At 44.7% G+C, this 144,179-nt stretch overlaps 1 protein-coding gene across 1 annotated transcript; it reads left to right on the top strand.

The window, feature by feature from the left end:
- Nucleotides 1–80,593: 80,593 nt before the first annotated feature.
- Nucleotides 80,594–140,164, top strand: LOC140219596 (uncharacterized). The gene is made up of 9 exons (XM_072289507.1): nt 80,594–80,774; nt 89,063–89,098; nt 94,830–94,981; nt 95,050–95,132; nt 117,556–117,690; nt 120,308–120,349; nt 137,278–137,422; nt 137,494–137,542; nt 140,060–140,164. Exons 1-9 carry the CDS (start codon nt 80,712–80,714, stop codon nt 140,162–140,164), a joined length of 810 nt encoding a protein of 269 aa, XP_072145608.1. The 5' UTR covers nt 80,594–80,711.
- Nucleotides 140,165–144,179: the final 4,015 nt, after the last annotated feature.

Genomic DNA, 144,179 nt, shown 5'->3' with positions numbered 1-144,179 from the left:
GACTTACACCCACTACGTGATATCCTTGGACTCGTCTGTAATTGTCGAGTGTTCATTAACAATTACGCTGCAAAGACACGATGTCTCAATAAGCTGACGTTAAAGGATGTGCCCTTTGGGCCACGTGAAGGGTGCTGGCAGCACGTACGAGTGCCTTGTTTAAGCTATACCGTTAGAGCTTCTCGGCTGCGTCATATATAAAGTATGAGTTATCGTATTCTTGTGCTTTTACAGGCGTCTAGCTTGACTGCTTCCTTCTCTTTCTGTTCTTCCTGTTGTTGTTGTCTCTTCAGCTCTCTTTTTCTCCGGAACATGACAATGCCTTCTCCTGTAATCGAAATACAAGAATCTTGAAGCAGTCTCGTATGATTCAAACTGCCCTTTTTTAATTGATGGACAAAGGTGAAGTTTTTTCTGGTTTCAGCACAGTGATAAAGACCATTAAACCGCGAGAAATTGTAAAAGCACTACAGTATCTGGAACAGGAAGAGAAAAACTGAAATATAAACGGTAGAACACGAGGTCCCTATTATCCCAGGAGCTATGAAAACAGAAACCCGCAATTATGTAAGGATTAGGCAATAAAGAGGGCCAAAGAGACAAGACAAACAAGAGGAGGAGGAAGAGAAGAGAGTGGTCAAGATGTATCCCTGTAAACGAACTAGTTTATTTGAACTAATACTTTATCAGCATCATTACATGCCGATGTGGACATCTGACCGACTTGTATAGTACTTAATATCCCGCATTAATTTGTTGTGCCGCCGTCGCTCTGTGACATGTGCGTCGTGGTCACTTACGTCACAATCCGCATGGAACCACACGTGTGAGGAACCACATATATCGCTGCGAGTTTTCCATTCGTGCATTCAAGACAGCCTTTTGAACTATTTGCTGTCCTGTTGTTCATTCTATTATTAGTACTTATGCCTAATCGCTTGCTTACGCATTCAATTTCGGTCCGTTTGGTGAGAGTGAGAAAAATAATGGCTGTATAAAGTGTTTCTTGCGCATGATGTTTTAACAGGGTGTGTCGTCCGTACATGAACGAAATTGACGACAATTTAAATCTTGAGCGGTAAATAAAGAATTATTGACAAATATATCTCCTAGTATGAAAAAAAAAACATTACAAGATTACGCTTGAAAGCATCGTAATAAAGAAAAGATGCGGCCGATTTCGGCTATTCGTTTGGATCAGAATTATTTGACTGCGTTATCAGCTATATTTAATCGCGGCCGTCATCTTGTTTGCTTGTGTGTACATCGAAAGGTTGATGACAAATCTATTCCAACTGCGAAGAAGACAGCGGTGATGAAGTGGTTCAAAGATGAGAGGATGTATGAAGTGCTACATGATCGCTGTAAGTAAAAATCTTAAAAATAAACATTCCATTCAGTAGGCAAAGTTTTTTAGAATATACCCCCTGTCACACTTTATAGCGCTCACCACGTTCGCATTCGTATGATAGAATATCTAGGGCTAAAATAAATGTGACTATGAGAGAACAGATAATTGTGCATGCAACATGAACGAGTTTACAGCCTTGCTGAGCTGGTACGAAGAACTGGATTGTTTATGCAATGCGGGTAGCCCGGCTTCTAAGACGTAGCTGAGCAATGTAGTTATACAAATTAACTGCATTTCCTGTAAAGAAATAGTTTGTTGTGTGTATTTACAGTGCTGAAAAAAAAAGAAAACTTGACCACTATGAATCATGCAAGCTACAAAGTGAAAAACGTATTTGTAGTGCCTTCGTGACTTACTTTCTGACAATGGTTCATTTAGTGCGTCTGACGTACTTTTCCGCCAGTAACTTCATCCATGGCATTTCTTACAACCATTTATGCTTTACTTTAGAAGCTCATCCTAACTATTGGGAAGTATACCTCTCTTGCTTCAGCTTCGCTGGCAACATCACAACCAGGGCGATGAGTTGTATTTTCAAGTATATTTTCGTCATAAACGCATCAATTTGCAGCGATTACGTACATGTGGAGTTTATTATTGCCTACTACAGTTACGAAATTTGGAGTGGTTCAAATTGTACGTCAAAATTGAGTTGAAGATCTCAACATAAAAACCTTGTCAGTAGTTGTGTCCTGTTCGGTTTTGGTTGTGTTGTATAACTCGAATAGATTGTTCGTTCTTCCCCGCACAGGGAACGTAGATTGCTCACAAACCCTTTGGCACGTGATATCTACACCACGGCCTATTTGTGACGTCGATCTTTTGCTGTTGACCAACCAGCAGACTACGCTTTCTCAATGTAAGATGTCCGTGTTAGCTAACTTTGAGCAGACCGAGGCTTCACAGCTGATGCATTTGTGTTCTGAATATTCAAAGCGACCGCCGAAATTGGCAGCACTGTAAATAGTGCCTACACTTCGAAGCTTTTCCGAACGAAGACACTCTTCTAAAGTAGCCGTAGGCTTCTAACAATATGTTGGCGTATCTTGTCACTTGTTGCAGATACAGTTATTGTTGTCTTCAATTCACTTTTACGCCTATACAAATTCAACTAGTCGTAAAACTGATGTTAGCAACCGACTGGCCTGGGTCCGAGTTATGAACTTCATTTTTTCCTCATTGTATGAAAATGATGCTTTTCTTATTAAATGGGGATTATGCTGTTTCTTTCTTGTCCTAACGGCTCTTACATGGTGGTCATGCTGTCGTAATCTATGAGTCTTTATATCTATCTACCCATGTGTCTACCTAGACTCTTGCGCAGATCCAATGCTCAAAGACCAGGACTAGATTGGGCCCTAGGTTCCTGTTCCTGATGGCATCGTGGTCATTCTTTCATCATCACTCGAGCTTAGTTTAATGTCGTCATTCTAGTTCCAGTGTCGTCACTACAGCTTCGTCACGCCTTTGTCGTCATGGTGTTGTCGTCACGTCATCGTCATTATACACTTATTGCATTGAGCCTTGAACACACACTGGGCTTGCAAGCATTGCGCTGATACCGATAAACTCTCATCGTCGTTATAGAGACGTTATGCGTCTGTTGCCATACCGTCTACGCGAATAATTGTGACCTCTTTATTGGTGTCTCGTTAACCTGCAGTTATATCGACAAGAATTTATCACCTTTAAATTCACCTGCTAATATATACCGAAATCTCTAACGCTGCCTGGAGTCCAACTCTGTGCTTCTGTTCATTATTGTACTTGCTGAGAACTCGTTAACATTTGCTCAACGTGTTGCGTTTGAACAAATTTAGACTTCGCCGTAGCCTTCCTTTATTGTGAAAGATAGCTTACTGATTTTGGCATTCGCCATATCGTTCACTAGCATACGTGTAGCCGCTCACAGGTTCATAGTTAGGAACGCCCATTACGCGACAAGTGGCACGGCAACTGCCATATTTAGGGTGTCAAAGCTTACGTTAGCAAAACTAATGTAAGAAACAACGTATTCTTTTACAGGTATGGCAGAACACATCTCGTGACTACTGTGGACATTAATGCCATTAGCATTCGTTTATTGTAGTAGCGCACCGTCTTCCTGACCTCACTTCTATACAACAGACGTAGTGATCGTCATGAAACTTTTGTATAATTTAGGTCGCATCAGTAACGCTAGCTAAGAAACATGGTCGTCCTTCACGCTTTAAAATATTGTTCCCGAAAGACACCAGTATTTCGGAGCTACGATAAAAAACTGTGCTTGCATATTCCTAGTTCACGTAGAGGCACAAGATCACGGCTAAATATTTGCAAATATCCCTAATTAATATGAAGAACTCCTTTTTTTTCTAGCCAATGTTTAGCAGCTGTAGGGGTAATCCGACACCAGGCATTGAGGGTCACTTTGAAGTCGTGGGCGGCGAGTTGAACTCGCATTTGGAACGCGAAGCAAACTTCCTTTAAACGCTCTCTTTTCAACAGACGCCGGCTCCTCACTATTTTCTGAACGATTTTGTCTGAACCATTTTGAAAATGTGACAGGGTGTATATTATTAAAAAATAATATTGCTGACAAAAATGTTGACTTTTGCCTACTGAATGGAATGTTTCTTTTTTGTATTTTTACTTACAGCGATCATGTAGCACTTCATACATCCTCTCATCTTTGAACCACTTCATCACCGCTGTCTTCTTCGCAGTTGCAATAGATTTGTCACCAACCTTTCGATGTACACACAAGCAAGCAAGATGACTGCCGCAAGAAAATACAGCTGGTAACGCAGTCAAATAATTCTGATCCAAAAGAATAGCCGAAATCGGCCGGATCTTTCCTTTATTATTGTGTTGCTTTCAAGCCTAATCTTGTTATGTTTTCTTTTTTTCATTCTAGAAGATATATTTGTTGACAAGAAATTCTTTATTTGCCGCTCAAGCTTTCAATTGTCCTCATTCTCGTTCATGTATAGACGACACACCCTATGAAAACATAATGCGCCAAAAACATTTCACACAATCATTATGTTTCTCACTCTCATCAAACGCACCGAAATTGAATGCGTAAGCAAGCAATTAGGCATAGGTGCTAATAATAGAATGAACAACAGGACAGCAAATTGTTCAGAAGGCTGTCTTGAATGCACGAACGGAAAACTCGCAGCGATATATGTGGTTCCTCACACGTGCGGTTCCATGCGGATTGTGACGTAAGCGACCACGACGCACATGTCACAGAGCGACGGCGGCACAACAAATTAATGTTTGATATTAGGTACTATAAAAGTCGATCACATGTCCACATCGGCATGTAATGATGCTGATAAAGTATTAGTTCAAATAAACTAGTTCGATTACAGGAATACATCTTGACCACTCCCTTCTCTTTCTCCTCTTATTGTTCGTCTTGTCTCTCTGGCCCTCTTCATTGCCTGAACGTTACATAATCGCGCGTTTCTGTTTTCATAGCTCCTGGGATGATAGGAATTTCGTGTTCTACCGATTCTATTTCAGTTTTTCTCTTCCTGTTCCAGATACTGTAGTGGTTTTACAATTTCTCGCGGTTTAATGGTCTTTATTACTGTGCACAAACCAGAAAAAACTTCACTTTGGTCCATCCAGCAAAAAATGCCTGTTTGAATCATACGAGACTGCTTCAAGATTGTTGTATTTCGATTACAGCAGTGGGCATTGTGATGTTCCGGAGAAAAAGAGAGCTGAAGAGACAAGAACAACCGGAAGAGCAGAAAGAGAAGGAAGCAGTCAAGCTAGATGCCTGTAAAAACACAAGTATACGATAACTCATACTTTATATATGACGCAGCCGAGAAGCTCTAACGGTATAGCTTAAATAAGACACTCGTACGTGCTTAATGAGACATCATGTCTTTGTAGCGTAATTGTTAATGAACACTCGAAAATTACAGGCGAGTCCAAGGATATCACGTAGGGGGTGTAAGTCATAAGACTTGACAAGCGTCTTCATCCTTTGTGCAGATTCTTGTTTTATTGCTTAAGGTGTATCGTAAAAAACTATTCCCATGAAGACAACATTTGCTTGAAAAAAAATCATTCTTATTTTTGTTAATTTTTAACCTTGACATAGTCAGGGATTCTAACACGCACGCAAGGTGTTCCTTAATCTTCTCTTGTACGTCAGTATATGATGATCTCGTAAATGTATACAAAACTTTCGCATGTACTCACCGAGTATGAAATTCATCATTTGCTGACGCCAATCCGCAAAATTCTTCGAACCGAATGGCAAGTGCTTATACTCCTAAACATCGAATGGTGCTACAAAAGCATGGTGATTGCAGACGCCAATTTGGATGTTGAAGGATTTATAGTACCTCCATATTGCATTTGTTGGACTTTCACCTCTAGCCATAAATGTTTGTCTTGAGAGAGACTGTACGCCTTTATACGCCGGGCTGTGAAGTCATGAAGCTTATTGGGCAGCTCAGGTACATCTGCTAGTGGAGGGTAGTTCCCTAAGAAAAAAAAAATTCAGGAAAGTTTCTCACCCCGGTGTTGATCTGCAATTCGACACAAATTAGGCATAAATATCCATGAATGGTCACTTTGTATCCCCGAAGTTTGCGCACTTAAAACCTGAAGTGGGTGCTCTAGGCGCGATATACTGCGTTCCTATCTGGCAGCAGAAGTTGCACACAAAATGTGAGGCAATTTTTTTTTTGCAGTTGAAGAGAACGTATCGCCAAAGGTGAAACGACAGGCTTTCAGATGCAGCAGGGCTTCTACTTGTGCAAACCGCGCGATAGGGGTGCGCGCATGGTTATACCACAGCCGAAAATGGTAAGGGTTCTCAAATTGAAGAGGCTGCCCTTCGTATTCGGCTGGCTTGTCGATGGCTGTATAATTGGTACTTGATGGCTGTCACAGCTGCGTTAGTCTTTGCTTTGGCGCTGATGCTGATGCTCGTGGTAATTAGTGATGAGGAGATAGAAATGATGATGTTTTAATGGGTGGGAAGACACGCCATGCTTATCGAAATGCGTGCATAGAAGACGGCTGAAGGACGAATTGGTGCATGACCATCTAGTCATACTCTTCAGTAGCACACATCGAGTATGTCATCTTCCGCTTAGCGAACAAACTAAGTCTTCATTGCCATCACAGCAGCGGTTACACTAGGCATTCAATGAAAATAATAAAACTACTGTGAAAGGTGTAAATTTACATTGGGTTCATAAAGTTTCACAGTAACCACCGATATCTCCTGCTTTCTTTACAAGTCGCCGTTTTTCCCTACTGCTTTACATAATCTAGCTTGCGTGTAGGCGCCGACGGTATAAGAAGTGGAAACACCCACCGAAAAAAGTGCACAGCGGCGGCCTCGTGTACATTGGTGTACTAAACTACACGAGATACGACAATATTATGCAGCTGGAACAATGTGTTTAACACTGCTATATTACGGTTGCAAGCGAATACCACAATATTTAGCCAAATAATTGGTAAATGCACGTAGCAAATGGACTGTTTCACAAAAGGCGTGTAAAGTGAGAAACCCTACTTCTTCAATTATTCGTGCAGTAGAGTACCACACATTTCAGATAATTTTTCTCTCAGTTATTCGGAAGTAATGATCAGCCAAGTTTCTCCAACAGCTTGGTGTGGAAAATGCGTCTTTGGTAAAATTTATTTCAGAGGCTGTATCTTTTTTCTGAGCGCCACAAGAAAATAGTGCTTGATCTAAAACACTTTTATTGAAGATCAAAGTATTGGTTCTCAAGACTGCCGCAATTGTCAAGTCTGTGGCCCATGTAACACCGTTGATTACATGTAGTGAAATAGATGTCTTCGCATAACAGTATAGGCGCATACAGCGACAGCTGCGAGCCGCGATCAAATACAGGACAATCCCAAGGTGAAATAGCAGTGGAAGGTTCCGAGAAAAGAGCCAAAAAAATATTGTGTGCCTCTCATATAAAGATAAAATCGGTCCTAACAATTCAATTGAGATCTTGAATATCATGAAAATACTATACCATGCCCCCTACTCCCGTCTACTCGTCTTTGTCTATCCCTCTCCATAATGCCCCGGAGACAAAGGGTAATAAATCATGTAAACGACACTGCATATTTCTGTTCCTTTCACACTTGCTATCGGAACTCACAACGAAAAAAATAAAAGAAATGCCCTTGACAACGACTCTATGAGGAAAACCTATTGCAGTATCTTGTTATTTTATCTTCTGACGTCAAATTTACCTGAGCGCCGACGTATGTACCAGGCGGTGACGTTGACGTCACTAAATGCAGGAAGACTCCCTACCTGAGATGCAATGTGCACACGGGTCACGCACGATCGAAAGAAACAAAAGAAAAGTAATAAGATTCGACAATTTTGTTGCCGAAAGCCTTCCGCTATACGTCAATTATTTTCGTGCTTTGCGCACTTCGCCTTTTTATAATCCTACATCACCGAATTGCTAAATATTAACAAGTCAACTTGACGTGTATGCAATAAAAATGCAATTATACGGCGAGAAAAAGCTTACATTTTTGTACAATAGGAGCAAATCCCATTCTGAAAAGGAAGAAAAACGTCTGCGTGCTGGTCGCTCTGGCAGTCGGGCTTACCGGGGATAATCTGTTTTATGTGCGTATGGTAAACCTTTTTTCGTGGGAGTATACTGTTGTCAAGCACTTTCGGCACATATAAGATTTCACTATTCCAAGTCCACTTCAGTGAGAATCCGTTAATGCGGCGCTATTTAGAGCACAGCTCTTTGGCGCCCGTTCCTGTGGTGAGCGTCGCCGTCGGCAGCATCGGTTGCGTAACTGAGCGAACGAGCGCAGCGACACGTGAAAGAGCAAACGCGGAGCGGGAGATGAAAGAGGCGAGCCGCGAACGCCGCAGACCAATGAGAATAGCCCCTTCAGTGACGTGCGCGCGAGAACCTGGTGTAATGCGCAACCGCCCGACAGCTCGATACGTGCTCGTATCTGGACTCAGCCAGACTTCTCGTTTCGTACTATCATCTGCTCGCGTCAGCTGTCACTCGCGCTTGATTGGTTTGCTTGATTTGATGACATTCACGTATTCTTTTTTTTCCAGTGCGATGGTTTGCGATTGTATTGTAGTTTGATTTTGCGAGTGACGCAAATTGTTCAGTACTTCCTGCAAGCCTCGCGGCACTAGGGATAAGCCGACGCGATTCACCCAAAGATCAAGTTTTCAACGATCGCCGGCTCTGCTACACGTCTCTCTAAAAATCATTGCCTCAGTGCATCGCAAAATGAAAACACGTATAGAGCTGGGCTCAAAATTCGCTTAGGGGAATATCGTAACCGTTAGCGAAACATTTCTTTCCATTGTATTCCAGCGCGATTCATGACCAGCCAGCACGAGCTAGGCAAGAGGAAGCGGACAAATCCCAGACGTCGGCACCACAAATATCATCCGGTTATCTGCTTTCATTGCGCTAGCTCCGCCTCATGAAAACCATCTGCATTCCCGCATGTTTCTCGCCTCCTGTCAACGAAATAATCAGAACCTGCCAAAGCAGGCAATGCTATTCTATTTGAATTCAAACAAAAGTGAGCTCCTAAAAACTAGAAGACCTTTCGAGTCGGCGGTTCCAAGAAGGTTGCGATTTACCGCCTGGTGCTTACGTCGGCGCTCAGGTAAAGTTGACGTCAGCAGATAAATATAACAAGATTCTGCAATAGGTTTTCCTTATAGAGCCGTTGTCAAGGGCATTTCTTTTATTCTTTTCGTTGGAAGCTCCGATAGCAAGGGTGAAAGGAACCCAAATATGCAGTGTCCTTTACATGATTTATTACCCTTTGTCTCCAAGGGATTATGGAGAGGGATAGACAAAGACGAGTAGACAGGAGTAGGGTGCATGGTATAGTATTTTGATAATATTCAAGATCTCAAGAGGAGTGTTAGGACCGACTTTAGCTTTATATGAGAGGCACCCAATATTTTTCTTTGCTCTTTTCTCGGAACCTTACACTGCTATTTCACCTTGGGATTGTCCTGCATTTGCTGGCGGCTCGCAGCTGTCGCTGTATGCGCGTATACTCTTACGCTAAGACATCTATTGCACTACATGTAACCAACGGTGTTACATGAGCCACAGCCTTGACAATTGCGGCCGTCTTGAATACCAATACTTTCATCTTCAATAAAAGTGTTTAACTTAGTGCAAGCATTGTTTTCTTGTAGAGCTCACAAAAAAGATCCAGCTTCTGAAATACATTTTACCAAAGACGCATTTTCCACACCAAGCTGTTGCAGGAACTTGGCTGATCGTTACTTTCGAATAACAGATAGAAAAATGATCTGAAATGCGTGGTACTCGACTGCGCGAGCAATTGAAAAAGTAGTCTTTCTCACTTTACACGCCTTCTGTGAGACAGACCATTTACTACGTGCATTTACCAATTATTTGGATAAATATTGTGGTATTCGCTTGCAACAGTAATATAGCAGTGTTAAACACATTGTTCTGGCGGCATAATATTGGTGTACCTCGTGTATGTTAGTGCACCAATGTACACGAGTCAGCCGCTGTGCAGTTTTTCCGGGGGATGTTGCCAATTCTTATACTGTCAGCGCCTACACGCAAGCTAGGTTATGTAAAGCAGTAGGGAAAAATGGCGACTTGTAAGGAAGGCAAGAGATATCGCTGGTTACTGTGAAACTTTATGAACGCAATGTGAATTTACACCTCTCACAGTAGTTTTATTATTTTCATTGCGTGCCTAGTGTAACCGCTGCTGTGATGGCTACTAAGACGAAGTCTGTTCGGCAAGCGGAAGATGACATACCCGATGCGTGCTACAGAAGTGTATGACTACACGGTCATGCATCAAATTCTTCCTTCAGCCGTCCTCAGTGCACGCATTTCGATAACCATGGCGTGTCTCCCCACCCATTAAAACATCATCATTTCTATCTCCTCATAACTAATTACCACGGACATCAGCATCAGTGCCAAAGTAAGGACTGACGCAGCCGTGACAGCCATCAAGTACCAATTATACAGCCATCGACAAGCCAGCCGAATACGAAGGGCAGCCTCTTCAATTTGGGAACCCTTAGCATTTTCGACTGCGGTATAACCATGCGCGCACCCCTGTCGCGCGGTTTGCGCAAGTAGAAACCCTGCCTCATCTAAATGAGTGTCGTTTCACCTTTGGCGGTACGTTCTGTTCAATTGCAAAAAAAAAAAAAAAATTCCTACATTTTGTGTACAACTTCTGCTGCCACATAGGAACGCAGTATATCGCGCCTAGAGCACCCACTTCAGGTTTTAAGTGCGCAAATTTCGGAGAAAGAAAGTGACCATTCATGGATATTTATGCCTAATTTGTGTCGAATTGCAGATCAACACCGGGGTGAGAAACTTTCCTGAATTTTTTCTTTCTTAGGGGAAGTACCCTCCACTAGCAGATGTACCTGAGCTGCCCTCTAAGCTTCATGACTTCACAGCCCGGCGTATAAAGGCGTACAGTCTCTCACAAGACAAACATTTATGGCTAGAGGTGAAAGTCCAACAAATGCAAAATGGCGGTACTATAAATCCTTCAACATCCAAATTGGCGTCTGCAATCACCATCCTTTTGTAGCACCATTGGATGTTTAGGAGCATAAGCGCTTGCCATTCGGTTCGAAGAATTTTGGGGATTGGCGTCAGCAAATGATGAATTTCATACTCGGTGAGTACATGCGAAAGTTTTGTATTGTATACATTTACGAGATCATCATATCCTGACGTACAAGAGAAGATTGAAGAACACCTTGCGTGCGTGTTAGAATCCCTGACTATGTCAAGGTTAAAAATTAACAAAATAAGAATTATTTTTTTTCAAGCAAATGTCTTCATGGGAATAGTTTTTTACGATACACCTTAAGCAATAAAACAAGAATCTGCACAAAGGATGAAGACGCTTGTCAAGTCTTATGACTTACACCCACTACGTGATATCCTTGGACTCGCCTGTAATTTTCGAGTGTTCATTAAGAATTACGCTACAAAGACATGATGTCTCATTAAGCTGACGCTAAAGGATGTGCCCTTTGGGCCGAGTGAAGAGTGCTTGGAGCACGTACGAGTGTCTTATTTAAGTTATACCATTAGAGCTTCTCGGCTGCGTCATATATAAAGTATGAGTTATCGTATACTTGTGTTTTTACTGGCATCTAGCTTGACTGCTTCCTTCTGTTTCTGCTCTTGCGGTTGTTCTTGTCTCTTCAGCTCTCTTTTTCGCCGGAACATCACAATGCCTAGTGCTGTAATCGAAATACAAGAATCGTGAAGCAGTCTCGCGTGATTCAAACTGCCATTTTTTGCTGGATGGACCAAAGTGAAGTTTTTTCTGGTTTGTGCACAGTAATAAAGACCATTAGGCCGCGAGAAATAGTAAAACCACTACAGTATCTGGAACAGGAAGAGAAAAACTGAAATAGAATCGGTAGAACACGAAATTCCTATCATCCCAGGAGCTATGAAAACAGAAACGCGCGATTATGTAACGTTCAGGCAATGAAGAGGGCCAAAGAGACAAGACCAACAAAAAGAGGAGGAAGAGAAGGGAGTGGTCAAGATGTATTCCTGTAATCGAACTAGTTTATTTGAACTACTACTTTATCAGCATCATTACATGCCGATGTGGACATCTGACCGACTTGTATAGTACTTAATATCAAACATTAATTTGTTGTGCGTCCGTCGCTCTGTGACATGTGCGTCGTGGTCGCTTACGTCACAATCCGCATGGAACCACACGTGTGAGGAACCACATATATCGCTGCGAGTTTTCCGTTCGTGCATTCAAGACAGCCTTCTGAACAATTTGCTGTCCTGTTGTTCATTCTATTATTAGCACCTATGCCTAATTGCTTGCTTACGCATTCAATTTCGGTCCGTTTGATGAGAGTGAGAAACATAATGAATGTGTGAAATGTTTTTGGCGCATGATGTTTTTATAGGGTGTCGTCCATACATGAACGAGAATGAGGACAATTCAAAGCTTGAGCGTGAAATAAAGAATTTTTTTGTCAACAAATATATCTTCCAGAATGAAAAAAAGAAAACATAACAAGATTAGGCTTGAAAGCAACACAATAATAAAGAAAAGATGCGGCCGATTTCGGCTATTCTTTTGGATCAGAATTATTTGAATGCGTTACCAGCTGTATTTACTTGCGGCAGTCATCTTCTTTGCTTGTGTGTACATTGAAATGTTGGTGACAAATCTATTCCAACTGCGAAGAAGACAGCGGTGACGAAGTGGTTCAAAGATGAGAGGGTGTATGAAGTGCTACATGATAGCTGTAAGTAAAAATACTAAAAATAAACATTCCATTCAGTAGGCAAAAGTCTACATTTTTGTCAGCAATATTATTTTTTAATATTATACGCCCTGTCACATTTTATGGCGCTCATCACGTTCGCATTCGTATGGTAGAATATTTAGGACTACAATAAATGTGACATTATGAGGTAGGTTGATACTTATGACTATGAGATAACAGATAATTGTGCATTCATCATGAACGAGTTTACAGCCTTGCTGAGCTGGTACGAAGACCTGGAGTGTTTATGCAATGCGGGTAGCCCGGCTTCTAAGACGTAGCTGAGCAATGTAGTTCTACATATGAACTGGATTTTCTGTAAAGAAATAGTTTGTTTGTGTGTATTTAAAGTGCTGAAATAAAGGAAACTTGACCACTATGAATCACGCAAGCTACAAAGTCAACAACGCATTTGTAGTGCTTTTGCGACTTACTTTCAGACAATGGTTCGTTTGGAACGCCTGACGTACTATTCCGCCAGTAACTTCATCCATGGCATTTCTTACAGCCGTTTATGCTTTACTTTAGAAGCTCATCCTAACTATTGGGAAGTATGCCTCTCTTGCTTCAGCTTCGCTGGCAACATCACAACCAGGGCGATGAGTTGTATTTTCACGTATATTTTCGTTATAGATGCATCAATTTGCTGCGATTACGTACATGTGGAGTTTATTATTGCCTACTGCAGTTACGAAATTTGGAGTGGTTCAAATTGTAGGTCAATTTTCAGTTCAAAATCTCAACATAAAAAGCTGTTCAATAGTTGTGTCATGTTCCTTTTTGGTTGTGTTGTATAACTCGAATAATTTGTTAGTTCTTTCCTACACAGGGAACGTAGATTCCTCACAGACCCTTCGGCACGTGATATCTACCCCACGGCCTATATTTGACGTAGCTCTTTTGCTGTAGACCAACCAGTAGACTACGATTTCTCAATGTACAATGTCCGCGTTAGCTAACTTTGAGCAGACCGAGGCTTCACAGCCGATGCGTTTGTGTTCTGAATATTCAAAGTGACCGCCGAAATTGTCAGCGCCGTAAATAGTGCCCCCTCTTCGAACCTTTTGCGAACGGCGACACACTTCTAAAAGTAGTGGTAGTGTTCTAACAATATGTTGGCATATCTTGTCATTAGTTCCAGATAAAGTTATCGTTCTCTTGAATTCACTTTTACGCCTATGCAAATTCAACTAGTCGTGAAACAGATGTTAGCAACCGACTGGCTTGTGTCCGACCTATGAACTTCATTTTTTCCTCATTCTATGAAAATGATGCTTTTCTAATTGAATGGGGATTATGCATCTTCTATCTTGTCCTAATGGTTCTTACATGGTGGACATGCTGTCGTAATCTATCAGTCTGTATATCTATCTACCCATGCGTCCACCTTGACACTTGGGCAGACCCAGTGCCCAAGGACCTGGACTAGATTGGGTCCTAGGTTCCTGTTCCTGATGACATCGTGGTCATTCGTTCATCACCACTCGAGTTTAGCCATGATTCTCGTTACGTAATAGTGGACACGCCATTCTGCGAATAAAGCCCTCATGCATCGCTGCCGTGATGTCGTCATTCTAGTTGCAGTGTCGTCACTCCAGCTTCATCATGCCATTGTCGTCATGGTGTTGTAGTCACATCATCGCCATTACACACTCATTGCATTGAGCCTTGAACACACAGTGGGCTTGCAAGCAATGCACTGATACCGATAAACTCTTATCGTCGTTATAAAGTCGTTATGCATCTGTTGCCATACCGTCAACGCCAATAATTGTGGCCTCTTTAGTGGTGTCTTGTTAACCTGCAGTTATATCGACAATAATTTATCAGTTTTAAATTCACCTGCTAATATTGACCGAAATCTCTAACGCTGCCTGGAGTCCAACTCTGTGCTTCTGTTCGTTGTTGTACATACTGAAAACTCGTTAACATTTGCCCAGCGTGTTGCCTTTGAACAAAGTTCGAGTTCGCCGTAGCCTCCCATTATTGTGAAAGATAGCTCACCGATTTCGGTTTTCGCCATGTTGTTCACTAGCATAAACGTAGCAGCTCACAGGTTGATAGTTAGGAACACCTATTACGCCACAAGTGGCACGGCAACTGCCATATTAAGGGTGTTAAAGCTAACGTTAGGAAAACTTATGTAAGAAACAACGCATTCTTTTAAAGGTATGGCAGAACAGATCTCGCGACTACTGTGGACGTTAATGCGATTAGCATTCGATTACTGTAGTAATGCAACGTCTTCCTGAACTCGCTTTTATTCAACAGATGTAGTGATCGTCATGAAACTTGTGTATATTTAGGTAGCTTCAGTAACGCTAGCTAGGAAACATGGTCGTCCTTCACGCTTTAATATATTGTCAGCCTAAAGATCAATACTGAGGGGTAGGTTGTTAGAAAGGAGGCTTGTGGTCATTTCTTACTTACATATTAAAAACACTGCATTGTTCAAGAAAAAAAAAACACCCTCTATGGCCACAGTATTATTGCATGTAAATGACCAGGAAATATTGACGTCGATGGAACAACGAATGCGCTGCCACGACAACGAGGAGGTGTTACTGAAGTGATGACGGTGGTAAAAGAGCACCTTGACGAGGGCTACAAGACGACAGTGGTATGATGACGACTGCACGATTCCGAGAGCGTGACGACGATGCAATGATGAGAGCCGGTTGCTAAAGTTACAAATACGATAACAAACGACCATGATGGCATCATGACGGCCGCGTTACAATGATTTAACGATGACTGTATTGCATGTATGTCCTGTCTATGACACTATGACGACAGTCTACAGACGAAGTGGCAATGACGATAATCCAGGGAATAGAACGGGGTCACGTCATGAACGCACACCAAGCTGCTCAAGATATTACGCAACTTAGGCCATTGGGTTAAGTAGAGGCTGAGACGACGACGTGATGACGAGAATCAGATCACGAAGCTCCAATGAAAGCAGTTGAATGACCACGACGGCGTGGTATGGGGGCAAGGGGGGGGGGGGGGTGAATTCATGTCGTCTGTGCGAAAAAAATGGTATGCTGAGCCAGGCAACAAAGATGCAACGACGACGAACCATCGACCCCTACTGAATGACAACCGCGAGCTCTTGGGTATTGGTGCAACCTGTTACACAAAAAGTGCCAATGGGTCAGATTAGAGGGCGTAACCAGAATGGCAGCATGCCCTGGACACGACACAGGCCTAGAGGCACATTCAGACACACAACTTGGGCGACGGCGTCAGCGTAACGGGTTAGGTAGATATGTACATAGATAGATTCAAAACGTGCTCGAGTAGGCAAAGAATGCTGATTACCATACGTAAGCCACATGGTACCTTTACTGTATAAAAAGAGTATAAAAACAGTATATGTAGAGCCTTAACGCGTTTCAGAGGCGCTCTGGTTTAGAGTTAGGTTCCGTTTCCAACACGTATCTCCCGTGACTATGCACCTTTCATACTGATATCGCGAAAAATAGATATGATTGCCTGTCAAAATAAGGAGTCTCGAAAAGTTTAGGCACCTTGATAAGAATGTTCGTAAAAAGTTATTTCTGGCGCGCAGTAGAAGACTGGGAGGATATGTAAATTTAGATTTGACATTCTTCCGAATGCACAGTCGTCAGCATACCGATATAAAGAAGAGATGTCGATTTTTGATTAACGCCGAAAAAATTGCGGTCTCTATTTCGAGTGCTGACATCCTGCATAAAGGCGGTCTCAATGAATATTTCGCATTAGCTATATCCAATAATGGTCTGAAAGATGCGAACGTGCACTCGAGCACATTCAAATTCCCGTTTCTGCATCCGTTATTCCGTAAGATAAAATTTCCAGTTCTTCTTATACACACACGCCACAACGTTTTATTGTTACCAGTAGAAGCCCTCTCTAAATGGACTGAACCAGTGGAATGCATATAGTATCATCATGGATCGCATGATGTGCATTTACGAATCTACCACACGATAAATGCACATATGTGATTGTGGCGTGATTTATCAGCGCTGAGGCAATGCGCATAGTTGGCACACATTGAAGAGTTATAGCTGAGCATATTTTCGCCTAGTGGGTGCAGAGGATGAGCGGAGACGTCTCTGCGCGTGTGCCATAAGCAGGGGCGGCGACCGTTTTACGTTTCGGACCGTTGCTCGCCGTTGCTGGCTTGTCTGCTTTCGGCAGTGGGGTGCGCGCACAGGACCAGCGTTTTTGTGAAACAAACATTGCGGCCACCCTGGCGCTCGCTCACCTATATGCGTATCAACCCAGAAGGTGTTTGAGAACAGAACATGAGCTCTGTATCCTGCGAGAGGTTTCGGCAACGGGGCCGTTTGACTAGGAATTGAAATAGATGACCACGATCGAGGACCTCACGAGAGTGCTTGGTAGGTAGCTAGCGCTGCCTAGCAGTATATCCAACCTTGTTCAGCTGGTTGTGCAGCAAAGCGCTCCACCTGACCAAGCGAGGGATCGATTTGCTAACACTCTTCCTGCCGTGCGATGCTTCTGTACGGTCTCTGCTCGCCCGTTACTGCAGCTGGTTCATAAATCCGTTCAGCTGTAACAATGTAGTGACACTTTTTGTCATCACACTGGCGGCACTTCGAATCTATAATGCCATAGGTTCTGCTGCGATGGGACATTGAGTGTACATTTACGGGTCACGATCATTGGCTTTGTACTCTTGTTAGCACGTGCGTGGCTTCGAGAAAAGTTTGAAATAATCGCGCCGCGTTACACTCGTCTAATATAGGCAAGAATGTTCTTTCGCCGTGTGAACTAGCTCGACGAGAAGGCTTCAGCCTGAAAGATATTGTAATAACATGTGTTTTAGCAGTGAAGGTGCCGTGTACTATATTTGCGTAGAGTCCACGACTCTATGCCATTAATATTTTACAGGACCAGCAGCCACGAGGAAGGTGATCTCCGCAGTCACTCCGAATGCCACTTCGAAATATTGAAGACGGAGTAGACGAAGACATTCTGCCTTAAAATTCTATGCCAGGGCAGCAAGGATCTACCTGAGAGAGAGGGCGCAGACCTCTACTGACTAAATCGGCGACATTTGTCATAGAGCCACGCGCTCTAAAACAAGGTGCCTCGCGCTGCGTCTAAGAAAAGCGGCAGGGAATCATTGTTCTTTAACATATTCCTAGTGGAAGCGAATAGGGGTCCTTGAACGCAGCTTTAACGGCGGGTGCCATGAGGCGAGCACGGGTTCCTGATATTTATTAAAAGAAAAGAGTGCAAAGAGCGAGCCTGTTATACACATTGTTTTCTTTAGTTTCAATTAAAAGAGGAATTAAATGTTTAACTTGAATCTCCACAACGGCCAGCAAGAAAGAATTAAATGGATTATTGAAACCAAAAACACTTCGGAAGAAAATATTTGTGCCCAACCTGCTGTATGAATTTTCAGCATAATCGATAACGGACAAATATGTAGCGCCGAGAATTAGCGACATGCCAATAATATGAATGAAGCTTCTGCAGTTTTTAATACACGAGCTAAAGACGAAATAACAACAAATTTGAATTTTACTTCAAATGCAGGAAGTATCCGACATGGTCGGGTTAGGTCAGAGTAAAACAGAGTCCGTGTTACTCTTTGGAGGGTGGGCTTAAGGGTTCCTTTCAATATGTTGCAATGAGCATAAGCGGGCATTCTTGATTTATTTGAGGTATTTACTGCTTGTCCAGGAATATGGCAGTTGATATCTGATTCCACAGAAAGCACAAATAAAGATTGCCATAAACAATTAGTGAACAAAGATAGCGAATGAGGGCGGGTGCGGCTCCTTCACCAACAGTTCGGGCACATTATCGTATAGGTGAAGAACGCCGAGACGTCATCGACGGAAGGTACCGTTCGCTCCTTCAGCGAACCCCAGGTTGTCAAAAAGTGGTATCTTGTACTGGCTCAGGAGGTTAGCTCAGGAGGTTTGGCAGTGCAGCTTCTGCTAGTAGGAGTCTAGAAGCTTGGGCCCAGGACCCGACAGCTCACTCCCGCTCCCGAATGGCGTTGACTTCTCTGGTGCTCTTTTACGTCCGAGTACAGTCACGGAGTTCCAGAGTCTCTCTCTCCCACATCTTCTTCTTCCTTTTCCCCTACGTCAAACAATCCTGTACAGTCCTTAGTGGCCACCTCGTTCTTTGTATTTTTTTTTCAACGGCGCATGAGATCTCGCGCGCGTGGCTTTTCATCGGTGTCTTCTTGCTCTAGTCCATTTGTTTTAGACGTTGAGATGTCTTCGCAGCACCACTCCCTTTATATGCAGCACAAGCTTTGCACTTTGTCACTACCACATTACTTAACATGCAAGAAACGTATATGTCAAACGACGAGCCAATGGGTATTCGGCGTCACCGTGATATTCCATATAAAGTCCAATTGTCGGTGAGAAAAAAAGCAAGCGAGGGTCAGCCGAGGAGGGTGCTGGCTTGGTGCGGTGGCGTCTTCTCGCGCGCGATAGGAAGGATCCCTAACGCCAGCGTTCTGACATCGGTTGCCCGCGGTCGTCGAGTGAAATGCATTCATATTTGCCCATGGGCGTCTGACATCGTGCTTGGTAAATTAGTTAGTCAGGGAATGTTTACAGGCCTTTTACAGCTGGTAAAACTACGAATCTTACTGGCTAGTCATCTAATTTTGCTATTGTACTCAATGCATCACATTTCGGCTGGAATAACCACTCGTCTAGTTCAAGTATGGGCGTCAAAAAAGGAGAGCGATTCTTCAATTTTCGTAACTTCACTCGATTAAGAAACAAGCTGTTCTCTGTCAGTTACATTATTTCAAACGTGCGCATGTGCTCCAACACGCAGGAGATTCTTGCGCATTCTGCAGACGTTCACAGACCCGTAAACTACTGATGGCGCGTGTCGGAAAGCGCATAAGGAGTCACGGCTTGGCTCACTAAGGAGTGACTCATCAAGTAAGGGCTACTTCCGCTATAAACACCCGCGCTAATACTGAGTAATCTCGTCAGTGAGCTGACATTCTTTTCCGGCCTTGTTCTCTCCTGAAGCACCGAGGAAAGCACAAGTGGTAACAAGCATTGAATCATCATCGTTACATCATGTCATCAGCGATTTCGCCTTAACGTAACATAGTAATGCCTCTCAGTTGGTTTGCTTTCGCTTAATGTCATGGCGTTGCCACCACTACTTGAACTTCTCGAAGCAACGTACCCAATCACTTGTACTGATAAATAGGGCATCATCATCATTACAGAGAGAGAGAGAGAGAGAGAAGGGAAGACAGAAAGGCAGGGAGGTTAACTAGACTGAGTCCAGTTTGCTACCCTACACGTGGGGAGGGGAATGGGGAGTGAAAGAGGGAGAGAGAGAACTTAGACATAGGATGTCTACAGTCTGGCACTCAAGTCTGTTTCCCTCAGGTAGCGAAAAAGCGCTCGAACTGCTTTCTGGGCCATTGAACTATGAGGCCAGGCCCCCAAGATCCTCGCTTCCGTAAATGGCCTGTCATCCAGTCTATTTAAGGCACACTGGAGAGTCTCGCGTTGATTATCGAAGCGCGAACAGTGGCACAGAAGGTGACTGATGGTCTCTTCACACTTGCACTTCGCGCACATTGGTGAATCCGCCATTCCAATACGATAGCTGTAGGAGTTGGTGAATGCTACTCCTACCCACAGCCGACACAGCAGTGTTGCGTCACGTCGTGGAAGGTTCGCTGGTAATGTAAGTTTCAGTGATGGGTCGAGGCTGTGTAAACGACACTTAGAGTTCTGAGGTGTATGCCAGCAACCTAACGTGATTGTACGAGCGAGATTGCGAAGCTCTCTTGCAGCGTCGACTCTGGATAAAGGTATAAGGAGTGTCGGTGAGCCAGCCTGGGCACGTCGGGCAGCGTCATCGGCGAGGTGATTACCAACGATGCCACAATGTCCCGGCAGCCACTGAAATATGATGTTATGTCCTCTTTCAGAAGCGCAATGGCAGGTTTCGTGGATTTGTGACACCAGCTGTTCATAATTGCCACGTCGTAAACTTCTCAAGCTCTGGAGGGCTGCTTTCGAGTCACAAAATATTGCCCATTTGTTGGGCGGTTCTTTTTCAATGTATTCGACAGCAGCGCGAAGAGCGGCCAGTTCAGAGCCTGTAGATGTCGTTACGTGTGATGTCGTAAACTTGATGACGACCGATTGAGATGGTAGAACAACGGCGCCCGTAGAATTTTCCGAGACGGAACCATCCGTGTAAACATGAATTCGGTTAGAGTATGAACAATGCAGAAGTTCCAGTGTGATCTGCTTGAGAGCCGCGGTGGTCAGGCTAGCTTTCTTCACTATTCCTGGAACAGCAAGGTACACAGGAGGCTTCTTCAAGCACCACATAGGGGATGGCGTTCTTGTTGCGGGTGAGTGCCTCAAAGACAAAGAGTGCCGGTTAGCCGCAATTGATCTCGAGAACGCTGCCCTGGGTCTTTTCTCAGGCAATCGAGCGAGATGGTGGTCAGGGACTCGGGATATATGGCGAACATGCACCCGGAGCGCGTCGATATCTATATAGGTCCTTATTGGGTGGTCTCTCGCGGTGGCAATTGTTGCCACGGTTGAAGCATTTCGAGGTAGCCCCAGACATGTTCGAAGGGCTTGGCCTTGAATGCTCTGTAGGACATGGATGTTAGTTTTGTTAGTATTGGACAGCACTGGTGTGCTGTATCGCAAGTATCCCAGGAAGAGCGTCCTGTATAGTTGAAGCATAGATGCCACGGATGTGCCCCACGTTTTACCGGCGAGAAACCTTAGTATGTGGGAGATAGAAGTAAGCCTCTTCTTCAAATATGTGATGTGGGGGCTCCATGAAAGGTCTCTGTCTATAATAACGCCTAGGAATCGGTGAGTTTTTGCGTAGGAAATTGGTTGGTGGTCAATAGAAATGGGGTACCAGGTCATGGGCTTGTGGGTAAAGGCGACTAAGGCGCACTTCTCGGTCGAAATGCTGAGGCCTTGCGCACGCAGGTACGATGATGTTAGGGTCACTGCTTTTTGGAGCCGTGCACGCACCTGGAGACGTGTAACTGCCGAGGCCCATATGCATATGTCGTCAGCATATATAGAAAGGTTTACTGTATGTGGTAGAACGTCGGCAAGGCCAAGGATTGCAAGGTTGAACAAAGTGGGGCTAAGAACCCCACCCTGAGGGACGCCACGGTAAGTGTAATGGTCAGCAGTTCGGCCATCTGCACTGTGCACAAAGAAGGATCTTTTGAATAGATAGCTCCGAATCCACCGAAACATGCGTCCACCTATTCCATTATTTTCCAGGGCATCAAGGATGGCTTCATGCGTTACATTACTATAGGCGCTTTTCACGTCGAGGAATAGTGCAACCGATATACGCTTGTGGTGTTTTTCCTGTTGTACAGACGAAACTAGGTCGATGACGTTGTCAATAGAGGAACGGCCTCTTCTAAAACCAGCCATGGCATCGGGGTATACGTTGTGGCGCTCAAGATACCATTCTAGGCGGGTGAGAATCATTCTTTCCATGACCTTCCCAACACAGCTGGACAGCGCAATGGGTCGGTAGGACGCTAGGTCAAGTGGCGACTTTCCAGGCTTCAGGAGTGGTATCAAGCGGCTGGACTTCCACCGCTCAGGAACGACGCCATCATTCCATGACTGGTTATAACATTCCAGCAGTCTGCTTCGGCCATCTTCACCTAGGTGGCATAAAGCAGCGTAGGTGATGCCATCTGGTCCTGGCGACGATGAGCGCCTGCATGAGGCCAGAGCAGCGTCCAATTCCTCAAGTGAGAAGGACACATTCAATTCTGGGAAGCGTGTTGCAGGAACTTCACCCAGAATTTCACTATTGATGGTGACCACACTGCCCGCAATCTTCACACAGAAATCTTCGGCTATATCGACCTGTGAGCGGCCTTGATGAAGGGCTAGGGCTGAGAATGGGTGTCGTTGCTGTGGAGACGAGCCAAGGCCGCGCACCGTCCTCCATATGATAGACAGAGGCTTGCGGGGGTCAAGTGATTCGCAGAACGTCTTCCACCGTTGTTCCTCCAACCTGTCCATACGACGTTGGATTTTCTTCTGTATACGTCGAGCGACTCTAAGGTCATTAATTGACTTCGTGCGCCTGTATCGCCTCTCGGCTCTTCTGCGAATCGTTCGAAGTCGCTCAAGTTCCATGTCAAAATCCGTACGTTTTTTCGCAGATGTAAATGTGTACTTAGACGATTCCAGTACACTTGTAATAAGGTTTTCAATGGTGCCGGTAAATCCTTCTTTGCATGCCTCTTCCACCTTTGTCTTATACGTTGACCACCTTATATATGCTTGTCGGGAAGTACAAGAGGAGAAGCTTCCAAATCCATTGATAATTAAGTAGGTGGGAATATGGTCACTACCATGAGTCTCGATGTCAGAGAACCATCGAACATTTTGACCAAGTTGCCGTGAAACCAAGGTCAAGTCTAGGCAACTGCTATAGTTCGCACCACGCAAGTACGTCGGACTGCCATCGTTCATAATGCAAAGTTCATGGTCGGAAGCAAATTCCACAAGTTTCCGGCCCCTGGAATCTATTCTGGAGCTTCCCCAAGCCAAGTGATGAGCATTAAAATCTCCTGTGATAATCCAGGGTCCAGTAGTTGCCGTCCGGATGTCTCGCAATCGGTCGCCGTCGAACCGACTATATGGGGATATGTAGGCGCCGATAAGGGTGAAGGCCACTTTATTCTTTGTAATGCGGAGACACACGTATTGGTTTCCATCATGAGGCTGCACTGAGTGGGGAATGTAAGTAAGTTCTGTACGGATGTAAACAATTACTTTGCTGGGTTGCCCGCACGTTGACGCCATAAAGGCTTCGTATCCAGAGAGTCTTAGCGCTTTCGACACGTTCGGTTCACATATTACCACTACAGGAAATCGGTTCGTGAAAACGTATTGGCGGAAACATGAAATCCGTGATTTAAGTCCTCTGGCATTCCACTGGAAAATTGTCGCGCTACGCACTTCATCACGGAGTGAAGGCAGTGGAAGAGCCATTGTGCTTATGCAAGATTTGCAAGCACTGGGCTCAGGGCATCCAACACTTGAACTGCGCTTCGAGCTGTTGGCGTGTTCGAGTTGCCCACAAGCGTGCGAATCGCATTTATCAAAGACTTGAGCATTGTTACAATTCGGCGGTCATGCTCTGTCAGCTCATCTGGGTGAGGGGTGGAGCATTGTGGTGCCTTTCCTTGTTGGGGTTTTTCCACAGGGCTTATCCTTGGCAGTGGTGGCCATTCCTCATTCACGGCAGTCTTTTCAGATGCTCCGTTATCTATACACGGTTTGGAAACATTCTGCACTGAGGTTGGAGCAGATTCAACAGCAAGAGGCTGTGCGGCACGCGTAGTCTTTGTGCGGAGAGCAGAATTCCTTGATGAGCGTCTGCGACGAGAACGACGTCGCCTGACGTCAGCAGCTGCTTCACGATGGGTCGACCGGTCCCTAACCATTTTCTTCAAGATGGAGAGTTCTCGCCTAACTCTAGGACAATCCTTTGATGAGGCATCGTGGGGCCCTTGACAGTTCGGACACTTATAAGTTTTTGCCTGGCAGTTGCCTGCTGAGTGTTGTGCTGCACAGCGGGAACATATAGCAGACTTTCCACAGACGGCGCTCACGTGGCCGAATTTCTGACAGTTCCTGCACTGAAGCGGCTTGGGAACAAAGGGCCGGACAGCATGTCGAAAATGACCTACCTTCACATGCGATGGAAGGCAGTCACCTTTAAAGACAATTTTCACGCATCTGGAAGTTCCGAGACGGGCCACCTGTAGTATGTGGGTCCCATGATTGGCAGGCTTTATCAAAAGTGGTAAATCCTCGCCTGAAATGGCCGCATCAATGTCATATATGACGCCTGTAGTAGTCTCTTTTCCCATCGGGATGATGGTACGGACGTTCATGCCACCGAGAACAGTGACAGCTCGCAGAGAATCTAACGCCGACGCTTGGGCGACGTCTACCGCGACAATATTCTTCCGAGGGTTGACTCGTACGTCCTCAATGCCGTTTGGCAACAGTCTCTCGAGTTCTACCGATGCAACTTGCCTGTTGAGGAACCTCATGTTGTCGGAGGGTAGCACAGGTAAGAAAAGGATGCTGTACTTTGGCGAACTCTGCGGAGTCCTCATAGTAGATGTGTCCACAGAGGCCCCAAGCATCCGCCGCTTTGCTTTCTTACTCAGGACAGTCTCGTAGTCGTCGTCGGAGCTGTCGTCGCTCTCGGTCGAGTCTATCAGGGTAGCCTCGCTGTCGCTCGAGAGGCTGTTCCGCTTCCTTGAGGCTGCCGACGCGGGCGCCGCTACATCAGGTCGGAGTGCGGGTGGCTCCACTTCCATTCCCGTCGGGCAGGGAACAGTGTTCCCCGGAAGAAAGCGAGAATTACCACAAAATACTGGTGACGGAGAACAAACACTCAGCAATAGGATCACTTCGTCGTCGTCCCCCATCATCATTACAAAGTGTAATTCCAAATGCAGCCTGACTTGTTATTGTAAACACTGTCCTTGGTATAGATTTTTCCTAAGTAATTTTGACACGTCACTTGTTCATCTTTTTCCGGTGCTCGCTTTTCACCGGTTAACAAGTGTTAAACGTTATCGCTTGGCGCTTGAAGCCCCTGCATTTATGAGAGCATTCTAGATTGTTTTAATTTTCTCCTGTGTTGTCCTTGAAACATTTGTAATCAGATTGCAGGCGCTACTCGACTGGTGCTGCACATTTTAATACCCATGAGAGCACCAGCGATTGCGCTGGAACATTCGAAGAGTCAAGTATAAACAGCCTGCGCGTCTCACGTTGAAATCAGATTTGAATGATCGACGAGTGCGCTAGCCGACGTCTATATACAAGAGGACGACTTATCTTCCGGGGACTTGGACTACTATCTGCCGGAGATGCAGGGGCTTGGCTCGAGTCTTTCGAAAGGGTCTCAACCTTAAGCCATTGAAACGTTGATGACGAGCTGTGCCATTTGTACTTCGACTTCAACGACGCCGCGAGGATTTTGTTATAGAATAGGCAGCCTAGTTTAGGACCATGGGATCAGTATTGTGGCATAATACCTGAGCCATCAAAGGTTCCAAGGAAGTCACAGGTGCGCGCGGTGCTTCCATAAAGCGCAACAAAATTCACCACGCGCATACATACAACCAGTGTACAGAATGTTCGCTGACACCAGGCAGCGGATAGACCCATCAATAACATTCGAGAAACTTTCGAAGCGTTCAGGCGCGTCCTGGGCTAAGCGATAACATTCGTTAGAGGCTGAGAAGTGGTCACCCGCAAAAGTAAACAAGCAAACGCGTCAGTATGAAGGTATCTACCTAAGTTAGTACAAGTTATCTCCCTTGTGCCGAAAGCTAGCAGAGGGACAAATATTCGACACTTTAGACACTTAAGTCGAAAAGATCTTGGCTTATAGCATATTAAGCTATCTCTAACACTAGTAAGGCATTTTGTGGCAGTCAAAGAATATAAAGGGTACTTAAAGCCGATTCTAATTTCTCAAAAAGGGAAATATAGCATTGTGCTCTTGAAGGTCCTCAGCAGTCCAAAAAGCTTCACCCATTTTCTATGTGTGACCAAATTTTTCAAAGAAACGAGTTGGGGCATTCTTTTCTAAACCTTTAAATTCTCCAAGACAGTTACTCCCATAATTCTGGAAACGCAACAGAAAATTGTCAAGCGTCATAATACGTTTGTTCTAAGTGCACCTGCTGAGCAGCGGCTGCAACTAGACAGGACGCAGTCTAACCATTCTCTATTTCTATTGCAGCTCGTGTTCCCTGCTGGCATGTACTGAAGACCATCGCTCCGTGCCTCCGCTTCAATGCCATGCCTCAATTGTGAAGGCTGTGGATTATGTAACACTGTTGGTTACGTCTAGTGCATTAGGCGCCTAAGCGCAACAGTAGGCAAACATACGATGACAGCTCCGTACCGGCAGCAAGTACAGAACAATGTTCAGGTGAAAGGGCAGCAATAGATTTCGAGAAAAGTTCGAAGCAAAATATTGCGTACTTCACATATAAAGGCAAATTAATCATTAAACTCTTCATGAGACGTCGAATATTACGAAATGAATAATCTGTAGAGATGCGACTCCGGGTCAGTAAACCAACAGGCGCAACCCCCAAAAAATGTCAACGACAGCTCATCAGTTCCATTATTTATTTAAACAGGACTGCCCCTTATCCTCCAGATGATACGTGAAACAAATGAATGGATAATAGTATTTCTATTTAAAAAGACGGCACAGAGCAATATTCACCAGGCGCTCGAAATAGATTGAAAACAGAAGTGATGAAACATATAGCCAGTACCGACAGGTGCCCTTACGCATCAACTCCATTTATTTTTGCGCAACGCCATAGATGGGATTGGTTCAGATAGTTCTTCACTTCTAACGTATATCTTCCTTGATATACGGGCGCCAGTAATAAAAAAATATTCCGAGTCATCACATCAGAATTCAATCTTGACCGGGCGCTAAGGCATCACCTGTTCATATTGGGAATTGCGGATTTATAGCTCTTCGTAAGTCCAGAGAGGCACCGTGGTTCTGAAAACAGCAAGTACGAAGCGTCAAATTTTTCTGCGAATGCATAAGTATAGTGCAGCGTGCCCAATAAAATAGGCAAAAACCGAAGTTCAAAAAAAATGAAGCAACTAATATTGCAAAGGCATTAGGAATCGCGTGGGGTTTAATTCAGCTATACTATGAATATCTTTTCCTATTAAACTCTCGCAATCGCCTCTTTATGTTGCGTCTCCTATCCATGCGCTCATCGCTTCTGTTACACAAACTATGCTAGATTTATCGTTATTACAGATTTCTACAAATATCCTGGCCTCGTACTGTCGCCCGGTTATCTTTTGTTGAATCCTCGCTGTAGTACAATAAAATTTCAATATTTAGGACACATCAGTGTTTCAGCAAAGTGGATTACAGTTACGAATTTCGTGCCGCCAGCAGTGCCAGTAACCATCTCTCTTTAATGAGCAATCAACAGATAAGTTGTTACAGAGGAACCGTTTATTTATGGACTTGCGTTTCTAAAGCCCCACACATTCAAATAGCAGAGCTTACGACATTTAACTCATTTTGTGGAATCGAAGGTCCGGCGTTTCCAGGTTGCAGCCCTCAGACGTAAATAGCTGTGGGCACTAGTGGTCCTGAGGCCGGTGTTAGATTCGCATGTGAGTCCCGCCTAATTGTCACGTCAATTATTCACACTTCTTACAATGGCTTGGCGACAAATGGTGAATGTGATCAACGTTAATTACACCTTTGTTGTGCAAGGCAAGTGCGTCTTACTCCTTTCTCTACCACTTTTAGCCAACGAACGTTCAAGTGTCGCTGAATAACCGTGCACACTTTGCGCCTACGCGCTGGGGCAGGAAGCGTGAAAGCGTGTTGTTCGTTGCCAGTGAGTGATTGGGCGTGGTGAATGATTTACATGGTGACTTTTAGTCCATGGTTCGGCCGGAGTCTTGGCAGCTGTGACCCAGCGCTTACCAGATGGCGATAGCTAATATGTTGAAGAGCCAATGCACTGTGGTAAAGCGCCTGACCAGGGAAACTCCTACGGCGGTATATATTTTGTTCGTATTTAGCTATACATATATTTACTTACATGTCACTCATGCGAAATACATAGAAACACACAATGATTTGTGGCCTTGTCTCTTTTCTCTTTGTTTTTGTCCCTTTATTTTGTCACGAAAATGATGGTATCCTAATGGCCGCTGTGATACACCGCCCATGGCTCTGTGACGACGTAGGTGAGGTTTTTGGCCCGCGTCATATCTTTGCATGAGCGTTGACGTGTCTTCGCGGGCACTTTGGGGTCATTGTAAGACTGTAGACCGAACTGCTCGAGCACAAATAACGGCAACCTAAAGACGCTCTAACGACACTCTTAAGACGCAGGTGTTGACGACGCAGCTGCGACGGAGTGCCGTTTAGACGCAGGTGGCCGTTAAAGGAAGCCACGACGGGAGCGACGATATGCCTTGACTGGGGCGCAGTAAAAAGCAATGCACGAAAGAAAACACGTTTGTTTGTAATTTTCGATTGAACATAATGCACAGTTAATCAGCTGGATGAAACTTGGAGGGACTAGAGTTTTATTTCTAGCGGACAAACATAGGCCTCCCGTTCTCCCTCCCGTAAAAGCCCATGTATTGACAACATGCGGGAATGGCGCAATATTTAGAACTTCACTGTAGACTACGTAATCTTGCAAATCAAACAAAACTCGCCGTGACCTTAGAGTCGTCTTAGCGGCTAATTGTCATGTAATTTGTTTTGGGATAGTTTCGATAAAACAAGAGTCACAGCCATATCCTGTAACCATACTCCCTGCGTAGATGCCCATGTATTATTAGCAGGCGGGAATCGTTTAACGTTTACAACTTCAATGTGAATGTACTACTTAGGACAAGTAAATGAAACTAGGCGTAATAATAGGGCCGCCTTATCGGCCAACTAAAGTATAATTTTTTTCAATATACCAACAATAGATTGAGAATTACATAGCACTCGCTAGAAAGTTGGCTTTGCCGGAAGGCATTTTTTATCCACCGGCTTGACTTTTCCGGAGCATTGCCCCCATAGACAGCTTCTCTGCGAAAATCTAAAACGACTAAAAAGAAAACAGTCGAAACAAACAAAATCTCTTGTAACGGTAACAGCTTGGTAAAATGTGGAAACAAATTGTGCCAAAAAAAAAAATAAGAACAAACGGAGCAAGTCGGAAAATTAAAGCACTGGACATAGGGGACATGGAAAGTTGGCATGCCCATTTCCTAATAACTATTTGAACGAGGAAACATTTTGTTTCCCTTAGTGCCCTTACACATGCTCTTCTCTCGACTACAGTTTCACCTAAATACCACAGCTATTTAGAAAGAAGAAAAGCTGAGTAATCAAAATTTTCCCTTGTTGCAGCCATACTGCGCTTTTGTGTGCGATCATTATTACAACAACCCGACTGACCGATATATGCTCTTATTAACGCTAAAGGAATACGGCAGACCAGCCCCGAGTGACGCTCTGTGATAAGGTTAGCCTGCTCATTTGCATATTCTCTCCAGTTTTCCATGCTCATTTGATAATAATTTTATCCCAAATTCCATCTCTTCCAGCGCAGGCATCGCTTCAAGGCCGTTCTTCACCTATACGATAATGTGCCCGAACTATTGGTGAAGGAGCCGTACCCGCCCTCATTCGCTATCTTTGTTCACTAATTGTTCATGGCAATCTTTATTTGTGCTTTCTGTGGAATCAGATATGAACTGCCATATTCCTGGACAAGCAGTAAATACCTCAAATAAATCAAGAATGCCCGCTTATGCTCATTGCAACATATTGAAAGGAACCCTTAAGCCCACCCTCCAAAGAGTAACAGGGACTCTGTTTTACTCTGACCTAATCCGACCATGTCGGATACTTCCTGCATTTGAAGTAAAATTCAAATTTGTAGTTATTTCCTCTTTAGCTCGTGTATTAAAAACTGCAGAAGCTTAATTCATATTATTGGCATGTCGCTAATTCTCGGCGCTGCATATTTGTCCGTTATCGATTATGCTGAAAATTCGCACAGCAGGTTGGGCACAAATATTTTCTTCCGAAGTGTTTTTGGTTTGAATAATCCATTTAATTCTTTCTTGCTGGCCGTTGTGGAGATTCAAGTTAAACATTTAATTCCTCTTTTAATTGAAACTAAAGAAAACAATGTGTATAACAGGCTCGCTCTTTGCAATCTTTTCTTTTAATAAATATCAGGAACCCGTGCTCACCTCATGGCACCCGCCGTTAAAGCTGCGTTCAGGGACCCCTATTCTCTTCCACTAGGAATATATTAAAGAACAATGATTCCCTGCCGCTTTTCTTAGAAGCAGCGCGAGGCACCTTGTTTTAGAGCGCGTGGCTCTATGACAAATGTCGCCGATTTAGTCAGTAGAGGTCTGCGCCCTCTCTCTCAGGTAGATCCTTGCTGCCCTGGCATAGCATTTTAAGGCAGAATGTCTTTGTCTACTCCGTCTTCAATATTTCGAAGTGGCATTCGGAGTGACTGCGGAGATCGCCTTCCTCGTGGCTGCTGGTCCTGTAAAATATTAACGGCATAGAGTCGTGGACTCTCTACGCAAATATAGTACACGGCACCTTCACTGCTAAAACACATGTTATTAAATCTCTTTCAGGCTGAAGCCTTCTTGTCGAGCTAGTTGATACAGCGAAAGAACATTCTTGCCTATATTAGACGAGTGCAACGCCGCGCGATTATTTCAAACTTTTCTCGAAGCCACGCACGTGCTAACAAGAGTACAAAGCCCATGATCGTGACCCGTAAATGCACACTCAATGTCCCATCGCAGCAGAACCTATGGCATTATAGACTCGAAGTGCCGCCAGTGTGATGACAAAAAGTGTCAGTGCATCGTTACAGCTGAACGGATTTACGAACCAGCTGCAGTAGCGTGCGAGCAGAAACCGCACCGAAGCATCGCACGACAGGAATAGTGTTAGCGCATCGATCCCTCGCTCGGTCAGGTGGAGCGCTTTCTGCACAACCTGCTGAACAAGGTTGGATATACTGTTAGGCAGCGCCAGCTAGCTACCAAGCACTCTCGTCAGGTCCTCGATCGTGGTCATCTATTTCAATTCCTCGTCAAACGGCCCCGTTGCCGAAACCTCTCGCAGGATACAGAGCTCATGTTCAGTCCTGAAACACCTTCTGGGTTGATACGCATATAAGTGAGCGAGCGCCATGGTGGCCGCAATGTTTGTTTCACAACAACGCTGGTCCTGTGCGCGCACCCCTCTGCCGAAAGGAGACAAGCCAGCAACGGCAAGCAACGGTCCGAAACGTAAAACGGTCGCCGCCCCTGCTTATGGCACATGCGCAGACACGTCTCCCCTCATCCTCTGCACCCACTGGGCGAAAATATGCTCAGCTATAACTCTTCAATGTGTGCCAACTATGTGCATTGCCTCAGCACTGATAAATCACGTCACAATCACATATGTGCATTTATCGTGTGGTAGATTCGTCAATGCACATCATGCGATCCATGATGATACTATATGCATTCCACTGGTTCAGTCCATTTAGAGAGGGCTTCTACTGGTAACAATAAAACGTTGTGGCGTGTGTGTATAAGAAGAACTGGAAATTTTATCTTACGGAATAACGGATGCAGAAACGTGAATTTGAATGTGCTCGAGTACAACATATTAGTCTCGAACCGCGTTCGCATCTTTCAGGCCATTATTGGATATCGCTAATGCGAAATATTCATTGAGACCGCCTTTATGCAGGATGTCAGCACTCGAAATAGAGACTGCAATTTTTTCGGCGTTAATCAAAAATCGACATCTCTTCTTTATATCGGTATGCTGACGACTGTGCATTCGAAAGAATGCCAAATCTAAATTTACATATCCTCCCAGTCTTATATTGCGCGCCAGAAATAACTTTTTACGAACATTCTTATCAAGGTGCCTAAACTTTTCGAGACTCCTTATTTTGACAGGCAATCATATCTATTTTTCGCGATATCAGTATGAAAGGTGCATAGTCATGGGAGATGCGTGTTGGAAACGGAACCTAACTATAAACCAGAGCGCCTCTGAAACACGTTAAGGCTTTACATATACCGTTTTTATACTCTTTTTATGCAGTAATCGTACCATGTGGCTTACTTATGGTAATCAGCATTCTTTGCCTACTCGAGCACGTTTTGAATCTATCTATGTACATATCTACCTAACCCGTTACGCTGACGCCGTCGCCCAACTTGTCTGTCTGCATGTGCCTCTAGGCGGGTGTCGTGTCCAGGGCAAGCTGCCATTCTCGTTACGCCCTCTAATCTGACCCATTGGTACTTTTTGTGTAACAGGTTGCACCAATACCCAAGAGCTCGCGGTAGTCATTCAGTAGGGGTCGATGGTTCGTCGTCGTTGCATCTTTGTTGCCTGGCTCAGCATACCAATTTCTTCGCACAGACGACATGAATCCCCCCCACCCCCCGACCCCATACCACGCCGTCTTGGTCATTCAATTGCTTTCATTGGAGCTTCGTGATCTGATTCTCGTCATCACGTCGTCGTCTCAGCCTCTACTTAACCCAATGGCCTAAGTTGCGTAATAGCTTGAGCAGCTTGATGTGCGTTCATGACGTGACCCCGTTCTATTCCCTGGATTATCGTCATTGGCGCTTCGTCTGTAGACTGTCGTCATAGTGTCATAGACAGGACATATATGCAATACAGTCATTGTTAAATCATTGTAACGCGGTCGTCATGATGCCATCATGGTCGTTTGTTATCGTATTTGTAACTTTGTCAACCGGCTCTCATCTTTGCATCGTCGTCACACTCTCGCCATCGTGCAGTCGTCATCATACCACTGTCGTCTTGTAGCCCTCGTCAAGGTGTCCTGTTACCACCGTCATCACTTCAGTAACACCTCCTCGTTGTCGTGGCAGCGCCTTCGTCGTTCCATCGACGTCTATAGTTCCTGGTCATTTAGATGCAATAATACTGTGGCCATTGAGGGTGTTTTTTTTTCTTCAACAATCCAGTGTTTTTAATATGTAAGTAAGAAATGACCACAAGCCTCCTTTCTAACAACCTACCTCTCAGTATTGATCTTTAGGCTGACAATATATTAAAGCGTGAAGGACGACCATGTTTCCTAGCTAGCGTTACTGAAGCGACCTAAATAATACAAAAGTTTCATGACGATCACTACATCTGTTGAATAAAAGCGAGGTCAGGAAGACGGTGCATTACTACAGTAATCGAATGCTAATCGCATTAACGTCCACAGTAGTCACGAGATCTGTTCTGCCATACCTTTAAAAGAATGCGTTGTTTCTTACATCAAGTTTTCCTAACGTTAGCTTTAACACCCTTAACATGGCAGTCGCCGTGCCACTTGTCAAGTAATAGGTGTTCCTAACTATCAACCTGTGAGCTGCCACGCTTATGCTAGTGAACAACATGGCGAAAACCGAAATCGGTGAGATATCTTTCACAATAATGGGAGGCTACGGCGAAGTCGAACTTTGTTCAAAGGCAACACGCTGTGCAAAGTTAACGAGTTCTCACTATGTACAACAACGAACAGAAGCACAGAGTTGGACTCCAGGCAGCGTTAGAGATTTCGGTCAATATTAGCAGGTGAATTTAAAACTGATAAATTATTGTCGATATAACTGCAGGTTAACGAGACACCACTAAAGAGGCCACAATTATTGGCGTTGACGGCATGGCAACAGATGCATAACGACTCTATAACGACGATAAGAGTTTATCGGTATCAGTGCAATGCTTGCAAGCCCAGTGTGTGTTCAAGACTCAATGCAATGAGTGTATAATGGCGATGACGTGACTACAACACCATGACGACAATGGCATGATGAAGCTGGAGTGACGACACTGGAACTAGAATGACGACGTCACGGCAGCGATGCATGAGGGCTTTATTCGCAGAATCGCTTGTCCACTATTACGTAACGAGAATCATGGCTAAACTCGAATGATGATGAAAGAATGACCACGATGTCATCAGGAACAGGAACCTAGGACCCAATCTAGTCCAGGTCTTTGGGCACTGGGTCTGCCCAAGTGTCAAGGTAGACGCATGGGTAGATAGATATACAGACTGATAGATTACGACAGCATGACCACCATGTAAGAACCATTAGGACAAGATAGAAGATGCATAATCCCCATTCAATTAGAAAAGCATCATTTTCATAGAATGAGGAAAAAATAAAGTTCATAGGTCGGACACAAGCCAGTCGGTTGCTAACATCTGTTTCACGACTAGTTGAATTTGCATAGGCGTAAAAGTGAATTCAAGACAACGATAACTTTGTCTGGAACAAATGACAAGATATGCCAACATATTGCTAGAACGCTACCACTACTTTTAGAAGTGTGTCGCCGTTCGCAAAAGGTTCGAAGACGGGGCACTATTTACGGTGCTGACAATTTCGGCGGTCACTTTGAATATTCAGAACACAAACGCATTGGCTGTGAAGCCTCGGTCTGCTCAAAGTTAGCTAACGCGGACATTGTACATTGAGAAATCGTAGTCTACTGGTTGGTCTACAGCAAAAGAGCTACGTCAAATATAGGCCGTGGGGTAGATATCACGTGCCGAAGGGTCTGTGAGGAATCTACGTTCCCTGTGTAGGAAAGAACGAACAATTTATTCGAGTTATACAACACAACCAAAAAGCAACATGACACAACTATTGAACAGCTTTTTATGTTGACATTTTCAACTGAATATTTACCTACAATTTGAACCACTCCAAATTTCGTAACTGCAGTAGGCAATAATAAACTCCACATGCATGTACGTAATCGCAGCAAATTGATGCATCTATAACGAAAATATACGTGAAAATAAAACTCATCGCCCTGGTTGTGATATAGCCAGCGAAGCTGAAGCAAGAGAGGCATACTTCCCAATAGTTAGGATGAGTCTAAAGTAAAGCATAAACGGTTGTAAGAAATGCCATGGATGAAGTTACTGGCGGAATAGTACGTCAGACGCACCAAACGAACCATTGTTTGAAAGTAAGTCGCAAAAGCACTACAAATACGTTTTTCACTTTGTAGCTTGCGTGATTCATAGTGGTCAAGTTTCCTTTATTTCAGCACTTTAAATACACACAAACAAACTATTTCCTTACAGAAAATCCAGCTGATATGTAGAACTACATTGCTCAGCTACGTCTTAGCAGCCGGGCTACCCGCATTGCATAAACACTCCAGGTCTTCGTACCAGCTCAGCAAGGCTGTAAACTCGTTCATGTTGCATGCACAATTATCTGTTCTCTCATAGTCATAAGTATCAACCTACCTCATAACGTCACATATATTTTAGTCCTAAATATTCTATCATACGAATGCGAACGTGATGAGCGCTATAAAATGTGACAGGGCGTATATTATTAAAAAATAATATTGCTGACAAAAATGTAGAATTTTGCCTACAGAATGGAATGTTTATCTTTAGTATTTTTACTTACAGCGATCATGTAGCACTTCATACATCCTCTCATCTTTGAACCACTTCATCACCGCTGTCTTCTTCGCAGTTGGAATAGATTTGTCATCAACCTTTCGATGTACACACAAGCAAACAAGATGACTGCCGCAAGTAAATACAGCTGGTAACGCAGTCAAATAATTCTGATCCAAAAGAATAGCCAAAATCGGCCGCATCTTTTCATTACAATTGTGTTGCTTTCAAGCCTAATCTTGTTATGTTTTCTTTTTTTCATTCAAGAAGATATATTTGTTGACAAAAATTCTTTATTTGCCGCTCAAGCTTTGAATTGTCCTCATTCTCGTTCATGTATGGACAACACATCCTATGAAAACATCATGCGCCAAAAACATTTCACACAGTCATTATGTTTCTCACTCTCATCAAACGGACCGAAATTGAATGCGTAAGCAAGCTAATAGGCATAGGTGCTAATAATCGAATGAACAACAGGACAGCAAATTGTTCAGAAGGCTGTCTTGAATGCACGATCGGAAAACTCGCAGCAATATATGTGGTTCCTCACATGTGTGGTTCCATGCGGATTGTGACGTAAGCGACCACGACGCACATGTCACAGAGCGACGGCGGCACAACACATTAATGTTTGAAATTAAGTACTATACAAGTCGGTCAGACGTCCACATCGGCATGTAATGATGCTGATAAAGTATCAGTTCAAATAAACTAGTTCTATTACAGGAATACATCTTGACCACTCCCTTCTCTTCCTACTCTTTTTGTTGGACTTGTATCTTTGGCCCTCTTCATTGCCTGAACGTTACATAATCGCGCGTTTCTGTTTTCATAGCTCCTGGGATGATAGGAATTTCGTGTTCTACCGATTCTATTTCAGTTTTTCTCTTCCTGTTCCAGATACTGTAGTGGTTTTACAATTTCTCGCGGTTTAATGGTCTTTATTACTGTGCACAAACCAGAAAAAACTTCACTTTGGTCCATCCAGCAAAAAATGGCAGCTTGAATCATACGAGACTGCTTCAAGATTCTTGTATTTCGATTACAGCAGTAGGCATTGTGATGTTCCGGAGAAAAAGAGAGCTGAAGAGACAAGAACAACCGGAAGAGCAGAAAGAGAAGGAAGCAGTCAAGCTAGATGCCTGTAAAAACACAAGTATACGATAACATACTTTATATATGACGCAGCGGAGAAGCTCTAACGGTATAGCTTAAATAAGACACTCGTACGTGCTCCAAGCACCCTTCTCTCGGCCCAAAGGGCACTTCCTTTAGCGTCAGCTTAATGAGACATCATGTCTTTGTAGCGTAATTCTTAATGAACACTCGAAAATTACAGGCGAGTCCAAGGATATCACGTAGTGGGTGTAAGTCATAAGACTTGACAAGCGTCTTCATCCTTTGTCCAGATTCTTGTTTTATTGCTTAAGGTGTATCGTTAAAAACTATTCCTATGAAGACATTTGCTTGAAAAAAAATCATTCTTATTTTTGTTAATTTTTAACCTTGACATAGTCAGGGATTCTAACACGCACGCAAGGCGTTCTTCAATCTCCTCTTGTACGTCAGTATATGATGATCTCGCAAATGTATAGAATACAAAACTTTCGCATGTACTCACCGAGTATGAAATTCATCATTTGCTGACGCCAATCCCCAAATTTCTTCGAACCGAATGACAAGTGCTTATACTCCTAAACATCGAATGGTGCTACAAAAGCATGGTGATTGCAGACGCCAATTTGGAGGTTGAAGGATTTATAGTACCGCCATTTTGCATTTGTTGGACTTTCACCTCTAGCCATAAATGTTTGTCTTGAGAGAGACTGTACGCCTTTATACGCCGGGCTGTGAAGTCATGAACCTTAGAGGGCAGCTCAGGTACATCTGCTAGTGGAGGGTACTTCCCCTAAGAAAGAAAAAATTCAGGAAAGTTTCTCACCCCGGTGTTGATCTGCAATTCGACACAAATTAGGCATCAATATCTATGAATGGTCACTTTGTATCTCCGAAATTTGCGCACATAAACCTGAAGTGGGTGCTCTAGACGCGATATACTGCGTTCGTATGTGGCAGCAGAAGTTGTACACAAAATGTAGGAATTTTTTTGTTTTTTGCAGTTGAAGAGAACGTATCGCCAAAGGTGAAACGACACGCTTTCAGATGCAGCAGGGCTTCTACTTGTGCAAACCGCGCGATAGGGGTGCGCGCATGGTTATACCGCAGTCGAAAATGCTAAGGGTTCTCAAATTGAAGAGGCTGCCCTTCGTATTCGGCTGGCTTGTCGATGGCTGTATAATTGGTACTTGATGGCTGTCACGGCTGCGTCAGTCCTTACTTTGGCACTGATGCTGATGTCCGTGGTAATTAGTTATGAGGAGATAGAAATGATGATGTTTTAATGGGTGCGGAGACACGCCATGGTTATCGAAATGCGTGCACTGAGGACGGCTGAAGGAAGAACTTGGTGCATGACCTTCTTGTCATACTCTTCAGTAGCACGCATCGGTTATATCATCTTCCGCGTGCCGAACAAACTTAGTCTTCGTTGCCATCACAGCAGCGGTTACACTAGGCACGCAATTAAAATAAGAAAACTGCTGTGAAAGGTGTATATTTACGTTGCGTTCATAAATTTTCCCCGTAATCACTTGCCTTCTTTACAAGTCGCCGTTGTTTCCCTACTGCTTTACGTAACCTAGCTTGTCTTTAGGTGCTGACAGCATAAGAACTGGCAACATCCACTGGAAAAACTGCACAGCGGCGGCCTTGTGTGCATTGGTGTACTAAACTACACGAGATACGACAATATTATGCAGCTGGAACAATGTGTTAAGCACTGCTATATTACTGCTGCAAGCGAATACCACAATATTTAGCCAAATAATTGGGAAATGCACGTAGCAAATAGTCTGTTTAACAAAAGGCGTGTAAAGTGAGAAAGGCTATTTTTTCATTTTTTCGTGCAGTCGAGTACCACATATTTCAGATCATTTTTCTCTGTGTTATTCGAAAGTAACGATCAGCTAAGTTCCTCCAACAGCTTGGTGTGGAGAATGCGTCTTTGGTGAAATTTATTTCAAAGGCTGGAACTTATTTCTGATTTCTACAAGAAAATAGTGCTTGCACCACGTTAAACACTTTTATTGAGGCTCAAAATATTGTTATTCTAGACTGCCGCAATTGTCAAGGCTGTAGCTCATGTAGCACCGTTGGTTACATGTAGTGCAATAGATGTCTTAGCCTAACAGTATACGCGCATACAGCGACAGCTGCGAGCCGCGAGCAAATGCAGGACAATCCCAAGGTGAAATAGCAGTGGAAGGTTCCAAGAAAAGAATCAAGAAAAATATTGGGTGCCTCTAATATAAAGATAAAATCGCTCCTAACACTTCTTTTGAGATCTTGAATATTATGAAAATACTATACCATGCACCCTGCTCCTGTCTACTCGTCTTTGTCTATCCCTCTCCATAATACCCCGGAGACAAAGGGTAATAAATCATGTAAAGGACGCTGCATATTTCTGTTCCTTTCACCCTTGCTATCGGAATTCGCAACGAAAATAATAAAAGAAATGCCCTTGACAACGGCTCTATAAGGAAAACCTATTGTAGTATCTTGTTATTTTATGTGCCGACCTCAAATTTACCTGAGCGCCGACGTATGCACCGGGCGGTGACCCGCAACCTTCTTGGAACCGCCGACTCAAAAGGTCTTCTAGTTTTTAGGAGCTCACTTTTGTTTGAATTCAAATAGAATAGCATTGCCTCCTTTGGTAGGTTTTGATTATTTCGTTGACAGGAGGCGAGAAACATGCGGAAATGCAGGTGGTTTTCATGAGGCGGAGCTAGCGCAATGAAGGCGGATAACCGGATGATATTTGTGGCGCCGGCCTCTGGGATTTGTCCGCTTCCTCTTGCCTATCTTGTGCTGGCTGGTCATGAATTGCGCTGGAATACAATGGAAGGAAATGTTTCGCTTGCGGTTACGATATTCCCCTAAGCGAATTTTGAGCTCAGCTCTATACGTGTTTTCATTTTGCGATGCACTGAGGCATTGAATTTTAGAGAGACATGTAGCAGAGCCGGCAATCGCCGAAAATTTGTTCTGTGGGTGAAGCGCGTCGGCTTATCCCTAGTGCCGCGTGGCTTTCCGGAAGTACTACACAATTTGCGCCACGCAGAGAATAAAATTACAAAACATTGGGAAACCATGACAACCGAAAAAAGGGCGTGAACGACATCAAGTCTAGCAAACCAATCAAGTGCGAGTGACAGCTGACGCGAGTAGATGATAGTACGAAACGAGAAGTCTGGCTGTGTCCAAATACGAGCACGTATCGAGCAGTCGGGCGGATGCGCATTCAACGTGGTTACTTTGCGCACGTCGCTGAAGGGGCTGTTCTCATTGGTCTTCGCCGTTCGCGGCTCGCCTCTTTCATCTCCCGCTCCGCGTTTGCTCTTTCAAGGGTCGCTGCGCTCGTTCGCTCAGTTACGCAACCCATCCTGCCGACGCCGACGCTCGCCACAGGAACGGGCGCCAAAGAGCTGTGCTCTAAATAGCGCCGCCTAAAGGATTCTCACTGAAGTTGATTTGGAAGAGTGAAATCGCATACGTGCCGAAAGGGCTCGACAACGATATACTTCCACGCAAAAATGTTTACCATACGCAGATAAAACGGATTATCCCCGGTAACTCCAAGTACCAGAGAGATCAGCAGGAAGACGTTTTCCTTCCCTTTCAGAATGGGGCTCTCTCCTATTGTACAAAGAAATACGCTTTTTTTTCAGCATATTAATGCACGTTGACTTGGTAATATATAGCGATTTGGTGACGTTGCATAATAGAAAGGCGAAGTGCGCAAAGCCCAAAAACCATTGAGGAATAACGGGAGGCTTTCGGCGGCAAAGTTGTGGAATCTTATAATATTACTTTGCTTTTGTTTCTTTCGATCCTGCGTAATCGGTGTCCACGCGGCATCTCAGGTGGGGACTCTTCCTGCTTTTAGTGACGTCACCTGACTAAGAGATTAAGTGCCGGCTTGTGACAAATCGCGGAGGCTGATTGCAGAAATGACACAAGATAATTTGGAAAAGCAATATATATATATATATATATATATATATATATATATGTATATATATATATATATAAACACGTTAAGAACGTCAAGCACCGCTTCGCCACAATAGTTTCGGATCTACTTGCAAATCTATGAATTTCTTGCGTGCATTACTAATCTATTCGCGAGGAATAGCCAATGAAACTGATTCATATGAAGCCGGGAACTTTGAAAGTAGAATTCAAATCTCAGACAAGTGATACGCACAGATTTCGTAAATAAAGAAAGGCATCAATACTCCTAAAATAGTCGTAGATGCGAAAAACACAAGTGCATTAATTCGCGTGCATCTGTCTGTTTTAATGCGAAAGCATTATATTCCCCGTTACAGGAAGGCCTGTCGGCGTGTCTGAAATATGGTACCAAAAATGAGCGAAGAAAAAAGGAGTAAAAACACATTGCAAAATGCTTCAGTTGACGTGACATTCCAAGCGACTTCGTTTCCTAGTACCTAGTGCGTGCGTCATCGCACACGTCCCGTCGTGCGCGGGCAAGAGAGCGCATTGAGACGCTTCATGCGTCTTGATTTGACTTTGCCGAGGCTTATTCAGAAGGAATGCCGCAGCTTTCGCAGGTAAAGAACGCGCGGAAAAACCATTTCAACAAAGCGACTGCAACGCCTACGTATTCGCACACGTAAGCAGTCTTACGTGTGTCTGTTATTTGGGTGCCTGTAACTTTCTTTTTTTTTCATCAACTTTAGAAAAAAGCACTAATGTATAATAAGTTCGAAGAAGGCCTTTCTAGTGACGTATATTGTCACGTAGCAGTGACGACGAATAATAAGAAAAACCGAAATGTGCACGAAGGAAAAATGGGTGCCGTATTGAAACTTTGATGTATGTCTTTATTTCTTTGCGCTGGGACAAATATTAACCCTGGAGAAAGTTGAAGGCATGTTGAGGGTTACCTGTTTCCAAAGTGCACACTTTGTGGGCTATTAGCAAGTTCAAATCTTCTTATTTTTTGACACGCTTTTGACACGGTTGATAATTATAATGGCGCGTGTCGCAATGATAATCACCGTCGAATATATTTGGTACACTTATAAGACCGTGGGTGTGCGTGTTCATAATATTGTTCACTTACATAAAGTTGCGTAGATTCTTGCAATAATTGTGACAACCAGAACCACAATCGTTACCTTAAATGAGCACACGCAGTCTCTTAATCAGTAAGGTGAGTGGACATATAGTCAGTGCAGTGTCGCACTTTTGTGTTGGCTAGTGCTATACCTTAAATAGTCACAAAACCTTGATTTCTTCTCAACTACATTTGCATGATGATGTCCTGAGGTACTAGTGTTTCCGTTTTGCGGCTGCGAACACGAAACTGTTTAGGCTGTCTCCAAATTAAGTACCATTTTTGGAAACATGCAGTGGCAATGCGATATGCAGGATCTTCTTAAACATTTGATCCTCAAAGTAAACATTAAAGAAAAGCACACTGCTATTGACCACGAGCATGCTGCTAATTTTATGAGATACTATAAGCTGCTCCAATTAGCATTCGGAAAAAAAGAATGCTACAAGACTTGAAGAACTGAACCAGCACGCAGCACGATTGAAAGTAGTTACGTATTTAGGATAGTTGCAACGTTAACATAATAAAAGATGTAACTCCCTACTGCATAAGTATTGATTTTCTTTTGTAAGGATTTGGCTAGGCTTTCATTAGTTGACGTTTGCCAAACCATACTAATTTTTCTAATGAAACACTTCCATGCAAACTTGAATGATTTTTTACTTTTTATTTCTATAAAAAATTTCGTACCACAAATGTTATTAAAGATTGCCGCTATCTGAATTTTTGCTTTCAATCTTGTGCATCAGTCTTATAATGTAAGCGCCTTGCGTAAGCTTCACAAAAGTAGATTATTTCCGCTATATTTAGAGAGAAATACGTGATTATTGTCTCCCACGAATTGTTGCCCAAGCTCCGATTTCGGCGTCGACTTGTAATTTCTACTTGAACGCAGTGCTGCTGAGAGCATGGCCTTGAAGCGAGGCCTGCGCTGGAAGAGATGGAATTTGGGATAAAATTATTATCTAATGAGCAAGCAAAACTGGAGAGAATATGCAAATGAGCAGGCTAACCTTATCACAGAGCGTCACTCGGGGCTGGTCTGCCGTATTCCTTTAACGTTAATAAGAGCATACATCGGTCAGTCGGGTTGTTGTAATAATGATCACACACAAAAGCGAGTATGGCTGCAACAAGGGAAAATTTTGATTACTCAGCTTTTTTTCTTTCTATATAGCTGTGGTACTGAGGCGAAACTGTAGTCGAGAAAAGAGCATGTGTAAGGGCACTAAGGGGAAAAAAATGTTTCTTCATTCCAATAGTTATTAGGAAATAGCCATGCCAACTTTCAATGTCCCCTGTGAAGTCGTTTAATTTCCCGACTTGCTTCGTTTGTTCTTATATTTTTTTATTTTGGCACAATTTTTCACCACATTTTACCAAGCTGTTACTGTTACAACAGATTTTTTTGTTTCTACTGTTTTCTTTTTAGTCGTTTTAGATTTTTGCAGAGAAGCTGTCTATGGGGGCAATGCTCCGGAAAAGTCAAGCCGGTGGATCAAAAATGCCTTCCGGCAAAGCCAACTTTCTAGCGAATGCTATGTCATTCTCAATCTATTGTTGGTATATTGAAAAAAATTATACTTTAGTTGGCCGATAAGGCGGCCCTATTATTACGCCTAGTTTCATTTACTTGTCCTAATTAGTACATTCACATTGAAGCTGTAAATGTTAAACAATTCCCGTCTGCTAATAATACGTGGGCATCTACGCAGGGAGTATCCTTACAGAATATGGCTGTGACTCTTGTTTCATCGAAGCTATCCCAAAACAAATTAAATGACAATTAGCCGCTAAGACGAGTCTAAAGTCAGGGCGAGTTTTGTTTGATTTGCAAAATTACGTAGTCTACAGTGAAGTTCTAACTACTGTGCCATTCCCGCATGTTGTCAATACATGGGATTTTACGGGAGGGAGAACGGGAGGCCTATGTTTCTTTGCTAGAAATAAAACTCTAGTCCCTCCAAGTTTCATCCAGCTGATTAACTGTGCATTATGTTCAATCGAAAATTACAAACAAACGTGTTTTCTTTCGTGCATTGCTTTTTACTGCGCCCCAGTCAAGGCATATCGTCGCTCCCGTCGTGGCTTCCTTTAACGGCCACCTGCGTCTAAACGGCACTCCGTCGCAGCTGCGTCGTCAACACCTGCGTCTTAAGAGTGTCGTTAGAGCGTCATTAGGTTGCCGTTATTTGCGCTCGAGCAGTTCGGTCTATCTTACAGTGACCCCAAAGTGCCCGCGAAGACACGTCAACGCTCATGCAAAGATATGACGCGGGCCAAAAGCCTCACCTACGTCGTCACAGAGCCATTGGCGGTGTATTGCAGCGGCCATTAGGATACCATGATTTTCGTGACAAAATAAAGGGACAAAAACAAAGAGAAAAGAGACAAGGCCACAAATCATTGTGTGTTTGTATGTATTTCGCATGAGTGACATGTACATAAATATATGTATAGCCAAATACGAACAAACTATATACCGCCGTAACAGTTTCCCTGGTCAGGAGCTTTAGCAGATTGCATCGGCTCCTCGAAATATTAACTATCACCATCTGGTAAGCGCTGGGTCACGGATACCAGGACTCCTGCCGAACCATGAACTAAAACTCACGATGTAAATCACCCACCACGCCCAATCACTCACTGGCAACCAACAACAGGCTTTCACGCTTCTTGCCCCGGCGCGTCGGCTCAAAGTGTGCACGGTTATTCAGCGACACTTGAACGGCCGTTGGCGCAAAGTGGTAGAGAAAGGAGTAAGACGTGCTTGCCTTGCACAACAAAGGTGTAATTCACGTTGATCATATTCACCATTTGTCGCCAAGCCATTGTAAGTCGTGTGAATAATTGACGTGAGAATTAGGCGGGGCTCACATACGGATCCAACACCGGCCTCAGGACCCCTAGTGCCCACAGCTATTTACGTCTGAGTGCTGCAACCTAGAAATGCTGGACCTTCGATTCCACAAACAGATTTAAATGTCGTAAGCTCTGCTATTTGAATGTACGTGGGCTTTAGAAACGCAAGTCCATGAATAAATGGTTCCTCTGTAACAATTTATATGTTGATTGCTCAGTCAAGAGAGACGGTTACTGGCGCTGCTGGCGGCACAAAATTCGTAACTATAAGCCACTTTGCTGAAACATTGATGTGATCCAAATATTGACTTTTTATTTTGCTGCAGTGAGGGTTCAACAAAAGATTACCGGGTGGCAGTACGAGGCCAGAATATGTGTAGAATTTTATGATAACGATAAATCTATCATAGTTTGTGTAACAGAAGCGATGAGCGCATGGATATGAGACGGAACAACATAAAGAGGCGATTACGAGAGTTTCATATGTAAAGATATTCATAGTATAGCTGAATTAAACACCACGCGATTCTTAATGCCTTTGCAATATTAGTTGTTTCTTTTTTTTTTTTGAACTTCGGTTTTTGCCTATTTTATTGGGCACGCTGCACTATACTTATGCATTCGCAGAAAAATTTGACGCTTCGTACTTGCTGTTTTCAGAACCACGGCGCCTCTCTGGGCTTACGAAGAGCTATAAATCCGCAATTCCCAATAGGAACAGATGATGCCTTAGCGCCCGGTCAAGATTGAATTCTGATGTGATGACTCGGAATATTTTTTTATTACTGGCGCCCGTATATCAAGGAAGATATACGTTAGAAGTGAAGAGCTATCTGAACCAATCCCATCAATGGCGTTGCGCAAAAATAAATGGAGTTGATGCGTAAGGGCACCTGTCGGTACCGGCTATATGTTTCATCACTTCTGTTTTCAATCTATTTCGAGCGCCTGGTGAATATTGCTCTGTGCCGTCTTTTTAAATAGAAATACTATTATCCATTCATTTGTTTCACGTATCATCTGGAGGATAAGCGGCCGTCCTGTTTAAATAAATAATTGAACTGATGAGCTGTCGTTGACATTTTTTTGGGGTTGCGCCTGTTGGTTTACTGACCCGGAGTCGCTGCTCTAGAGATTATTGATTTCGTAATATTCGATCTCTCATGAAGAGTTTAATGTTTAATTTGCCTTTATATGTGAAGTACACAATATTTCGCTTGGCACTTTTCTTGAAATCTATTGCTGCCCTTTCACCTGAACATTGTTCTGCACTTGCTGCCGGTACGCAGCTGTCATCGTATGTTTGCCTTCTGTTGCGCTAAGGCGCCTATTGCACTACACGTAACCAATAGTGTTACATAATCCACAGCCTTCACAATTGAGGCATGGCATTGAAGCGGAGGCACGGAGCGATGGTCTTCAGTACATGCCAGCAGGGAACACGAGCTGCAATAGAAATAGAGAATGGTTAGACTGCGTCCTGTCTAGTTGCAGCCGCTGCTCAGCAGGTGCACTTAGAACAAACGTATTAGGTATCTTGACAATTCCCGGTTGTGTTTCCAGAATTATGGGAGTAATTGTCTTGAAGAACTCAAAGGTTTAGAAAAGAATGCCCCAACTCGTTTCTTTGAAAAATTTGGTCACACATAAAAAGTGTGTGAAGCTTTTTTGACTGCTGAGTACCTTCAAGAGCACAATGCTATAGTTGACATTTTGAGAAATTAGAATCTGCTTTAAGTACCTTTTATATCCTTTGACTGCGACGAAATACCTTACTAGTGTTAGACATAGCTTAATACGCTATGAGCCAACATCTTTTCGACATAAACACCTACATTGTCAAAACTGTCAAATGTTGGGCCATCTGCAAGCTTTCGGCCCAACGGAAATAACCATACAAAGGTAGATAGTGATAGTGAAACTTTGCTTGTTTACTTTTGCGGGTGACTACTTCTCAGCCTCTAACGAATGTTATCGCTTAGCGCAGGACGCCCCTAAACGTTTCGAATGTTTCGCGAATGTTATTGAGGGGTGTATTCGTTGCCTGGTGGCAGCGATCATTTTGTAAACTGGTTCCACGTATGCGCGACGTGAATTTAGTTGCGCTTTATTGAAGCACCACGGGCATCAGCGACTTCTTTGGAACCTTTGATGGCTCAGGTATTATGCCACAAAACTGGTCAGATGGTGCTAAATTAGGCTGCCTATTCTCGAACAAAGCTTTAGCGGCGTCGTTGAAGTCGAAGTACACATGGCACAGCTCGTCATCAACGTTTCAATGGCTTAAGGTTGAGACCCTTTCTAAAGTCTCGAGCCAAGTCCCTGCATCGTCGGACAAAGCTGCGCGGAACATGAGTAGTCCTCTTGGGTGTTGCAGCACGACGGCTGCAGGCAATGCTCGGTCCGTCAACGGGGCAGTTGAATTGGCAACGGTCTTCCTGAGATAGATGAGATAGACGTTCATGCTCCTAGGGAATGGTTTGTGTCCTTCGGCTCGCCCGATGGTGACAGACGAAGTTGGTGTTGTGTTCGGGTTTGCATTTGACGGATGCGTACGGTGCACGAACGCTAAAAGCAGCTCCATCAGATGTCACGTTGTTGTAACAGTTAAAATCCACTATTGCACACAATGAAGTCACGAAGCAAATAGTTTCTCCGGCGAATTAGTGCTCGCCGATCATTTATATCTGATTTCCACGTGAGACACGCAGGCTATTTATACTTGACTCATCGAATGTTCCAGCGCAATCGCTGGTGCTCGCATGGGTTTTAATATGCACAGCACCATTCCAGTAGCGCCTGTAATCTGATAACAAATGTTTGAGTAACAACACAAGAGAAAACTAAAACAATCTAGAATGCTCTGATAAATGCAGGAGCTTCACGCGCCGAGCGATAACGTTTAACACTTGTTAGCCGGTGAAAAGCGATCAACGGAAAAAGATGAACAAGTGACGAGTCAAAATTATTTAGGGAAAAACTTACCAAGGACAGTGTTTACAATAATAGGTCCAGCTGCATTTGGAACTACACTTTGTAATGATGATGAAACACTATTTAACAATACCAGTGATTTTGTCTGTTGCTTCGAGATGATCAAGTAGGGGTGGCAAGGCCACCACATTAACCGAAAGCGAACCCACTGACACGCATTACTATGTTACGTTAAGGCGCAATCGCTGATCACTTGATGTAACGATGTTGATTCAATGCTTGTTAAAACTTGTGCTTTCCTCGGTTCTTCAGAAGAGAACAAGGGCAGAAAAGAATGTCAGTTCACTGACGAGAATACTCATTCTTAGCGCGGGTATTTATAGCAGAAGAAGTAGCCCTCACTCGTTGAGTCACTCGTTAGTGACCAAGCTGAGACTCCTTATGCGCTTTCCGACACGCGCTATCTCTAGGTTCCGGGTCTGTGAACGTCTGCAGAATGCGCAAGAACCTCCTGCGTGTAGAAGCGCATACGCACGTCTGAAATAATGTAGCTGAAAGAGAACGGCTTGTTTCTTAATCGAGCAAAATTAAGAAAATTCAAGAATCGCTCTCCTTTTTTTGACGCCCATACTTGAACTAAAAGAGTCGCTGTTCCGACCCAAAGGCGATGCCTTGAGTGCAATAGCAAATTTAGACGACTAGCCAGTAAGATTCGTAATTTTATTGGATGTAAAAGTCCTGTAAACATTCCCTGACTAACTAATTTATCAAGCACGATGTCAGACGCCCACGGGCGAACATGAATGCATTTTGCTCGACGACCGTGGGCACCCGATGTCAGAACGCTCGCGTTCGGGATCGTTCGTATCGCGCGAGAAGACGCCACCGTACCAAGCCAGCACCCTCCTCGGCTGACCCTCGCTTGCTTTCTTTCCCACTGACAGCAGAAGGCGCGCGGCCGCGAAAGTGCCACAATTGGGACTTTATATGGAACTACGCGGTGACGGCGAATACCTAGTGGTTCGTCATATGACGAACCAATACGTATTCGTATACGTATTCGTATACGTTGTAGTATACGTATATTGTATACTAAGTAATTGGGGAGTGAGAGTGTGCAAAGCTAGTGCTGTACATAAAGGGAGCAGTGCTGCGAAGACGTCTAAACATCTAAAACAAATGGTCGAGCGCAAGAAGACACCGACGAAAAGCCACGCGCGCGAGATCTCATGCGCCGTTGAAAAAAAAAATACAATGAACGAGGCGACCACCAAGAACTATACAGGATTGTTTGACGTAGGACAAAAGGAAGGAAGAACGTGTGAGAGAGAGAAACTCTGGAACTGCGTGGTTGTGCTCGGACGCAAAAGAGAACCGGAGAAATCAACTCGCTTCGGGAGGGAGAGTGAGCTGTCGGGCCCCTGGGCCTGAGTTTCTTGACTCCTACCGGCAGACCTCCTCAGCCAGTACAAGGTACCACCTTGTGAAAACCTGGGGTTCACTCAAGGAGCGACCGGTACCTTCCGCCGGCGACGTCTCGGCGTTCTTCACTTATACGACCATGGGCCCGAACTGTTTTTGACGGAACCGCACCCGCCTTCATTCGCTCTCTTTGTTCACTGCTTGTTTATGACAATCTTTATTTGTGCTTTCTGTGGAATCAGATATCGAATGCCACATTCCTGCATAAGCAGTAAATAGCTCAAATAAACCTAGAATGCCCGCTTATGCTACCTGCCACATATTAAAAGGAACCCTTAAGCCCACCCTCCAAAGAGTAACAGGGACAGTGTATTATTCTGACCTAAACCGATCATGTTAGATACATTCTGCATTTGAACTAAAACTCGAATTTGTTGTTATTTCGGCTTTAGATCGTGCAATAAAAGCAGCGGAACCTTCATTCATAATATTGGCATGTCGCTAGTTCTCGGCGCTGCATATTTTGTCCAATATCGTTTATGCTGAAAATTCACACAGCAGGGTAGGCACAAATATCGTATTCTGAAGCTTCGTTGGCTGCAAGAATCCATTTAATTCTTTCTTGCTGGCCGATGTTGGGATTCAACTTAAACATTTCATTCCTCTTTGAATCGAAACTTAAAAAAAAAACAATATGTATAACAGGCACGCTTTTAGCCTCTTTTCCATTATGAAATACCAAGAACCCGGGGTCAATAGGGGTCCCTGAACGCAGCTCCGTTCAGGGACCCCTATTTTCTTCTACTAGGAATATGTTGAAGGACAAGGATTCCCTGCCGCTGTTTTTAAACCCAGTGTGAGGCATCTTCTTTTGGAGCGTGTGGCTCTATGACAAATGCCGCTGAATTACTCAGTAGAGGTGCATGCCCTCTTTCTCAGGTAGATCCTTGCTGCTCTGGCATAGCATTTTAGCGCAGAATGTTTTCGTGTACTCAGTCTTTTATATTTTGAAGTGGCATTCGGAGTAACTGTAGAGATCGCCTTCCTCGTGTTCGGTGTTCTTGTAAACTATTACCTGCATAGTGTCGTGAATTCTCTACGCATATATAGTACACGCCACCTTTATTGCTAAAACACATCTTATTACAACCTCTTGCAGGCTGAAGCTTTGTCGTCGGGCTAGTTGATAGGGCGAAATAACGTGCTTTTTTATATTAGACGAGTGGAACGCGGCGCGATCATTTCAAACCTTTCTCCAAGCCATACAGCTCCTCACAAGAATACAATGCCCACGATCGTGAACCGTAGATACACGCTATATGTCGCATCGCAAAAGAAACCCTTACATTACAGATTTGAACAGGCGCCTGTGTGATGACAAAAAGTGTCGCTACATCGTTACAGTTGAACGGATTTACGAACCAACTGCACTAGCGGGAGAGCAGGGACAGCAGCGAAGCATCGCACGAGAGCAATTGTTAGCACAGCGATCCCTCGCTCGGTCGAGCGGAGCGCTTTGCTGCACAACCTGTTGAACAAGGTTCGATATACTGTTAGGCAGCGTCAACTCGCTACCAAGAACTCTCTTCAGGTCCTAGATCGTGGTCATCTATTTCAATTCGTAGCAAAACGGCCCCGTTGCCGAAACCTCTCACAGGATACATAGCTTCCTGATCCACCACAACTTCGCTTCTACCTCTACGACCCTCTACCTTTCTCCCTCCTACCCTCTCGCTCTTTTAATCCCATCTCCTCCAGCATGCTGGCGCTGAGCCGTGCTCCCATATGAGCTGCAGAAAATAGTGCTAGCCTCTCCTCCTTCCCCCAAGAACCACTTCTCTCTCTCTCCATTTCAGGCGTGAAACACCGTCTGTGTTGTTTCGCATAAAGGTTAACCGGCGCCACGCTTTAAGACATGCATCTGCCTAGACATGCCTAGACAGGTCCCAGGCGGTCGACCTGAGACGGTTGCAGACGGGCACTTTCACCAACCCCTACCACCTGCACCGCCTGTGGCCCGCACTGCACCCGTCGCCCGGCTGCCCGTGGTGCGAGCACGAACGGGCCGATATGGCCCATGTGCTTTGGGAATGCCGACGCCACGTGGAAAATGGACGAAGAGGAAGGGGGAATACAACAGCAGAACCCTCTGAAGCGGGGCGCCTCGCTGAGAGATGGCAAGCCGCCCTCCTCAGCGAGGCACCCGAAGACCAGGAGTGGGCCGTCCAGCGGGCCAGGGCCGTTGCCGAGGATCTCGAAAGATTTTCCTCGGGCGATGGACCCCTGGCAGCCTAGCCCCGGGCACCAACAGCTACAACCGTTGGACAAATAAAGTTTATTCCTATCCTATCCTATCCTCTGCGCGCACTCCGCTGCGGAAAGGAGACAAGCAGGCAACGGCGAGCAACGGTCCGAAACGTAAAACGCTCGCCGCACCTGATTATAGCACATGCACATCCTCTGCGCCCACTGGGCCAAAGTATGCTCAGCTATAACTCTCGAATGTGCACCCACTAAGTGCATTGCCTCAGCGCTGATAAATCACGTCACAATCACATACGTGCATTTAGGCAAGAAACACGAGCAAATGGAGAGCGTTTTCATGAGGTGGAGCTAGCGCAATGTAAGTAGATAACCGGATGATGTTTGTGGTGCTGGTGTCTGGGATTTGTCCGCTTCCTCTTGCCTAGCTCGTGCTACCTGGTCATAAATTGCGCTGGAATACAATGGAAGGAAATATCTCCCTTACGATTACGATATTCCTTTATTCAATATTTGAGCCCAGCTCTATACGTGTTTTCATTTTGCGATGCACTGAGGCAATGAACTTTAGAAAGAAATGTATCAGAGCCGCCGATCGTCGAAAATTTGATCTGTGGATGAAGCGCGTCGGCATATCGCTAGTGCCACGTGGCTTGCAGGAAGCGCTACACAATTTACCCCACGCACAGAATAAAATTACAAAACGATCGGAAACCATGACAGTCGAAAAAAAGGCGTGAACAACATCAAATCAAGCAAACCAATCAAGCGCGAGTCACAGCTGACGGGAACAGGTGATAGTACGAAACGAGCAGTCCGGCTGTGAGCTCATTCGAGTTAGTATTGAGCGTTCGGCCGGATCCGCATGACCGCAGTTTCCGTCGCGGACGTCACTGAATGGGCTGTTTTCATTGGTCTGCGCCGTTCGCGGCTCGCATCTTTCATCTCCCCCTCCGCGTTTGCTCTTTCACGTGTCGCTGTGTTCGTTCGCTCGGTTACGGAACAGATGCTGCCGACGTCCACGCTCAACACAGGAGCGGGCGCCAAAGAGCTGTGCTCTAAATAGCGCCGCCTAAACGGATTCTCGCTGAAGTAGACTTGGAAGAGTGAAATCGTATACGTGCCGAAAGTGCTCGACAACAGTATCATCATCATCATTATCATCATCATTATCATCATCATCATCATCAGCCTGGTTATGCCCACTGCAGGGCAAAGGCCTCTCCCATACTTCTCCGACTACCCCGGTCATGTACTAATCGTGGCCATGTTGTCCCTGAAAACTTCTTAATCTCATCCGCCCACCTAACTTTCTGCCGCCCTCTGCTACGCTTTCCTTCTTTTGGAATCCATTCCGTAACTCTTAATGACCATCGGTTATCTTGCCTCCTCATTAGATGTCCTGCCCATGCCCATTTCTTTTTCTTGATTTCAACTAAGATATCATTACCTCGCGTTTGTTCCCTCACCCAATCTGCTCTTTTCTTATCCCTTAATGTTACACCTATCATTCTTCTTTCCATAGCTCGTTGCGTCGTCCTCAATTTAAGTAGAACCCTTTTCGTAAGCCTCCAGGTTTCTGTCCCGTACGTGAGTACTGGTAAGATACAGCTGTTATAAACTTTTTCTCTTGAGGGATAATGGCAACCTGCTGTTCATGATCTGAGAATGCCTGCCAAATGCACCCCAGCCCATTCTTATTCTTCTGATTATTTCAGTCTCATGATCCGGATCCGCAGTCACTACCTTTCCTAAGTAAATGTATTCCCTTACCACTTCCAGTGTCTCACTACCTATTGTAAACTGCTGTTCCCTTCCGAGACTGTTAAACATTACATTAGTTTTCTGCAGATTCATTTTTAGACCCACGCTTCGGCTTTGCCTCTCCAGGTCAGTGAGCATGCATTGCAGTTTGTCCCCTGAGATACTAAGAAAGGCAATATCATCAGCGAATCGCAAGTTACTAAGGCATTCTCCATTAACTCTTATCCCCAATTCTTCCCAATCCAGGTCTCTGAATACGTCCTGTAAACACGCTGTGAATAGCATCGGAGAGATCGTATCTCCCTGCCTGACGCCTTTCTTTATTGGGATATTGTAGCTTTCTTTATGGAGGACTACGGTGGCTGTGGAGCCGCTATAGATATCTTTCAGTATTTTTACATACGGCTCGTCTACACCCTGATTCCGACAACAGTATACTTCCACACAAAAATGTTTACTGTACGCAGATAAAACAGATTCTCCCCGGAAACTCCAAGTGCCAGAACGAACAGCAGGCAGCCGATTTCCTCCCCTTTCAGAATGGGGTTCGCTCCGATTGTACGAAGAAATAAGCATTTTTCGCCATAATAATGCATTTTATTGCATGCAGGTGAAGTTGATTTGGTAATATTTAGCAATTCGGTGACGTAGCATAATAGAAAGGCGAAGTGCGCAAACCCCGAAAACCATTAACGAATAACGGAAGGCTTTCGCCGAAAATATTGTGGAATCTTATAATATTACTTTTCTTTTGATTATTCGATCGTGCGTAATCAGTGTGCACGCGGCATTTTAGGTGGGAACTCTTCCTGATTTTAGTGACGTCCCCTGACTAAATATTTAGTGCCGGCTTGTGACAAATCGCGGAGGTGAGCCAGCGCCACGTTTTAAGACATGCAGCTGCTTGTCTTGAGGGTGGCCGCAATGTTTGTTTCTCAAAAACACTGGTCCTCTGCGCGCACTCCACTGCGGAAAGGAGACAAGCCAGCAACGGCGAGCAGTGGTCCGAAACGTAAAACACTCGCCACCCCTGCTTATAGCACATGTGCAGAGGCGTGTCCGCTCGCCCTCTGCGCCCACTGGGCGAAAATCTGCTCAGCTATAGCTCTCGATTGTGTGCCCACTAAGTGCACTGCCTCAGCGCTAATAAATCACGTAACAATCACGTATATGCATTTCTCGCGCGGTAGATGCGCCCGTGCACATCATGCGACCCATGACGATAATATATGCATTCCGCTGGTTCAGACCATCTTGAGAGGGCTTACAGTGGTAACGACAAAGCGTTGTGGTGCGTGTATAAGTAGAACTAGAAATTTTATCTTAGCGAATAACGATGCAGAAACGTGAATTTGAGTGTGCTCGAGTACCATACACTAGCCTGGAACCACGGTCATTATCGCATATCGATAATGCGAAATCTTCATTGTGAGCCCCTTTATGCAGGATATCCGCACACAAAATAAAGACGGTCATTTTTTTGCAGTAATGAAAAATCGACGTTTCTCCTTTATGTCGATAATGCTGACGATTGTGCATTAGAAAGAAAGTCAAATCAAAAGTTACATATCATCTCAATCTTGTTGTGGGGTGCTATAACGTAAAACTATTCCAATATGTTTTTATTCCAATCTCCTGACGCCAAACTTCCGTAACCACCGACGCAAGCATCGGGCGGTGACCGACAGTGTTGTCTGAAGAGACCAAACAAACGCTCTCCTGGATCATAGGAGGTCATTTTTGTTCTCTTGAAAAACGAATAACATTGCCTACGTTTAGCGGTTTGCCGTATCTAATTGGCTGACAAAAGGCGAGGAGCTCACCAAAGTGGAAAGGGATTCGATGGGGCCGAATCACTGTACAGAAAATCGATAACCGGATGAAGAGGGTGGTGCTGGCGCCTGCGATTGGTGCGCTTTCCCTCACTTAGTTTGCGGTGGCTGGTAGAAAATCGCGGCGAGATTAACGGAAGCTTAGGAATGACACTACAACGGATCCTCAATAAAGACGCGTTGGTAGAACGAGGTCGTAAACGTGCCGAAATTGCTCGAAAACGTTACACGGCCACGCAAAAAGCTTTATTACACGCATACAAACCCATTCTCTTCGGCAGGTGCGAGTAGCCAGTGGCTAAGGGATTGGCGCAGGCACGTACCCACGATTTTTTTCCGGGGGGGGGGGGGGGGGGGGCACCACCACCACCACCACCACCATCATCATCATCATCATCAGCCTTTTTTATGTGCACTGCAGGACGAAGGCCTCTCCCTGCGATCTCCAATTACCCCTGTCCTGCGCCAACCGATTCCAACTAGCGCCCGCGAATTTCCTAATTTCACCGCTCCACCTGGTGTTTTTTCGTCCTCGATTGCGTTTTCCTTCTCTTGGTACCCATTTTGTAACCCTAATGGTCCAACGGTTATCTAACCGGCGCATTACATGACCTGCCCAGCTACATTTTTTCCTCTTGATGTCAATTAGAATATCGTCTATACCCGTTCGTTCTCTGATCCAAACCGCTATCTTTCTCTCTCTTAACGTTTTGCCTAGCAATCTTCGTTCGATCGCTCTTTGCGCTGTCCTTAACTTGCTCTCAAGTCTCTGCCCCATATGTCAGCACTGGCAAAATGCACTGATTGCACACCTTACTTTTCAATAATAATGGCAAGCTTCCGGTCAGGAGCTGGCAATGTCTGCCGTATGCGATCCAACCTATTTTTATCCTTCTGTGAATTTCCTTCTCATGATCAGGGTTCCCTGTGAATAATTGACCTAGGTAAACGTACTCCTTCACAGTCTCTAGTGGCCGACTGGCGATCCTGATCTCTTGTTCCTTTGCCCGGGTATTTATCATTATCTTCATCTTCTGCATATTATTATTCAACCCCACTCTTACACTCTCTCTGTTAAGGTCTCCAATCATTTGTTGTAACTCGTCTGCATTGTTGTTGAATAGAACAATGTCATCGGCAAACCGAAGGTTGCTGAGATTTTTGCCGTCGATCTTTACTCCTAAGCCTTCCCAGTTTAATAGCTTGACTTCTAAGCACGCAGTGAATAGCATTGGAGAAATTGTGTCTCCCTGTCTGACCCCTTTCTCTATAGGTATCTCCCTACTTTTCTTGTGTAGAATTAAGGTAGCTGTAGAACCTCTGTAGATATTCTTACGTGAAGGACGAGTCAGTAAGACGAGAAACTATTTACAGATTATATTTACAACAACGGTTGCAGCGCTCACCGGTTAGATTCTTAGCGCGAGCCCAGTTCGTTCTTCCTCCTCTTTTCTGGAGTGATGGCGCCCACGCACCTCGTTCAAACAAACAAATACCAGACGCATGTAGCAATACTTTCCAAGCTTTTTACGTAAGCGTTCTGTACTCCTTGATTACGTAGTGCCTCTATGACTGCTGGTATCTCTACTGAATCAAATACATTATCGTAATCTATATAAGCCACATAGAGGGGCTTATTGTACTCTGCAGATTTCGCGATAACCTGATTGATGACACGGATGTGATCCATTGTAAAGTACCTCTTCCTGAAGCCAGCCTGCTCCCTTGGTTGACAAAATCCAGTGTTGCCCTTATTCTATTGAGTATTATTTTGGTAAATATTTTTTATAATACTGGGAGCAAGCTAATGGTCCTATAATTTTTCAATTCTTTAACGTCTCCTTTCTTGTGGATTAGTATAATGTTTGCATTTTTCCAGTTTTCTGGGACCCTTGCAGTCGATAGACACTTCGTATAAAGAGCCGCCAGTTTTCCAAGCAATATGTCTCCTCCATCTTTGATTAAATCGACTGTTGTTCCACCTTCTCCTCCTGCTCTTCATCGTTTCATGTCTTGCAGGGCCCTTCTGACCTCATGGCTAGTTATAGGAGAGTTTCTGTATCCTGTTCATTACTGTTTCTAAGTGAGGTATCGTGACTCCTCTGGGTACTGTATACAGGTCAGCTTAGAATTTTTCTGCTGCTTTTACTATATCTTCGAGATTTCTGATGATATTATCCTTCTTATCTTTTAGTGCATACATCATGGTTTGTCCTTTGCCAGGTTTCTTTTTTACTGATTTCAGGCTGCATTCATTTTTTACGGCTTGTTCAACCTTTCTCATGTTATAGTCTCGAATATCAGTTATTTTCGCCTTGTTGATCAGTTTTGACACTTCCGCGAATTGCGTAACGTTGTGCGGCCGCCAGTGCCATACAACCGCGTAGAGCGCAGGACTCTGCGATTCTAGACGTACTGCGCTCACCGCGAAAGGTTAGAAAAACACATACATAAGCACAGCAGAGAAGTGGTAGGTGAGGCGGTTCGACCGATAACTGTAGAAGCGTCATTCAAAACAAGTAATTGTTCTCCACTTCCGGCGGCGTTTTCTCTACTTCCTTTCTAAATAAAAAGATGTTGATCCATAAATATTCTCATAAACAACGGTTAACTTTTTTATTATTCGCTTTTGCTTGCAGTTTGGTTGTTGCCTTGGCTCTCTCCCTTAGTAGATCGCTTAATTTCTCAACTCCCTGCGATTTTTGTTTCCAGTTGCCAATTTTGCACGAAAAGTGCTACACAATTAGGGAAAAACAGACGAGGTAACGGGCGGCAGTCATCTTGCTTATGGGTTTAAGGGTTATTGCAGGGTTTCATGATGGAGGCTCTTTCACATTATCTTATTTCCCACCTTATCTAACCCATATCACGCGTATATGGTTCCGGGCATCTGCCAGCGTCGCGTCGAGCCGTAACTCAAAGAAATAATGAAGCAAAGGGAAAAGTTAAACGCAATTGGCGTTTTCTCCGGACGCAACTCGTTCCATGAGAGTACAGACCAGCTTAGTAACAGCCGCATCCCTCTCCTAGTCCCAGATCAGCCTAAACAAAGAAAATTGAACTAACAAAAACAACAGCTATGCGCTTGACGGTTGAATAGATGGTGACAACTGAACGCATCTCGAGTTAATCGCGCGGGTGCGGAATCTATGAGAAAACTGTCCTTCACATTACAAGAGACGCCGATAACTACCGCCATGTAAAAGGAGTGAAAAAGGCAGCATAATGCTGACCGATGAACAGCTGCCAAGTCTCAACATTGATCTGGCGGCGCTTTAGGAATGTGTGAGAAGTAGTGGCGTGGGTGGGGAGGGAGGAGGAAGGGGGGGTATGCCACTTGATTTCGGGGGGGGGGCGGGCCCCCCCGGGCCCCCCCCCCTGGGTACGTGCCTGGATTGGCGGCAGCCATCTTTTATTCCTTTCCGAACGGGGCTGCCTGCGGCTATTCAGAAGAATATTCAGTTTTGTTCGGCACATTAATGCATCTTTAACAGGTACTTGTCACTTTGACGCGGTGAGCTTTCGCTGTCTTGGGACGTCGTGTGACAGGCAGATGAAGTGGGCGCAGCACGAAAACTCTTGACAAAAAGCCGAGGGCTAATTTTGACAAGGCGTCAAATCAGAAATAACTATTTTTTTGTTCGGTCAAATCATGCATAATCATTGTGTGCGCGTCACATCAGATGGGGAGCTATCGCGGTTTTCGTGACATCGCGTGACAGACAGGCGAATTGGGAGTGGTCCCAAAATGTTTTCGACCGATCACTGAGGGCTGATTGCAGAATTGGAATAGAAAAGTTTGGAATAGTTTTACGTTACAACTCCCCTGCACACCAGAAATAACATTTTACGAACATTCCAATCAAGGTGCCCCTTAAATTTTTGAGACTCCGTATATTGACAGACTATCATGTCTATTTTTGGCAATATCAGTAAGAAAGGTGTACAGTCAAGAGAGCTACGTGTTGGACACGGAACCTAACTGTATAATTTAGCTAGCTAAATTATAGAAAATTTTATGACTATCATTAGTTGAATAGAAGTGAGGTCAGGAAGATGGTCCACTACTACAATAATCGAAGGCTAATTGCATTAACGTCCACAGTAGTCACGACATGTGTTCTGCCATACCTTTAAAAGAATACGTTGTTTCTTACATACAATTTCCTAACGTTAGCTTTGACATCCATAATATGGCAGTTGCCGTGCCACTTGTCGCGTAATATGTGTTCCTAACTATCAACCTGTGAGCGGCTACGCCTATGCTAGTGAACAAAATGGAGAAAAGCGAAATCAATGAGCTATCTTTCACAATAATGGAAGGCTACGGCGAAGTCAAACTTTTTTCAAAGGCAACACGTTGTGCAAATTTTAACGAGTTCTCAGTATGTACAACAACGAACAGAAGCACAGAGTTGGACTCCAGGCAGCGTTAGAGATTTCGGTCTATATTAGCAGGTGAATTTCAAGCTGATAAATTCTTGTCGATATAACTGCAGGTTAATGAGACACCAATAAAGAGACTACAATTAATGACGTTGACGGTATGGCAACAGATGCATAACGACATTGTAACGACGATGAGAGTTCATCGGTTTCAGTACAATGCTTGCAAGTCCAGTGTGTGTTGAAGGCTCAATGCAGTGGGAGTATAACGACCATGGCGTGACGACGACGCCCTGACGACAGTGGCATGCCGAAGCTGGAGTGACGGCACTGGAACTAGAATGACGGCATCACGGTAGCGACGGCTTTATTAGGAGAATGGCTTGTCCACTATTACGTAATGAGAATCATGACTAAACTCGAATGATCACGAAAGAATGACCCCGAAGGCATCAGGAACACGAACCTAGTAGCCTCATCTAGTCCAGAACTTTGGGCACTGGGTCTGCGCAAGAGTCTAGGTAGACGCATGAGTAGATAGATATACAGACTGATAGGTTACGACAGCATGGCCACGATGTAAGAACCACTACGACATGATAGAAACAGCATAATCAGCATTGCGAAAACCATGACTTTCATAGCGTGAGGAAAAAATAAAATTCGTAGCTCGGCCACAGGCCGGTCGGTTGCTAACATCTGTTTCACGACTAGTTGAATGTGCATAGGCGTAAAAGTGAACTGAAGAAAAACGATAACTGTATCTGCAACATGTAATAAGATACGCCAACATATTGTCCGAACGCTATCGCTATGTTTAGAAGTGTGTCGTCGTTCGCAAAGCTTCGAAGAGGGGGCTCTATTTACCGTGCTGACTATATAAACGTTCGATTTGAATAGTCAGAACACAAAAGCATCGGCTGGGAAGCATCGGTCTGCTCAAAGTCAGCTAACGCAGACACTGTACATTGGGAAAGCGTAGTCTGCTGGTTGGTCAACAGTAGAAGAGCTGCGTCAAATATAGACCGTGTTGAAGATATAACGTGCCAAAGGGTCTATGAGGAATCAACGTTCCCTGTATGGGAAAGAACGAACAGTTTAATCGAGCTATACAACACAACCAAAAAGGAACATGACACAACTACTGAACACTTTTTTATGTTGAGATTTTCAACTGAATATTGACTTACATTTCGAACCATTCCAAATTTCGTAACTGCAGCAGACAATAATAAACGCCACATGTACGTAATCACTGCAAATTGATGCATTTATAACGAATGTATATTTGAAAATTTAACTTATCGCCCTGGTTGTGATATTGCCAGCGAAGGTGAAGCAAAACAGGCATACTTCCCAATAGTTAAGTTGAGCTTCTAAAGTAAAGCATAAACGGATGTAGGAAATGCCATGGATGAAGTTACTGGCGGAAAAGTACGTCAGACGCACTAAATGAACCATTGTCAGAAAGTAAGTCACGAAGGCACTACAAATACGTTTTTCACTCTGTAGCTTGCATGATTCATAGTGGTCAAGTTTCCTTTTTTTTTCAGCACTGTAAATACACACAACAAACTATTTCTTTACAGGAAATTCAGTTGATATGTATAACTACATTGCTCAGCTACGTCTTAGAAGCCGGGCTACCCGCATTGCATAAACAATCCAGTTCTTCGTACCAGCTCAGCAAGGCTGTAAACTCGTTCATGTTGCATGCACAATTATCTGTTCTCTCATAGTCATAAGTATCAACCTATCTCATAATGTCACGTTTAGTTAGTCCAAAATATTCTATCATACGAATGCGAACGTGGTGAGCGCTATACAGTGTGACAGGGCGCATATCATAAAAAAATAATATTGCTGTGAAAAAGGTAGACTTTTGCCTTCTGAATGGAATGTTTATTTTTAGTATTTTTACTTACAGCGATCATGTAGCACTTCATACATCCTCTCATCTTTCAACCAGTTGATCACCGTTGTCTTCTTCGCAGTTGGATTATATTTGTCACCAACTTTTCGATGTACACACAAGCAAACAAGGTGACGGCCGCAATTAAATATAGTTGATAACGCAGTCGAATAATTCTGATCCAACAGAATAGCCGAAGTCGGCCGCATCTTCTCTTTATTATTATGATGCTTTCAAGCCTAATCTTGTAATGTTTTTTTTTTTTTATACTAGAAGATGTATTTGTTCACAATAATTCTTTCTTTGCAGCTCAAGCCTTGAATTGTCGTCATTCTCGTTCATGTAAGGACGACACGCCCTGTGAAAACATCATGGGCAAAAAACGCTTTATACAGCCATTATTTTTCTCACTCTCATCAAACGGAGTGAAATTGAATGCGTAAGCAAGCAATTAGGCATAGGTGCTAATAATACAATAAACAACAGGACATCAAATTGTTCAGAAGGCTGTCTTGAATGCACAAACGGAAAACTCGCAGCGAGATATGTGGTTCCTCACACGTGTGGTTCCCTGCGGATTGTGACGTAAGCGACCACGACGCACGTGTCACAGAGCGACGGCGGCACAACACAGTAATGTGTGCTATTAAGTACTATACAAGTCGTTCAGATGCCCACATCGGCGTGTAATAATGCTGATAAAGTATGACTTCAAATAAACTAGTTCGTTTGCAGGGATTCATCTTGACCACTCTCTTCTCTTCCTACTCTTTTTGTTGGTCTTGTATCTTTGGCCCTCTTCATTGCCTGAACGTTACATAATCGCGGATAACTGTTTTCATAGCTCATGGGATGATAGGGACTTCGTGTTCTACTGATTTCATTTCAGTTTTTCCCTTACTGTTCCAGATACTGTAGTGGTTTTACAATTTCTTGCGGTTTAATGGTCTTTATCACTGTGCACAAACCAGAAAAAAGTTCACTTTGGTCCATCCAGTAAAAAATGGCAGTTTGAATCATACGAGACTGCTTCAAGATTCTTGTATTTCGATTACAGGAGTAGGCATTGTGATGTTCCCGAGAAAAGGAGAGCTGAAGAGACAAGAGCAAGAGGAAGAGCGGAAAAGAAGGAAGCAGTCAAGCTAGATGCCTGTAAAAACACAAGTATGCGATAACTCATACATAATATATGACGCAGCCGAGAAGCTCTAATGGTATAGCTTAAACAAGGCACTCGTACGTGCTCCCAGCACCCTTCACTCGGTCCAAAGGGCCCATCCTTTAGCGTCAGCTTAGGGAGACATCGTGTCTTTGCAGCGTAATTCCTAATGAACGCTCGAAAATTACAGACGAGTCCAAGGATATCACGTAGTGGATGTAAGTCATATGACATGACGAGCGTCTTCATCCTTTATACAGATTCTTGTTTGATTGCTATAACTATTCCCAGGAAGACAACATTTGCCTGGAAAAAAATTATTCTTATTTTTGTTAATGTTTAAATTTGGCATGGTCAGGGCTTCTAACACGCACGCAAGGCTTTCTTCAATCTTCTCTTGTACGTCAGTATATGATGATCTCGTCAATGCATACAATACAAAACTTTCGCATGAACTCACCGAGTATGAAATTCATAATTTGCTGACGCCAATCTCCAACATTCTTCGAACCGAATGGCAAGTGGTTGTACTCCTAAACATTAAAAGGTGCTCTAAAGGCATGGTGATTGCAGACTCAAATTTGGATGTTGAAGGCCTTATAGTACCGCCATTTTGCATTTGTTGGAGTCTGACCTGTAGCCATATATTTTTCTCTTGACAAAGACTGTACGCCTCTATACGCGGGGCTGTGAAGTCATGAAGCTTAGAGAGCAGCTCAGGTACATCTTCTAGTGGAGGGTACTTCCCCAATGGAAAAAAAAGATTCAGGAACGTTTCTCATTACCCCATCAGTGTCTTTAACTCCGATGTGAATCGGCAATTCGACAAGAATTAGGCATAAATGATCCATGAATGGTCACTTCGTATCTCCAAAAATTGCGCACTTATAACCTGAAGTGGGTGCTCTAGGCGCGATATATTGCGTTCCTATCTGGCAGCAAAAGTTGCACACAAAATGTGGGGCAATTTTTTTTTTTTTTGCAGTTGAAGAGAACGTACCGCCAAAGGTGAAACGACATGCATTCATATGCAGCAGGGCTTATACTTGCGCAAACCACGCGACAAGGGTGCGCGCATGGTTATACCGCAGTCGAAAATGCTAAGGGTTCTCAAATTGAAGACTCTGCCCTTCGTATTCGGCTGGCTTGTCGATGGCTATATAATTGGTACTTGATGGCTGTCACGGCTGCGTCAGTCCTTACTTTGGCGCTGATGCTGATGTCCGTGGTAATTAGTTATGAGGAGATAGAAATCATGATGTTTTAATGGGTGGGGAGACACGCCATGGTTATCGAAATGCGTGCACTGAGGACGGCTGAAGGAAGAATTTGATGCATGACCGTGTAGTCATACTCTTCTGTAGCACGCATCGGGTATGTCATCTTCCGCTTGCCGAACAGACTTCGTCTTAGTAGCCATCACAGCAGCGGTTACACTAGGCACGCAATGAAAATAATAAAACTACTATGAAAGGTGTAAATTCACATTGCGTTCATAAAGTTTCACAGTAACCACCAATATCTCTTGCCTTCCTTACAAGTCGCCGTTTTTCCCTACTGCTTTACATAACCTAGCTTGCGTGTAGGCGCTGACAGTATAAGAATTGGCAACATCCCCCGGAAAAACTGCACAGCGGCTGACTCGTGTACATTGGTACACTAACATACACGAGGTACACCAATATTATGCCGCCAGAACAATGTGTTTAACACTGCTATATTACTGTTGCAAGCGAATACCACAATATTTATCCAAATAATTGGTAAATGCACGTAGTAAATGGTCTGTCTCACACAAGGCGTGTAAAGTGAGAAAGGCTACTTTTTCAATTGCTCGCGCAGTCGAGTACCACACATTTCAGATCATTTTTCTCTCAGTTATTCGAAAGTAACGATCAGCCAAGTTCCTGCAACAGCTTGGTGTGGAAAATGCGTCTTTGGTAAAATTTATTTCAGAGGCTGGATCTTTTTTCTGAGCTCTACAAGAAAATAGTGCTTGAACTAAAACACTTTTACTGAAGATCAAAGTATTGGTACTCAAGACTGCCGCAATTGTCCAGTCTGTGGCCCATGTAACACCGTTGGTTACATGTAGTGCAATAGATGTCTTAGCATAACAGTATACGCGCATACAGCGACAGCTGCGAGCCGCCATCAAATACAGGACAATCCCAAGGTGAAATAGCAGTGGAAGGTTCCGAGAAAAGAGCCAAGAAAAATATTGGGTGCCTCTCATATAAAGATAAAGTCGGTCCTAACACTCCTCTTGAGATCTTGAATATTATGAAAATACTATACCATGCATCCTACTCCTGTCTACTCGTCTTTGTCTATCCCTCTCCATAATGCCCCGGAGACAAAGGGTAATAAATCATGTAAAGGACGCTGCATATTTGTGTTCCTTTCACCCTAGGTATCGGAGCTTCCAACGAAAAGAATAAAAGAAATGCCCTTGACAACGGCTCTATAAGGAAAACCTATTGCAGTATCTTGTTATTTTTATCTGCTGACGTCAACTTTACCTGAGCGCCGACGTATGCACCGGGCGGTGACCCGCAACCTTCTTGGAACCGCCGACTCAAAAGGTCTTCTAGTATTAAGGAGCTCACTTTTGTTTGAATTCAAATCGAATTGCATTGCCTGCTTTGGCAGGTTTTGATTATTTCGTTGGCAGGAGGCGAGCAACATGCGGAAAGGCAGATGGTTTTCATGAGGCGGAGCTAGCGCAATGAAAGCAGATAACCGGATGATATTTGTGGTGCCGGCATCTGGGATTTGTCCGCTTCCTCTTGCCTAGCTCGTGCTGGCTGGTCATAAATTGCACTGGAATACAATGGAAGCAATTGTTTCGCTTACGATTGATATTCCCTTAAGCGAATTTTGAGCCCAGCTCTATACGTGTTTTCATTTTGTGATGCACTCAGGCAATGAATATTAGAGAGACATGTAGCAGAGCCGGCGATCGCCGAAAATTTGATCTGTGGGTGAAGCGCGTCGGTTTATCAGTAGCGCTGCGTGGCTTCCAGGATGTACGATACAGTTTGCGTCACGCACAGAATCACATTATAAAACAACTGCAAACCATGACAATCGAAAAAAATGCGTGAACGACGTCACATCGCTTAAACCAATCAAGCGCGAGTGACAGCTGACGCGAGCAGATGATAGTACGAAACGAGCAGTCTGGATGTGTCCAGATACGAGCACGTATCGAGCTGTCGGGCGGTTGCGCATTACACCAGGTTCTCGCGCGGACGTCATTGAAGGGGGCTGTTCTCATTGGTCTGCGCCGTTCGAGGCTCGCATCTTTCATATCCCGCTACGCGTTTGCTCTTTCACGTGTCGCTGTGCTCGTTCGCTCAGTTACGCAACCGAAGCTGCTTACGCCCACGCTCAACACAGGAGTGGGCGCCAAAGAGCTGTGCTCTAAATAGCGCCGCCTAAACGGATTCTCACTGAAGGACACTTGGAAGAGTGAAATCGTTTACGTGGCCATAGCGCTCGACAACGATATACTTCCCAGCAAAAATGTTTACTATACGCACATAAAACAGATTATCCCCGGTAACTGCAAGTACCAGAGCGATCAGCAGGACGACGTTTTTCTTCCCTTTCAGAATGGGGCTTGCTCCTATTGTACAAAAAAGGGAGCTTTTTTCGCCGTATTAGTGCATTTTTATTGCATACACGTCAAGTTTACTTGTCAGTATTTAGCGATTTGGTGACGTAGCATAATAGAAAGGCGAAGTGCGCAAAGCACGAAAACAATTCACGTATAGCGGAAGGCTTTCGCCGACAAAATTGTGGAATCTTATCATATTACTTTTATTTTGATTATTTCGATCGTGCGTGATCTGTGTGCACGCGGCATCTCAGGTATGGAGTCTTCCTGCTTTTAGTGACGTCAACTCACTTAGAGATTACGTGCCGGCTTCTGACAAATCGCGGAGGCTGATTGCAGAAATGACACAAGATAATTTGGAATAGCTTGAAGATATAGCGCCCCTGGTTTGTAAATTACATTTCTGAGAGTCATTAAAAAATGAGATTGGCACATTCCCAGAAGAGTACTAGGAGTAATGGTAGTTTAATTTTTTCACAATGGGGCATATAATTGGGAAGACAGAACACGCATACGTAAATTACTAAGTATATATATATATATATATATATATATATATATATATATATATATATATATATATATATATATATATATATAGGTATGTATATAAAAAACACAATAGAAACATCAAGCAGTGCTGTGCCACAATACTTTCGGATGTACTTTCAAATCTATCCATTTCTTGCGTGCATTCATATTTTATTCGCCAGGAATAACCAATAAAATTTATTGATATGAAGCAGGGAACTTGGAAAATAGAACTCAAATCTCGCACAATTGATATGCTCAGACTTCGCGAAAATAGCCACGAACCTAAATAAAGGAATGCATAAGGACTCCTAGAAGAGCTGTAGATGCGAAGAACACAAGTGCCTTAGTTCGCGTGCGTCTGTCCGTTTTAATGCGAAACTATTATGTGACCCTTTACACGATGGTCCATCGGCGTGTTCGCAAATTGGTAGCAAAAATGATCGAAGAAAAAAGGAGTAAAAACACGTTGCAAGCTGCTTGATTTGACGTGACATTCCAAAGAGTTCAATTCCTAGTACCTAGTCCGTGCGTCATCGCACACGTCACGTCGCGCGCGGGCAAGCGAGCGCGTTGAGACGCTTCGTGCATTTTGATTTGACCTTACCGAGGCTTTGTCAGTACAAATGCCACAGCGTTCGCAGGAATAGAACACGGAAAAACCGTTTCAACAAAGGGACTGAAACGCCTACGTATTCGCACACGTACGCATTCTTACCTGTGTCTGCTATTTTGGTGCCCTGTGTCATCAGCTTTATAAAAATGCACAAATGTATAATAAGCTCGAAGAAGGACTTTCTAGTGACATTATTGTCACGTAGCAGTAACGACAAATAATAAACAAAACCAAAATGCAACCGAAGCGAAAATTGTCGGAGTAATGAAACTTTGATGTATGACTTTTTTTCTTTGCGCTAGGACAAATATTACCGCTGGAGAAAGTTAAAGTCATGTTGAGCGTTACCTGTTCCAAAAATGGTCACTTTGTAGACTATTACCGTGGGTGTCAAAACTTTGCTTATTTTCGACATGCTTTTGACACGCTTGATAATTATAATGACGCGTGTCATCAAGATGATCACCAAAGAACATATTTGGTAAACGTGTGAGACTGTGGGTGTGCGTGTTCATAATATTGTTCATTTTCATAAAGTTGCATAGATTCCTGAGAAATATTTGTGACAACCAGAACCACAATCGTTACCTTGAATGAGCAGACGCAGTCTAATAATCAGTAATGTGAGTGGACATATTGTCAGTGCAGTATCGCACTTTTGTGTTGGCTAGGGCTATACCTCAAATAGTTACAAAACCTTGATTTCTTCTCAACTACATTTGCACAATGATGCCCTGAGGTACTAGAGTGTTTCCGTTTTGCGGCTGCGAACACGAAACTGTTTAGGCTGTCTCCAAATTAAGAACCATTTTTTGAAACATACAATGGCAATGCGATATGCAGGATCTTCTTAAAGATTTGATCCTCAAAGTAAACATTAAAGTAAAGCACACTGCTATTGACCACGAGCGTGCTGCTAATTTTCCGAGATACTATAAGTTGCTCCAATTAGCATTCGACAAAATAGAGTGCTACAAGGCTTGAAGAACTGAACCAGCATACAGCAGCATTGAAAGTAGTTAAGTGTTTAGGAAAGTTGGAACGTTTAACATAATAAAAGATATTGCAACTTCTTACTGCATAAGTATTGACTTTCTTTTGTAAGTATTTGGCTAGGCTTCCATTAGCTGACGTTTGCCAAACCATACTCATTTTTCTAAAGAAACACTTGCATGCAAATTTGAACGATGTTTATCTTTTTATTTCGATGAACAATTTCGTAGCACGAATGTCATTAAAAATTGCCGCTATCTGAATGTTTGCTTTCAATCTTGTGAATCAGTCTTATAATGTAAGCGTCTTCCGTATGCTTCACACAAATAGATTATTACTGCCATATTTAGTGAGAAATATTTTATTTTTGTCTCCCGCGAAGCGTTTCACAAGGTGCGAGTTCTGCGTCGACTTGAAATTTCTACTTGGCCTTTAAGAGATGCCTGCGCTGGAAGAGATGGAATTTGGGATAAAGTTATCACCTAATAAGCAAGCAAAACTGGAGAGAATGTGCAAATGAGCAGGCTAACCTTATCACAGGGCGTCACTCGGGGCTGGTCTGCCGTATTCCTTTAACCTGAATAGGAGCATACATAGGTCAGTCGGGTTGTTCTAATAATGATCGCACACAAAAGCGCAGTATGGCTGCAACAAGCGAAAATTTTGATCATTCACCCTTTTTTTTTTTTCTAATCAGCTGCGGTATTTCTGTAAAACTGTAGTCGAGAGAAGAGCGCGTTTAGGGCAGTAAGTAAAAAAAAGTGTTTCTTAACAGAAGAATTGGTACGAAATGAGCATGTCAATCTTCAATTTTCCCTATATGCAGAGGTTTATTTCCCGACTTGCTTGGTTTGTTCTTATTTCTTTTTTTTATTTTAGCACGATTGGTTTCCAAATTTTACCAAGCTGTTACCGTTAAAGCAGATTTTTGTTTCTAGTGTTTTCTTTTTAGTCGTTTTAGATTTTTGCAGCGATGCTGTCTATGGCAATGCTCCGGTAAGGTCAAGCCAGTGGACAGAATATGGCTTACGGCAAAGCCAACTTTCTAGCTAATGCTATGTAGAGATCAATATAATGTTTGTATATTGAAAAAAAATATACATTAGTTGGCCGATAAGGCGGCTCTATTATTACACCTAGTTTCTTTTACTTGTCCTAATTAGGTCACATTGAACTTGTAAACGTTAAACAATTCCCGTCTCCTAATAATACATGGGCATCTACGGAGGGAGTACGGTTACAGAATATGGCTGTGACTCTTGTTTTATCGTAAGTATCTCTAAACAAATTATATGAGAATTAGCCGTTAAGACGACTCTAAGGTCCCACCGAGTTTTTTTTTTCATTTCCATAAGTATGTAGCCTACAATGAAGTTCTATATATTGTGGCATTCACGTATATTTTGAATACGTGGACTTTTACGGGAGGGAAGACCACCAGCCTATGTTTGCCCGCTAGAAATAAAACTCTAGTCCCTCGAAGTTTCGTCCAGCCAATTAACTGGGCAGTATGTTCAATCAAAACTTACAAACAAGCGTGTTTTATTTCATGCATTGTTTTGAACTGCGCCCCAGGTAATGCATATCGTCGCTCGTGTCGTGGATTGGTTTAACGGCCACATGCGTCCAAACAGCACTCCTTCGCAGCTGCGTCGCCAACACCTGCGTCTTTATAGTATCGTTAGAGCATCTTTAGGTTGGCGTCCTTTGTGCTCGAAAAGTTCGGTCTACAGTGTTACAGGGACCCCAAAGTACCCGCGACGACACGTCAACGGTCATGCAAAGATATGACGCGCGCCAAGATCCTCACCTGCGTCGTCACACAGCCGTTGGCGGAGTATCACAGCAACCACTAAGATATCATCATTTCCGTGACTATATAAGGAGACAAAAATAAAGAGACAAGGCCACAAATTATTGTGTGTTTCTATGTATTCCGCATGAGTGACATATACGTAAATATATGTATATCTGAATACGAAGAAAATATATACCACCGTAACAGTTTCCCTGGTCAGGAGCTTTAACAGAGTGCATTGGCTCTTCATTATATTCACCATCATCATCGTCAGCCTAGTTACGCCCACTGCAGGGCAAAGGCCTCTCCCATACTTCTCCAACAGCCCCCGTCATGTACTAATTGTGGCCATGTTGTTCCTGCAAACTTCTTAATCTCATCCGCCCACCTAACTTTCTGCCGCCCCCTGCTACGCTTCCCTTCCCTTGGAATCCAGTCCGTAACCCTAAATGACCATCGGTTATCTTCCCTCCTCATTACATGTCCTGCCCATGCCCATTTCTTTTTCTTGATTTCAACTAAGATGTCATTAACTCGCGTTTGTTCCCTCATCCAATCTGCTCTTTTCTTATCCCTTAACGTTACACCCATCATTCTTCTTTCCATAGCTCGTTCCGTCGTCCTCAATTTGAGTAGAACCCTTTTCGTAAGCCTCCAGGTTTCTGCCCCGTAGGTGAGTACTGGTAAGACACAGCTATTATACACTTTTCTCTTGAGGGATAATGGCAACCTGCTGTTCATGATCTGAGAATGCCTGCCAAACGCAGCCCAGCCCATTCTTATTCTTCTGATTATTTCCGTTATATTAACTATCACCCTCTGGTAAGCGCTGGGTCATGGATGCCGAGACTCCTGCTGAACCGTCAACTAAAAGTCACCACGTAAATCAGCCACCACGCCCAATCACTCACTGGCAACGAACAACCCCCTTTCACGCTGCCAGCCCCAGCACGTCGGCTCAAAGTGTGCACGGTTATTCAGTGACGCTTGAATGTTCGTTGGCTAAAAGTGGCAGAGAAAAGAGTAAAACGTACTTGCCTTGCACAACACAGGCGTAAATATTGTTGATCATATTCACCATGTATCGCCAAGCCCTTGTAAGACGTGTGAATAATTGACGTGACAATTAGGCGAGGCTCCCATGCGGATCTAACACCGGTCTCGGGACCACTAGTTCCCACAGCTATTTACGTTTGACGGCTGGAACCTGGAAACGCTTGAGCTTCTATTCCACAAATACAGTTGAATGTCGTAAGCTCTGCTATTTCAATGTGCGTGGGGCTTTAGAAACGCAAGCCCATGAATAAACGGTTCCTCTGTAACAATTTATCTGTTGATTGCTCATTAAAGAGAGATGGTTACTGGCGCTGCTGGCGGCACGAAATTCGTAACTGTAATCCACTTTGCTGAAACACTGATGTGTCCTAAATTTTGAATTTTTATTGTACTACAGCGAGGATTCAACAAAAGATAACCGGGCGACAGTACGAGGCCAGGATATTTGTAGAAATCTATGATAACGATAAATCTATCATAGTTTGTGTAACGGAAGCGATGAGCGCATGGATGGGAGACGGAAGAAAATAAAGAGGCAATTGCGAGAGTTTAATAGGTGAAGATATTCATAGTATAGCTGAATTACCCACCACGCGGGTCCTGACGCCTTTGCAATATGAGTTGTCTCTTTATTTATTTTTTTTAACTTCGGTTTCTGCCTATTAGGTTTGGCCTGAGGAACTATGCTGATGCATTCGCAGAATAATTGACGCTTATCGTGCGTACTTCTTTTTTTCAGAACCACGGTGCCTCTGTGGGCTTACGAAGAGCTGTAACTCCGCCATTCACAATATGAGCAGCGCTACCTTAGAGCCCAGTCAAGACTGAATTTTGATGTGATGACTAAGAATTATTTTGTATCACTGGTGCTTATATATCAACAAAATTATACGTTTCAAATGAAGAGCAATCTGAAACAATGCGATCTATGGCGTTGGGCACAAATAAATTGAGTTGAGGTGTAAGGGTACCTGTCGGTACTGGCTAAATGTTTCATCACTTTTGTTTTCAATCTATTTCTTGCGCGTGGTGAATCTTGCTCTGTGCCGCCTTTTAAGATATAAATACTATTATCCATTCATTTGTTTCACGTATCGTCTGGAAGGTGTGGGGCAGTCCAGTTTAAATAAATAATTGAACTGGTGAGCTTTCGTTGAGATTTTTTGGGGTTGCGCCTGTTAGTTTACTGACGTGGAGCTACTGTCCTACCAAGTATTTGTGTAATAATATTCGAGGTCTCATGAAGTATGTTATGTTTAACTTACCGGTCTTTTTATGAAAAGTACTCAATATTTTGCTGGGCATTTTTCTCGGAACTTATTGCGGCCCTTTCACCTTATGATTGCTCTGTACTCGCTACTGCTATAAGATATATTTTTCAAACTGGAGTCATCATTAGAAATTCTGGCGTCCATGTTTACTTTATCGATTAGAATCCATCTGCTTATAGGAATAAAACCACGAAAGATTCGACCTCACACGGAGCATTAGAAAATTATTTAGAAGGTGACAGATAGGCAGAAGTCTTTGTATACAGCGTTGTGCCTAATTGGTGAATCCGAATTTCGAGCATATAATGCCTAAGTAGTATTCGTCGTCTGAGAAGCGAACACTCGTAACCATACGATACGTGTTATAAAGAAATTTAGAGTTGAAAATAACTCAATCACAGCATACTTGTGCGCAACCCAAGTTTTATTTTTAAAAGCCCTTTATTCCGGTTAAGTTCATCTCACCATATTTCTTATCTTTCGTTTCCCTTCTAGACAACTGTAGAGTAGCGTAGTAACAATCTTTTAACTTTCAAAACTATTAACCTTCAGAGCCGCGGTGCTAATTAGTATTATGTTGCACTTTGCCTTGAATCAAATATGCCGATGATCACTTAAGGCAGGAGTATAGTTTGACTGTTTCCTGTTTGTAAGATGATATCTTTTGTGCCAAGACAGGAAATTGTTGTTTTCCTCTTTGCGAAGAGATTACTTTTATCCAGGTTGTGTAACGTCGTTTTCGAAAGAAACTGCACATAAATTACGTTGAAACAGTACTTTTTTATATTTCCTATGTCAGAGCCTTGGACGCTTGTTTACTACGAGACAGAGCCTGAAAGGTAGCATAGATTTGGACGTTAGCAGTTGCTTCGGAACACGTTGATGATGTCTATATAAATAATTTGCTTTAAAACCTGTCGGCACGCGGGAAGTTAAGGTTCGACAAAGACAACATTGAGTCCGGTATACGTGGCGCAGTAGAGGTAGCACTAGAAGATGGAGAAGTTGCCTCCGTGTTCGCAATAGCGAGTTACGTTTAGCCACAACCAGTCACGTCTAGGCAAACTTTTGTAGCAGTTTCTTATCCCTGAGCATTCCCGATGAAATTTCGCGTGAGCGCGGAAGGCTTGATGGTATACTGCCAAAGATGAATAATGAGACTTCATTCCTTGCGACAAAAAATGCTCAGCACTGTCCACACAGGCTCGACAGGTGGAACGCTCGGGATCTCTTGACAGAGTTTTGGCCTTGGCTAGGAGTTTGTGCGGGGTACATTTACCCGGGAACTGATAGCGCCAGAGCCCGACGCGATATTTTTCCACTCGAGGAGGCATGAGGTCTACGCCAGTCGAGGCAAGCAGCTTGGCTAATGGCAGGAAGTTGGGCTAAACCTTCATTTTACCAAACCTCTGGACAGCCCATTAAGCGACCAGTGCCTCTTCTACGATTTGGCATAAGTCAATGATAGCGGGCTGAATGCTACCACTCCTCGTTCCCTAGTCGGTTGGTTCAGCTAAAGAACAAAACCCCGCCCATTGGAGCTGACATTGGCGGACACTGATGGTCGGAATTCTCAGTTGTACCAGGCCAAGCATGAGCTTGAAACAACCACTTTATTCTGAGAGATAACCCTGGCTCGAGCCGTATCCCATGTCCAAACGGTATCCCCGTTCAAAAGAATCATAGATGCACCGTGGTGGAGGAAAAATTTGGCGAAAACCGTCCAGCATAGTTAAGCTTCCGCAAGAAATGTCTCACACCTGTAAGATCTCCTGGAGGTTCAATATTTGCGATAGCAGTAACCTTGACAGTGTCAGATGCGATGCCACTGGAGTTGACGACAACTACCAAGAAGGTGGTCGATGATGCGTGATGTTACCGCTTTACACATAGGTTAGAGGTCGCCCTTCAATAGGAACACACGCAGCGTGAGTTATGTTCGTAACAGTAGCAACCGCACGAACCTTGCAGTCCCTTTCAAGTCTGCTCGCGGTGCTTGTTATCTCTGTATCCGCAAGCTACCTGAACCAGCAAGGCCGCTATCATTGCGGTTTTATACGCCATGGCGTCGACATTGAGGAAGCCCGGCTGCGAGTTTCTATTCTGCATTTCTTACGTCATCGCCACCAGGAGCGTCAGTTTTGGGTTGCGACAAAGCTGGTCCGACGAGCCAGCGTCCAGCGAACCCGTAATCATTTGGTCACGTATGAGATGTGGAACGACTGCTACTGACCATTATTTGCACTTTTTCGCTATATTTTATAGAGATTTGCGGAAGCTTAGGAGCGTTGCAGCGGCCACCTACGTATGGAGCTCGGAGCAGCTAGACTTGTACACTTCGTTTACAGCATGTATGAAGTGGCCCGTAAGCGCCTCTTTGACTGCTTCAAAGCAGTAGCGGGCCTCGGTGTCCGTCATGAGGGAAGCTAGAATGACCCACACTTCAGTATTCATCTAATACGGGAGCGTGCAGACCATGGTATCTTCCTAAGCTGCGGCAAAACCCCTGTGCATACACATAATCCTACAATTCGGGTAGCTTTCTGGGCATTATTACGGCTCTTCGAGCGTGAGGGGCAAAGGAGAGTGATGTTTGCGCTTTCCGACTGAGTTGTGGTCAGCTCAGTCCACAACACTCCGACGCCATCCCTCTTGTGACACAATGAATGGGCTTTGTATGCGCAGGATTTGAGCTAGCCTGAGCTGGCCTGCAAGGAGCGACAGCACAACGTTATCGCTGTTGGTCGAAGTGTTTACCTAGGCTTTACTTTTCACCGCGTAATACATACAATCGCAGGCCACCACCATCAGGTCATTTTGTCCATGTATCTTGTGCTTTCTAGAGGTATCCGAATAAATTACCCTAACTTCATTAGCTTTGTAGAATATTTGTCGTTTTATTCTTAACTGACTAATATAGCTTTGTGCTTGTATATTGAGGAATTTTCATTTTCATGTCATTATAGCTCAGTTGCAAAAAGATTATTTTAAAATACGGCTTTCGTTTGCGCACCTCGGTTCATTTAAGTACGCGTCTGTATCTCGATTGCTGCATGGCTGTGCTAATTCGACTGGCCCGAAATGTCAAAGAGTTAGAAAGCTGTGATGGATAAGAAGACCTTTCCACGACAAAGAAAAACTACAGAAATTCTGAGAATTTTCTGCTAAGGTGTCAGTATTCTTTGGCTCGACTCTGACTTTGTTTTTGCTTACTTTTGCTTACTTACTTTTCCTCGCTTATTTGCTGAGACCCATGGTCTTTCACACGGCAAAGAATAGTTAAAGTTTACTCGGGAATCGTCAGAGTTTCCCGCTGCATACAACCACTTCAATGCAAACATACCAATTGAGCTTGAACGTCGATTGCGAGCGCGCGACGGTGGAGCAGAGCGGTAGAAAGGAAACACCAGCTGCCCTGCAACGCATGAGGTGTTGCATGAGGGGAGAGCACATTACCGCTGTGACACGTCATCCCCTTTTTGCGCTCGTAAGCCTGTGCTATGTGCGTGTTCCTTATCCACACAAGCTCTAGAATGCGTTCGCACTGTGCCTTGATAATGCCCAATGTGACCGCGTCAGGTGTGTCAACGGGCTCGCTTTCCCGCGAGGTGTTCACAATGCGAAGGGCAATCAGCAACGTAATATTAAACATTGGGCCGCCCCGAAATCTAAACTTGGCCCGCACCTAAATTTCTAGTTGGCCCACCTCCAAATTTATGTGTGTTCACCCCAAATTCAATGTTGGCCGACTCCCACATTGAAGTTTTTCCATCTCCGCATTTAAACTCGTTCACTCACAAATTAAACTGGTCCTCTACACGATTTCAACTTCACCCATCCCCGTATTTAGGTTTGCGCCCCCGACATGTCAAATTGGCCCACTCCTATTATGAGCTTCGCAATGAATTTGATAAGGAGCCTTATGTGTGTGTATGGGTATTCTCTTTGTTTTATTTCTTGCTTTTGATTGTTCCTTGTGTCTTAAAACCTTCCAGTCATGTACGTCTACACTATCATAACGTTTTATGGCGATAGAAATTATATGGACAATCCAAGCTCATTTCCACCGCAGCGTTCCCATCTCCGTGAGGTTCCGTATAAAGTCCAAGGGCGATTAAATCCTCATCGCGCGATGCATGCTGTATGTGGGAGTGAAAGCGTGCCACGGTGAGTTTCGTATGAGTAGTGCTTTTGACATTTCGTTCGCGTCGAAGCGAGAGATGCAGAAAGGTGAATTCGATTGCTACTGCTGCCGCGATGCCTCACTCCAGCATTTTGAAAACGAGTCTCGACGCTTATCGGGAGAGATGTGTGTTTCTTACCTGGGCGTGCACGACACTGAGCTCATTAAAACACGTTGACAGGCTAGTTGGTTTCAAATCATTTTTAATACGTGTGCTGCCCTGACCGAGGACATAGAAACCGACACAGAGACATCGCAGTCTCTGTGCGTCTGCCTGTATCTACGTCTTTGTTCAGTCGCACTCACGCATAATATAATTCTTAGTTAGTAAGCAAATGTTTATTAATGTATATGTCCGATAAAACTACTATCCTTACTTCGTATAGCTATCTAATAATTTGCTGTCGCAATCGGTTATTCGCCTTTGGCGCGAAACAGCGAGGCTTATTGTCTAGATACAAGCACGTACAGGTTTCGCGTGCTAGGGAATGGGAGCTTGTCAAAGGATGCTTATGCACTAAGCTCTTGAAAATGCTGGCGCTGAATTCTTTGCAGTAGGAGGCGATGTACAAACACGCATGGGAATTTTATCACTGCTGATATCGTCCAGGTGCAGAGAAGTTCGTTGACGTCAAGCACACATTCTTGCTGTCTAATGCATCTTGTTGAAAGGCCGAATAGTAGATAAATGTAGTTAGTTGCCCTTAAAAACCCGCAGCAGATAACCTTGAAAAGCAATATCCACCTGTAATTTCACCTAGCGAAAATGTATCATGAAAAATGTCGTATGGTAAAAGATATAAGAAATAAATTATTGGTGCTTTGAACTCCGCCTTGGCGAGATGCGGATAATTCTTGGATAAAGTACACGAGCACTGGAATGTGTGACGTTCCGGCGTTTTTATCGAACAAACACAACACACACCCGTCCACAAAACATTACGGAGCACGAAATTTTAGCAAAAGCTGAATAGCTGCGTTAAAAAAATTATAGACTTTCATGATACTGAAAGCAATGTTGTATTTCAGCATATTTACTTGCTGCGATCGTGTAGCTCTTCATAGATCCCCTCATGTTTGACTCACCTCTTCACGATTGCTTTCTTCGTAGTTGGACTATATTTGTCAGCAAATATTTGAAGTACAAACAAGAAAACTAAATGGTGACGACCACAATTATATAATCCTCGTAACGCAGTCGATTATTTCTGATCGAGAAGAAAAGCTGAAATCGGCCGTTTCATTTAGTCTGATTCGTATGATGCTTTGAAGTCTATTCATGTAGGCAAATTTTCTTGTCATCGTTCACTACACCCCCTGTGAAATCATAATGCGCAAGAACTCTTTATGCATTTGTTATTTTTTCGTGCTCATCAAACCCACGGAAATGGAATACGTAAGCAAACAATTGGTGATAGGTATTAATAATTGAATGCACAGCCGGACAGCTAGTTCTTCAGAAGGTTCCCTTGATGATACGAACAAAAAACCTGGCAGCGATATATGTGGTTCCTCACATATGTGGTTCCATGTGGATTGTGATGTCAGCAGCTAACCATGCACATCTGAAAGGAATGAAGCCAGCACAGTAATGCAATGTGTTATCTGAAGTACCATACAAGTCTATGAGACGCCCAAGTCTGCATGCAGTGATGCCTATAAAGTCCGAATTCAAATGCATTGACTTATTTACACAGATCCATTTTAATCGCTTCCTTCTCTTTCTCTTCTTTTTCGCCTGGTCTTTTTGGCCCTCTTCTTCTTCGCCTTTACATTACATCTTCGCGGACTTGCGTTTCCATCCCCCCCTGAGGTGATAGGGTACGACTTCTCTCACTTCTGCTACTTCTGTTTTTTCTCTCAGTTCCAGGTAGTGTAGCCACTTTACGATTTCATCTTGTGTGATGTCGTTTATTATTGTGTAGATATCGGAAAATATTGACTTTGGTCCAACCTGTAAAAAATGGCCATTTGGATCATACACGAATAGTTTAAAATTATTGCATTTGTATTCTAGCAGTAAGCGTTGTGAAGTCGCGGGGAAGAAGAGGACTGAAAAAGCAAGAAGAACCGGAAGAGTAGAAGGAGAAGGAAGCGCTTAAGATAGATCCCTGTAACAAATGGGTGTATTTTAACCCGTACGTTATATGTGGCGCAGCCAGCATCACCCAACGATAGAGCTTCAACGAGGTACTCATGCGCTTTCTCGAACACTTCGCGGGACCCAAAGGGCACATTCTTTTGCGTTAGCTTAGTGAGGCGTCGTGTCCTTACAGCGTAATCCTTAATGAACGCCCGGAAATGACCGACGAGACAAAAGAAAACGCGGAGTGAGCGTAGGTCCCATGAATAAGCGAGCGTCTTCATCCTTTGTACAGATTCTTTTGTTGCTTTAGTTTTATGTTAAAGCAATCTTATCCGGAAAGACCATTCTTCTGAAAAGATTGCGTATTCTTTTCTTCAATTCCTGTGTTCGACTCGAAAAGGCTTCTAACACGCCCGACAGGTGTTTTTCACTTTCTTCTCACGTACGTCGGTATATGATTATGGCGTCAATGTATACGTTAGAAAACTTTCCTGGGTACTCAGCGACAATGCCGTTTAGTGTTTTCTTACACGAAGCAGCAGAATTCCTCGAACGAAATTGGGAGCGGTGGTACCAGTACCCTTTGAAACGTGTTACAAAAGTATCACGCTGCTTGTAGTATTCTTGAACTGGTACCAGCCAGTATCCTTTACAGAGATTGGTCAGATATAAAAAAAATATTGCTCCAGTTTCATTGATGATCACGTTTAAGGGCATGGGAATGGAAACAAATCAGGATCCCCGTTGATCTGCCACCTGAAGCAAAATCTGAACAACATCATTTGCTACCCATATTGTTTATTATATTTGATATCAATATGTCCACATAGGCTTGGCGGTGACAGCGATTTTAAGATTATAATACAGTGTCAGTTACAGGAACCATAGCGCTGAAGTCAGGCGGGCGAGAACGAACGACACCATTAGGATATCGAAACCGATCTGCGCGACCGTGACAAAGCTACAGTCGTGACTACAGGCGGAATATACGAATGGAAATAGCTCTCGTTCCGCATCTGTTCAGCTCCCTCCACATTTCAGCGAACGATAGATATTTTTCAGGCAGAACTGAAGTGGAAAACGTGACTGATCTCTTTGAAGGACGTTGTAGCGTTTTAAAGCTCGTTGATCAATATCTGGAATAGTCGCAGAGCGTCCTACAAGCTATCTATAAGGTGAATGTCACCATGAAACTTGAAGCGTCACTTCATCTTCCAGAAACTCAAATTTCATGGACACGTTATCAACGCTCAGGGCCTTTGGCAGGAGCCTGAGAAGCTGGTCACCGTTGCTAAGTTCTTTCATCCTAAAGTCAAGAATACAAGATGCCGGCATATCTCCGTCAGCTTTACTCCCAGTGAATATGTTTGGCTATGGACTCCTGTTCCTAAAAAGGGATTGTACCGCACGCTTCTCGCCCCTTAAACTGGACCATCATTTTACTCATTGCTTTTAGTGACGTGAAGGATGTCGTCACTAAAGTGACGGAAAGTGATATGCGTTCACATGGGACGAAAGTTGTCTGTGTGGCCAGATTCAAGCAGTACGATAATGTGTACTGCTTGAATCTGGCCGAGTACCACAACAAACCCTGAAAAAAAAAAAAACACGCTGCAAAAACTGCGCGTGCTTAATCCCATCCATGGCGCCCTTCTCGAAGACGTGGAAGACTGGCTGACGGACTTCGAGCACGTAGTGGAGTTCAGTGATTTAGACTAGTGAAAAAAAATGGCATTGTTAAAGTTCCTGGAATGTTTATTGAAACTATTTCAATTGTTGGTGAAAGCAAAAATGAACTACAAATACAGCGAGAAATGATGACGCAGATGGGCTCCATGGCGTTCGTAAAATGTTTCTTCGAATTATGAATATTTATGCGCTTGCAGTGACTCAGGAACAGGACTATAAATACGCTCTGCAAAGCTAGGGAAAACCACACAGCAAGGCTGTAGAGTTCAGTCATGGCTCACAATATCATGTTCGTGGGAGGCGGTAGTCATCCGGAGCCGGAAGCTAGGACAGCGGTAAGTCCATCATGATCTTAAGGGCTCTCCATTTCTTGCGAGGGATCAGCAACAAACTTTAAATCGTTGCATATTTTAATATACTAAAGGCCATTGTGCATACTTTGGTAGCCACGATAGTTACTACTGGATTGACAAAGACAGGTTACCACGTAGCTCCTATTTAGTTTGTCAAGATATGACTAATATTTTCGGCTTTTTTTAACCACGCATGTTAGATATCGAATAGGTTTATCTACATTGTACACTAGATGCTGATTGGTTTCGGCAATAATTATCACACAATTACTTTCATGACTTCGGGAGGTACAGAAAATGCTCATTTCAGCATTCCGATCACTATTTCACTATTCTACCAGAAAAGCCTGAATTACATTCTTCACAACTTATACGTAATCTATGGCTCTTAAGAATGAAGGCAATGATGTATAAATGGAAACAAACTTACGGGATGACTAAATAGTGGTGATATGTCTTAAGAAATTCACGGTTATATCGGTGCAAATTAAATAATCGCGCTTTATTGTAACAACCCTCGAGTGCGATACTTAGTTTCGGTGATTCAGTGTGTAAGCGGGTCGATGTGATCACGTACAAGAAAGCGACATGTACACGGGAAAACAATACTCCTATTTTACGTCTTAATGAACGGAGATAGTTTTCCCAGGAATTATTATACACCTAAGTAGGATTCCTGCTCCAGAGGTGCACAACCGTAGCATAACGTATTCGGTGAGGATAAACGAGGAAATAGTAAGGGTGCGAAGAAGATTGTAACGCGTAAAGCAATGTTTCTTTTTATGCGAACCAATCACTCCTAGGTACAACCCACGCGAAATAAACGTACAAAATTAGTCTAGCTACCAATCATTTGTAATACTTTAAAAAGACTATATGACGCCGCATTTTGATTACTGCGCGAGTAGCCAAATAGTTAATAAGAAAATATTGTTACTTATGTGAAGTTCGTATGGAGGCTTACATTTGTACAGCTGCTGAATCGTGCAGTGGATGTCTTCAAAACGTCTGTTTGTTATTTTAAAATTCAATAGCTATTTATTTACATATACTGCCATCTTGCATAGCAAGATATTGCAGGAGTGAGTGCATACATATGTCAATCAATTGAAGAATGCATTTGAGTGGCAAGAAGAAAACAAACAATAGAAAAAACAATATTAGGAAGAGCTAGTTGAATAATGAACATGCTGAGGTAATAGGTTCGCGAATAAATCACTTGATAACTCGCGCAAGGACCCCTCAAGACCATTCCAACTTGCAGTTGTATGCGGAAAAAAGGAAAACCTAAGACAATCAATCACACAGATTCGCAGTTACGAACACCAGGCAATACTGTAAACTCAATGTCTTGGTTTACAAAGAGTGCCACACCGCCACCGTGCGGGCTGCTTCTATCTTTCCTGAGGACGCTGTAACCTGGTGGTAAAATTTAAGAATCTAAGATGCGTTCACCAAGCCACGTTTCAGTCACGCAAATCACAGAAGGTTGACAAAATGCAACGAAGTGATGAAAGTCTTGAATTTTGTTAAGACGACTGCGGGCATTAAAGTTTACCAGCGAGAAATTACTATCAGAATGCAGTCAACTTTCATGTACTGCAGAGGTTTTCTTTTTGGTTTTAATCAATGAATCACCTGATTCATTCAGCACATAACGTACATTGTCTATCAGCAAGGAATCATATTGCAGACGAACCTAATATGCATTTTTCTTTGATTTACAAAAGTCTCCAAAGGGCTTTGCGTGTCTTTCGCACCCGTTCAGAGAAGTCCTCATTTATATATATTTCTGTACCTTAAAGCTTTCGGCACTGACTTGTTGAGCTTTTTAGAAGAAACTGGGTTTTTTAACACACTATAAATAACGTAGCTTTCGAGGCTTTAACATTTCATGTCTTATTATGTTGTGGCTGGGGCAGCATGGCCTTAGTCGCTTTTGCGCCCTTAAACCCAAATTAACTAACTTTAGGCTTTCGGGCATTGTTTAATAATGCAAGCTTTGACCTGTAGTCCAAAAATTTGAAGATTTCAGGGCGTGGTTTATCACCTCTACGCACCCCAAGCCTGTGCCAACGTTCAATGTCTGCACACTGAACACCAAGTTTACCAGATATTAAGTTTGTGAACGCATCAAGTAGTTGTCCGGAGGGCTCAGAATGGGGTTCAGGTAATCCATAGACAACAAGGTTATTTCTGCGGGACCTGTTTTGAAGATCGTCACACCGACTTTCCAACTTCAATACCACGTTTGTAAGATGAGCGACAGTTTTTCAAGTTCCTGAAGGCGACGAATCACTTCCGTGACTGGTAGTACTGGCGTCTCAAGCCTATTTAGCCTTTCTTTAGTGCAAGCAAACTTGGCTGTCCAAGAAGATATTTCAGAACGAATATTTTCCTGCCCTGAGAGCAATCGCGATAGCGCTTATTGTAACTTATTGGCACCAGGATTGGTCTTGACGTCACCAGATAACATCAACAACATTCGACGGACAGAAAAAACAGATAACGCGCTCATCAGTGGGCGAAGCAGCAGCACGGGCTGCACCACACATCGATCGTCACTTGTATAACGAGGAATGCGAGAATGCCATGCACCAGATGCACAGGTGGCAGCAAAAGACAGTTAAGGAATAAAGAAATTTTTTTTACCGAGATGTATACAAAAATACTGAAACAAATATAATGTGTACCTGGTGAAATCAAGCTCGCTGGGTGAATCTGTCACCGTCGCGTTTCGCAGGCGATGTCAGTAAATCATAGTAGATGAGCAACATTAGCATCGTATCGTGCCACTTGCCCTGTGATGTGAGATGCGCGCTGCGTAATACGTGCGCTCATTGTATTGCAGTTGCATGTTATTAAACCTGGTAGAAGGCCATGTAGCTATTACATAGGTAGCGGTACAATACAGATGGAGATGTCCTGAGGAAAAAAAGAAGATTGTAGAGATCTATCAATATTGACGTAATAAAAGAATTTACAGGATGCTTAAGCGTTGCCTTTAAGAGTGGAACGCGATAGCATTCATTTGACTGTTTGTTACACTTCCCTGTAACTGCAGTTTATGTAACCATAATGTTTATAGGGAAACGCTGGGGCGAAGGCTATGCACGAAGGTGAGCTTTGTCTTAGAAACGCGGCCTCTTGTATGGCTGAACTGGTAGGTTGCACATAGCCGCGCCAAAATAGTTACATCACTTTATTGTTCCAGTTATTGTCTCGAAATTGTAATATTTAACTCCGAGAAGATTCAACATATGAGGTGCGTGCTGTCAGTGTTTTCTTTTTCTTGACGTTTCTTGTGGGCTCTCATTCTCGAAGTCCCGGTGAAGAACTTTGCCAACAATATAAAACAAGGTATGACCAACTATAATAATAGAATGGTGGGGCAATATAGCCTGAAAGTCAGATACCAATGCCTTCCACATACATATAGCTAAACACATGGGGAAATTCTCGCTCAAGGACAAACTCGTCGAGGCCGACACCGACACCAGATCTGGGACACTGGCCCCCAAACGCTACCTCCCTAAAATGTGTAAGGCATGCCATATAATTTAAGCAGGCTAGGTGACTCTTTGTCACCAACCCGTTTCAAAGGGAATGTCGTTAAAAACCCGCCGCGTAGCGTCGATGATTACAAGCATTGCATTGGAGTTCCGTTATAATCCACCAGATGTCACGACACGTAGCAGTTGCGTACAGCAGTGACAGGCTCCATTTAACTGGACCTGTTTACCTGCAGCAGGCCAGGAAACTGTTTGTCACCAATCCCTTTCGAAGGAGATGCCAACAAACTATCAGTACCATCATAATATTCAACAGCAACGTACCGTGCCACGCGACGAGGAAAGTGACATCTAGGCCACGTGGTCTGTATAACTTTGCTTAGCCTTCCGTAAAAGGTAAAGCGCTTTCCCGCATGCTACGAAGCGCTCCGGAAGAAATGAATCGTAGAGTTACGCAAGCTTCTGTAGCCAGGCAACATCGAGCTCAGCGGACCGCTGTCCACAAAACAGCGTAAGCCTCAGCACGAGCCGCAGCTTTCCATCGACGTCGGGCGGACAGTTCAGATTGTTCTCTTGAATACGACGCCAAGAGACTTCGCCGCGAAGACCCTCGAGTGCGTGGTGCCGTAAGTGGACCTCCTATGAAGCCGCTCCTACAGCTTACGCCGTGGCTCTGCTGCGTGTGCCGCGAAGACGCGTGATGATTATTCTATTATCAAGCGCGAATAGCTACATCAGGCACCCATTATGACGCACTGTTAAGAAAACTGTTAATGTTAGAAGCTTTTCTACCGTAGTTTCACACGCAGCAATAACAAAGAAATTTGGATTTTCAACCAACTTCCGAGTATAACATAATCACCAAATTTCAGTTTTTTTTTGCAATGGTATTGTCGGGTTCCTTTCTGTTCCAAAGTGGTTCCCGCACACGTTGCTTATGACATAAGTTAATATTGGCACCAAGCATAGGCAAGCAGGAGAAAAATACATGTATCATAGCAAGTGGTGCTGCGAGAACCCTGCGGAACATTCTAGCACCTTTATGAATGTCGTCAGAAATCGCAATAATTATTTTGCGCAGACATTGTGTACAATGTTCTACAAATGACTACATTCACATGATGACATTGCGCTAAAAAAGTAAACAAAATTGGGGAAAAGGATGCTGCGCACTTAAGCATAGCCATAACGCGAGTCTGGAATTACAGTCAACATTGTGACGAGGCGACGCACTTTTCTGTCAAGACGTCCTTGCTTTAACAGCGTTTAATATACCTTACACCAACGGAAGGGGTGACGAGATGCAAGAGTTAACATTTTATGGGGGTATAGTTCTCGCATGATACAATCATCTCTTGAAAACAGATACTATTCCATAAATTAAAAAACCCAAGTCAGAAACAACTTTAGTGCGTTGTTGCAATCCCATATTCGGCTGCTTTTCCAATAGAGGATTCAGCATCTTTGGTAGAAAGGGACAAGCTCATCATGTGACAGTACAATCAACTAAGCAAACATTTAAAATATCCCAGGTGCTTCTATTTTATTAGAGACAGAGTCAGCTAAAATAAAGAAGTAAGATCAACATTCTAATTGTAATCTGCTGGCACTCGCACCAAATAAAAAAAACACTTGCCGAACCGTCAGCTATCGTGGTAAATAAATACGCATTCCAAAATTGCTGCGACGCTGTATTGCAGAAGGCACCTATACGTTAAATTTGTTTAAGGAGCAGGGCGCAAAGATAAGGACAGAAGAAGAACACATACGAATGGACGGGCGTATGTGTTCTTCTTAAGTCCTAATCTTTGCGCCCTGCTCTTTATACATTCAAGCATGAACAAACTAGCGCAAGCAAGAGTTTTACTTGAATAAAATCTGTAGCGGTCATTGGGAATGAGAGCAAGATAGAGACATAAACACACCTTTTGAAATCAGTGATGCAATCAGTGGAGGCCCTCAGTCCACAGCATCACTGGTATGATTCTTGAACGAAGCGTTGACGAGCTATGCGAGGTACACTTGAGCCGGTAATAAATAGCGTGTGTCGGTCACGTAGGCAGTTGTATTAGCCACTTAGTGATTCTGAGATCGTTATCGTTTTGGCTATACGCGATTTATACTGTCCCCGCAATCAGCCCACTTTGCTATAACATCAGCTGGCAAGGGGTGGTCACGGCCATGTGACATGTTGACAACTGTATGACGACATCACTGTGGCAGCAATGGAATAACGAGCAAGGAATGACTTCCATTTAATGACCAAGGCACTACGACAACGATAGTTTTCTGACTTTGAAGCAAATGAAGGAGGTGTTTCTCACGAAGACTTCTAATGTGCCTCCTGTAGTGTCAATCCTAGAAATAATTGCAACTCCATCGTGTTACTTCCTGGAAACTTGGTTCTCCTTGGCGGTCCCTTCATCTATTCTCTTACCGGTGACTAGGAGCGTTGTCCTCAATGACGTCATTATTTTGTCGTGCGCAGGTTTATCATTGGCATAGCACAAGTAAAACTCCATCCATGATGACCAGTACTGGCACACAAACCAATGTCATAGCATAGAAAGCAAATCTTAAAATATGATTCATAGAGTATCTGGTCACAAAGTGTCAACCGCTATCAACGATATATGCGCCCAACAGGTGCATCCAGTGAGGCCAAACTTCCTGCATAAACCGTTTTTCCACAAATAGAGTTCAAACGGGGGGGGGGGGGGCAGGGACTTTCGGCACGGTGATCAAAGTCTCTCGACTTCCAGAGACTGCTAGACGCACACACTACAACCAGCTCGTTATAGAGAGGAAAGCAACTGTTTCTACATGATATAAATGTAATGAGCATGGCGTGACATCTCTAATTTTACTCTTTCATCGTTGGAGAATGACCAAAATATGCAGTACTTGAAGGTCTATAATGAAGCAATGTAAGACAACACTGGACACCTACTGCAAGGATATCGGCTCCATAGAATATAAGAGCGGTGGCTTTCTTCCACGTATAACAGAAACCAGAAAAGGCAAATAAGGTAGCGGGCGAGGGTGACATGAGGAGCATAACTTAAGAATTGCATTTCACACGATGGATGTATTTTGGCGTGTGATTCTTTCTTGTCATGGTCCTGAAGTGAGTATTGGTGCTACAATAGAAGCACACATGAGAATGATTATGACTAGGCTCAACAATAGAGGATACTCCAAAAGTGAGGTGCTTGGTGTAAGAAAATATCAACATCCTCATCAGCGTCCATTCCAATAACAAGGTCGCAAGCATCAAGATAAGGTATTTTTTCACATAAAAGCTAAAAGAATGCGCAGGCAGCTATAGCCGATATAGCGCTAGCATTCATTGGTCTGAGATTTATTTCATCTCCAAGCGCGGCCTGCCAAACAGCTCGTGAAATCTGATAAGAGGTCTGCAATAGTGCTGCGGCCTAATTAACGGTGGCTTAAGTAATTCTTATCTAATCACTGCGCACTAAAATGATGTAAGATAATTTTGTATTTGAAGGTATTCTCAAGTGCCCCGCTGCCAACACGTGAAGTACGTATGTTGTGTTTGTTTCCACACAGTGGAAACAAATTATCGCTATTGCAGAGAAGTTTCAGAATATTAGTGCACCGAATTCAGGGCAACATCATCAAAATAACACAATAACGAAACAAAAGTATACATGATGGACTGATATGATTGAAAGCTTGCCTAGATGATTCGTGAACTGTTGACACAAAAAATAAATAAGCAAATTTAAGGTACGGCAAAGGTGTACAGTTAGTCAAAGCTGCACGTGGACAGCATGAGATTTGTAAAGTCTGTAAGCACATGCACTGCGTGTTCCGCAAAAGAAACTCATTGACATGGCAATGAGGATGATGACCTGAGTGTACCAACCTGTAACTGTAATTACACTTATTTGAAAAAAAAAGCAAGGCAATCTAAGTATATAGAAAAGAAATTTGTTTTTCAATATAACAAAAGGTATGATAACAGTGTCAGTACCATAATTAGTGTACGAAGTTCCTTGACATTATTACTTTACTGTATCATTGTACGGTCAAAAGCATACTATCCAACAAGACTACACCCGTCAGCCTTTGGCCATTGCATCATAGTGGGCGAGCGCAAGTACATGCAGAAAAGAAAGCCGTCCCACAATATTACGCTCTGGTCTTCACCGCGGTAGACTGCTGATGTCGTATGGAATAGGTTAAAATACCCCCCCCCCCCTTACCGCCTGGAACAAAAAAGCGCTGGAGTTCGGTTTTATTTCGAAAATAACTTTATCAGCTAAAGCATTCTAAACGAAGTGCGGCATGGTGGTACATATGAGACTTGGCTCACGTGCAGGCTTGCAGGGGACACAGACATGAGCGTAAGCGATGGTAACTTATGCTGCATACCATGAAAATAGAAGAGTAATGTATTGGTAAATTTGCTCCCTATTATCCCAATAATAGACAACCAGAATGACAATACAGACAAGGCAATAATGTATAAACTACCATAATGCCGTACAATCTATATAATTGGCCTAATCGGTCAAATATAATCTTTTTTTGCGTTCATTCCTAATAACGCCTGTTAAGCCCACTTGCGGGTATATGTACTTTAAAGAATATACTTCAAGTTGTGTCATGTAAAGTGAAATTGCGTGCCAACAGAACGTTTTTCGGAAATACAGACACTAAATGTGCTATTAAAAATTGGTAGGTGAAGCTTTCGTTTGTCAAGTCTTGTCATTTTTCATATCTTTCCAGGCAAAAGAGAATAAAATGGACCCTGATATCACGCAGGTAAGTCAAATCAAGCTGAACATTTAGTGGTATCAGTCCATATTTATTTACATAATGTAGGCAATGTCTTGGTATATGTGCTCCATAATAGCCCGAAGGCGAACAACCAGAATGACCATTTATACCATGCAGTATATAATGTATAAACTGCCAATAATGCCATAGATATAATTTAGTTTCCTTAATCGGTCGAATACTGCGTTTTCTTGGCGTTATTTCCTAATACAGCCTGCCATGCGCACATTGTAAGTTACGTTGTCGTCAGTCATTTGGAAGCTCGTTGATAAAGAGCAAATGTGAAATGCGATTATGTGCTGCCATAACAACATATATGATGTTTGCAAACTAATGTTAACATTCCTTCGCTCCAGCCGAGGATTTTTATGGTGAAGTAAACATTTTTTACCATAGAACTGCAGCTGAATGTACCGTTTTAATTCCTTGAAAGTGTCTTTTGATGAATATTTTACAACTGTCGATCACCAAAGCAGTCCTCATATGTTGATAAAAATTTCAGTTAGTTTCAAGTTAGTGAGCCATTTTGCTGGTGTGCGCACGTTCTTCACGACCTTACCTGCAGCCATGATGAAAGTAATATCGCGGTGCTAAAAAGCCTCGTTTCTCAGTTTATGGAATTCATAATTTTTAGGCTTGCTTTCCTAACACGGGGTAAATGCGGCATGAATGAATTTGGCATGTGATGCTAGAAATATTAGGAACCATATTACAACGCAGATTATTAGTTAGTTAATTGTTTATTTTTTGTTAATTCATTTATTTCAGCAATACTGCTAGCCTGGAAAGGCTGTGAGCAGAAGTGGGGTACAAGATTGAGAAATACATGATACCGACAATACATCTTTTGCATAACGTCGCTTGCCCATTATATTATTATATATATATATATATATATATATATATATATATATATATATATATATATATATATATATATATATATACATACATTCCACGACTGATTTCGTTTACAAATACGGGGTTTAAGTCACATCAGGAAACACACGTTTACATGGCAGCAAATGTTTACATACTGACAAGAAAGAAAGGAACTTGTGTCTTCTGTCTAATAAATTGCCGGCTGGTGAACCTTTAGGGCTGAAACGAAAGTAGCCGAAAACGAGCGTTCTACAACGTGAGCTGGAAGCATGTTCCTTTCTGGCACCTTTCTCGGAAAGAATGAATATATCGGTTCGACATTGAAATTCTAACACTTTCTTAGAGTGGTCAGAGCGTGTGGTTCGCTTGGTGACAGACTGAATAAAATCGTCCTTTGTCACTTATATTCTATTGGGATTGAATAGATACAGGTACTGTAACCGATCAGCATGGCGCCGAGTCTGTAATGAATCGAGTTCAGCTTTTTTCATCATACGACATGCGGAGTCGTGCCAGCTATAGGTATTATAAACAAATCTGAGCAATTTTCTTTGAATAATTTCTAACTGGACAAAATTTTATTGCGTGTACTGGCCACACACTAAGGAGGCATATTCTATGACTGGTCGGATAAACGTTTTATATGTCATCCGTTTAATGGCTTGTGGCGCCTGTCGAAGTGTTCGTCTTAGGTACCCAAGTTAGCTTATTGTTTTTTCTTGATGAAAGAAATATGCCCATTCCACCGAACATCCGAGATACGTTTGACGCCTGAATGCTTATAAAGTTTTCCTTCAGATAATGTATTTCCTTTTAAACATTAGTTAAATTATAATGGTAAGCACTTTCTAATGATTCTCATGAGAACTGTTTTTCCTGGGTTAATGTTCATTTGCCAGGCCTCGTATCATTCTTCTATGTGATGCAGAGCCTGATGGAATCAGACCTGACCGTGACGGTTAACGATCCTATGGTAAATTATGCAGTCATCTGCAGATAGCTTAATTTTGAGAGATACTTGGTTAACAATGTCCTTTACAAACCCCAAGAAAATTGCAGTCCCTGGACGGACCCTTGTGGAACGCCCGACCCTACATTTACAGGTGCCGAGCAGACATCCTCTATTGATAGACACTATTGACGGCAGTTAAAGTAGTCGTCTATTCATGACACTGACCTACCATTTTTTAACATAGCCGTAACCTTTAACAAAAGCTTAAATGTGAACCACAGTCAAAGTGTTCTAGTAATATAAATTGCAACATGCTTCCTAGAATTAATTTGCTAAGAATAAATAATAAATAAAAGATCCGCTAGTTCAACCATAGTGCATCATCCCTTACACGCCTCTAAAAAGGCAACGACGTTAGGCGTAATGTCTAAAAGTCATTAGAAGCTTTCGTTTTTTATATAGCGGCGAGCAAGCGCCAACTGCAGGGCTTGACGTGTGCTTCCTCCACCTCTTGTTCACACATTTTTTATAGGTTTTCTGTTCACTGCGGATTTCTAAATATTTCAAAGTAAAAACGCCAATTACTGGTAACCGTACTCGCAAGCTTCTTTTGTGTGATTTCGCACAATACGCAGTGTTTTTGATTTCCCACTTTTACAGTCATCTGCTATGGCCCGCTTTTGCAATTTTTCGCTGCTTCCTCATTTTGACTCCACGCTCAAAACTTCCCTTCGGGGTTCTAGGACGTAAGCAGTAAGGGCGACTTTCAGCCTAACATTATTTAACAACGTCCCTTAAGTGTTTTTTGCTGTCAGAGAGACACTTTACAACCTGCGCTGTATACTGAATACATATTTCCTTTATGGGAGCATCACTGAACACATAAAGCGTAGAAATAAAATGTATGATAGCAATCGCTTGTATTCTGGGAATGGTCGGTTAGTATTTTTTATTGGATTAACGAATAATCATTCATCGTCGCAGTCTTTAATTGAATAATTGCTCTTGGTGTAGGGTTGTTTATCGAATAATTTGTTAATCGAAAAGTTTACCGGGTACTCAGAAAGGTTCACATACGGTTATCTACAATTGTAGAAACCTATACCTATTCTGATGTTTGAAAGATGTTACCATGTTGGATATAGAATTGTAGGGCGGCGGGGGGGGGGGGGGGGGGGAGGGGCGTTCAAACGCGCAGTAAGATGTTCACAGGCGTTCCTGCATTTTCTTTTTTATAAGCATATTTTTATTTTTATGTTGATGAAGGGATCTCTTCAAGTAGTCTCTGGTAGTCCAAAAGTGCGTTGAGCAGGAATAGCAGAATGCTAACCCAAATAAAAAGTATTTTTGCATAATAACGCGGTAATGAGATTTAGTTGCAAGAAAATGGTGTAAAGCATGCATGACGATTGCGAAGTATCACCGAGCGTGGTGCAAATTATGTTCGAGAGAAACCGCTTGTTGCTTAAAAAGAAATTGATTTTTCTGGCAGGAAAAAGCTTTGCGCGTAGATGCATCACCACGTGACTAGAATTGTGATCAATAAAAAAGGGGTTAACTTTGTGGTCCAATTTTGATAATATCATAAGAAGCCAACAAACAGAGGCACCAAGGACAACACAGGGGAAATTACTTGTGCCTAATTACTTGTGCTTAATAACTGAGATAAAGAAATGATAAATTCATTGAAATGTAATTGGATAAAAAAACAATTTTCCGCAGGAGGAAAACGATCTCACGTGTTCGCATGACGCGTAAGGCGAAAGATGTGGGATCGTTCTCCACCTGCGGCAAGTTGTTGTTACATCCAATTTCATTTCGATTAACTTGGAATTTCTTTATTTCATTTATTAAGCACAAGTAATTTCACCTGCGTTGTCCTTGGCGTCTTTGTTGCTTGGCTTCTTATGATAGAATTGTGAGGGAAACTTAAAATTTGTTATCAACTACAATGCCACTTCGCCGAGGCGAAATTTTTGAACGAGTCTTGCGATCGTGCTTCATTTCGAGAGCTGCGTAATATTTTGGTGGCAGAGCCACGACATCTTGTTCCTGCCCCGGAGGGCTGTTAGGATATGCAATGTTTTCAAATAAAAATAAAATTCTGGGAATTTACGTGCGATAACCATGAAATGAAAATCAGGCACGCCTAATGGAGGATTCCCGATGGCTTTTTACCACCTGTTCGTTAACGCACTCCTAAATTTAAGTATACGCGAGCGTTTTCGCATTTAAGCCCCGTAGAAATGCGGCCGCCCCAATCGAGATTGCACCCGCGACCTCGAGCATAGCAGCCCAATGCCGTAGCCGCTAGGCTACCGCATCGGGTGATGATACAGCGGATACGTTAAATACACAGCGAGTGTGGCCTTGCTAATGTCCCAGTTCGATGGCGTGGAAATGCCGGAGTGAAAAGGGAAAAGGTGAAGTCTGACTAAAATATGCCAAAGATTCCTGTACGCTCAAGGGAAAAGGAAATTGCAGGCTTAGGATGTCAAGCCATATCCTCTTTTCTACACTGGCAATTGGCTGGAGTCTTTGGGGGATACCTACACCTTCTCTCAATACCCACACAGCCAGCATGCGAGGATATACGCTAGGAAAATATACCTAGATTCGGCAGGCTGGAATCAGCATGAACTGTTTTGGTAAGTAAATTACATCTTTCGAACCGGTGCGAATGTTGCAACAGTTTAAGAGGACTCGGGGAGAAACGACAATAAACGACTAGATTGCCATCATCATCATCTTCATCATCATCATCATCAGCCTGGCTACGCCCACTGCAGGGCAAATGCCTCTCCCATACTTCTCCAACTACCGCGGTCACGTGCTAACTGTGGCCATGTTGCCCCTTCAAACTTCGAAGTCTCATCCGCCCACCTGACTTTCTCCCGTTCCCTGATACGCTTCCCTTCTCTTTGAGCGCAGTCCGTAACCATTAATGACCATCTGTTATCTTCCTTCCTCATTACATGCCCATGCCCATGCCCATTTCTTTTTCTTGATTACAAGTAAGAGGTCATTAAGTCGCGTTTCTTATCTGGTGGCTATAGTATTCCTTGAATTGCGAGGACACCTCAAGCCTCTCGCTTTGGGCTGCGTGGTGCCGTGTGGAAAAACATATGGCAAGCACACGGCTGGGCATCACTTTGGACTCACAGGAATAGTCGTTGATCGCTCTGCACAGCCGCACAGCCACTACTCCTACTCCTCCATTCTAGTATGATTTCAAAATTTTTGCGCCACTACGATATTGCCAACCCTATTGTATTCAGTAAATAGCTATCATAACGCAAGCAAAGTAAGCACTCTTGGCCATTGTCAGAGGCACGCACCTTGAGCCCGCACTTTATTTACTTCTTAACGCGTGTGCATATTCTCGTGACGTCACAAAACTCGGGGGACAAACGAACTTGTAAGCAGGAGCCGTAACAAGAGCGGACAGGTTTAAGGCCGCACGCGAAATACTGCTGCGTCTTATGCTTGATCTGTATGTTTTCTTATAGGGGACGATATTTATTCTTATCGTTGTCGTCTTTGCCGCAGTATAAACGCTGCAATATCTTATAGTATGTGCGTCTTTTTGTATACTATCCACGTCATGTGTAGTATGACGCTCGGCGTTAGGCCAAACATACAATTCTAGCATCAAATAAATAAGGTATATTTTTCGAAAACGCACTCACTAAAATGCGAAGATGCATAAAATTATCAAGAAACAAATTGGGCGGACAAATTTAGCGTTGAATATAGCGAAAAAAGATTTCCGGTATGCACACTTTGACGCATATATCGAACAGATAAAGAGGGCTAAACTGGCAGAGACTTTTATGGATTCGTTTGAAACAACATATTTTCGATGCGTTTATTTCTTCACAGATGTACAAGACGGGTGAAGCAATAATCACTTACGCAACTACCTCTACCGCAACGTTTAGGCATATTATATATGATCAGGTATATGAGACGGAACGGTGTTATCATGATGAGGTGCAAAGTTGCACAGCAGATGGTTGTGAGTTTTCGAGAGGGTAAGGATTTTACAGATCGTTATATTGCGCTTTCTTTATGAACAAACCAGTTTTTCTTTTCCTTTCAGCCGTAATGCGCAGAACTGCTTTGCAAAGTTTACCCGTGATGGAGGCAGCGAAAAATTCAACGCAATGAATGTCAGCTGCACAGGTAAGTAAATGGCTGGTGCAAATATTTTTACTGCATGGGAACGCACGCTGTATAACAAAACGAGAGAAAACAAATGTGTTATACGCATAACCAGCTTAAGAAGAAAATACACAAGCTGTCACAAACGTTGTAAAATAAGGTTACGAGTTACACTTTATGTAGACACTATGAGAAACCTGTATTGCACACTGCGTGTTTTGATAGCATTGTAGTCAGAACACATCATTTTTATATTTGCGGCATTGAAAGATATGCCCGAGCTATTCTATGCCAATTGCAGTTTAGGAAGACGGTGACGTACAACTAATTCCAATAAATTAGGAGCATGTACATTTGTACGCGCTATTGCTAAAAACAAGCAACCGCTGCGATAACTTTCAACTTAGGTATTTACGGTTTTTATGATATGGCCCTAAAGAATATGTTTAGTCCGATCTCTAGGTAGTCTATATAGTCTCATAATTGTCTTTATGTATTACGCACAATGTATACAAACTCACGCTTATCTATGCTTGCGTTTGCAGTTTGTTAAACGCTTAGTCTAAGCGTGATATTTCTCCATGCTGACCCATCACGCTTGCTAGGAGTAATGACCAACCCCACTTCACGCTTAGCAGAAGTGATAGAGAGTCCTGATCACAAGATTATTGTGGCGTCATCAATATCCCCGCTTAGGGAAGGCGCCTAGGCAACAGCGCCGTTAGGGGGGAAGGGGGATTGGGTGGGCATAATACCCCATGACAGTTCCACTACATGCGCGGAAGGCAACAAAGAAGCACCAGCACTAGTCGCCTTGAGTTCCGTCTCCGAAGCGAGCCTTGCTCGCCAAGCTCTTCTCAGTCCTGTTCTTTAACTTCGCCTTCGCCGGTGCAGACTGTGGTGAACCAACGCGCTATGGCAGTGGCAGCAGGCCGGTAAAGTAAAAGCCGAATATGCTGCAGAGAGATTGCGCAAGACGCTCCAACCTGCCGCACTGAAACTAGTTCCAGCATGTTGCTAAGCCCTGGAAAATTTCAACGAAAGCAAGTAATGCAAAACGCAAACAAGCTCCTCAGTATCTCCTTGCACAAAAGCACGAATGCCCTCTTAACCGTTCTCTGCGTCGCCAAGCGTTCGAAGACAGCGAGTCGTGTGCAGCACAAGGACATCTGGACAGCATTAGCCACCATTAAATCCGTCATGCTCTTGCACTCTTATTCTGATTTTGGTCGATAATACCCGATTGAACTATTTTTCACTGGCCTGTTTTTCTAAGAAAGGCGAATATTCTAAGTAGAGTACAAATGTGACAAAAATTTCTTGCAGGGGTAAATATATTATTCATACTATCTATTCCCGGAAAGTAGCAAACAACGAAACGTTCATGTTTAAAAACAAAATTAACTGATCTAAAAGATTTTCAGCTCGCTTAGAAAGCACCTAGGAATTTCTATGAGCTTGATTTAAATGCACAATGCAGTAAAAAGTTCTGCAATATTGTTTGCGCCATGATATTTCAGTGCTTGCTCTGGCTTTTATAATTAATTGCCCAAAGCCATGCAGTTGGTCGTTTTCCTTCGGATATACTGCATATTTTTTTACAATAATGGAATAGACGCATCCCTAGTGCCTTTTCTGGGGATGTGTCTTCGCTGATTGCAATACTTTCCTGCTCATAGCCGAAGATGAGCATCCTTCTGTGCCGCAGACAGTGCATGGTCCTATGGAGGGGGGGGGGGGGGGGGGGGGGGGCGTTCCAGAGTCGAATGGCACGTTAACTTAACGCAGACGCGTTAAATGCTTGTTTTACCGTAGATGCGCGTGAAGCTAAGCTGATCGTGTAAACTGTAAAACGTGTGCGATGTTGTTTCGAGACGCAGGGAGCGATTGCTAGTGTAGCGGACGTACTTCCGACGTGTCTGCAAGTGCCCTCTCTTAAATGTTGCACTTTGGAAGTTTTTAAGAAGTAGGCAATATAGGAAAGAGGGTAAACAATAATGAGAACATGCTTCCAAAGCCTGCGTCAGAGGTTTGCTTTTAAAGCTACGTACAGAAAGCGCAGAATATTGCAGTATTTTTGAGACGTTCAGGATACGCTTTTTCAATTTTTATTTATTTTCATCAATCCGATAAGATTTACTTTAAACCTGAGCTCGCATTCAAATGCGACCTTGAAAACAATGGAACGGTGTGCCAAACGCATTTAGGTCAGACACGCAGCTGCACCTTTTTTATGTCCATCATGCTCTCGACGAAAATGAGGTTTAAAAGCTCGAAATAAACTGGCACAGCATTCGAAGAAACCTTTTTACTGTCCAAGCAAGAGTGTGCTAAAAATACATAGTCACGCCTAATTTCCAGGACAATCGAGATGCAAATTTTGTCAAGAATGACATTCATTGCGAACTTGTCTGTACAGCCTCAAAAACGAAAAAGCGATTGTGTTTATTTCTTCTAATGTACATCTTGCGAAAGTAACTGTAAGCCTGAGAAACGTTTACTGCAGGTTGTGGAACCAAAAGATATGTATATTAATTCCGAACATGAGTTCTTAACAATTATATTTTGATCTCAAACGGGTATTGTCCAATACACCTGGATCCTTGCTTTGCTGCCACTAGGTATGAAGGCTATCACCAAATGGGTTTTGGGGTGCTCAAACAATATAAATGCACTCCTTACCAGTTATATCTCTAGTAAATACATGGACATTGTGTACAGTGCGTCTTGACGTCGGAGTAATAAAGGTGCCTTCATCAGCATATTGATATGTCCACTCCCGAAGCAGCTTCTCTTTCTGTGGTTTGTAAAAAAGAAAAAGAAACAAAAAAGAGCGTTTCTGACTAAGATGTGAAATAATTTATGTCCCTATCACTGTCTATAAAACCTATGAAAATTTGTTTTTCTTTTTAGGCGCGTTTAATGGATTTGCACGTAAATAACGAGACACGACATGTAACGCGATGGGGGACTATTGGCCTACCAGAAAGAGAAAACAATATACTATGATTTTCACACGAACCTCGTTCACAGACAAACAGCAAAGGACGCTTAAATGCGGATGCCCGCAGTGCTTTAGTCTTCGTTACTGCGAACTGCTGTCGCAAACTGAAGTGAACGGACGAGAGCTGTCGCATTTGTCAGTTGTCGACGAGAAAGGCGTCATCTTCTTCGACCCACACCAAGCTTATCGGACCAACGTGATTAAGAAGTGCCCTCGATACAACGAAACACGGCAAAGCCTTTCACAGCACGTATGGCGGTGCATCGCGTCACCTCGAAGATCTCTCGCTTTACGCACTTGCACAACACAGGTAATTTTGCTCAAGGCTGCAATTAGTACACCGTAATCACATGGATGTGCCACTAACAGCGTTCCAAATCTTAAGAAAAAACACGGTACAAAAGGCATAGTGGCAACTCTGAGCTCCTCCCCCTCGCCCAAGGCGAAGCCGCAGCGGACACAGAGAACAGGGGCGGTGGATGAATATGCAATTAAAAAATATAAGAAGCCAGAAACACATAATATTTGTGTCGTGAACCTGAATGTACGCTAAGCGCGCGGCGACTTTATAAATTTGTAAATAACGTCGCGTTTTAATCGTGGGACTTTGGTATACTTTACGAAAATAAACTGAACAATCCAGAGGAATTCAACAGTCCAGTGCTAAACCTTATTGGAAAAGCACGAGGCTTACTACTCTTCACTGGGATCAAAGCTGTTGCCTGCAATGAAGGTTCTCGCTTTCCATTAAAATGCACAATTAAGGCAAACTTTGCTTTACGTGTCATACAAGCAGACAACGCATTTCAAAGCACATAAACAGTTAGCCGCCAATAAATAGGAGGCAACCATGAGTGATGGTCATATCTATTTGTTTCAATCGTCCACAAATGTCAAGTGAGATATCACAATATATGCACCATTCATATGGAAATGCTGTCCGTGAGGCGCCATCCGCCGGTGGATTTTCTTTCGTGAAGTCGGCACAGTCGCACTTTTTACAAATGCACCACCCGCTTTGTACAGCAAAAGTGCCTGTAGAAGTGAGCACAGTGATGCACACCAACTATGAAAATTACATTGAAAGCTCTGTAAGGCAATGAGCCTTGACTGAATGAGTCTTTACCGTCCGCCAGAGAATCCACAACAAAAATGGTCCAGAGCAGTCTTCAAACCACAGCCTTCTTGAGCCCCTGCAAGATTTGTATTCTCTTCACGATGGTGAGAAGGCGCCCAGTGTTGTACTCCCTCGCAAACGCAACGTGCAGATCACGTGATATATCACATGTAAAGGCGTTGTTTAGTCACCGTCGTTTGGGACCGACCATTAGAGCAGGGCACGGACTCCCAGCAGGAATGCCATTCCGAGAGCAAGAGCGCTGGAGAGCTTAACCCACTAGATACTGCTGTAGAGAATGGCCCACTATAGCATCCCTCTTCACTACAATTACCTTGGGGAAAGAAAAAGGAGCCGTTCGGCGACTTAACAGCTCCTTACTATGAATGGATCAAAGTACGGCTTGAGGCACTCGACGATGACAATGTGTCGTCCTCGAAGGCGCATGTCCCAAGACGATTCAACGTGTTCGGTCACGTTCTTGGCGGTGCAAGTGCATTCGACGACATGGTAGGGACCTTCGTACTTGAGTAGTAGTTTCGAAGAGAGACAAGGTCCAGCGGAAGAAACCGACATCTTGACTCAATGCAAGATAATGGATTTGCAATAGCAGTATGTTCCAAATGAGATTTTAATGAATCCTGTGAAAGTTATTCACAAAATATACGTAATTCCGCGCTTTGTTATTAAGTTTTCATGTGCAGGTTATCTCCAGCTTCGCGTGATTTTCGCTATCTGGTAGGGGGTAATAAAATTGGCATTTTGAAACTAAAGAAGTCAGTGCATTTCACTCTGTTAAGGTGGATGACCAGCAAAGCTTATTATGTGGGCCCCTCAATGGCAAACTATCCATTGCCATGCCTCAACCGCCTTATTCACGTGAATGTAAGCCAAGGCGGGTGTCGTCGCTCGTCCATGATGTTGAGACTCGGAAGATGATGATGCACTGGGGTGTCAACTTTGTCATGCATTGTTGAAAAACGCGGCACGCCACCTTTTTCTAAGGAATCTCGGCACGTGGAACAGGCACGGACGTTACCGCACTCCGAGGGCACACATTGCTTCACCAGTGTGTCCAGAGGTGATCGTGCGTTGGTCGACATGCGGTGGTGGAATAATGGTTATAAGGACACTCGAAAACTACAATCGTTCCCACACAACACGGGCCACACTAAACCGGTTCCCCCCAAACTCTCTCTGAATCATGGCCATTGCTTCGGCGAAACTTTGCCTGTTTGCGGGATTGGCGCCACATGGACGTTTCGCATTTGCTTTCGTTTCTCGATATTGGCAGGCAGCCCGCTTACGGCACCGCCACCACGGGAGAACGGAAGAAAAGGCGACCAGATACGCAACGAGAGCGCGGTGGGAACGTAGACACGGCCGATACGGGTCATAGTGTACTATCTGTTGTTATCAGCCTCTATGTGATACGGGTTGTGCTTGGACATAAGGTATTAAACTTATTTTTGCATGTTGGCGCAGTGCTTAAAGCCTGCTTCACCTCCGTCGTGGGTGGGACCTTTTTTGCACTGTCTTCGAGATCGGCCCACACGGCTCGATACAAGCCTGCAATTTCTTTCCAGAACCTAGCCTTACACAGATTCGCTATAAAATGGAAACACTTGATTAAAGAACAATTGCGTTGGCTTTGAAATCAAGACAGTTATGTCATGTGAAAATTGGTGCGGAAGAAAATTCATTATAAGCAATAAATTGGCCTAACATAGTTTTGGCTCAAAACAAAAGGTCAAAAACTTTCTCCTGCTGCTCCCACTAGATCACTTGCCGTCTGAAACATGTATTAATTCAGATGATGCAAACGCGAACAGTGGTCGTCTTTTAGATCCTCCTGGGGAACACTTTTTGGTACTTCTTTTTCAGGCTACGCTCCTGAAATTGATCGCGTTGTCGTAAAAACTTCCTCGCGCTATATACCGCGATACAGAAGCCTGTTTTCTCAAGTATTGTCATTAAAAATGTTGTTCTTCATATTCCACAAGGTATACGGATCCATTTTCCGCACATCAAAATCATTATGAGCTATGTAAAAATATCTTACTAGTTTTATTTTCGTAGTTCATGTACGAGAACTACATGTGCCAGAAGTAAGAGAACTGTCCATTCGTGGAAGGCCTGCCAAAATACGAGAAGTTGTTCTTTTGCACAATCCTCATAGAAATAACTATATCTCCTTGTGCTTATGTAAGAAAGACGTACACTTGTGGGATAATTGGAAAAATATACACAAGATATAATGCAGCTTATATATACAGCCTTCAGGCCGTAGCAAGCTCTGGGCGAAACGTTCGGACTTGTCAAGAAAATTCTCCATCTAAACTTCCTGATTTGCGCGATCTAGTGACTAAGCGGTTCCCGCAAAAGTTTATTCTATATGTTGTATTTCTTAGTTGTGTAACGAGACTGTGCAGGCATTGAGAAATCAGCGAGGTTAGTCGAAGGGCTTCACAGATACTAACAGCCACGGGAAGTTGACTTGTACTAAAAGTATGAGAAATTAAAGGACGAAATCATTTCTTGCAAAAGTTTACAACCAATACAGTGAAGATTCCTACACCATATATTCTCTTGAACCTTGTTAGGGAATGGAAGTCGAATATGATAAGAAAGTCCTTTTTGTGGCTGTGCGCGCGGTGTCGGAGCCTTTTACGGCACACAATCAATTATCTGTCGTGTCAAACAAAATAATAACAGTTACTGGCTAAGATTTCGTGTTATTTATCACCTGAGACATAATAATATGCGTGAGTGGGAAACATTTCAGGTTAATTTTATTTATAATTGTACGCAAATTCTGGTAAGACTGCAGCGAGACCACTCGCGTGCCAAGCAGAAATTGTCGATTTTCCTCCTCTTCACTGCAACATCTTTAAGCATGAAAAGGTTTTAACTCCCATTTTCGGTGACCTTCAAGTGACCTCGAGCCAAGAGCCCAGGCCACTATCGAGGCACTCATATGCGAACATTCGGGCTACCAGTCAAAACTTAAGAAGATGCGGTCTGTGGCCTCCGACCCTTTGTATAGGCCCGCATTCGACACTCTAGTTGTTGCCCACACAAGTTAAAAGAAATATTGCTTCCTAGTTCTTCCTAATGTATGTTCACAATACCACGGAAGCTGTCTCTTTAAGTTCACTGAAGCTGCACTTGTCATTTCTGATGGCTCCGTTCAAAAGGCAGATACAGGGCACCTATACACTATATTGTCACCTTTTGGTGCTGCGAGCTGAAGGCCACCAGTCCGTCAGTTCCGCGGCGCGCGTTACGCGTCGCCTCGAGAGATGGCGACACGCTACGTGGCGCCTCCTTTAGGAACTCCTGTGTCCTGCGGCAGCTTAACGGTTATTTTGTTGCACTGCAGAGCATGCGGTCACGGGGTCAAATTTCGATGGACGCGTAATGTAAAACGGCCGTGTCCCGTTCGTTCAGGGCACAATAAGGATCCGCTGACGATCAAAATTTATTTGGAGTCACCAATTAAGGTGTGCCCTATGTTCAAATCGTCGGTTTGGCACGTAAAACGCAGAAGTCAATTCATTATTCTTCGAGCGGGGCAGTGCGCTCTGTATCCCTGGCATCCTTTGCTGTTTGACGTGTGGCCTTCAGCCGAATCTGTTCTCCTAGATCGACTATCACGGACCAGTGCACAGTATGACGTGGTGCGGTGTACTGTGGTAGGGTGCGCCATTGCAAACACGTACTTCACCCATTTTAATATATTGGGGCTGGTATCATATCCAAGCAATCTGCATTGCGGTGACCATTTATGCTTACATCTACTTTCATTTGTGGGAACGCCAGCAAATATTTTCCTTGCAAATTTACGTTGTCCCAATAGACATAAACTCTTGCAAGTAACATTTCAACTGTAGGCAGTATAGACGCTATGTTAAGCCAAATAATGTAAATCACAACTGTGGCTTGGTTTAGGAAATAGTTTTCTTGGCTGTGTTGTCCATTCATAGGAGCCACGCGTTGTTGACGCTGCCATCTAGTGAAAGCGGGACGAGATAGCTGCCCGAGACGGCGCCTGGTCGTTGAAATGGCAACACGTGACTTTCGTCTTCAGGTAGAGCAGACGGGAAGGACAGCATTGAAATGTGGAGTTCTGTGAATCCTTGTGTGGCAGTCTAGCTATTTCCTGCTTGCTACGACATGTTGTCAAAAAAACGCATGCCGTCATCGGATATCAGCTACTAGAGAACAACCATGGGAAGAACCACGTCAGCAAGGAAACGCCGATAACCTGCTCCTTATATAGACATCTTGCTGGTCAAGCAGCGCGACCCCTAATGTTCGAAGACACGGCATCCGTCATTCTTCAAGTGGCGCACGAGTTCAACTCTTCGTCGCCGCACGAAACTTCATCGTCATTTTTTTTTTGCCGAAGTGAAAAACAGTGGTTTGGACGTTATGTGTAAAGCTGGAGAAGCATCAAATAGACGCACTACTCTACATAATAGGCGAGCGAGCCTCAGGCATTTACGCAGCATTTGCTTCATTCTAAGAGTTCTCTAAGAGACCATTGTCCCACAGAGGGTAAAAAAATAAGCTGCTGATAATGACGATGGTGACGTTACTGTTGGTGGTGCCTTTAAGCTTCCTAACTTTCAGTGTAAGCGCCACCCCCTTACTTCTGATGCAGTACGCGGAGTTGCGGCAGGAAACATCAGGTTTACGAACTTCTTTGCCTGGACAAATGCTGCTTCTATTTATATTCTCACGGATCTTGCCGTAGATACTTTCTTTAGGCATACACTAAAACTGGTCAAATGTGAAGCAACGCCTTTCTGCAATATCTGACAACAGTACTGGGCTGTGTGCGATGGACGTGAAATCGGCAAAGTTTTGTCTTAACAGCAGACACGCGTTCAATACAGAAAATGTAATATAACCGCTATGAATGCAGCTTTGCCGGCTTGCTGTGTTGTTTTCGTGAGCCTTGTCGAAACGTATGTTGCCACAAACCTTAATTCAACATCAAGATTATACAATTGCGTGACTGCTCTGTGCCAACCTCCGTTATAAATAAATGGAATGAGAACACTAAACCCTAGTTAACTAAACGCCTAAAATTTATATAAATCGCTCCGGCATATTCCGTCTGCAGGAGACTGAATGACTTGATAACAAATGACGAGAACAGATCAATACTATAAGCGAACTCATGCTCTTTAAATGGAATGCACAGTCCTATAATTAAATACCCAGCAAAATGCTCGTGTTGCATTAAACGCAAGAGGAATGACTACATGTTATCCCTGCTCTCAAACGTGGAGGGGAAATTGTGGTGAGGCTCGACCTAAAGCCGAAGAAAGGGGTTTCACCAATAGGCCGATTTTTATTAGTCAAATTACAAGAAGGCAACAAAGACCGAAGCCAAGAACAAAATACGCAAAATTACTTGGGCTGATTACAAGAAATGAAGAAACGGTTAATTTCTGTAAATGAATGTGCATGAAAAGACAAGATTCCGCAGGTGGGTAACGATGCCACAACCTTCGCATTTCAAGTGCGATGCTCTACAAATTGAGCTAATCATTGAGTTTCTTGGGTATTTATGTTTTCTACTAGAGCCCAGAGAGTGTTAGCCAGCGCCACCACTCACAGACCTTGGCGGCGGATGTGGAACATCCTTTGGGCCGCCGGCGTTTCGACAACGTGATCTCCTTGGGTGAAGGCAACCGGTCATTAAACACACACATGCTACTTAAGGCATCAATGTCACCAGCTTCGAGACCCTCGTTATGTAATTAACGAGAACAAAGGGGGCTAGCTGAGGTACCTAGTTTTTATTAGTCATACGATAAGAAGGCCACAAACACTGACACCAAGGACAACATAGGTGAACTTACTTGTGCCTAATAAATGAAATAAAGGAACGATAAATTAATGCAAATGAAAGTAGATTAAAAAATCTTTCTGCAGGTGGGGAACGATCTCAGAAACTTCGCATTTCGCCTGCGATGCTCTGCCAATTGAGCTGTCGCGGCTCCGTTTCCACATCCACTTAAAGCAGAGCATTTAAACTCGCATTAAAGCGAAGCTTTCTTTGCCTCTTTGTTCGACTTTCCCGCTACTGCGGTTGTGGGCTGCTATGGCTGCTGCTGCCGCGCACAGATCGTCGGGGGGTGCGTTTGTATAGATGACAGGCGCGAGTAAGAGACGAAATGTGACGGGAGAAACTCGTTTTCACCCCACCGCGTCGAATGTGCACAATACCCTCTGGAGTTCCGTGGCCATCGCCACATTAGCCGCTTGTCAGCTATAATTATCATTGACTACCCTCAGAAGCATTGCAGAAACTGCAGTGCTTCCCTTTCTACTAACTTGCGAGGCCAGACAACGCCGCATATTCTAGCTCAAGGCCGGGAGACAGGCTGCATGACGTAAGCCGGACCGGGCGGGCTCCGGCGGAAGCATAGGAACGCTTCAGCACGATGCCGCACAATAGTTGTGCGTTTGGCTGACTTTTTTTTCGGCTAGGCGTGTAGCACTCTCAATAAAATTGGGCAGAAATATAATATAGACAGACAGATGTCTTCTACACGCACCGGCGTTCTATTCATTTATTCGTTAGAGTTTGCAGCTTACCTTTTTTAGCCTTGTTGTCCGGGTCAGACACCTTGTCATTCAATCGTCGGCAGAAATTTTTGAGGAGAATGTTTGTGCTGCACCACAGCACATATTTCCGCACCACCTCACTCGTCTGTTCCTTTTAACAGACCTGAAACACACTCATAGATTTGTCATACAGACGAATGGTATTGCGAGTCAACCAGTCGCCGGTAGCATCCAAAGCGGTGTTGCTGATGGTTGGTCATGAACTCCCCAAGAAGCACAAAGTTAATCTTGACCTCTTCAAAGCAGTATCTGGCAATTACAATGAATGCTGGAGTCGTCTGGATCAGATCGCCATGTGTCTCATCAGACAACTTACAGGCATCCGCCCTCCTTTCCTTCCATGCTTCCAACCAGTCCAAGAAATCCTTCAAAAAGAAAACCCTTTAGTCGAATGGAGAAGGGTAGACGGGCTTTTGAAAGGCATTCCTTGTCTGAGTCCTTTCAAAGGGGTCTCTACATTGACAAAATTCCACCACCTTACCATTAATTCTATGAAACTGGCGGTTTCTTCTTGATGTTTTAAGTTGTGCTCGGCTCCAATAACTCGAAGTGAATTCGGTCCGGACTCACTGAGCATCTGCAAAGCAGGTTTAACTTTTTGTTTCTGAACATCTGTTGGAGAAACAGCCTTTCTCGACAAAGTATAGTGGTACTGCAGTAACTGCTAGGTCTCTAATTTATGTGCGTCTTTGATTCTCTTACAAAGCGCAAGTGCTTCGCTCACACTCAACGGATCAGAAACACTGGTCATTTTCCTTTAACCAGTTGTTGCACATATATTTAAGTACGTGCACTCTATCAATCAAAAAACAATAACCAATCCAGATCTGATGGGTGCGGAAACGCGAAACCATCAGCCAGTAACCTGTCGGTGCGGCTTGGGGGGTCTTGGTCAAAGAATACTTAAAAAGCATCATCGCGCTTCGATTTACAGCGTTGTCGTCAGTCACAACGCACACGACTTTGTATCCAATTTTTTCTAAGCCGCGAATGACGTCTCCGAAAACATTGTGCTGAAATTCCCCATTAGCCTTATGCATAGGCACAATGTGTGGTACCTCCTTAAACTTGCACATGAGGCAGTGCGCCATAAATACAAATGCAGTGTTCGCCGCTTCTGCGTTGTTCAATGTGATACCAGCAATGTTGCCTCCCTTGTTATCAAAAAAGGGTTTTAGGTGAATTTCATCCACCATCAGAGTGCCGCAGATTTGCTGCTCATTCAACTCGGATATCTTCTTGGTCATTTCGCGGAGGAATGTACCGTATTGATGCTCTAAATGCGTGTTCATCCCTAATGATGAGAATATTGAGCGAAGGGTCCTTGGGAGGGACATGATGATGCTCCCGTGACAGCGCATGTACTTGTATGCATGGGGCGATATTGTAAAAAAGTATACAGCAGTACACCATGATGTCAACAGAGTAGCAGCGTGTTTCTTTCTTCTTTTTTTTTTTGACATCAGCTGCATTTTATCAGTGAGCACTTGAATGGTCGGGAAGTTATCGTCTCCTTGGGTTGTACATATTTTCCTCAGAGTAGAAACAACCGTCTCGCAGATGCCCATATCTGCGTTTCCCGAACTTCAACTCACGGCACTGTCGAACCCCTCGACTTCCTCAAGCAACTCCAGCAGCCATCGTTTGCTGTCGACCGCCAACAGAAGAAGCAATTTGGAGCCGAGCCACTTCACTGGTGCTCTTGCGACATTTACTTTTAGAGCTACGCCTGCTTTTATAACAACGAAATATTTAATCCAAGGAGCCTCATCGTTACAAATGTCAGTTGAAATGACGTGTTCACAGCATTCAATCATATGCCAAAATGTCAGCTGCTTGCTTCGAATGAAGTTTGTTAATTCTTTGAAATCGCAAAGCTTGCCTGCTTCGTCCTTATGCTGGGCAGTGATAATTCACCCCGCAAGCACTTTCTCATGGGCATTAGAGTCTAAGCGCACTCGCTTGCTCTCTGGGTACTCTCGTCTAGTCCGTTCTCTGTAAATATAGCTTGGGCCAAACGGGAAGTACTGTCGGTATGGCATCAGGTCGAAGCCGTAAACCTGAGAGCGACGCTGGGACTCTGCAGCCGGTATCAATATAGTTTGTTTCTCGCTTTATGTCTTCGGCTTTAATATGATGCCCGCACAACCAAACAAATAAATATATCCTAGCATAAGTGCACTTACTCGACATCGCGGGCCATGTGTGACGCATTTATACCTTTACGCGCCACAAAGAAGTTGTAAGCAAAGCTTGCAAGCGAACGGTACAAGCAACCTGCTCAGAAAATAATATACATTCAAAATTGCTTACCCTGGTGTTAACTGACACGACCAGGTTTTCCCGTGGGACGGCACGTATCCACGCTTTTCTTGCTTCGTCGGTTTTAGGGAACGAGAAGACGTGCACCTTGGGGTCGGTCTTGCAATTTCCAGTCGGCTGGAATCGGCCCACATAACACGCGATAGACGCCGATGTCAGTCGCCATTGCGGATTCACGCACATAAATATAGATTCAAGCGAACAGCCAAGTTTTGCAGCGACCACGTTCGTTTGACGCACGTTCAAGCATGCACCTGCTGCCGCCGCTGCCGCGCCAGGGACCAAGGCCCCATGCGGATGACGTATGATCACGTGGTGACAGGAGCACACTGGCATGGAATAGTTTACTCTAGGTGGCATTGGACCAGAAGGGACACTGATAAAACTGAGAGGAGGAGAAGTGAAGAGGAGAAGAAGGCGAGGGAGAAGAATAGGCACTTGCCATGCAAGAGTGGGGGGAGGTGACTTGAGAGGGGAAGGAAACCCCATTACTATACGACTGTGGTTGCGGAGACACTAGACAAGCCTAAGCTCAAGGTACGGTACAGTCGTTGCTGCTATTTCTAAAAAATGCATGCCATGAAAATATGTCAAGCGGGCAACTTATGTAGAAGCAGAGCCGCATTAATTAAAGCATACCACAGGGTCCCGAAGATACTACGGAAGCGGTCGACCATCAAATCAACACTTCTGTGCCCGCCGCGCCAGCTTTGCGGCTATGGCATTGCCGGAGGTCTTGTATTTGATTACAATCGTGGCAGGCTCATTTCAATGGAGGCGAAATAGAAAACGCACGTGCACTTATGTTTTGGGACACAATAAAGGAGATCACGCTGTCAAAATTATTCCGGGGTCCACCACTGCGGCTTCCCTCATGATCCGAGCCTCGTTGTGACACGCACAGCCCATAATTCAAGTTTAACACTTCTGCCACACTGCGATGTGCCATGTGAGGGAATGACAACGCTCAACCCTTTAAGAGGTTGTAAAATATAGCACACAACAGCGCCTCGAGCAAACAGCTCTCCCTGTGTGTTCTGTGTACTACGCAGACAAACAGCAGTGGTGTACGCATGGTAAGTTTTTGACATCAAATCACCACTCTAGTGTTAGGCTAAACGCTGAAGAAATTAAGCTTTAGCCGTGAACATCGCCCCTAATTATCCTTAATCACAGCATCCAACACAGAAAGCTTCGTTTACGTCGACTCCCACAGTACGTGGGACCTGCATAACATTTTTTACTATTCCTTTTCTTTGCCCATTGACGCTTTAAGGGACTTTGAATTGGGAATGTATGGATCGGTATTCATGAATGACATGTTAATTGATGAATGTAGCGTATAAGTTTTGCTGAGGATTTCAGTACTCGATTTTTTGCGAGAGGTCTTGCTTAAGTAATTCTCGTTTAACGTGTCGCACAACATTATCTTCCAAAATTATCTTCCAATATGCGAAATATCAAAGTACTTCCAACTCATTGCAAGATACTATATGTTGTTCCAGTTCTTAAATCATGCCAACGAAAAACTCTCGTAATTTATCGTCCAATGTTTCCAATTACGGAAGCTTGCAGAATTGTGGAACATATATAATACAAATAAGTTGGTGCACATATACATAACTTCATGTTTACTCTGTTTTCAGCGTGGACTCAGAAACCGGTTGTCTTGTGTAACGTATTGAACTTAGTGTTTGCCTGAATTCACTGATGCTCTTGATAATCGTAATTCCACCTATTTCCTTTCCCTGTGTATGTATAAGAAATTCGATTCAGTTTCCGCGCAGCCTTTTGCACAATTTTCGAAGGTTTGTTAACATGGACTGATGATCACCTACGTGGCCACAAACAATACATACAGCTGGACGAACAGCAATTCGGAGCTTCGGATTGTGCGTGAGGAGTTCCAAAGCGATGTTTGTTTGGAGCATTACCTTTCGTGCTAAATACGAATCACATGAAGGAACACTTTCAATCATGCATGAGAAACTTACCAGACAACAGGCTTATCCAAGCCAAACTCTTTCTTTTTTTTTTGTAGTGAATGGCAGAGACATTTCCCTATAATAGGTACATGGTGTTTAAAATGGCGAAATAATCTTAACCGAAGAGCTGTTTGTAGGATAAGGTTAAAAAAAGGGCTGCGTATGTTTGCGTATAAATTTAGCAGTACTATTATCAAGAACGTCATTGAATAAACACATCTAGGCGTTGTTCCTGGTCCCCTTCTTATCGTTTCATTGGTACGTTGTGCCAATAGTAGCTAAAGTTTCTAAAACATTACGTTTCGTAACACGTAATACGCGTGCGTTACTTCAAGTTGCAAAAAACCTGCTATAAAGTCACCTGTTAGTTCTAATTTACTTGATGCCTTGCCGGTATGGGACCCCTTCTCCAGGTTCAATAAAGATAAAATTGAAAACCTAAAGTAGATGGCAGTACGATAAGTTCTAAGTAATCCTAAATATAACCTCAAGTTCAGCTCAAGAAGGGCCAGAATAAGGTTACATTTCGGAACATTGGAGCTGCGCATAACGATGCTTTGATTAATGGCATTTACTGCCTTTACAACTCACTAAGTGCTATCAACGGCGACAACTACATGTTTTGGTTCTTTTACCAATCGGCACGTATCAATCACGAACATAAAATCATGCGGCACTTGCAAATTAATGACAATCCATGTATTTCTTTCTAAATTATCCTGAAATGGAATTTCTGACCTACACTGTAGTCGATATTTTTCCTATTCTGCGGTTTCTCAGAATCTGTAGTCTGGGAGAAAAATTACATTGCATACAAAATTTTGACACTTCAGATGGAATGAACGTTCAGCTGCCTACTTAGGTACGTGTGCGATAATATATTGCCACTAAATAACGAATAAATGCGAAATACGTTATTCGTGAACGGGGCTGCAAACAACGCCTCGTTCAACACGAAATCTGATAGAAGCCGTTGCTAGCTGTTTCTTATTCTGAACGTGCTGGCGAGGAATCCCACTTCATTGTGAACATTTCTCTGCGTTCTTGTTTGCATTCATTCTTTTTGAAAGTTGCGAAATGTTCAACTCTGCAGGTCCAGTTGGGATTTCTATCAGGTATGGATATTTTGGCTGGTTTCTGTGCATCTAATGGTGTCTACGCTCGTAACAGTCGGGTGTCATTTTTCTTCAAAAGTGCAGAATGCTTGTTTTTGTAGTACCAGTTGGTGTTATATGTTGGGAAGTGATATGCAGTTTCAGGAATCTACGTATTTAATGGTGCCTATTTCTCTCTTCGTTATATACCCACTGCGTTTTACTGCTCTATATTTGTGCGAACACATCCCATTGGTATTTGTTGTGGTGCGGTGGTTATGTGGTAATAAATATGGGTATATTTAAAAATAGTTCCGTCGTTTCATGAGCTCGGACCACAAAGCACACCGTAGCGGGTGACTCCAGATTATTGTAGCCACCAGTGCAAACAAATAAATCAACATCCCCGTCAAATTTTGTTAGCTTTATCTACACAGTGACAATGACGCTTCTTGTCCACACGTTGCGAACGGGTGTGAGCCATGTTATGTGCTGACGTGTCTCACATGTGCTCCCCCATTTTTCGGCAAAAGACCCGGTAATTCAACCCAGCTCATGCAAGTTCTCACACAATGGCCTCCGTGAAGTTACAAGGACCGTGTGGATACCAAAATTTCAGGTGGGAAACCATTTTTCTCCGATTTAGGAGGATTTTTTCTACGAGCACAGAGTCGCTACCAGCTAAGCCTGAAGAAAGCAGGACCTAGCGGCCGTGCTTAGGCATGCTCCGGCGGGGCCGTCGACCTTGCCGGGGACCTAGAGGCGAAGTTTTTCAAGAAAATGGCGTCCGCTATGCGTGTAGAAGTGGAGGGTGAAGAAATAATGCCGGAGGAAGTTTCTGAGAAATTTGGCTGGGCATCACCGGGGAGAAGACCCAAGAGCAAGAGAGCAAGCTAAGTCGGACGCCGATCAACGGGGGCCCGGCGGCTGCCGGGCATCGTCGCCCACAGCGGAAAAATTTCAAGAGCAAGCTACTCAAGGCAGCGAGGATGCCTGTGTTGCCGAGGCAAGATATCAAGGTCGTCACGCGTCCCAGCGGAGGTCTGAACCTTGGGGAAGTTTCTAGATTCAAAATCAGCCGAGCCATCGTCGCATCTTCGAACGTGAGTGACGAGGAGGTGACGCAAGATGTTGTCTGCCCGAACAAACAGCATAACATAGTCGTTATCAGTACGCCTAAACAAGAGAACGCAGACCGCTACTCGACAGTCAGAAGCCTCACTATCAACGGCACGGCACACGAAGTCAGCGCCTAAGAGACCACCCCCCACGTCACCGTCAAGGGCGTGATCAGGGGTGTCCCGATGACGGAGACTATTCACGATATCAACGACTACGTCTTTCAAGAGTATACTCCCACTGCTATGCAAGCCAACCGCATCGGCAAACGACGACGGTGGTCATCGCATTCGACGGGGACAAGGTCCCAAACTACATCGGATACGGCAACCTGCTGGTCGAGTGTTCGCTGTATCGTAAACAGATCGATATGTGGTACCGGTGTGGTCGCCTCGGTCACCGGATGGACGTTTGTCCTAACCCCGAAGGCAAGATATGCCGTGGTTGCGGCATGAAGAATCGCGAAGAAAGCCACGATTGCAGTATCCCCAAGTGCAGCCTCTGCGGGGGCAACCACTTCACCGCGAACAAGGAGTGTACAGCAAGATTCAAGGCGCCATACGTCGTTCGTAAACGGTGTTGGGAACGTCAGCAACGAGAACAGGTGCAGCAGCAGCGGCAGCAGCCGAGGGGCCAGCGTGGCAACAGACAGCGTGGCAGGCGCCAAGCGGGCGTCGCAGCCGCTCCCAGACAAGGCTAGGGAGAAGCACGAGCGATACCGGGTCACCATCGGCAGCTGGTGCTCGAAGGCGTGAATTTTGTTCGAGGTCCAAGTTGAAGACCCGGCGGAGCAACGGCGCCGAGAAACAGGTGAGCTGGGAAGCGGGGTCTCCCTTCGCTATTGAAAATAGCAATTTCCCTCCCCTCCCCTCCTGTCCTCCCCGCCTTCCAAAGACGAGTGTAGACGCTGTTTGGAATTCAAGGAGATGATAGAGGCAAAACAATCAAATCAAGAGCCAAAACAATCAGATAAAAGCAATGATGGAGCGTATCGAGACGCTCAGTAGAAGAAAGAAAAGTGATAATGACGTCAGTGCAGTTAAAAGGAAGGCACCCAAGAGAGACACCACCTGCTCTACTCCAGCGGCGACGAAGCTGATCACGCCACCGGCGCTCGTTATGTCACCGGCCTTGACGCAGTCAGTGACGCAAGCTCCACAGACAGAAATGGCAGTTGTTGCCATGGAAGAAGAGAAGCCCGAGGCCGCCGTTTCTCCGACAATGGAGTAAGGTCATGAGCACGCTTACGCAAATCCCCAGTCAAGTTTCTCAAGTGTCTGCGCAAGTGAACAGTCTGACAGTAAGAATGGATAATGTGTAGGCCAAATGCAGCCGACTCTCTGTTAGAGTCATGACGTTGGATGCGAAAAATACGCATCTCACCTTTGCCTAGATGAAGTCATCACGACCTAATCTACGGGTCAGGCTGCGGAAAGTTGGTTCCGTGCGCAAATCTACCGCTCAAAAAGTAGAAAATGATGAAGGCTAAAGGAAAGTAGAAAGACACTGCGACGTTATTTCAATGGAACTGTAGGAGTATTAGAAAGAAGATAAGGGAGTTACAACTATACGTTGACGTCAACGTTGACGTCAATTGGACCAGAAACCGGATATCATAGTGTTACAAGAGACCAATGGCCGGGCCAAGCTCGCTGGATATGTTACGTATACGGACCCTAGCGAAAAGGGTACTGCGATCTTGGCCCGCAGCAACATGGCGGCCACACAGCACGTGACCGCTCAGCGAGGCTGCGAACATACGCTCATCGAAATTCACAGAAGAGTGGGGGGGGGCACAAGAACATTTTCGTCCTGAATGCTTATTGCCGACCGTCCAGCAGGGTCATTGACTTTGAAGGCACCATATTGGACTGCATTAAACCAAGACCAAGAACAAGACCGATTTTAGTGCTAGGATATTTCACGAAATCGAGGTGGTTAACGAACCGGGCGTACCGACCAGGACATGCACTAGCACGGTCAGAGACACCACTCCTTATCTGACGCTAGTTCGTGGGAACCTCGACGTAACTTGGCGTAATAATTTACGAACACTTGGCGATATAATTTGTGTAACCCTCGAGGGGACCGACATCAAGGCGAAACTGGGTCAAGCCAACATTACAAACTGGGACCGGTTACATAGAAGCGAAGAGAGTAAAGGCGAGGACTAGGACCAAGACACCAAGACGTATGAGGCGTGGGCCAGAAAGCAACGCGAATTTGTAAAGAAATTTACGCAGAAGATTATTACGACCACGCAAATTCCCTTGGTAGACAGCAGGCTTAGTCACATATGGGCGGCCAGGCATGGTCTTACTCGAAGGTGGAAGAGGCAAAGACATAACAAGAAGCTTCGCAGCCGTATACACGCGCTCAACAAGCAAGTGACCGAGTATGCGGAGCAACTATGCAGGGAAAACTGGAAGGCACGCTGTCTACGACCTGGAAGGCACGCTGTCTACGAAGAAGACTTATAAGCTGTTGCGGCACCTCATAGATCCATTAAGAACCCCGAGCGCTTGCGCTTGAGACCTCACAAGAACAATCGACAGTTACGACGGGGACGGGGAGAAGCTCATTCGTGAAATCAAAAGTGAATACCTCAAGACCGAGAAGAGCGGTAACCCGACTCACGAGTATGAAGGGGCTAGCAACGTCGAGATGGACGAAGCCTTCACCGAACTGGAGCTGGTCGCGGCCATTGATGAAAGTAATCAAGGCAGCGCACCGGGAATTGACGGCGTTACATACAAGATGCTAAAAAATATGAGCGACAAAATCCGAGCTGTACTGCTAAACCTCGCCAACGCGTCCTGCGAGAACGGTTAGTTACCAAAAGAATGGAAAGAAGTGGAGGTGCATTTCATTCCCAAGCCGGGGATACTACCCCACGTCGACAATCTGCGCCCCATCTCCCTCACGCCGTGTGTAGGGAAGGTGGTCAAGCGCACGGTGTTGAATAGACTACAGAGACATTTGGACGTCACTGATCAGATGCCGCCGCCCATGTACGGATTCCGGAGGCACCTGAGCACGCAAGACGTCTTGGCGCAACTACAGGAGCTGGTTATCAAGCAAGCGAAGACCCCTACGCCAAGAGCTATCCTGGCGCTCGATCTCAAGGGGGCCTTCGATATTGTCACACACGAAAGTATTCTCCGTAACCTGCGCCAAACGGGATGCGGAAAGCGAACATTCAAATATGTGCAGGATTTCTTAAGCAAAAGAACGGCAACGATCAAAATTGGAGAGAAGTCGGAATCGATAGCCCTGGGAGACAGAGGCATCCCGCAAGGATTGGTTTTTTCGCCGCTTCACTTCATCCTCGCACTCCTCCCTCTCCCGGCTTTCCTTCAAGACATAGAAGGCATAGATTACGCTCTTTATGCAGACGATATCACTGTGTGGACGTCGAGGGCAGGGTCGGAGAGTTGGATAGAGGAGACCTTTCAGAGAGTGGCAAAGACCGTGCACGAGTTCGCTAAATCGTGCGGCCTCAGTTGCCCGCCACAGAAGTCAGAGTTACTCGTCATCAAGCCAAGGAGAAAGAAAGGAGACCAAGAGAACGTCCGCATCACCATCGACGGGACGGCCATAACGCCCACCACGCAAGCACGTATCCTGGGTGTTATCTTCCAGAACAATGGCAAGCCGGGGGCGTCGATGGACAAAATCAACCTTTCAACGGAACAAATTTCGAACACGATCAGAAAAGTCACAAACAGACAAAGGGGATTGAAGGAGGACGATGCACTGACGCTCGTCCAGGCCTTCGTGACGTTGCGCATTGCGTACACGGTGCCGTACCTCAAGTAACTGAAGAAGGACAGGGACATGTTGAACGTCATTGTACGCATGGCAACGAAGATGGCGCTGGGCATTCTGAAGCATTCTTCGACCGTCAAGCTTCTCGGCATGACCAAGCACAATGTCGTTGAAGCGTTAATAGAAGCTCATCTGTCTAATCAAAGAGTTCGACTCAGTCAAACGTCGGCGGGACGTCGCGTTCTTGCCAAGTTGGGCTGGCAAGAGGCAAAGCAGAAGAAAACGGAGCCGTTACCCAGGTTGTGGCCGCATAAAATCGACAGTAAGACACTGCCTAGAAACATGAGGTCCGGTCGTAACGACGGCCGCAGAGCGGCTCGTAAAGCGGCGTTGACGGAGACTTTGGGTCAAATCGTAGAAGAGGAAGAGGGGGTCACTCTCTGCACAGACGCTTCGTTACCCAAGTTTTCATCGAAAGCCACGCTGGCAGTTACGACACGGGATGTGCTTGTAACCTGCAGCTCCATCAAGAAATCTTTTCCGGAGGTAGCAGAAGAGGCCGCGATAGCGCTAGCACTCGTGCTGCCCAAGGTGGGAAGAATTGTCAGTGACTCGCAAAAGGCGTATAACAGCTACAGAAATGGGTGGGTGTCTCCTGCGGCACTAGATATTCTCAAGAGTAAGCGCGACGTACCTGAAAGGAAAGTTGAGTTGATATGGACTGGCTCACTCTGGGCTGGAGGGCAACAAACTTGCCCACCAGTTCGCCCGAGGGATGGAACACCGGGTAGAGGAAGGTGAGCCACAGTCCATAATTAGTTAAAGAGACATTACGAACCATTACAAGATGGAGAGGCGCCGTTACGCCGATCCTCACAAATCACTTAGCAGAGAACAGCAAGCGATCTACAGGCAGATAAAGGCAGGATCCTTCCCGGACCCTTACCTTAAAAACAATATGTACCCGGAAAGGTACGCGAAGGATTGTAATTTCAGCAAAACTCAGTTAGGCACGCTCCAACACGTCATTGGAGTATGCAATTTAATCAAGGCAATCCCCCCCCCCCCTCTTACCCGCCCCACTACCCTACCCCATCCCTCATCCACCCTTACCGAGCGATGGGGGACCTTGCTAACCAGCACCGCCCTGGAAGACCAGCTCATCCTGATATCCAGGGGCCAGGCGGCTAGGGAAGCATATGGGTCCCGTGAAGAGGGAACCACTTCTATGGACGGCGTCTAAGAAGATGTCGAGCTCGGCTCAATAAAGTTGTTTCTCTCTCTCTCTCTGTTCACACGGCTTCCTTTACTGTTAAGCATTAACTGACATTGCCTTGTTTATTCTTTCGTCTCTTGACTACTCTTTAATGTTTATTATTTTTTCCATTAGACAAATGGTATAAAAATTGGGAACCTACGAGAACACACGAGCAAATCCTTGTTCAAGATGTCGTCAAAGATGATGTGATACGTCCACAGGGTACTGCTGCAATATGTGCTGTATTCAAAGTTACCTTCTTGGGAGGTGAGTGTACTGGATCATTCAGACTGCATATTCGAAGTACCTCTATTACTGACATGTGACCACCCGCTTTCGCGCCTCAGCATTTCGCTAGCGCATCGAGCGATTCAGCATGGAGATGCTGGTTACAGCTTAACGCAACTTTGCCGCATGCTCTCGATCTCAAGGGCACGACAAGTGGCGACGGACAAGCAATGAAAATGCATGATTCGCACATGGTTCCGCCTCAAAGATGCGGCCACGCGACCAGGTACCGTACGGGCGACTTCCACCGTTTCTAGATTACGGGCGTTGATTTTGCCTGACCAGTTTTTTGCAAAACGATGCAGTCGTGTTCAAGTGTACGGTGTAATGTTAACGTGCGCACTAGTTCGAGTATTTGTAATTGAAATTGTGGTTGAGATTACTTCCAAAGCCTTCCAATAGAACTTTTAGGTGACTGTGTGCAAGACGTGCAACATCGGGATTCGTATGCTCACATAATGCTACTACATTTAGGAAAGGTGCACGTGAGCGAGCTTCATGGGTCAGTAGCTAAAGAACGACGGAGCGCACCAGTGTTCAATTGAATCAAATTTTATTGACGTAATACAACTTGCCAAAATGAAATTCCAATAATACATCATCATTAGCCTCAGCTAGTTGGGATTAATTTTTCTATAAATGTAACAAACAGCATTTCACATAACAGCAACATATATGATAGAAACAAAAGTATTTTTGTTCAGATTGTAAAATTTTAAAAGCAATTATAGCAGGCTTATTATGATTCGATACGATTTCATCAGTTTCCTGCACTTAGACAGGTGAGTTTCACAAGATTAGCACACCTATTGTTACATTTGTACAAGCAACACACTTACGTATGTACACAGCATAACGTACAACACGATTGTGCATGGTAGCCAGCGTGGTTGCTTAGTGGCTAGGGTGTTTGGCTGCGAAACACGAGGTCGCGGGTTCGAATCCCGGCCATGGTGGCCGCATTTCGATGCGGGCAAAATGCGAGAACAACCGCGTTGTGATGTTTTTGTGCATGTTAAAAAAAAACCGAGGTGGCCATAATCTTCGGTACCGAACTACGGCGTGCCTCATAATGCGATCGTTGGTTTCGCATGTCGTTGTAACACCCCATTATTTATTTATTTTTTTTATTATACATGGCAGCGAATACAAAATGGTTACTTGTTCTGAAAAAAAAATTTGTTAGCAGTGAATATATTGCGTAGCTTTATATGACCTAAGAAATGTATTTTCAATGCTAAGGAGAAATTTGTATGCTTTCTAGTTCTAATGGAAGGTTGTTCCATACGGCGATGGCATTAAGTTAACCTTTCTCTTACCACATAATGGTTTTTTTTTTTTTTTTGCTGAAGGAGGCAGTTATCTTTTGCTTTGAAACAACATTCGCAGCGAGAGCATAAAAAATGTATGAGGAGACTGGATAGCTGGTGCTAATAGTAGAATAGACCATTAGTGCAGTTTCATAATCAGAGTGGTGAACGGCATGTTATTTAGGCTTCGGAAGAGTGCTAGAGTATGTGCAGTAGAGCCTGAATTTGTCATAAAGCGTATTGCTCTTTTATGGAGCAATTTAATTGTTTATATATAGCCGCGGTATGTGCGACACAACGTAACTTAACAGTAATTTAGATATCTATGAAGTATACTGGAATAAATTACTCGCAATATTGGCATGTCAAATATGTCTCGGCATTTGTGCAAGAGGAAACAAGCTGTACTAAGTTGCCAGCATATTTCGTCAATATGAGATTTTCAGTTCAAGGATTTGTCAAGTAGAACACGAAGCCATTTTGTAAAATTCGCTCGTTCTAGTGCTAATTTATTCATTTTAATTGTACACGAGTGTCCACCCATAATTTTGCGCGGTGAATTTAAAACAACCAACTTTGTTTCCGTCTGTTTAACCTTAGTTTGCTTGAAGAGGACCACTTGTGGATATCATCAAGCTCTGAATTCGCACAAATAAATGTATCATTCGGAGAGTCTTGGTCTGTTGTGAGACTTGCCTAGTCAACATAAATAAATATTCAAGAGTTTTTTTTTTTTTTACGACGCAAGGCAGGTCCTTAATATATTGTGAGAAATATATTTGTCAAAGAACGGAGCCTTGAGGTATACCTACTGTTGTTTCCAAAAACTTGGATTGAGAGATAGCTATTTGCACTGTCTTTTTGCCGTTTTCAATATAATTTGAAAGAATTCTAGGCATATTCCAGGAAGACCATAGCATTCTAGTTTATTGAACAATATGCTGTGGGTGAAAATGTCAAAGGATTTTATTTATCTGAAAAAATACGCCATCAACTCTTCCATCATCCTTGAAGTGGTAGTCATGTACAGATAAAGAAAAGATGGCTGTGTCAGTTATCCTGATCTTTCTATACCGACGCTGAGAGGGCGTAAGATTACTTTGGTGTTATAGCAAATACATAATTTGTTGCACAATTAGCTTTTCGAATACGATATTTATTGTACCTACGATAACGATATCTGTAGTTTCTGTCACGAGCCTTGTGAATCTGCATTCTTTTTAATGATTTAAGAAGGTCTGCATACGTAAATGTAAAAAACGATAACTCTATATTTTTTTCCGAAGGTCACCTCAATGTTGCGGATGACGACCATCTCCCCGAAAACGGTATGTTCTCACAACCGACTGAACATTTCATTGACACAGCGCTATCTAGATTTAGAAATTCACGAGCAGTTATATGTTTAAATTTAAATGTATTAGGATTGCGAGGAGGATATTTAATGTATTGTTCGTTGAGAGCCGTAGCCATTGGCCGAGAATCTACTGTGCAAAAAGAGGTGTTAAACGTCAGAACGACGGTGTCTAATGAACTGGTATGGTGTAATAGTTTTCAGGGGGCTTAAGAAAAGAGTTTATAATACAACATGCTATTCTACAGTTACCCGAATTTTTAAGTAATAAGTTGCTGTACATTTCTTTCTCCTTACTCGACTAAACGCTGCCACTTTATCGCAAGCCAGTCTGAATTCTTGTGCATTTGTGTTTTTTGTCCACGTTTACTTTTGAATGCCAAAAATCTTTCTTCCTTATTTGCGCTAAAAAAACTTTGTTCATCCTTAGAACGACAGAAAGCTGAGCTAGTTGGTAAGGATTCATGATGCAAAAAAAGAGGTGAGGCGTGCGGACAGGACACAAGAGTAGAGAAGTGGACAACACGAACGCCGGCGTTCGTGCTGTCCACTTCTCTACTCTTGTGTCCTGTCTGCACGCCTCACCTCTTTTTTGCTTTTGTTCATCCATTGCTCGCTCCACGGCATCACCTGGAAGTTGTTATGTGGCTTTATGTAGCGGCTTCTTAAGATTTTGAAGCTTAGCTCATTATTCACTTGGGTAATGATTTGGAAAGCAGACATAGACCTGCAGCAACTGCGCCTTTATCTTAGTGATAGGGGAGCGCGGAGAAAACAAGCGAACCTGTCATTAACTCTTCTTCTAAAAAGCCAGACATTCTAACACCGTCTTATTTTTGTCAGTTTGTCGTCTCCTGTCTACAACTAAAGCTCTACATGAAGAGCAGAAATATACTGAGCGTCTCAGTTTTTAGGTCCAGGGGCAGCTTATAGCGAAACTATCGTCTAAGCAATGGCTTTGGGAAAATCATCTCACACTTGAAAGCGGTCACTCACGAAACCATAAAAAAACTTTGAAGAATCATAGGCGACGTCGTGATTAGTCAAGAAGATAACGCACCCAAAACATCGAAAATTGGTATGGTGAGCAACCGAATAAATTGTAGATATCTAATCGCACGTGCATGTAAAATCAGAAAACCGAGTACCTTAGAGCTGGCCCCGCCCTTTGCAGAAACAGTACCCTTTAAGACGTTCCTCCTCTGGCCCCGCGGAACGTGTTAAATAACAGATGAGGAAGACAACGACGGGGACTATGGCGTAGGCGCCAGCGGCACGCTCATGCTATGAAATTGGTGACTATTTATAGCTCAGTGCGAACGCATCTGGAATATTCACTGGGCAACAAACCCGTTTGGCACCCTTCTAACGCGTAACTGTGTGAGGTTGCACGGACTTCAAATTTGAAGAAGATTGGGCGAGACGTCAAAATCAGGACATCTCGCCGCTATTTAGGTGGCGCACTCTGGCCTTGCGACTCTCTCATCAATGAAGGTGGCGTTAGGTGATAATTCAATTGCATCTGAAGCGTCGCTCCCCTAAAAGAACCCGTAGGCAGCAGTCTGAAAACGACCTTGCACGTTGTTCTGTCATTCTCTCGCTACAGAGCTGATGATGCGCGTGTTTTACCGGAGTACACGTATGAGAGAGGAGGGGTTCTGTCATTCTTATGGGGACATTTTCGAGGTGATTTCCTCTAGAAGAATAGCACTATTCTTCACAGAACTAGATGGGAATGTTACATCGGTATGCACGAAGTATGTATTCGCCTACTTATACGGTATCACGCATTGTGGACTTGATAGTCACTAAGTGATCTAATCAAGGGTAATGAAGTACCTACAGTCGAGCGCAAAATACCTACGATCTGCAACAGCTTCGCCGTCGCGCAGATCGTCGCATACGACCGCTACCAGGACACTTGCGCGTGGTGGTAAAGTTACACTGTTGGTGTAAACCCGAAGAGCGCTACGTCGGCAGTTGTCGCGGATGTTCGCTGCTCTCTCTGTCGAAAAAGTCACTGTGCGCTCCCGGAGGTCTCTAATGGCACCATACTCTCGCAGCAAGTCGACGCCCAAGATGAGGTCCCGAGAACAATCGCGGAGTATAAGGCAGCTGGATGGAAACATACACCCACGAATTTGTACGCTGACCGTGCACATGCCCAACGGTGTTACGGTATGCCCGCCAGCAGTACGAACTTGCGTTCCATACCAAGGCGTGATAACTTTTCTGAGTTCCGTCGCTAGTTTTCCGCACGAGATTGCGTAGTCGGCACCCGTGTCCAATAACGCACTAACGTGGTGACCATCGAGCACAACAGGTATGTCTAGCGAGAGTCTGTCGCTGAGTTCGGCTGCTGTCGTCGTTGAATCGTTCTGAATAGACCATGCTCGCGTCGATGGGAGGTCTTCGGAAGGGCGATTATCAGCGGCCTCGCCCCCGAAGGTCGCTGTTCTTAGTTTTCCCGGCGAAGGATTGGCGATCGTCCCTGCGCTGCCATTGGAGAGCTTCTAGGAGCTGGGGAAGATCGCCTTGGGGACAGCGAGCGCGACTTCCGCCGCGGGAACAGTGGCATACCCTGCTGGTTCAGGCACTCTTCAATCGCCTTAGGTCTTTCGCCATATCTGGGCCTTGGTGAATCCGCAGCAAAACCTTGCAGTACGAGGCGGTGGTATGGGCACTCGCGCTATACGCGACCGGCTTCTCCACAGTGATAACACAGAGGCTTTCTGTCCGCGGTATGCCAGACGTCAGATTTCCTTTCGAGTGGGCGCCGATCCTCCATACGTTGCATCGGTTGCGCTGATGGGAGCGGCGAGACGTATGACGCAGCGTAAGACGTGGCGGGGATGAAATGGGTCGGAGCGCGGACAGGGACTCGCCCCAATACTTCCGCATACGACGGCCGCTGCAACTGTGTTGTCACAGGTGGCGCATTGCTGCTTGGAACGGGACCTTGGATCGCTTGCTGCATTTCACTTCTCACGAGGGCAGAAATGGAACCCAGCGTGGGCTGAGGTGGGCAGCTGAGCCGTTGGAGCTCATCACGCACTACCGAGCGGGTAACGTCTCGGACAACGTCCAGGTTCCCAAAGGCAACCGCGTCCGTCAGTGAAGCAGCATTCGCGTGCCTGTCATACGCAGCGGAGCGCTGGTCCGAAGGTGAAGTAGCGTCCATTTGCCTTTCATAGAAAGCTGAGCGCTGGTGCAGCATCTTTTCCATCGTCGTGGCTTCGGTTAAGAATTCTGCCACGGTCATCAGCGGGCTTCGAACCAGGCCAGCAAATAGCTGTTCTTTAATTCCCCGCATTAGATGGCGCAGCTTCTTTTCCTCTGACATGGTAGGATCCACCCGACGGAAGAGGCGCGTCATATCCTCTACGTACGACGTGTACGACGTTACGCTTTCATTCGGCAGATGAATGCGGGATTGGAGAGCCCGTTCGGCTCGTTCGCGGCGATCAGCATTGCTGTATGTCTCCAGCAAGGCACGGCAGAACTCGAGCCACGATTCGAGGAGCCCTTCTCGGTTCTCGTACCAAGTGCGAGCACCGTCCTCCAAGCTGAAGTAGACATTTCTTAACTTCGCCGCGTCACTCCATTCGTTTATCTCGGCAACGCGCTCAAATTGGGCTAGCCAGTCTTCTACATCCTGGAAGATATCCCCGTGGAAGTATTTCGGCACTCGGAGATTCTGCAACAGGTACTGAGTTGCCGTTGTGGCCGTACCTTGCATAATGGTCGAAAGAGAAGTCGATGTTCCTTCCATACTGGTCCGTGGGGGAGTCGACGTTGTTGCGGAGCGATGATCAAGCTCCGGAAGCAATCCTCGGATTCTCCTGCTGGCCCGTTGAACAGGGGTGTCCACTAGTATAGGGCTAATACTCCTGCTACCTGGAGGGGTTTGTGGCATCGGATGAACCGTACCCCGCACCTCCATCAGTTTGGTCACGAAAAGACAAATGCAGATGCACCCGGCGTCGGCGAGACAGACAGCTGTACAAGATGGCGTACACAAAATCAAGCCGGCGTCCTCAGCCTCTACTATTTCTTCAGCGCCCACCTCTTGCCGAGCGCGCGTTCTAGTCACTTCTTTCTCAGCCCTGGCGCGTTACACCTAGCGGCAATATATACATATATATATATATATATAAATGAAAACCGAAGTTGATAAAGAAACAACTGGCCGCAGGTGGGATACGAACCCATGTCTTCGGATTACGAGTGTGATGCTCTTACCAATCGAGCTACCGTGGCATTGTTTTCCAATCCATTTTTTGCTGTATTTGTTTCACTACAAGAAATTCCCCGGAATTCTTAGCCAGCGACACCACTCACCATGCCTTAGCGGCAGGTATGGAACGTCCTTTCGACGCAACCATCACGTGAACATGAACTTCTTGGGTGAGCGCAGCTGGTAAAAGAACCCAAAAATGCCACCTGAAGCCATCAATGCTGCCAGATTCGAGACCATCAGTATGTTATGAATGAGATGATGGGAAACCCAGTGGCCCAACTTTTACTAGCGATATTCATAATGCGCCAAAAAACAAGTACGCCAACAACAGCTAGCGTAAGGATAATAATTCCACTTATTAGTTGAAGAAAAGAAATGATATATATATATATATATATATATATATATATATATATATATATATATGTATGGACAGTGCACATTTAGTAGAGGAGGGAACCCGGAGCCATATCAGCGTTCCAAGTGATTATGATGCAAATGACAAGCTCGCGTCACGGCCATGTTTGTTGCTGGCCTGTTCGAGTGCGGTAAGGTGGCGTGCGTTCTGTGGGCATTCTGCGGCATAACTGGTAGCTTCGGAAAGAGTCATAGATTGCAAAGCGTCGCGTCAACAAACTACTGAGTGGCGCTATTGTACACGTACGTAGCAATAGGAAGGATGTCGTCCCAATTAGTGTAGTCAGCCGAAATGTACATGGCGATCATGTCGCGGAGAGTACGATTAAATCGTTCAGTCATACCATTGTTTTGTGGATGATAGGCACTCGTAGTTCTATAGACAATGCTTCATTCGCGAAGGTGGGCTTCTACACCTTAAGAGATGAATGAACGACCACGCTGACTCAGTAGCTCGCGAGGCGCAATGTGTCGAATAACGAATTGGCGAGGGATGAGCGAGCTAAGTTCACGTGCTGTGGCCGTCTGGAGTGCTAAAGTTTTGGAGTAGCGCTTGAGGTGGCCCACACCAACGAGAACGCAGCGGTTGCCATCTCGAGTGTAGGGTAGAGGGGCGTGCAAAGCAATACCCATACTGTCCAAAGGCCAGAAGGGGCAAGGCGATGGTTAAAGCGGCCCCGTTATGTTATGAAGTAGGTTCTTGCTGCGTTCGCACGTGGAGCACGAGTGGACGTAGTGTGGAATGAAATGGTACATTCCTCGCCAGTATTAAGAAAGACCGAATGGGCGCATTGCGGTTCCACCTGAAAAGCGGCAAAGATATCGGAACGTGGATGGCGAGGAATCCCTAGCAATCATTTACGACCATCATGTTGGTAGTAGTAGCCGTACAGGAGCCCTTCACGGCTGGCAAAATGGCAAGCAGTTCGCTGAAGCAAGTGGTCGGTGCTGCATGGTGACGGATGAGATAAATGCTCTAGAAGTGAGGCTATCCGAGGAATCTGACGTTGCTCTGCTGGCATGTCGGCGAATGTAACAGACGAAGAATCGTGCCTGGAGACAGGCAGAGCACCACACTCATCGGACAGCGGTGAACGCGAAAGATCGTTGGCAACCGAATGCTTACGACCGCTAGAAAACGCGCATGTCATAGTCCTCAAGACGAAGCGCCAAACGAACTGGCAGTCCAGCGTCCGAAAGGAAAGTCAGGATGCTTGTTAGGTGGGTGAGATAAGAGACAAATCTCTTCGAAAAGATGTCGACGTCGTCCAGGTTGCAAAGACACGTGTGCCATTTGCGGCCTCTAAGAAAGCTGTCCATGAAAGATTGGAAGGGGCAGGCGCATTACAAAGACGAAAAGGTATCACGTTAAGCTCATATAGACCGTCTGCGTTTACAAACGTAGTCTTGGGACGGTGAGTTTCATTGGCAACGACCGGCCACTACCCAGATCGAAGGGCCAAAAAGGAAACGAACTCTGCTCCTTCCAAGCAGTCGAGAGCGTCATCGACTCTGGGGAGTTGATAAACATCTTTTCGCGGGATCATGTTAAGGCGCCCATAATCAATGCAAAAATTAGGCTCCCGGGCTTTTTCTTCACCGGAACAACTGCAGAGGCCCAAGGGCTGTGTGAGGGCCGAATAGCCCCTCGATGAAGCATGTCCTTGACTTGTTCGTGAATTGCGCGGCGTTTAGCATGAGAAACTTGGTATGGATGCTGGCGTAGAGGTGCATGGATGCCGGCGTCAATGTGGTGAATGATGGCGTAAGTGCGGCCTAAAGAAGACTGCTTATGATTAACGACATCCGAAACTGGTCGAGGAGCTCCAAGTTTGGGTATGCTGGGTAGGCAGGAGTTTGGTATCAACTTACGGAAAGAAGGCCTCTTAGAACGACAAAGCGGCAGTGGTAACAGGAGTAATGCTGTCGACAAGAAGAATTTGATGCCTCGTGAGGCAGTTGAGTTGAGCAAGCGGAATCGATGTCGTCAAGCAGACCTACACATTCACCACAGAATAAGGTGGCTGGTCAAGAAACCCGATTTGTGACATAAATGTTGCTGCACGCGTTTTCGACTGCGAAAACTGCAAAACGGAGGAGGAAGTTTTTGCGACGGATGAATGCTTCGGAGGGTGTAAACAACGCGGTGGAAGAGGGAGCATAGCCATACCCAAGTGCCACAAAAACAGAAGACAAAGGAGGTATTTCAGTGTCCGCGGCGATGACCACTCGAGTAGACGGTGGCTTGTAAGACGAGGCGTTACACATAGGCGACAATTGAAGTTCGGCACGCGCACAGTGAACAACAGCATGGTTAGTTGCAAGAAACTCCCAAGCCAAAATAGCGGCATAAGATCTTGGTGGGAAAACGACTTATCCAACTACGTACAAAATGTCCTGAATGACAAGGCGAGCTGTACTGAAGCTTGAATGTGGTGCACGGTTGCGGTATGCAGGGAGACGTCGGAAAGCGGAACCATTATCTTTTTTACTTGCGGCACAGTTCTTCAATAAGAACCGACACAGCGGCTCCAGTATTGATGAGAGCTTGAAAAGAAACACCTTTGATGTTCACCGTTATTTCCGTAGAGAACAAGGGCCACTTGTCGTGCCACTCCTTGAACAAACTGCTGTGTTTGCTGCATTGAGTACGTCAGTACGAACGGCGCCTACATTTATTGCTGACATTTTGGGCATCTGAGAGCTAGGAAAGCCTGTAGAAATGCGCTGTTTGCGCAACTCGTCGTAGCTCTGCCAGTATTGAACGACGTCCGTGACAGCTTGAGAGTTTTTGGCAATGAACATTTGGATGGCGTCATCCTCGATCCCCTTCATGATATGTCTGATTTTATGAGCTTGGGGCAAAGCGGGGTTGATGTGACGGCAGAGGTTGGCTTTATCCTCAAGGTAGGACGCAAAGTTCTCGCCGGGTTGCTGGGCGCGCACGCGTAAGGGCCATGTTCAGCGCAGAGCTTGAGAACAGCGGTTAGGCCGAATACTTAAATGCAGCTCCTTTTACACAATGACCACTTCGCAATATGAGCTTCGTGGTAGCAGAACCACAGCTGAGCCCCACCCGCCACGTAAAAGTTGACACTGCTCAGTTCCTCGCCCTCATTCCACACAGTTGTGGGCGCTTATCCGCTCATACAAAGTGAGCCAGTCCTCGGCGCGGGGCTATTCAGTGCCGTTGAAAATAACAGGGTGTAAGCGCTCCGGAGCAGGCTACCATCGATGGTGCGCTAGCACCTTGCTGTAGCACGCCGACAGGCATTGCCGAGGCTTGTGCTATAGTCCAGGTACGGAGGTCTAGGTTGAAAAATGGAACCAACACGCTCCATCAACTTGTAGTATGCGTTTAGGATCAGATGCGCTCTGCGTTTCATATGAATGTTCAAAAACAGCGAATGGCCGCGCGGACCTTGCGGGAGCACCAGCAACGACCACAGTCTTCTTCTTTGTCTTCTCGTGGTGCCCGTATTTGTCACTGCAACATATATAAAGGGTATCTCGGCCAAGTTTAGCCACAGTTTTAAAATATGCAAATACAACGTAGCTGTACAGAGCTTAGCTAACCGTATTTGTCATCGCTTGTAAATACTCAAGCTATTTTTTTTAATTCCGCCTAATTGGTTTTTACTCCTAAAAATTTATTCAACTTCTCAAATATTATAGCAAGAGGAAAAGCGTAAATGAGTGAATTGTAGAGCCACAAGAAAAACTCCCGATACAGCTTTGTGTTGCTCAATATGCGCTACATAAAAGCGTTTTTTCGAGCGTGAAAGAAGCCCACAAATCTACGCGAAATGGCAGCGCGGCTGGCTTCTCGAGGCACTTTGTAGAGTACCACTCTCACAGTATGCCTCTCTCGGCTTGCATTTCTGAGCGCCCGAAGCTCTGACAGATCAATTCACTCTCACGAACACTACTATACGGGCTGCTTAGCGATACTGAAGTTGGCAGTACACAGTTTTGTATGAGCTTATCTTCTTTTTTGCCAGCATTATGTTTCTAACGCATTGAAATCGAAGGTGTTCAAGTATTGCCAATGCGAAGCTTCCTTTGCCACTTGCCTTGGCTTTGGCACTGCTCGTGTTTACCAGCAGGATATATTTGTCAGTATATATATAGACAACCTTATCCACTGGGCCCCGTAACGTAAAACTATCCCAATCTGTGTTTATTCTTATCTTCTGGCATTAAATTTACGTAATCGCAAACACGAGCATCGGGCGGTGACCCAGAGCGTTGTCGGAGGAGCCAAATTAAACACGTTCTCGTTCATATGAAGTCACCTATGTTCGCTTTCAAAAGAAGTAACATATTGCCTACACTGAGCAGTTTTTCTTATCCAATTTGCTTACAAGAGGCGAGAAGCAGGCTCAAGTGTAGAGGGTTTCGACAGGACCGAGCAGTCCAATGAAATTAGATAAGGAATGAAGAGGTTGGTCCTTTTCCCCTTACTTTGCTTCCAATGGCTGGTCCAAAATCGCGGCGGCGTGCAACGGAAGGCTAACAATGCCGCTAAAACGAATCCTGAGCGAGGGAGAGTTGGCTGAGCGATGTCGTGTACGTTCCGAGTGGCTCGAGAACGTTTTACTGGCACGCGAAAAAAGCTTTGTATACAGAAATAAATCCATGCTCATCGGCAGGCGCGAGTAGCGAGTGCCTGAATGATCGGCAGGCAGCCATCTTCTATTCCTTTCGAAGCGGAGCAGTCTAGTTATTCAGAACAATAAGATATGTTTTGTTCGGCATAATAATGCTTCGTTGACGCGTACACGTCACTTTGACGCGGCGAGCTTTCTCCGTTTTGTGACGTCGCGTGACAGAAAGGCGAAGTCGGCGCAGCCCGAAAACCTTCAACCGATAGCAGAGGGCTAATTGCGAAAAAGCGTCAAATCAGGAATAATTTTTTTGTTTTGATGTATTCATGCATTACACATCATAACAGTTAGGGAGCGATTGCTGTTTCATCACAACGCGTGAAAGACAGGGGATGTTGGGGGTGGCCCGAAATTTTTTTATTAATCGTGGAGACCTTATTGCACCATTCGAATCGTGAAGCCTGGAATAGCTTTATGTTATAGTACCCTGGATGTGTGCTGACTACTGTGTTCCCGAGAACACGATTGCAATAACAAAGAGAGAACTTGCGAGTGGCTGCTGACGGGCCAGTAGATAATTTGGGTCGCGGTGTAGTTGTCCGAGCAGACAACTTTGCCAAAGGACTTGAGCTACCGAGCACGTGTTTACTCATACCGAATCCGCCACATTGGATGCGCCGCTGTGACGCAAGGCGTATAAAGCTTTAGGTGCATTTAGGTATTTGACGTACTTTCCTTTGCGTACACATCTCCTTGACACTATTGTCTCCACAAGCAGCATATTCCTCATTCTTCCACGTGACCAAGACTACTACCAATTACACGCGACAAGCCTGTGCTCCCGTCGTCCGCTGCTCCTGCTAGATCATAAGCCCAAACAATATTAGCGTCACTAGATAACACTATTGAGTAGGCATTGAGCATTTTTTTTCAAATATTATGGTCTGAAAACTATATTAGCAAAGTGAGATTACGCACGAGATCTGCGAGAATAAGATCACATCTTTATGTCGAGCCAGTTTAGAATGTGTCATCTGCGCACTCCTTAACTGAAGCTTGCGTGTTCTAGACATGTGTCTTGCACTCTGTACGCCCAACGGAATGGGTACAGTAGGCTATTTTGAATCCTGTCAACAGACTCCTCTGATTTCATCTGGCTACTTTCTATGGACAGCACGGCCATTCCCACTCCGCCTAAATGCAGATTATTTAATAAAACGCCAAGGTTGTGGTATTTACACAATCTATTCATAATTCTACGTATCTCATCAGCGCCTGTAGGATGCCATTGGACCCCAATCAAAACGGCGGAAGACTCAGCTGAGAGTGTCTATCAATGCAATAAATATTCTGTTGCATTTACCGTGCACCGACGCATGCTACTATTCCGTTATAAAGGTTCTGCCTTATGGTATACAACATTTACGGACAAATTTTATGGGCATGCAAACGAGCAAGCAGCGCATAGATTCCTCTCAAATCCACGGGTTCTCACTGTCTTCGCTACGAAGTCTTCATGTCCACCACAAGAACTACCAGCCAACATGCCTGGACGACGAGGCTTCGTTTCACATGAACCTTACCAATAGAACTGTGTCTTCACTGTAACGAAGCACTCTAAACTAAATACTGTTCGCTGATGGCTCCACTGACCACCGCTCATTCAATCGGTGAGACTCGCTTCATTTACGGCTCAGTCGTTGCTGACAGAGCTCACGATTCAGATTGAGCATCACTTATGGAGAGATTACTGCCACCTGTAGTACTGGGTGCAGTACGAAGAACAAGAAGGCCATGACAAGAGGAAATAAGGGCTCGGACGACCTGCCCCTCCCAATAGACAGTTCGCAGAAAACGCGTATATCAGGAGCCAGCTGACCTGTATAAATGCCACCACTCCCTTTTTGGCATACGTCCAAAATCAAGAAAGGGGCTGACAGATGATATAGCACACTGTGGCATAAAGTTTGTAAACTGGGACAAGGTGCCTCAGAAACGCTGGCCAACGTTTCGTGACATTTTCAGCAACAGGCCTTACGCTTCCATAATTATATCATGCTAAAATTTGCAATTTCTGTTTTCTCTATGTCGTCTATGCGAGGGGAAAGTCTGTAAGCTAAGCTAGCTACCTCACCGAGGCGATCTGTGGGTTTCTGCCAGTGATTCGAAATATCTTCGCATTGCGGTTGCAGACCACGCCATTCGACTAGCGCTACTTTACAGAACAGGTGCGCTTCTGAATATATCCTGCAGACGAACACCTGAACACCTGCAGCTTAGGCGACTACCTCAGACGAGGTGATTGGACCGGCGAAAGTGCAGACCACCATCGGCGCAAATCCTGTGGGATTTAACGCCCAACACAGCCAGCACCAGGATTTGCGGCAGCCGTCCGACTCATCTTGTCATGATACGTAGATATCCAGGGAATTTTCGGTTCATGCGGCATCCGTGCCGGCGCCGCATCTCATCGCGACTTCTTGGCAATCGCTACAGTGCACTACTTGGGACAACGGACCTTTTCAGAAATGCGTGCGTTCTGTTAGCTGTAATCGCACCACTGAGAAGCACTTTACATTTCAAATTTAGATGAAAGACAAGAAAGCTGCCCGTGCTAAAAGCAAAACATTTTATGTTGCTCACGCTATTATGAAATCACTATTTCATCAAATCATAATTTGCTTACGTAGAAGACTCACATCTTAGTATATGACACGCAGAGGCATTGTTCACAATATACTACATGCTCTATATTAGACACATTCATCAAGAGCCCCTAAGTAGTGTTGTTTTCTGTTAGAGTAACGGCTGCTGGATTAGTCCCCAAAAGCAACAGTATTTGATCTGACATGATTGTTAACGACATGTCCTCCTGTTGGAATATAAAAGAGAAGTGGTCGCTTCTATATCAAATTGAAGGTTGCTGACCACATAAAAATTAAATTAGATTTGGGCAGGCACTAAGCAGCAATAATGGAAAAGAACACTCGACATAGCTCATTCCTCCTGCTTGTTATAGTATCACGGGTACAAGCCGATGCAGGTGAGATTTATTTCCCAGGTAGGGGTTATCGAGCTGTACAAAATATGAGTGAACAAGTCTACCACGAGCTATCTCTCTCTCTCTCTATCTCTCTCTCTCTCTCTCTCTATATATATATATATATATATATATATATATATATATATATATACCTTTATGCGTGTGTGTGTAAATGGGGAGTTGAGCAGAAAGTCGGCCGTCCGCTAGAACGCCTCGTTTATTCCTACCTCTTCCCCGTGCTCCCATTACCACACCCGAGGGCGCGAGCCTAAGCGTTTCTTTTTGTTCATTACAACTAGGACCCGCGAGAGCCAGTGTACTCGTATGCAGGTTCCGAGAACGCGGTGCTGGACCAACCGTTCCGGCTGCACAACCTGAAGGCAGCCCTCACTGAAATGAAGCCAGTAACGGCGCCGGGAAGAGACAAAATAACAGCGAAATTACTTGCCAACGCTCCCGACGAGGCCTACGAGGCTCTCCTTGCATACATAAACTCAATCTGTCTCGGTGAGGCAACCCTCCCAATCGAATGTAAGGGCGCCCTGGTCACTTTCATTCCGAAAGCCGGCAAAGCCATAACCACGGAAAACCTCCGCCCATCTCCCTCACGTCTTATGCGGGCAAGCTGATGGAGACTATTGTGCGAGGTAGGCAGTCCGAGTTTCTGGAAAACAAACGTTTTCGCAGGCACCATGTCCGGGTTCCACCCGCACCGGTCCGCACAAGATGTCCTGGTTCAACTAGATCGCGAAATTCTAAATCCAGTCGAATACCCCCTAATGACAAGGCAGTATTCGCCCTCGATTTGAAGGGGGCCTTTTGACAATGTCACACAGGACATAATTCTGACGCACCTCTCCCAAATCAACTGTGGACACAACACGTCTCTCCAGCGATTTCAGCAATTCTCTCCAGCCGGCAGTCGTACATAGGGATACAAGATGAAGAACACGGCCCCTACCAATTCAGCACCAGAGGTACCCCGCAGGGTGCGGTCCTCTCAACCCTACTATTCACTGTGACAATGCAGAAACTCCCGGCTCATCTGGGGAAGGTGGAAGGCATACAGCAGGCGCTGTATGCCGACGACATCACCAACTGGGCTAAACACGGATTGCTAGGAGACATTGAATCCAACCTGCAGCAAGTGGCGAAGATCGTGGATGCCTACGCCGGCCGCTGCGGCCTTCAATGCTCCCCGTCCAAATCGCAATTTTGCACATTCGCCCCTCGCCGAATTGCACTACCAAAATCGAACTGTCCCTGCCAAATTAACCTATCACAGAACACGGTGGGATCATGGTGCTCGGTCTCTTCATTCATGAACACCGCCGAGTGACACAAGCCTGGCCAAACTGCGCAAGGTGGGGGACCAGGTGGGCCGCATGGTTCGCCGGGTTTCGAATAAACGCGGTAGGTTACGGTGCAAAGACGCCTTGCGGCTGGCGCACGCATTCGTAACGAGTCGAGTGTTGTCTCGACTCGACTACTTACCTCCCCCTTCGCAGGTTTGACGAGAACGCCCTCAAGGTGATTCTCCGTAAAATTTACAAGTGTGCTCTCGACCTCCCGGTCAACACATCGAACCAGCACCTCCTCGGCCTGGGAATGGTCAACACCTTCGCGGAACTCCGAGAAGCACACTTGATGAACCACTGCACAAGACTTTCAAAGATGGCGTCGGGTCGCCACCTTCTTGCCCGACTACACATCCACCATCCAACACTGAGTAAATAGCGCGTGCGCATCCCGGAAATCTGGACCTACGCCTCGCACGTGCGCCCTCTTCGGGCCAACATGACACGAGACAACCATAGTGGCCATCGCCTCGTGCGGGCGGAAGCATTGGCACGTCACTATGGGAACAAGAACGGAGTAGTCTACGTAGGCGCCCCCGGCACACACCATGAGGATTGACATACGGCTGCAGTCGTCCATCAAAACACCGCGGTGAACGGCCTCACGTTCAAAGCACAAAACACAACACATGCGGAAGAGGTGGTCATCGCGCTCGCCGCCGCAGATCAGGACTCGCGGGTCATCATTAGCGACTCGCGAGGGGCCTGCAGAAATAACGAAAGGAGCTTTATTCCCTACTCTGCGTATCGCATTCTTAAAGGCAGCAATTATCTCGGGGCCCCGCCACCCGCACGATAATACGAACTCCTGCGCACGAGGGTCTCGAGGGCAACAAAGCGGCCGACCCCACAGAACCTGCGCTCACTCTCCGGGAATCGCCCTCGCCTCTCGTCGATGCGGACTACGACCCCAATCCTGCATTTACCTTTAGGGAAATCACCCGGCATTACCAATATGGCAATACAATCTTTTCTAAGCCCTGTAAGGGCCTCACGAAGGCGGAGGAGCGTTTACTCCTTCGCCTCTATATTAAAACACTGTTGCGCCCGTTAGTCCTAAAACATTTCGAGCCTGCATGAACATGCGGTAGGCATGCAAATCAACCCCGCAACTTCCCCCTATGCCCAACCATACCCGGGAGGCCTGTGAGGCGGCCCTGCTCGGCTACTCCAACCTGGCGAGCCCGAAGGCCCTGGTCGGCTGTGCCCGAGCCGCGGCTACAGCAAATGGGCTCCTCTAATGAGGAGCCCACCTAGTCTTTGGAAGAAACGGCCCTTTAAGGACGGCTTCACCACCTCCCTGTAAATACTTCAACCAATAAAATTATTCAGTCACTCAGTCACTCTTTATTACTCTCGGCTACGCTGCCGTAGAATGGCTCACTTGTATGTGGCGGCGCGCTGCTGACGCAAATCCATAATCGACAAGATATCTAAATAGGATTCGTCATCATTAGCTCCGGTATGTGCGCAAGCAGCTTCTCTGGAGGGTGGCACTGAGTGTGGCGCTCGGATCCCATACCTCGCCGACGAATTACTCGTCGAATTGGCCAAGCGCAGCAGAAGGTCTCGCTGTGCTTGATCTCACTAACCGAAGCTTCCGGAAGGCGTGAGCTCCGAGGCCGCCTGGCGGTGGCTAACCGCAGAAGCAGGGGTTTGCCGGGCGAGTTCAACCGGCTGTATTGAAGTCGACGGCGTCACCCGATGAGCCAGCGCTTTCATGTGTCCCATTGACGAAGAGCTTGTAGGCAGCATTGCTGACTGCCGTGGATATGACCTGGTCACGGTCTCTAAAAGTGATCGTGTACGGTCAGATGATGACGCAGAGACTGAGAACCGCGGTGGAAAAAAGGTCTGAGAACCGCGGTGGAAAAAAAAGTGGCCAAGGAAGCGTGAACAGCATCCGTTGAGCCAAGAATGGTGGTAGCCACGGTACTCGCGGTAGCCGGAAGTAAGGCCAGGGGAGCGTGTACGTCATCCCCTGACGACCCAGAGGATAATGGGATGTTCAGCTGTTCTCTCATCATGGACAATGGCGGGGCAAGTTTGGTGGAGAATTCCTGCCATGGAGTCGCCATGGAGGCTAAGGCGACGGCCCCGCACGGTAGTGAATACAAGCCCTGAAGGATTCGGTCGCTTCAAAAGGTCGTGCATTGAGACCCGGCGGCTCCGTGTTTCGCGACTGCGCCATTGTTCAGGAGAGAAGTAAACAGGCGTTCTGGAAGACGGCCATGCTGTCTGCTTCCTTCCTGTACAATATATATATATATATATATATATATATATATATATATATATATATATATATATACCCAGTTTAAGAAGACAACAGGAATTCCGGTCGCAACTACAGAAATTTCTGTTGTACGACAGAAATTCTGAAGTCGCAACAGAAACGTCCTGTCGCGACAACAAGAGTTCTGAAGTCGGAACAACAGTTTTCTATCGTGACAGCGACTCTAACGTTACGACAGCAATTCTAACGCCGCAACAGAACCATTCGGTCACGGTGGCCAAGAGTTCTCAAGTCACATCAGAAGCGCTTTCCGTCGCGGCCCTTTAATATTGTATGTCAATTTCGCATCGGTCGTGTACACTACTTTTCTCTTCCACGGTATTCAATCGTGCTTCTCTGAAGCCGTCAATGATTATAGCGCCGACACCGGTATTAAAGTCGACGTGGCCGATTGTTATAACTGTGCCGTGACGACGCGGCACCAGCAACGCCCTACCGGCATCCTCAAATCGGCCGCTGATGAAAATTATACCATCTACGGGAAGGGCTGCGTAACCGTTTTGTTTTACTTGGTAAAATGTGGCACACAGGCCTGCGTACTTACATGTGTGGTTATGCTGACACATTAGTTAATTTCCCAGAAATATTGCACGAGCTAATGCGAAGTGCAAAAGAAGTTTTCGGTAGCTTCACAAAGTCGCTCGGGTCTCATCCATCTGGTACAGCACCGCTGTGAGAAGCAAGTATGCTGTCAGAATGAAGGCTCATCCACGAGTGTTTATGTAGCTATCTTGCATTGAACACACGAATTACATGCGCGCTCAAAAGTTTAAAGAGCGAGAGACAACTGTCGAAATTAGCAGTAACAATCCTAACATTGTCCCCGGTCCCCGTTGTCTATTTCTGAATCTCTTATTCAATGTGGATATCGTACAGCAAAATCGATGTTATAGCACTCCACGATGTACCTGCCGATGGTAACAACACTTTTGCTCTTCTAGAGATGCGGCAGTTTACGTGGTGGAGTGAAATTGCCTCTTGGCTTTTGAAATGGAATTGTAAACAGCAATGCAGACAGCGATTTTTTTCTGTTAATATAGCCGAAATGTACTCCGACAGACATGTTCGGCGTGGTGCAGTAAGTACGTAAGTAAGTGCAGTGGAGAAAGAAGACGCCGTTCCTAACGGTCACTTTTTTCATGTTCTCTGCTTCAAAGGATTTATCGGCCTCTGGCCGAGGTGTTGCGCTACCTCGTCTTCCTACCGGTAAGCTGGTTGTGGTTTTCCTGCATGCTGACTTAGGCGGTCTACCGTACAGAGCTTACGACTTCAGAGACGCCCTTCGCAACGTTATTAACCTGAAGGAAATAAAGTTCCATCGGTCAATTTCAGATGTCGCACGTTTGGATGGTGACATGCAAATCAGGGATGACAAGAATAAAGCTAGTCACATGCGGAGAATTATCAGTAAAAGGTAGACGCTGCATCGTTGATGTTGAGCCCACGCACGTTAAAATGAAGCTTTTGTAGCTTCCTGAGCGTCTGGAAGACGACTACATTCGAGATGCACTCCGGACTTACAAGAAAGTCAATTCTATATCAGCAGACAGCTGGAGAGTATCAGAGATGGAACAAATGCGTACGTTAACTCGTGACGTTGTGTTTACTCTTGCCGATGGAGTCAGCGTGGCGGACGTTCCACATCTACTACCTGTTTGTGGAGTGCAGAGCCATGTAATAATTCCAGGCCGGCCTCCGCTTTTTCTGCGCTGCAACAAGGTGGGGCACATTCGTTGAAACTGCAAAACTCCACGTTGTGAAGCCTGCAGGTGCTTTGGCCACACAGCTGAAGAATGTGTAGTAAGATATGCCGATAAGTTACGACACAGAGTAAGGCCTCTGGATGAAAGCTTCCAAGATCATATAATGAATATTACGGAGGTTCTCGACGCGACTGGAGACGTTCCCTCTTCCGCGGAGACCAGCTGTGCCAGTAAAGACCACCCCCCACATGTTAAAGACAATGGCATCGCAGAACTGCCCGTGAAAAAGGAAAGTGGCGAAGAGAAAGATGACCAACCAAAGCAACAACCAAAAGAAGCACCCACTACCACGGAGCCAGTTGCTGCCCAGCAAGCGAATCAGGGAGCCGGAGATGACTCATCTGATACACTTAAGCATCTCGACACGTGCGCTATGGTGGCAGATGATAAACGAAGTAACGCGGATACCGCGGACAACGTGGATAACGTGGATAATTCCGAAGCGCCGTGCGACTAACAGATCGGAATCAAGCACGGACAGCGAGACGACCAGTACCATAGGAAAAGCACGTCGCCGCAAAACATCAAACAACTCAGGAAAGTTCCGACGATCACGGTCCAGAAGGCCGGCTGGGGGTTCGGAGGGAGCCTCACCGTTGCCCTCTAGGACAGATCGCATAGATCATTAGGTCCAAATAGTTGGTTGTCACCATGGCCCTTTCCCAGAAACTTCTCTTCGCAACTTTTAACGTAGGAGGCCTTAGGTGTTTCCAGAAACAGGCACAGCTTCGTCGGCTTTCTTCTAGGAAGCGCCTCGACTTCGTCACCATGCAGGAGGCGAAGATGGAGGGTGATGATGAGACAGAAAGGGCTTTGCGACTTTTTCTGTCTGAGTATAATGTTCGCGCTTCACACGCCCTTGGTTAATCCGCGGGCTGTTTCCTGTTTCTGAAAAAGAGCCTACTTCGTTCATCGTTTAGTTACCATGTCGATACTGTAGGTCGATACATATGATGTGATTTTGTATTGCAGGGTGTGCCATGGCTAATAGTCAACGTCTATGCATTTAATGACGCTACAAAACGAATTCTTTTATTTGATACTGTGTCTAGTCTATTGGACTGTGATCGTTGCATTGTTTTAATGGGAGATTTCAATTGTGTATGTGATCCGAGCGATCGAAACGGTATTACCACTCAGCGGGACAGGAGTGCTGAAGTTTTGTCTAACATAATAGAAAATACAGGGCTCGTTGATATAGGAGTGTCAGGACAGGGAGCTTGTTCTTATACGCGAATTAAAGGTCGTTCCTACGCCCACCTTGATCGGATTTATGTTTCTTCATCACTCTTCTCTCGAGGACCATCCTGTATTACTATCCCAGTTTCGTTCTCTGATTATTGTATGGTTATCGCAAAGATTGATCAAAAATCTGTAACCAACTTCCGACCACAGTGGGCACTCTGGAAGCTTAACTCTGAGCTCTTAAGTGATCAGGAATTTATTAATAGCGTGCGCATGGGCATAACAAATTCTCTTTCCACTGACTTGCGATTATTTGCTGCTTGGGAACTAATTAAACAAGAGGTTCGTACAGTGGCTATAGAAGTTGTATAGGTCAAATCATTCTATAGAAAGAATGAAGAAAAAATGCTTCTAAAGAAGTATTGTAGCCTTTATGAGATGGAATGCGAAATGCCACGCACTTACATTGTTGACATGGAAAATCCTAAATGTGAGTAACAAAGGTATGATGCACTGCGTTACAGAGGTGCGCGAATTCGATCTCGGTATAGGCGTGCACTGCAGTCTGAGCAACCAACGCGTCAAGCTTGCCTTGACGAGTGATGTCACGGTATTTCCAGTCATTCAGGAAATATACTCCGAAGGTAATGTTATAACAAATACGAATGACACAATTTCTCAGTTCGAAACTTATTACACTGCGTGGTTTAGTGCCCCTCCGGACGATCACAAATCAAAATTGGAGAGTTTTGTATCTCTTGTGAAACCGTTACAGGATGATGACTGTGCAGTCATCAGTGGCAGCCTTACGATCCAAGAAATTGAGCTAGGTATTGATCAGTTGCCTTTGTCGAAAACACCCGACCCGATGGACCTTTAAATAAATTTTACAAAGCTTTCAAATCAATACTCAATCCCATGTTATTTGACATTTTATTGCAAGTTTAGAGGTAGACGCCCTTCAGCAAACATTTTGCAAAACCCACACAGTTTTAATTCCCAAAAGTTCAGATAAAGAGAAACTGCGTTCTGTTGAACGCTACTGACCAATCACGATTGTCAAACATGGATTACGAAATTTTTTCAGAAGTTTTATCTAATAGATTACAATTTCCGATGTCAATTCTAATTGGTTCCCATCAGACGTGTGGAATTAGGGGCTGATCAATTCAGACCAACATACATATCGCCCGTACACTACTTCAATACTGTTATGGTTCCACTGAGCAGCTTGCAATGCTCCAGGTGGACCTTCCTAAAGCTTTTGACCGTGTCAGTCACTCCTATTTATTTTCTCTTCTGGAGCATGCTGTCAGGATTGGGGGCTCAATCCCATCGCTCGTGACCCGTTGTCAAGATTGGAGTCGGGAATGAATTAGAAGGTAGCTGGCCCATGCCATCGTCCAACTTATCCACGCTGAGGACGTTGATGAAGGCAAGGACTGCTTCTCATCGAGAACGAGGAATATGGGTTTATTTACAGTATTTATATCAGACTAACATAACTGTTTGAGAAAGTACATCAGTCTAACATGACTGCTTGAGAGAGAGTGTCCTGAGCAGCCGCACAACAGCGATTTTTAAACATTCGGTCCTCTCCCGATACAAGGTGATGCGAACGTTCGTTTCGTCATCGCAAACTAGCCGCCTCCCCGCAGGACGATCTACACACACAAATGCACACACGTGCGAAGGTCCGGAGCCGACGTCAGAGGGGCCCCGTAGAACTCGGAGCCGTTCCGGGTAGCGCGTTGTCTTGCGTCTTGGTCGGTGCGTGGGAAACAGCGCAAAACGGCGTTCCCGTGGCAACTCGCGCACCCGTAGCAGATGTCCGCGTTGGGAAGTTTAGGAACAAGAGTTGGCCCGCAGAACTCACTTTGTCACAACGGCGATGAGGCTAGAGGTTGGCGGCGGTTTCAGCACAAAGCCTGCTTCATCGAACGCATCCTAATTGAAGCGACGGAGAGTGGGGCATGCGCGTCTTGTTCCCCGACACAAAGTCGATTTAGTCACGCTGTGACTAGAGGTTGGCGGCGATGCTCCCGAGATGTTGCTTCCACAGTCGAAACTGGGTGGCAAACTTGCATTGCAGCTGGCCGTTCTTAACAGCGCCTCCATGGTCCGAAACATCTCGACTGTCTAGCGCAGATAACCGCTGGGCAGGAAAAGAATGGCTGGTGGCCAGGGGGTGATTGATGCCTTGGCTCGCAGCGACCACTTGTGTATTGATGTCACCGCCTCAAAACATCCAACAAGGACAGGCAACTGCAAAATGAACCCCACAACAAGGCTCTGCGCCGAGATGACGTACCTTGGCTCTCACTTTAGACCCGCTAGGCTTCAAAAAAAAAAAACATATGTGCAGAAACAAAAAAATGCGGCATTTCGCTATGCCAATTTCTGAAGCAATTTCGTGCTGACAAATTCAGCAATTGTGGAGGAAATCCTGCAAAAAGAGAGGGGATCTTCTTGGCTTAACAAAATTAACACTAGTAACCCTAAAATTTAGCCGGGACCCTCAAACGCAGAATTCAAATTAGCCTGCTCGAACCATCCGCATTGCTATGCAACTTTCCCTTCTTATATCTAACGGAGAAGTTGTACTCTTGGAGAGTGAGGCTCCATCGGAGCAAGCGGCCATTTTTGTGTGGCATTTGATTGAGCCACGTCAGAGGACAGTGGTCGGTCTCGAAGATGAACTTCGCTCCGTACAAGTAACACGACAACGTCTGGGCGCCCCAAACTAAACAAGCGCATTCCTTCTCTGAAGCGCCGTAGGCTTCCTCTCTTACATTTAATTTACGGCTGGCATAGAGGATAGGATGCTCCTCGTTATCGTCGCCGACCTGACTAAGTACCAAGCCCATACCTCTGTCGCTTGCGTCACATTGAACTATGAATTCTTTTGTGTAGTCTGGCGCGAAGCACAGGACGAGAAACCAATAGCGTTGTCAAACTTTGGAAAGCGTTCTCTTTGTCCTTATCCCAGTGTACATTACTCGCTTCTCCCTTTTGGAGGGCGTCCGTTAATGGACTTGCCATTTGCGAGTAATCCGAAATGTACCGTTGATAGTACCCCACAAATCCCAAAAATGAAGGAAGGTCTGTTTTCGTGCGCGGCTGAGAAAATTCTCCAATCGTAGCTATTTTCAGCTCGGCCGGCCGTCTCATGCCCTGACCGACAACATGGCCCAGATCAGTAACCTGCGAACAACCAAACCTACACTTTTCCGCTTTCATAGTTAAGCCGGCTTCCCTCAACCGTGAGAACACCTGTTTGAGGTGTGATACGTGTTGTTCCCAGCTGTCCGCAAAAATTGCTATATCATCAATATAGGGCAAGGCGTTCTCCTGCAAGTCTTTTAGGACAATATCCATAAGCTTAGAGCAGCTAAACGGCGCATTCTTCAGCCCGAAGCTTAGTGCGAGAGGGCGAAAAGTGCCTACAGGTGAGATGAACGCGGCATAGCGGCTGGCACTTTCTGAAAGGGGAACTTGCCAGTACCCCCGCACGAGATCTATAGTTGAAATGTATTTAGCAGCGCTAACTCTTTCAATTCGTTCCTCAACGTTGGGTATCGGGTACAGCTGATCCCTAGTGATGGCATTTAACTTCCTGTAGTCAACACGCGGACGAGGGTCCTTGTTAGGGGTTTCCACCAGTATTAGCGATGACGTGTAGTCATTCTAAACCACGCTGATACGGTGTAAGAATACTTTGGTGGCCTAGGATATACATAATTTGTTGCACTGTTTGTTTTCCAATGCAAAATTTATTGTACTTAGGATGGAGATGAAACGATAAGTTTTCTGCGATGTTTTATCACCCCTCAATAACTCCCAACTCTAGCATGCGCTGTATCTCTGCCTGCATAATCTATCTCTGCCTTGGAGACACCCTGTAACGCTTTGATCTTACTGGTTCGGTTGATGTCAGCTCAATTTCATGCGTTCTTAGTTCGGTTCTACCCGGCCGATCGCTGAATTTGTCGAGATATTCCCCTAACACCTCTTTTAGCGCATCTAGCTGCTCGGATCTTAGAGCGTGCGAGCTTACCGAGTGTTCTACTACTTCTTCTAGGCCGATTTCAGAGTTGGAGGTCGCCCTATACTCCTTAAACTTGGTACTAGTGCCCTCCTGCTGCTTGATGGTATAGTTAATGACTCCGCTCCGCTTAACGTACGGCTTCATCAAATTATAGTGGTATATCTTCACTTCCTTCCTGCGACCGGGCATCTTCAGAGCATAGTTAGTATCTGAAAATTTGTGCAACACTTTAACGGCCCCGTCCCAGTGAACTTCAAGCTTGTTCTTTCTTGAATTTTTGAGGATCATTACCTGGTCTCCGGCGTTAAACATTCGAAGCCTCGCATTCATGTCGTAATAGAATTTGGCATTCTTTTGAGCTACTCCCATGTTCTTTCCGACTAGTTCTTGGGTTGTGCTTAGCCGTTCCAGCAAATTTAGCACGTATTCAACCACTGTTGGACTCTCCCCTCTTTCCTCCCGCATCTCTCTTAACATTCGCAGTGGAGAACGGAGTGTCCTCCCATACACTAGTTCTGCTGGCGAGAACCCTGTCGCTTCATGTGGAACCGTTCGCAAAGCAAACAAAGTTGCCGGCAGACAGTTCTCCCGGTCCTCCTTGTGCTCGTAACAGAGCGCACGCAAAACTCGCTTAAGCACCGAATGCCGCCTCTCTACACCGTTTCACTGAGGGTGATAGACAGACCTGTGTATCAACTTTACCCTGCACTTCTACAAGAATGTGGAAGTCAGTGCGCTCGTCAATACTGACCCTTGATCTGCTTGAATTTCGGCTGGAAACCCAACTCGTGCAAACAGTGTCAAAAGCGCGTCTACTACTTCGGTGGAGCTGAGCTCTTTCAGAGGG

This window comes from Dermacentor andersoni, chromosome 7 (genome assembly GCF_023375885.2).
Source record: "Dermacentor andersoni chromosome 7, qqDerAnde1_hic_scaffold, whole genome shotgun sequence".
Taxonomy (NCBI): domain Eukaryota; kingdom Metazoa; phylum Arthropoda; class Arachnida; order Ixodida; family Ixodidae; genus Dermacentor; species Dermacentor andersoni.
This window is presented reverse-complemented; position numbering and strand designations above follow the sequence as displayed.

What these genes read in the sequence shown, in the direction of transcription:
- LOC140219596 (XM_072289507.1), top strand. Translation starts at nt 80,712, where the DNA reads ATGGCTCACAATATCATGTTCGTGGGAGGCGGTAGTCATCCGGAGCCG. An exon ending in GGTTGTGAGTTTTCGAGAGG is followed by an intron (nt 94,982 to 95,049) that starts GTAAGGATTTTA and finishes TTTTCCTTTCAG; the next exon opens with CCGTAATGCGCAGAACTGCT. An exon ending in CGACCATCTCCCCGAAAACG is followed by an intron (nt 120,350 to 137,277) that starts GTATGTTCTCAC and finishes TTGCTCTTCTAG; the next exon opens with AGATGCGGCAGTTTACGTGG.